The 142,095-nt window shown below is 42.5% G+C and overlaps 8 protein-coding genes across 19 annotated transcripts in view; 4 read left to right on the forward strand and 4 right to left on the reverse strand.

Annotated features, from left to right (window-relative positions):
• The first annotated feature begins 1,369 nt into the window (after positions 1-1,369).
• On the forward strand, positions 1,370-5,750 carry spag7 (sperm associated antigen 7). Its single transcript, XM_030438558.1, has 7 exons — positions 1,370-1,502; positions 2,741-2,808; positions 2,926-3,014; positions 3,132-3,216; positions 3,345-3,434; positions 4,346-4,502; positions 4,621-5,750. Exons 1-7 carry the CDS (start codon positions 1,418-1,420, stop codon positions 4,734-4,736), a joined length of 690 nt encoding a protein of 229 aa, XP_030294418.1. The 5' UTR covers positions 1,370-1,417; the 3' UTR covers positions 4,737-5,750.
• Positions 5,751-6,284: 534 nt separating this feature from the next.
• On the forward strand, positions 6,285-14,397 carry chrdl2 (chordin-like 2). Its single transcript, XM_030438557.1, has 11 exons — positions 6,285-6,447; positions 6,886-6,998; positions 7,154-7,247; positions 7,351-7,496; positions 9,829-9,922; positions 10,454-10,515; positions 11,079-11,247; positions 11,374-11,562; positions 11,678-11,851; positions 12,755-12,847; positions 12,931-14,397. Exons 1-11 carry the CDS (start codon positions 6,381-6,383, stop codon positions 13,062-13,064), a joined length of 1,335 nt encoding a protein of 444 aa, XP_030294417.1. The 5' UTR covers positions 6,285-6,380; the 3' UTR covers positions 13,065-14,397.
• A 7,597-nt stretch (positions 14,398-21,994) lies between these two features.
• Positions 21,995-28,780, reverse strand: xrra1 (X-ray radiation resistance associated 1). 3 transcript variants are annotated; one of them, XM_030439023.1, is made up of 17 exons: positions 28,527-28,780; positions 27,736-27,884; positions 27,590-27,661; positions 27,430-27,502; positions 27,238-27,335; positions 26,978-27,126; positions 25,231-25,332; positions 25,017-25,135; positions 24,873-24,925; positions 24,715-24,792; positions 24,551-24,599; positions 24,339-24,457; positions 24,071-24,235; positions 22,713-22,872; positions 22,483-22,598; positions 22,297-22,402; positions 21,995-22,208 (listed from the first exon to the last, which is right to left on the reverse strand). In XM_030439023.1, the coding sequence occupies exons 1-17, from the start codon at positions 28,615-28,617 to the stop codon at positions 22,063-22,065; spliced, it is 1,845 nt and encodes a 614-aa protein (XP_030294883.1). In that variant the 5' UTR covers positions 28,618-28,780; the 3' UTR covers positions 21,995-22,062. The 3 variants fall into 3 exon arrangements, with proteins under 3 accessions (XP_030294883.1, XP_030294882.1, XP_030294881.1); XM_030439022.1 differs by having other exon boundaries at positions 24,363-24,457; positions 24,551-24,644; XM_030439021.1 differs by having other exon boundaries at positions 24,551-24,644.
• Positions 28,781-28,835: 55 nt separating this feature from the next.
• Positions 28,836-32,103, forward strand: LOC115594774 (sialidase-3). The gene is made up of 3 exons (XM_030439024.1): positions 28,836-29,476; positions 29,660-29,899; positions 30,005-32,103. Exons 2-3 carry the CDS (start codon positions 29,675-29,677, stop codon positions 31,007-31,009), a joined length of 1,230 nt encoding a protein of 409 aa, XP_030294884.1. The 5' UTR covers positions 28,836-29,476; positions 29,660-29,674; the 3' UTR covers positions 31,010-32,103.
• A 4,911-nt stretch (positions 32,104-37,014) lies between these two features.
• LOC115594306 (voltage-gated potassium channel subunit beta-2) lies at positions 37,015-63,265 on the reverse strand. 2 transcript variants are annotated; one of them, XM_030438293.1, is made up of 14 exons: positions 62,661-63,265; positions 44,257-44,300; positions 44,126-44,163; positions 43,730-43,809; positions 43,466-43,510; positions 42,913-42,957; positions 42,770-42,813; positions 40,901-40,987; positions 40,677-40,762; positions 40,444-40,564; positions 40,258-40,352; positions 39,994-40,114; positions 38,777-38,865; positions 37,015-38,602 (listed from the first exon to the last, which is right to left on the reverse strand). In XM_030438293.1, the coding sequence occupies exons 1-14, from the start codon at positions 62,954-62,956 to the stop codon at positions 38,513-38,515; spliced, it is 1,281 nt and encodes a 426-aa protein (XP_030294153.1). In that variant the 5' UTR covers positions 62,957-63,265; the 3' UTR covers positions 37,015-38,512. The 2 variants fall into 2 exon arrangements, with proteins under 2 accessions (XP_030294153.1, XP_030294152.1); XM_030438292.1 differs by lacking the exon at positions 62,661-63,265 and adding an exon at positions 57,104-58,847.
• Positions 63,266-74,069: 10,804 nt separating this feature from the next.
• Positions 74,070-113,611, reverse strand: ephb4a (eph receptor B4a). Of its 2 annotated transcripts, none has more exons than XM_030438402.1 (17): positions 112,587-113,611; positions 92,871-92,941; positions 89,743-90,027; positions 88,157-88,547; positions 85,327-85,479; positions 83,529-83,864; positions 83,320-83,444; positions 82,232-82,397; positions 81,774-81,873; positions 80,387-80,448; positions 80,113-80,226; positions 79,477-79,724; positions 79,170-79,385; positions 78,778-78,927; positions 78,018-78,211; positions 77,396-77,554; positions 74,070-77,179 (listed from the first exon to the last, which is right to left on the reverse strand). In XM_030438402.1, the coding sequence occupies exons 1-17, from the start codon at positions 112,666-112,668 to the stop codon at positions 77,071-77,073; spliced, it is 2,961 nt and encodes a 986-aa protein (XP_030294262.1). In that variant the 5' UTR covers positions 112,669-113,611; the 3' UTR covers positions 74,070-77,070. The 2 variants fall into 2 exon arrangements, with proteins under 2 accessions (XP_030294262.1, XP_030294261.1); XM_030438401.1 differs by having other exon boundaries at positions 80,387-80,451.
• An 8,730-nt stretch (positions 113,612-122,341) lies between these two features.
• The window catches only part of dlg4a (discs, large homolog 4a (Drosophila)), a 77,723-nt gene continuing 57,969 nt past the window's right edge, over positions 122,342-142,095 (reverse strand). For 3 of the 8 annotated variants that reach the window (XM_030437693.1, XM_030437692.1, XM_030437686.1), the window contains exons 7-22: positions 138,339-138,508; positions 138,037-138,173; positions 136,450-136,594; positions 135,784-135,925; positions 135,451-135,631; positions 135,235-135,337; positions 134,537-134,651; positions 131,102-131,290; positions 130,490-130,532; positions 130,369-130,399; positions 129,722-129,769; positions 129,519-129,620; positions 129,133-129,305; positions 128,467-128,579; positions 128,246-128,337; positions 122,342-125,851 (exon numbers count right to left, since the gene is read on the reverse strand). In XM_030437693.1, coding sequence (XP_030293553.1) covers positions 125,745-125,851; positions 128,246-128,337; positions 128,467-128,579; positions 129,133-129,305; positions 129,519-129,620; positions 129,722-129,769; positions 130,369-130,399; positions 130,490-130,532; positions 131,102-131,290; positions 134,537-134,651; positions 135,235-135,337; positions 135,451-135,631; positions 135,784-135,925; positions 136,450-136,594; positions 138,037-138,173; positions 138,339-138,508 — 1,891 coding nt within the window. In that variant the 3' untranslated portion in view covers positions 122,342-125,744. The remainder of the gene's footprint in view (positions 125,852-128,245; positions 128,338-128,466; positions 128,580-129,132; positions 129,306-129,518; positions 129,621-129,721; positions 129,770-130,368; positions 130,400-130,489; positions 130,533-131,101; positions 131,291-134,536; positions 134,652-135,234; positions 135,338-135,450; positions 135,632-135,783; positions 135,926-136,449; positions 136,595-138,036; positions 138,174-138,338; positions 138,509-142,095) is intronic. The other 5 variants (XM_030437688.1, XM_030437689.1, XM_030437687.1 and 2 more) reach the window with 5 other exon arrangements.
• zbtb20 (zinc finger and BTB domain containing 20) overlaps positions 132,045-142,095 on the forward strand; it is a 117,366-nt gene continuing 107,315 nt past the window's right edge. The window contains exon 1 of the mRNA XM_030437695.1: positions 132,045-132,503. The gene's annotated coding sequence lies outside the window, so the exon portion shown is untranslated. The remainder of the gene's footprint in view (positions 132,504-142,095) is intronic.

Below are 142,095 nucleotides of genomic sequence, written 5' to 3' on the forward strand. Positions count from 1 at the left end.
CGACCACTGCTCTGCCCACATCTGAATATGGCAGTAGTTCATGTGTTATTGCTGATGCTGTGAAAGTACAATCAAACTGCACAAAACATGCTGCTCCAGTGACACAGGGGAGGATTGTTAACGATACAATAACAACACAAGGCATGGACACAGAGACATGTGCTTGTAGAGCGTGCCCCCTAGTGCCTGCGTAAGGATGGTATGTCGCTTGTTGACAGTACAGAGGAACACTTTAAAGCAACAAATTGTGAATAATCAGTCTAAAGAATGATCTTTTCCAAGAACAAGTACAGGAAAAAGAGAGAAAAGCTGAAAAAAATGTAGGTTAACACACACCATTATATATAAATGCTCTGTTTTGGCTCCTGTCTCTTCCGTCCCAAATACCCAGTCTGCTCTGATTGGCCGGCTCACACACACCTGAGCCAACACCTCTAGCAACAACAGAGCAGCTGTGCTTAATCAATTATTACGTGCCAAATAGCCGCTTAGCATAAATTATGCAAATGCTTGAATCTGTGACGTATAGTACACAGTGTAAAGTACAAGGTTCGGTTGATGCTGACTTTGACGATTTAACTTCCAAGATTTTTTAAATGCACAAGAACATAGCTATGCTATATAAAACACAGAAGAAAATGTAGGAAAAGTATAATAATAATAATAATAATAATAATAGTAGTAGTAATAATAATAACTTTATTTACAGAACACTTTTTAAAACAGAGTTTACAAAGTGCTTTGGCAGACAAAGTCAAAAGGCAGGACACTAATGAAGACAATATAACAGTATAGATGCTTAACCACAGGGAAACTGAAATTAAGGATACAAGTAGGCAAAATAGAATTTACAAAAATCAAATAGGATAGATAGGATAGGATAGATAGGCAAATAGATCAAGTAGCAGGAGACAGTAAGAGGATGACGTCATATGAAGGGAATTAAAAACAAATAAGATTTACAACAGCAAACAGCAAAATGAATTAAATAACAGAGGGACGGAAATAAACAAGAAAAAATGTGCCTTCACATAAAAGCAGCTTGGTAAAAGTAGCTTTTAAGAAGTTACTGATCCCTTAAGCCTTTAATATATAAATGATCATTTTTGGAAAGGTTGATCCAAGTCAATCTAATCGATTTAAAGAAAATGTATGAGAAAAAAACATGAAAAAAAAATCATATTTAAAATGTTATCACTGCAATGGCAAAATCTTGGATATATGATTTGATATGAATTTTATAACCTGCATAGATATCACACAGTAGTAATAGTCCTCTGGTACAGAGGGTGGCGGTAGAGATATTACCAGCCGGGTTGTCTCTCAGCGAAGAAGAGCGCTGGCCATCTGCGCATGCGCCGCTCGTACAGCTGCAGTCAACAACAACAGCCTGGACCATCTGCCCTTTCATTCCAAGATGGCGGACCTCCTAGGTTCAATCTTAAACTCGATGGAGAAGCCTCCGACAGTCGGCGACCAGGAGAGCCGACGAAAGGCTCGAGGTACTTTATGTTTTGCCTAAACAACGACGCGCTTTGCGGTCGTGTGATACTGCCGAAACTGATATAAGATCGATATGTACCGGTATGTGGAAAAAGAAATAAATCGGATAGGCGAATTGAGCGTTTCTAGAGCTCCCATTGGCCGATTGAGCTTTCAGTAAGCGCAGTTGGCCCGGGTTTAGCACCGCCTCAAAGGAACAGGCAGTCCCGCATGTCCCGCAGACTGCCGCATACCGGAGGTCACTGGACGAGTGATGGAGTGACGGGGCTTCCTGTTGAGAATGGTTCCGTTTTCGAAGCAGACACAGTCAGAGAGGGGTTAACTACAGTCCAAGTCTGGGCTTTTGGATTTATATGAATGGATAATTGTGACTGTAAACAGACCTGAACTGCTGCGGTGGAAATGCGTCTCTTAAAAAGCCCTCATTGTTTCCATTAATCAGTCTCTCTGCCACTTAATTCACATTTAAAAAAAAAAACAAACATAATGTTTGCATCTCTCTCAGGCTATTGGCGTTCTACTTCGTGAGCGACAATAAATACAAATGAATATTTTAAGTTAGATATATCCATCATTTTAAAGCTTAAACTTCAATTGTAGTGATAACTAGTATTTGCAAGTTACTAAAGGCTTTCACAGGTACATGTATTTCCTTTAACGCTCCATTTAATTCGACTGATAACTCCAGGAGCCAACAGCTGGCATTTTGTCTCTCGCTGAACATGGTGAATTTGGAATACAGAATGTCACAGTATTTCCTGTTTGTAGAGCTGACGTAAAAACAATAGATTCTGGCAGTTCTAAGAGGAGCCTTGCTGCTATAAAAAAAAATAAATAAATAAAAAATCAACTCCATCCACTTAAAAGTTGTTGTGAAGACGTTGCCACAAGACTGCGGTGATAAAAAAAAAAAAAAAACTTGCCAAATCTGTTTCATTAACTGTTATGACTATGCCTACTAATAAAACATCAGAGGCAGTGTGTGCGTAAGACACATGCAACGAATAATAAGATTTGAGTCAGTCTGTAGGCCAGCCTCCAATGATCCGGAAATGTGGTTAGGGGATTACAGGAAGTATGTCTCTTGATTAGCCTTTTTTTGTGTGACTTAAGTCTTTATAAAAGTACACGAGGGCCAGCTGTGTACGTGCATGATCCGTGTTTACAACGGAAACTTTCAAGCGTTGTCGGGAAATAAATAAACAAACAAACTTCTGTCCTTTTTTTTTTTTTTAAGAGCAAGCAGCGAGGCTCAAGAAGATGGAGGAGGACGAGAAAAAAAAGAAGGCGGCGTTCAGGAAAAAGGTGAGAGCTCACGCGTCGCAAGCAACTCCAGCTTCACTGTATACAACTGGCGACTGCTCTATATCATATATGTATCATCGCATGCAAAGTAACACGGACCCCCTGTGTCTTGTTCAGATGGAGAAAGAGGTGTCGGATTTCATTCAGGACAGCGCGCAACAGAAACGAAAGTACAACCCCATGGGGAAGATTGAGAGGAGTATATTGTAAGTAGTCATTGCCTCGCTTTGTTTGATAAGCCCCTTTTTATGCAAGGGTATAAACCGTATTTTGTTGTTCGCTCACAGCTGTTTACATCTCCTGCCCCTCCTGTCTCCTCACAGGCATGATGTTGCAGAAGTGGCCGGCCTGACATCTTTTTCTTTCGGGGAAGACGAGGAGAGCCGCTACGTCATGCTATTCAAGAAGGTATCGCTGCTTTTTTTTCCCCCCTTGATTCAGTGTTCTCTTTGTTACTATTATTAGAAGCTCATACAACACTGATATGAAAACAAATGAGCAGCAACGTGACTTATTCCCGTCTCGTGCTGTGGCAGGAGTTTGCGCCGTCGGACGAGGAGCTGGAAGCCTATCGCAAAGGAGAGGAGTGGGATCCCAAGGTGGCGGAGCAACGGCGCAGGCTAAAAGTGAGACTGAGCGCTCTTTCCCTTTTACGTCACTCAGCCTCTGTCAGACATGCACACTGTTAGATCAATCTGATGGCAGCTGAACATATTGTTCTCAAGTCTGAGCAAAACTCCTCACTTAATCATACCAGGTTGGACCTAGCAACACGCACAAATCACTTTTTAATACGGCACAAATATGAATTGAATGCAGTCATATTGAAGTAAAGGTTGCAGTAAGAGAGTCATCAGAAGGTCATGTCTTACTGCCTTCTAAGCACACCGCCGTAGATTTATTAGATTGATCCTCGGATATCAGCTTGGTCCATACAAACTGTTTTCCACCAGCAGTGTGGCGGCGACAACGAACACAGTAATAATCAGCCCAATCTCTCGCTATAATTTTACTTTTCATTCTTGGCGGCATATCAATGACTACATTTATTTATTGCGTCGTTGTGACATTGAAAATAACAGGGTAACTAACTTACACTTCTTCTGGTTATGTTTCGTTGTTTTTTTGTAGTGCGTTTGTCTCATTACAATCAATTTGAAACCGAACATTGACAAATTCATATCACAAGGTATTCCTGCCTTTAGAGTGTATTTTATCTGCTAAAATGGAGACAAAACGCACAGTGAACAAAGTTAAAGATGAATTAGACAACTTAATATCACTGTAATGTCGTTCATCATGAATGCGTTTGGTCTCTGGTATCCTTATGCTTGTAGTTAGAATTGATAATTTTACTGCTACAAGTCCCAGTACTTTCTGGGGAAGGATGCTGGAATAGGTCAGTTCATTTCCTGAAGTGGAAGCTGGTGAGAACAGCTACATATTTTTCAATTTCCACACTGCAGCTCGAGGTTATTTAACTATTCCTCGAGTATCCATTACAGTCCCCTGACTTTTTCCCTCCTCCTCTCCGCAGGAACAGGCTGCGTTGGAAGAATTAGCATCCAGCCAGACGAAGAAGCCAGAGGCATGTCCCAACTCCAACTACAGAGACAAGTACAGCCACCTGATCGGGACCTCGGCTGCTAAAGATGCAGCACACACACTGGAGGCCAACAGGGCCTATGGCTGTGGTGAGTAAACGCCGCCGCGCCGATCAGTCTCATAGCGGCACCGTGTCGCTTCGCCTTAAAATAACAGCTCCACGTTATTTACTCATTGTGTTCTTTTTTTATTTGTGTTTTTAATCAGTGCCGGTGGCCAACAAGAGGGACACTCGCTCCATAGAGGAAGCCATGAATGAAATCAGAGCGAAGAAGCGGCTGAAGCAGGAGGACGACTCAGGGGCACACAGCAGCAGCTCTTGAGTCGCCTCCATTTTTTTTGCTTCCCGTCTACTGTTGTGTGTATGCATACGGGTGTGTGTGTATGTATGTGTGTATGTGTGTGTGTGTGCGCAGTATAATTCATCCTATAATGCAATACTCTGTACTTCAGACATTTAAAGTATAACTTATGAGGCAGGTGTTGAATCTAGTCTATATACGCCACACTCTGATTGTTCTGATATTGTGAAATCTGGGTTTTGGTTGGAGGTACTCAGGTGTGTCTGATCCCAGAGGCGGATCACTTTACATGTGATGTTCTGTCAGTTATCAAGCCTCTCATACACGATAATATACCATGCAGTATGAGAAAGGAGTTTTGAGTACAAAGAAGTATGTCCAGCGGGTGTTCAGCTAATTGAGAGCACCCGGTGTCTTCTTACATTATTTTTAAAGGACATTTTTTGGCAGTGATTGACATTTTTGATGCAGATTTGCATCACTGACATTTTTAACATAGAAAATATTGATACTTTCCAGCTTTAGTCAGGCTTGATGACATTTTGAAAGCAAGTTCTTAGTGTACTGAAAAAGTCCCGCAGACAGTGTTCTGAATATCCAGTGTAATTTTTTTAAAAGGGAAACGGAGGTCCTGTCTTCTCGACCAGCATTGGGTTTGTTAAATTTTCGTTTTAAGTCTCAGCCTGTTTCAGAACTCGGTGAAGTTGGAAACAAGCCATTTTCTCCGTTTCAAGAGGAATCACGTTTTAGAAGATGATGTTTTTTCTGTGTCCGTGATCAAGTTTCACTTTGGTTTCTGTGCATCTGCACCGAGTGAATCAAACTGTCACTACAAGCTAAATGTTTTATTATTGAGCCGCATGATGGCTTTCTGTGGTCATCATAGGACGGAGCGGATGTACCAGACTCATTGTAAAGATGTTCGTCAGATCTCTTTTGTTTGTCATATCTTCAATTTCTTGGCATCTTGATGTCTGTTTTAACATGGTTGCACTGTTTTATCCCCTGATGTGTGTTAATAAACAGAGAACTGTCCGCATGTTTCCATCATTTCTGCATAGCCGAAACTACGCATTTCCATGTTTTGAGACTAAATTTAGACTGGTTTAATAATAGTTTTCAACCGGTATATACAGTTTGAATTAATCCAACGAAACATGATGGTTTTGAAAACGATTCACTCTCCCTGGATGTAAAAGAAGACAGGATAGGGACATTTTCATAAGGCAGTGATGTTACAGTATATCTATTCAAATGCGTCTTGCACTCCACATGATTGCTGCAATTTAAGTGGGTTGAGCTGCATTTATAAGAACCATTTTATTTAATTTTTCCATCTACAAAATATATACATTTTCCAAAATGTGCTGATCCAGTGTGCAAGCTGAAAAGAAACCTAGACTAGCATAAAGACATACAGGAAACCACGTATAGCCATGCCTCACTCCACAGTCCTCCTTGTTCTTGAGCCAACACTACCCCTTGTCTCCTGAAGGAGGCGCCAAAGATCAACCAAGAAAAAAAAATCGATTTTTTTTTTCTTTTTCTTCTCTTTTTTTTTTTTTTTTTTTTAATTCTTGTTTCACACTGTCCTGCAGTTTCTGTCTCGCAGAAACACACATTTATTGCGCGTGGAGGACGCAGTCACGCACATGTAAAAAAAAAATGAGGTCCACGTTTTTGCTCTGGTTCATCATTTGGGTCGCAGATGCGGAGCTAAAACACCGGAAAGGTAAGAGCCGAGCCTGCTGATGCTTCTGTGTCCTGGTCAGACGTGTGGAGGCTTCAAATAAGGAAAAAAAAAAAAGCGTGAAATAAGGGTAAAGTTCTGCCGGACTTCTGTCAGAGCTGAACGGATATTTTGAGACCGGTAACATCTCCTGCTCAAAACTTTACGTTTTGTGTTTCTGCTGTAAAAGTTGTTTTGTCCACAGGAGCACCAAAAGTGAAATCATGACTTCTGTTTCTCTCTTGTGCTTTTTGTGGGCTGTGCTGGGATCAGTTTCTGCAGTTTGTCCCGTCTAGTTTGGAGCTGACAAAAAAAAAAAAGGCTTTGACAAATATTTTATACATGAGTTCACAAGGAAATTCCTGTGTTTTCTCTTCTGCGCCATATGCGTTTCTTCTCCTGCACACTGGGAGCTCATCCTCGTCATGTTCTGACACCCAGGCTCCGGGCTGCTGTGTACTTTCAAAGACAAGACGTACAACCCGGGAGACAGCTGGCATCCCTATCTGGAGCCGTTCGGACTCATGTTCTGCATGCGCTGCGTCTGCACAGAGGTGCCCTTCAACACAAACCGCCTTCATTAACAATCTAAAGGAACATTACACCAAAAACGGGCTTAAGAAAAGTCTTAACATATCTGACATGGTGCTGTTAAAAAAAAAAAAAGGCTTGTAAACTGTGCTGTATTTGCTCTCTCTCTCTCTCTCAGACTGGCCATGTGAAGTGCAACACAATCAAGTGTCCTGCTCTGCCGTGTGAAAACCCTGTGGCCGAGCCTCAGCAGTGCTGTCCAAGATGCACAGGTACGATGTCAGGCATCTCCTCATCCAAACACCTGGTGTCAGAGTCTTTGTTTGCCTTGTGACTTTCTGTCCTGTGTGTCCCCCCCCCCCCACTCCTCCTCAGATGAGCCCAGGATCCCCGCAGGGCTGAGGGCTTCAGTGAAATCCTGCAGGTATAATGGTACTATCTATCAGCCGGGGGAGACCTTCAACAAGCACGACCTCTTCCCCTCCAAGCAAAGCAACCAGTGTGTAATGTGCACATGCTCTGTGAGTTACATCGCATTTACTTCTTCTGTTTTAGTCAGACCGGGGTTGTTGTTTTATGGATCGGGGGAAAGAATATCACATTCTGAAACGGACAGCCTATGATCGTATAGGGGAGATGTAGGGTTGCAGTGAGCTATGAAACCAGAAGGTTATCGTTCTCTGGAGATACTGTGTGTTTGTATGGACATGGTGAAGCAGGGGTGCTGAGGGGGCTGCAGCATCCCCCTGAACCGAGGCATTATAAAAGCCATCAGTCGATAAGAGAGAGGGAGCGTGATGTTTCCCACACAAAGAAAGAAGCAACCTAATGCATTAGATTCGATGCCGAATATACAAGAAGTCCTAAATGATTTAGAATTCGTCAGAGACAGGGTTTCACAAAATGTATTCATCTTCGCCTGACTCCACAATTCACAAAATTGAGCGATTTTAAAAGGGAGTCTGGGAACCACCTCTGCCTCATCATCGCTTTGCCGTTTCCTGTAGTTGATGTGACTCCCTTGACCTACATAATGTTGGTGTTCATGATTGCCGTCTGCTGTAGCGCAAAACACTCTCAAACAGTTGAGAATTAAGACACAAAACATAATGTCAGCCTATTTGCTATGATGTCATTACATAGATTCATTCTCAGCACTACCAACTGTGACTGACTTCCAGTGTCCCTGCTGCGTATTAAATAAATTAAAAAATACAATAAAATATATACATATATAAAACTATAAAGTTTCATGTCTGTCGGCACATAATATTTTGTGACATTATAATAAAGAGTTTGTTCAACACCAAAAAACATTGTTCTAACTACTTCTACTGCTAATGATAATAATTCATGCTTCAGTTCAAATTCCACTTTCCACTTCAAAGTTTGAGAAAAGTCTGATGGACGATACAAGTGAAATAAAGTACAAAGAAATGGAAAAGAAGATATAGATGTACCTTAATTTTTTAATGTATATGGCAAAACCTCAGTTGTTCAGGGTGACTCTGTTTGCAGTATTTGTTTTTTGCATAGTGTATATTTATGACTTCCTCATAATCCTCCTTTCATTTGGTATTGTTGTTCTTCTGCCTAACAACTCATTTAAGCACCACCACCAACACAGCATTAAGGGAGAAAAACACTGACCAAGAATCAGATTTTAATTACTAGATGTTTAAAATGAGAAAGTTGCTCAACACAATGTCTTAATAAATGTTCATCAGAACTTCATTACATTATAAATATTGCTGGAGCAGCTCTGGCCCATATGTCACATTTTACCTCTCAATCCAAAAATTCAAAATGTGTGTGTATGTGTCAAGTGTTTTTTTTTTTTTTTTTTTTTTTTTCTTATTTACATTGCGTATCTCTGCTAACGTATAGCTGCTTATGGTAATTTAATGACACGATGGACGGCTGGCGCTGGTGAAATCACCTCGCTTTGGTTTCCATTTCGGCTCAGCTCGCAAGAGATTGATTAAAAAAAAAAAACTAAAGGCAGGCGGCAGTGAGGAAAAGCAGAAGTGAAGGCTAAATTGAAATCAGCCTTGAGTTGTCCCCTAAAAGGCCACATGATGTGAGGAGTTAATTTTATTAGTTGCTAAGTGTTGTTTGTGAACCGATGTTTCTTGGTTTCTAAGGAGACGACACATAACAATATACTGATTATGAGAGTGGACCCTGGTATAATTTAGAACAGTAAAAATCAGATTTATCCTCATTTATGGTAACATGTTCTGTTCTCATGGCAGTGTCGCTCCTGGCTTTGATTTCAATGTGACACACTCACAGCTTTGCTTATTATCGCAACATATATCCTCTTTCTTGAAAATCCTCTCTTTGGAAATATGATCAAATACTTTTACTTTCGGCCTGACCCCATTTCCAGTCCACAGAGTTGCTAGACTTTCAGCTTTCAACCACGAAAAGTACTCATTTGAATTGTGAAGGATCAAAGTACAGTGCAAACCAATTCCAGAGTAAAACTACACATAGAACAACAATAAATATATATTCTTAGATTTAAAAAATGCAAGTCTCTCTCAAAAACAGTCTGAGTGTGTGAGTGTCTGTGTGTGGGAAAAGCAAATGTGATTTGTTCTGCACAAAACCCAAATAAAAGAAATGTGTTATTATTATTATTTTTTTACTGGGATTTTCCTGGAACTGTGATTGTGTTGTGTGTTTTTTAGTTTTCGGAGTCATCTAAATGTTATTCTTTTATAAGTCCGAGAGAAGCCTGCGGAAACCTTGGAGCGCTTAAGGGTCGACCCTCTGGGAAGCATACTTGGAAATATATATATAAAAAAAAAAAAAAGACATTTTCTCCTCTCTTTCTTTTTTTCCCAGGATGGAAACATCTTCTGCGCTCTGAAAACATGCCAGCCAATCACCTGTTCCTCGCCAGTCTCCGTTTCAGATACCTGCTGTTTGGTGTGTAAAGGTAGACGACCAAAAAAGGATTTTACGCCGTTTCCAACGTGCAGTTTTTCCAGAAATGTATGATGAGCCTGAGCATGCGGCTCATGAATTGATTTGTTGAGGTAGATCACAGAATGCACATAGATGCAAAAAAAACAAACATTGACATAATCAAAATGACGTTCAACGCAATTCTTCTTGTTTCACTGTAAATGGGACAGAAGAACACAAAAAACAACTTCACAATATGATCATATATTGTAGGTCTGCACAATTAATCCAAATTGAAGTGCAATAACAATGTTTGACACACCAGCATCATAATGAAAGATGACCTGACCTACAAATCCTGTTCTCCAGATGTTTGTTTGGCAAAGACAAATGTCACATCATCACGATCTGAATAGTTTTTTCGGTGAACATAAAAACGCGTCGTACGACGGTCGCGATCTGTCAGAATAATCCCAATCTGATTGTTCACTGTATCGTGCACATGTACGATCAGTTCCTAATGGGTTTTTTTTTTTTTGTCCTATTCTCTTCTGTCTTTTAGATCACAGCACCAGTGGGTCTTCATCGACTGAGGATGGAAACCAGCAGCTGAACAGAGGCGTGGTACGTTCTCGCTGATTGATGGAACCTATTTAAGACAGTGCTTTCATTTGAAGCTTACCTCTTTGAAAATTATTTTGATGTCATCTGAAGACGGTAGAGTGGTGTCATCAGTTGTGCAGCTGCACTTTAATTACAGGACTCTGAGTTCAAGGCGAGTGTCCTTGAACGTGAAACTGAGATCACGTAAAGCCTCAGGGGAGCTGTTCCGCAGCTGATGCCGACCTTTGACCTCCCCTGTGCGAGGGTGCAAGCGAATAATTTGTTTCCTCTTAAGAATCGAGGCTTGTTTGCTCAACTTAGCGTCACATTGCTCAGATTATCCCTGAGACATTTTCCTGTGATCGTAAAAGACAAAAGCTTCATATGTTCCCATGGATCACATGGCCTGAAAGTAAGACTGAACTGCAACGGTCGGTCCGTTTGAACTGCCTAAAAAAGTCTAAGATGTGGGCAGTGATTCATGGTGATGCTCCTTCAGCTATCACTCAGGGGGGAAAACCAATAGAAAGTAAAGCCAATAGAAGACAGATAACTGTGTTTTATTATGTCTGTGTCCACAAAAGAGGCATTCAGTGGACCAGTGTTCTGGAGAGCAGGGCAGGGCGCGGTCCGACCGTGCCACTCCACCCAGGGTCAGGACTTCTCCCAGAGGCCTGAGCCTCAGTAAACTCAACCTCAAAGGGGCTTCGGAGACCACCGTGAAGATTCTGCTGCAGCGGAAACACCAACGAGGTGAGACTTTGTCAAAACAAAAGAGATCCTGTATAGGTATTTGATTTTATGGAGATGTTCCTCGCAAAAGTCGGCGATCGTTTCCACATGTAGCACAATGCTCAGATGTTTTCCATTTCTTCTCAGCGTGTTTATACAATGGCAAGACGTACTCTCATGGAGACATGTGGCACCCAGTTTTGGGGAAGGTCCTGGAATGCATCCTGTGCACTTGCACCGACGGCCTGCAGGACTGCAAACGCATCACGTGCCCCAGCCAGTACCCGTGCCAGCATCCTCTGAAGCCAGTGGGGAAGTGCTGCAAGACTTGTCCAGGTACTCAAACATGGCTCATAACATGCTGAACTGTTTATGCTGACATGATGCTGATTAGCTGTAAACATCACCCACACAACTTCTGTCTGTTTTTTCTCACTCTCTCTCTCTCTAGAAAGTAAAGCTGAAAGTAACCAGACCCAGTGTTATCTGGGATATAAAAACAGCCTCTTGGTGTACAAAGTGGATTCGTCTTTGAAGGTCGACCCACCCAACACAGTGCGGATCATCGCTATTGAGAGACAAAGCACGGCTGAGGTTGAAGTGCAAGTGTGGAAGGCTGTTGAAGGTACCGTAACTACCGCCAGGAACGTCAATACAGGAAATGTTTGACATTTTGGGTCAATGCGCCTCATCAGTTTCTGCCGGCGAATTAGACTAGAAGATTGATACCACGCTCACATCTGTCACATCTGCTACAGCTAGCCTAGCTTCAGCACAAAGACTCCAACGCTAGCACATAACCCCGCACAAATACGCAGCGCTCGATTTTTGTACGGATTAAGAAGAACAAGGTGCAGCGTGTTCACTGGTGAGATTTAGAGCTAGGCTCACTGTTCCCTCCTTTCCCCGAGCTCTCTGCGAAGAGCTCCAGCTCTGCCACTAGAAGGCAGAGACGCATTTAGCGAGCAAAAACGTAAAGAAAACATAGAAACAAGGAAATCACCCAGGTAAAACAAAACATCACAGCTGCGGATAAACCTCAAGAAATGTATCAAGGTAAAAAAACGGGGCGAAGATAAGATGGCCAACAAGATGACGTGCCCTGAGGAGGAATTCTGCTCTGTTCTGGAAGATCACTTGTGGCAGCTCTCCGCTGAAATGTCCGCCCAAACTGTTGAAGAAAGAAATAGAGAAACATTTTCAGACAGGATTTTGGCTCAGATAATCGCCTCTTGCCCAGGTCTGCTCTTCGTGCTGTTCGGATTTGGGCGGCGTGTGCTCCAGCTCCTCTGCGGGCCTCCATGACCTACCTTTGCCCAAAATGCAGGATTTCAGCTTTAAAGACGCGCGTACACACACACACACACACACACACACACACACACACACACACAAATGTGACTAAAACAACACCTGTATACGTTTACGGGAAGATGATTGAACTGTTTCTTCAGAGACAAATGCGTAGAATAGCTGCAGCACTGTATGACTCTCATCTGGGGTTTTTTTTTTTTTTTTTAATTTATAGGTGTTTTACAGTTGATGGAAATCGGTGACATTCAAAGAAAAGGCATAATGGATCATCCAGAGAATTACACGTTACTCACAACGCTCGATGAAGGTCTGTAAAATCCTGCTGACTGTTCATATGACCTTTTGGATTTGTTTTGTATATTTATCCAATTTTTTTCAATTTTATTTCAGAGACGTGGCAAAAATTTAAGGAGGAGGGAGAGAACCTGAGCAAATCCTCTCAGACCACGATCTGCGAAGACGGCATCCGGGAGATGGTGACCTTCCTTAACCCCAAGCAGATCGAGGACGTGTGTTCCCCCTGAAAGTTCCTCCGCGCATTCCCACATCCCACACGGTTAACGCTGCACTCGGATGTCCCCACGTCGTTTCCTGTAACACAAGTGGTGTTGCTCATTTACGATACTGTTTATTGATTGATTGATTGATTGATACGTTGTTGTCCGTCGTGTTTTAATCACCACACGTTTCTCTCTGTTTTGTTGAACTGTTTAGGTTACGAAAACTGTCATGGTCGTATCCCGGTAGGGGAAAAAAAAGAAAAAAGCTAAATAAATCACAAAATGCAGCGTAATGTCACTGTGAAGGTGGAGGGTAGGGATGTGTTGCTTCTGTGATGTTAACATGCTCATCTATTGAACAGTAATCACATTAGTTGTGTTGGAATATGTTGGGAAAGGGGCCATGTTCTGTTCAGAATAGGTTTTTTTGTTTAAGGGTGTTATATGATCATCAACGTATTTAATGTACATAAAAATGGAGGTTTTGACACCTTATTTAAAGTGTATGGTTTCTGTGTATATACATCTGACTGTATGAATGTTTTGGGTTTTTTTTGCATGTAGTAGCATGAGGGATCAATCACTGAGTATTCATTAATGCGTTAACAGCCTTTTCGTAAATATTCCGGATATCAAATTATAGACCTACTGTAGCTAATTTTCTGTGCAGCCACGAGACATTTTATACTCCACATACCAGAAAAAAAATGTTTGTATCTTAAAGTGGTCGTAGTCGATGTTAGCTGAATGAACTCTGTACCTCTGCCCACTGTTTGATCAGTGTTTCACACCATTAAACTTTTACGTCTTGATTCGTTTTCAGCCGTAACATCAATGATGTAAATGATGCGTGGCCCACAAGCGATGGAGTCGTTAGCGCGGAGTTGAACACAGTAGGACCGCTCCTAACAATAAACAGGCAAAAACAACAATGATGAGAGATTAGTAATATCTCGAGCTCGAGACGGGCTTGAGATCAGAGCCCGCGCTTGTCTCTGAAGGCGTTTGTTTGAGAACTATTTGCTGATGCATTTTTTGGTCTGCACGCCCGGGCCCTGCAGAGCGGTCCAAACACGATCACCGCCTGCAGGCTTCCATTAAACAGAGCTCCGGAAGGCCGGATAAACTGTTTTCCCGCTGGAGATGAAATGTTATCAGAGGCATGAAAATCAAAAGCAGAAGTTTGAAACGGCCTTTACCTACTGAAACTTACACACACGAAACATTCCCAACACCAGCGTTGTTGTACACCGTTTATTACTGAGTGTAGTTCTGGGGAGACGAAGTGTCTGAACACCGGTGGCTTCTGTCTGTCAAACATGGAACTTTCTTGAAAATAAAGACTAAATACTTGGGATTTGACTGAAAGACTCGGTTCCTATGAGGCATCTTTCCTCTTAGTAGTTAATCGAAGCCAAAGACTCTTGATCCAACATATTTTAAGACAAGAAAATCCGTAACAAAAAGTCCAGCTAAGTGGCACAGTATGTGAAGTGTTGGCGAAGTGCACACTGTCAGTGCTGTCATATTAACAAAGGATGTCACATTCATAATGATGATCTGCAGCTCCCTCATTGGTATTTTGGTTATTTTACCCACAACTCCACTGTTTTGGTTCGATCACGTAGCTGTTGCTGGTTCCTGGGCCCCGTACGTTGGCTGCCCGCTGCTCCTCCAGAATGGGTTAAATGCAGAGTAACACTTTCACTACATTCTTCATTGTATGATTGTATGTGATAAATATGGATTATTTCTCTTCTAATTGAAGTGGGCATAGACAATCCCCCACTCCCCACCCCAAGCGTCACTATTACTGGAGCCACCATTGCAAAAAACAGCCTGATTGCTTTTCTGTTTGCCCTGCACAGAGAACAATCTACTGCTCAGTGTCAGCAAAACACACCCCTGTCTACAGCAGTGGAGCTGAGGTGGAGCAGATGAACAGTTTTAAGTTCCTGGGAATTACCATCAGTGAGAATCATCGTCCAAAATCACCAAAAACACAGAAAAAGCTCTACTTCCTGAGGAAATTTAGGAAGGCTAAATCCCAGAGCTGTATTCGCATGGCTCATCCTGCTAAGCCCTGGACAGTGATTCAAACCGCCCAAAACATCTTTGGTATCGGTGATGCAGGTGAAGTGAGATGTCTGCACAGAGCCCACAGGAGACTAAGAGACAGCACCCATCCCTGCCACAGTCTGTGGCAAAAGATACAGAAGTATCCGCTGCCGTACCACCAGACTACAGAGCAGCAGTTCTTGTCCACGCTCAAGTTTAATCCACAGATTCATTTCTGTTTGTTTGAAATGCATTTCATTTCGCAACCAGCGTTGTAAAATAACAAACACATCAACTTTGTTTGCAGATTCTTTCAGACCCGCTGTAGACCTAAACCAGAGTGATATCTGCATGTTCAGACTTCTGTAGTGGGGATTCCGCTTTTGCAGACGAGTGCGACTGTCTGATTTAAGCACAGGCCAGAAAGCCGAGAGTAGATCATTACTCGTAAGGAGCTCCGTAGAACCCACGTAAGCATGATCTGTGAGAGCGGTCCTCTGGCTCGGCAGCACTGTGTGCAGTCTGTCCGCAGGCCTGTTTGATCAACAGGTGTCAAATTATCACTGCGGTTCCCATGACTCAGTCCGTGTGCAGCGGCAGATTGGGTAGACTGAGTGGGCGCTTCAGAATAATATTGCTCCCCTTCTCTGTGAACTCCCGACGTGCTCGCTCTCCGTCCCCTCCCCTTCCACAATGACTCATTGTGTTTCTTTCACACTTAGCGCCAGACAGCTCTGTCTGTCTCTCGCTGAAGGCATGAAACAATATTTTGAAACAGACGCACTTCCCTTGTAATGCCTTCATTACTCCCTCAAAAAGGGCCGTCATATTTTTGTGTAAACTGTCAGACCTGGCACTTTGCAGCGCTCTCCCCCTCTCGGCTATCCAAAGAGGCTGTTCCAGTCAAAAGGGTGAGAAAGGGGTGTTCTACTTTATTGCTGCCAACTTAAATTAGTAATCAACATTTTCACGTCGCCATCTTGCCATGCGGGTCATTAGCCGATGAATAGCGCGCAGGTTTAAAACAAGTTTTAATTACAGCAGAACTTGCTGTATCTGGCGCCGCGCGGCTCGATCTCTTTGTCCGTCATTTTTGATGAATCCCATCAGTCCTCATTCTGCGGATGTTTGTGGATTCGTCTCACGGGCCCCGCTCAGCTATGCATGCTTTGCCTTGGCTCGGGCAATTGTAACAGCTGGGGGCAGTCAGTGGGTATAAATCATGCAGCCGGTCAGCTCTCTGTGTATGTGTACTCCACCCCGCTGTCCACGTAACCCAGATTCAGTGAGAAGTGAAGAAAATGTGAGAGTCGGGGTCACGGCTCGGCCCGGGATTGGAGGCACTTCTGAGACCATTATTGTGATGTTAACAAACCTGAGTCGTCGTCGTTTTTTTTAAAATGTCACTTCCTGTTGCGGGACAGTCAGAGGGCATCGACTCGTGCTTGCCACAGGACCGACTTCAGGAATCCTTGAAGTTCACGCAGGATTTGCTTTAATGGCCACGCTTGTCTTGCAAAGAGACCCAGCTGAGCTGAACTGATTTCTGAAGATTAAATAAAACATTTCCGCATGTGCTGCGAGCAAAGCGGTTCCACGCCAATGCATACAGTGTTTGTGAGGAACTGAAGCATTGCAAATCAATCAGGCAGCCTTTTGATTCAAAGGGAGCCAAATTGTGTTAAGTTAATTAAGTCTGATAGATGTGTTTGCTTTCATAGCTGATTAAGGTGCTCTGCAGAAACCCCTGAGTTTATACTTCATCAAAATACTTCCGAAATCTATCACGGGCTGTGTTTTTTACACCCTTACCCTCTCATTAATTAAGTTGGCCCTGATCGCTTTAGCTGATGTTTGGATTCCGGCCAGGAAAACACGGACAGCGCCGCGTAACATGTCATGAACACTTTTGGTCGTCATCCCCCCTCATCCCGAGCGGCTCAGTTTAAAAGGTCACATTTTTTTGAAAACGCGAGCTGAAACGACTGTAAACTATTAACGACGGGGCCACAACGGGATCTTTTGTTTTTTCGCAGAATAAGGACGAGCAACAACAGCTTTACGGTTATGATCTGTAATTATTAATAATGGGCCCTTTTCAGATGTCAGCCAGAGTATCCGAAGCCTTCCAGGATTACATGGAAAGTGTGTTACAGTTCAATTGTCCATCAAAAGAATTAATGAATAGGTCCAGTCTGCAGTGAACTCATTTGGCACATGAGTAATGAGGAGTGTTGATGAGATATTTCGGGCCTATTCTTCCCGAGCCAAATCTGGTGTCTGAGTCTCCACGGGGTTGTTTCTCAGAGCTTAACTGTTGGCCCTCAATTTGAGAGTCAAACAAACCTTCCCCAAACATTTCTCAAGGCTTGATTGCGGCGCCGACTGCTCCAGATGTGAACATGCGCCGCGTGGAAATGCACAGACAAAGAGAGCACATATAGACAGAATAAACAAAAGGCCCTGTCCCGCCGAAAGACACAGACCATCATGCCTCTCTCCACCATGTCTTTTGTTATTTTTGCATTTGGACAGAGTACCTCTCTCCCCTGCCAGACTCTGTTATATCACCAAGAGCACGGACGAAAATGTGTTTTCAGTTAATAACCCACCTCATCAGTTTTTCAGTGGTAAGAACAAAAGAGGTTACAGAGGAAAAGCTTTAGCTGAGCCCCCTTCGCGTCCGTCTGTTTAATTCTGTGCGGATGTCGACGTGAAGGAGACGAGTCCGGCGAAAAAGACATAAAAAGAGACGTGAATTTCTGTCGGCGTAACACTTAAACCAACTTTGCTCTTTTTAAGACCGAATCCTTTGAAATGACTGCTCGCGTTCGTGAGTCATAAATTACATACATGTGTGGGTTGTGTAATTATCTTCAGTCTCGAAAGGGAGTCGTCGCATTAGTAGTTCATTTTCACTTCTTGAACACGCTCGAGGTCCACGGGGTCAGCAAGTGCGCATCGCCAATGTCAAAATGCCACGCTGTTGCGTAAAAAACACAAAATTGGGATGCAACTGAAAGAACACTGACAAAAAAAAAAAAAGGAGTTAAAGTACTCCTGCTTATTTCACAAGTTCACTGCCAACTCCCAAACAAACTGTTAGTCCAGTGTCCTGTGTGGCTTAACAACCCCGCTGATGTCATCTTGATGTCATTAGGGGGTATCTCGGGTTGTGTGCTTCAAGTTTATAACAGGCAGATGTGGCAGATTTCATGTTTCCATCTCCCTCTGACAATCGCGGGATAAAGAACTGCAGAAAAGAGTGAGAAATCATGATTTGGGTTCAAACAACCTGGTTTCATACGACACACAAACCACAATCACCCATGATTGTCCCATGTTTGAGCCACAGCCACCCTGATACAATATAACGCTGCCCCCATTGCGAGCATGCTTCTCAGTTGAGCTTTAATGAGCTGAAGCCCAAAATCCAAAAGACAGGCAAAGGAAAATGCAAGAGTAATGCAAAAAAAAACTGAGGACAGACCGGAAAAACCACACGGAACAAATGAGGAACACAGGGAACACACAAGGACTGAGGGGACAGGCATGGGACACGCAGGCACGAAAACAGATGAATGAACCAACAGAGGGTGAGGGAACAACACAGGCTTAAAAACAGCCAACAAAAGGGACGAGGGGCTGAGGTGCACGTGGAGAGACACTGGGAGGGAGAACCCTGGGAACACAGGTGAGCAGGAAGTAATGAGTGACAACAAGACAGAGAAGGATAGAACTACAAAATAAAGCAGGAAGTCAACAAACCAATAACCCCAAACCGTGACACTTTGTCCATTCTTTGCTATCAAACCTTTCTCTTTGACCTAACAGCAAAGAAGTGTTGGTGCCTAACCCTAACAACCCATGGTCCCTACATAACCTCAGCTGAACATCATGCATGTGAGCTCCTAGCTCGCGATTTTGTCAGGTAGAGTGTTGTCAGCAAGTTCGATCGTATCAGTGACAACGTCTTTATTTACCGACTGTATTGATAAAATAAAAATAAATCACATTTCTATCGTCCCATCGCCTGGTTAAACTCAGACGGCAACCTGGAGCTGTGTATTGCTTTTGAATTGATCCTTTATCAATGATTGGTTGATTGATACTACTCATCGGTGTGTGCATAATGCTGTGGAAAAGTGTAAAAATGGCAGGTGGAGCAGAGGAGGGTTTAAGGAAGAAGTTAATTGGCAAACTAAGTAAAGGAAGTTGTGTTTATGATAATATGTCACCTTCTTGTTAGCATGCACATGTGCAAATGAATACTTTCAGAGAAGCTCAAAGCGTCTCTGTGATGAGGTCAGTGAACGCCTCCATGACCTTGCACACAATCGTACATCTTGTTTTTTTTTTTAACAGAATTCCAGCACGAAAAGTTAAACGCTCCACTTATGTAACCGTACAGGCTTGACGCACTAATCATTATCACTTCAGAATTACTGTGTTACCACATTCTGGTCACGCATGAATTCATGCCAGGTCTCACTGGCTGAAGAGCAACACTCCACTTTGTTTATGAAACCAACAACAAATCCCGAGGGCGTTTACCTGATCTGCACTCAAAACCTGGACCAATAAAAGAAAATGATCACATTTTTTATATGATTCGATGACGCCAAGATCAAAGATTTTTTGCAGCTCTGGTGTGATACTGTGAGATATCTTCGCAACACTCACAAGCTCTGCTCCAATGGACTGGAAAATAGCCTTTCTGCAGCATGTCAAGTCTCTGCCATTTGGCACAACCACCTCATTACTGTCAGATATACCGCTAAAGATGAAAGGAGCCCAACCAGACCATCGGACTGAAGGCCAGGTGTTCATCTGACCACGTGGACCAGGAAAACTTCGGACTGTATATACTTATATAATTGATCAGAGCAAACAAACTCGTTACACCTTTCAGTGTTAAATCAAACTACACATTCAAAAAGGTCAACTACTACTGACATTTGGGATATTTGTAATTCTATACTTTGCTTGCACACTGAATATCTGATCACTTCCTACCATGTGTAGTGTAACTTGTTCCTTTAAGTCATCTCAATATAAGTTTTCTTGAGTAAAAGTAAAGATGTCATGTCAAAAATATTACTTTGGTAAAAGTGGTCGTCCTTACGAACAGTGCTTGAGTAAAAGTCTTAAAGTATCTGATATCAAAAGTAGTATAAAAAATTATTTTCAATACATAAAAAATTTACTAAAGTATCAAAAGTAAAAGTATTGAATACATCTATTCACATGTTTATATATACTGTATACTATGGGTCGACCAATTATTGGCCTGATTGATTATCAGATCTGATACTCAGCATTTTGCATATTATCAGAGCCAGTTTTTTGTTTTTTTTGCTGATGCAGGGTGTAATCTGCAAAGTACCTAGTCACTAAAGTAAAATTACAATATTTGCCTCCAAAATGTAGTATAAAGTAGCAGAAAATGGAAATACTCAAGTAAAGTACAAGTGGCTCAAAACTATACTAAAGTATTTTACTCAGGCAAAAGCAAAAAAGTAAAACAAATTCATAAAATAAAAATGCACAACGAAATGGTCACCAGAACGCATCCACTGGCTGTGTACAGAAAGCGCTTTGCTTTACATACAGTATATTTCATTTAGACACACAGAAGCAGGGAATATCCACAGATAAACGTATCAACCTGGAATCCCATGAAATATCTCCAAAGTATTGATTTATTCCACCTGGGCTGAAAAGTGCATTCCACATCTGCAGGCTGCCTCTGAGGAAAAAAATTATTGAAATCATATGAAGGAGGAGACCATGAAATCAAACAGGGAACGAACAACAGAAATAGAAACATGACTTAGAAATGAAACAACCTCCATTCTAAACTTGTTTAAGTATGCGGACCATAAATCATGTTGAACTGCGGAGGTTCAACGGCTACCACTCCAACGAGACGTATGATCACAGCCAGCTTCACTTCTGGATGAAACTGAAGGACTATACAGCTATGCTACTTGTTTTCCACTTGACTAGTAAAGCAACATTTATTCAAAACGTTCCCAATTACATTTCAAGAGGATATTGCCCCGAATTCTGAATAAGCGCAACTTATCAAAAGCTCATTTGACAACAGCAGGGTTGGAGTGTTACGGCGGCCCGGTGAACGGACTGCAGCCAGGATGGGTGTTGTCTTCTGTGCTCTGTGCAGACATTTCACTTCATCCGTATCGCTGATGCTCTGTCGATGGGTGCCAACGATGTGCCGGGCAGTATTAATCACACGCTGCAGAGCCTTTCCTGTCCGTGGGCCATGCACGAACCATGCCAGTTTCTGATTTTCCGGTCAGAAATGCTTTTTATTGTTCCTCTGTAAAAGCTGACATGAATTTGGCTCTGGAATGTATCTTTCTTAAGTTTCTTGAGAAAACAGCCTTTTGTTCTTCTTCATCTCTTCTCTCAGTTTTTATTTTTACCCAGTGTGGTGATGTGTGATGGCCATGACAGGTCCTCTGTGACGCTGATTCCCAGGGAACTAAAACTGTTCAACTGATGTAGACGGGGGTGTGCGACTCTGCCTCCTTCTTCCTGAAATCAACAATCAGCTCCTTGGTTTTGCTGACGCTGGGCAGCAGATTGTTCTCTGCGCAACACTCTGCAAGATTGTTGATTTCCTCCAGATCTGAACACTCATCGTTGTTTGTAAGGCTTTGACATCTGGGAATGCAGTTGTGGGTGTACAGTGTGATCAGGAGAGGCTTAGATGTGAATATTAAAGTTTTATATATATATATATATATATATATATATATATATATATATATATATATATATATATATATATATATATATACATATATATATTTATATAGGCAGTCCCCTGTTGGCTTTGACAAGTCAATCAGCATGCATGATTCACGAACTACTACTTCACTGCCTCACCAGCAGCTAAACATTTTAATATCAATCAGAGCATCTGTATAGTTTCAGTTCAGTTTTGTTCGCTGTTTCTATCCGACTCCATGATGGCTGCCTGTTCCATTGTTTTCTTATGGGCCATCTTGTATTTTGTCCTCATATCCCTTAGCAGCGATAGAGCTTCTTGCTTGGTAACTCCTGTGCTGTGTATGGCGCTGCCTGTGTAGAAAACAAAGTGTTATATAAAGACGGTGAAGGTCATCAGAGGTAGAGTTTGTTTAGTTCATTTGATCAGAAATGTGCATACTAAAGGGGACGACTTGTATCGTCGTGCTCTCTTTGATTCCTTTGATCATTTCATCAACTCTTTCGGCTCGCTGCTTTGCTGGCCTCAAAGGTGGAAGTTTTCTAATCTGTGCACAGAAAAGTTTGAAGGTGATTACATTATACTTGTTCTTCTTGCTATATTTACTATGATCTGATGATAATAAACCTTTTTCTGTCTTTTTCTGTATGGTGTCTGGATGCAATCAAGTTTTGGTTCTAAGTCTCTGTAAACATTAAGATTCCTCAGTCTGCGTTCCAGCATCTGAACAGCTGTTTGAATCCCTGTGAAAAGAAAACAAATGTAGTCCCCTTCATTATGGAGTGACTGTGTAGCCAAAAGTTTTTAGGGGCTTAAGCAAAACATACAAATATAGCTGCAGGTAAAACAGTCCTCACCAGTGTTCCCAGTGACATCATAATTTCGTTCTGCTTCCATCAAAATTTCATAGCATGTGTAGTTTTCAGGAATGGTGTCGTCCTCTTTTCTGTCCTCGTTCCCTGCTGCGTTATTCTTATCAGCTTGACAACCAAACTCATTTTCAGGAGAGTCTGCAACCTGAACATGAAGCAACATTCAGTCAAAAAAAGAGGAAACAATTCAGATGTTGAGACTAAGAAACTGTGAAGGTGGCATGTAACTAAGTACATTTACTCAACTACTGTACTTAAATACAAATTTGAGGGAGTTACTACTGTGTACATGAGTCTTTTCTTTTCATGCCACTTTCTATTTCTTTCCAGAGGGAAATAATGTTCTTGTTGCTTCACTACATTTATCTGACAGCTTAGAAAAAAAAATTAATGTTTTTGCAAGCATAAAGTAAGATGTTTATACAAGTGCAGCTGAAATTGTTTGTCAGTTATTGATAGAAGATTATTCTACAATTGTTTGTAATTGTAATGAAAAGATACTAAACAGTTCAAGTTCAAGCTTCTTAAATGAGAGGATTTGCTGCTTTGAAATGTTATTTCATTTAATAATTTTTAAAATCATTTGAAGTGATTTTTTAAAAATGTAATTAAAATCAAAGTTTCGATTGATGTCACTTTGGGGTTTGGTAAGGTGTCATGACACTTCTCACTATTTTCTGACTTTGTACAAACCAAACAATCATCTGATCTAGTGGAGGAAATAATCATCAGATTAATTTAGAATGAAAATCTCCTTCAGAATAACAGTTCAGAATGAGCTCCAGCTGTGTGGAGGACCTAAACTATAAACAAATAAAAATAAATAAATAAATGTCTCACTGCATAAATTAATATGTGTATTCCTCTATTTATCTACTTTCCTTTCAATTTCCCACTTTAATTATTTACTTATTCCTTTTAAAATATTTTTCAATATTATTTATTTCCTGAAATGTACATATTGATGTATTTTAATTTGTCTAATTTTGATGCATTTCAAGGCATACTGATTATCATATTGATTAATCCATTCGTTTCTTTAATTGTTTTGATTTTGGCAGTTGTCATCCTCCACATACCTTAACCAACTTAACAAGTAAAATCCTGATTTTATGTAAGTACTAATCCTTTCATCCATTATATTAATAAACCGTCACAAGGGCTGTTTTTTCTTCATACTTTACTTAAGTAACATTTTGAATGCAGGACTTTTGCCTGTATTTTCAGTATGGTATAAATATTGTTTTACTAAAGAGGAGGATCTGAATACTTCCTCCACCACAGGTATATGTCCAGACGGAGAGCAAGAACATAAGAATCACACAAACCGGACATGTTTGTACCTGAGTGACAAAGAAGTGCTCTGTGTTTTCCTGGAGGGTGTCGTCTCTTTTCTTCTTGCTTTTAGATTCTGGTGTTCTCTCCGCAGTCAGCTGACTTTTCTCGGACTGGGTGGGACAGGGTGCATCCATCAACATCACTGACACCTTTGGGATTCTTTCCTCCACCTGCACCGCAAAAAATTTTACAAAAATAAAAGACGAGTTGTTGACAGAACTGTTTGACTTTCATACGGTGAATTCTGAAAGGGGAATGCAGAACACATCCAACCTTCCACTTTGGATCAGTGGACACCTTCAGGGGGAGCTTGACATCTTCCCTTGTCTTCTTACGCTTTATTGTTATCCCCAGAATGTCGTGGAGGTAACGGGTCAGTAAGGGAGGGTCGCCTGCATTCAAACAGATGCATGAAGGTGATTTCGGCGTTGACCATTCAATCTTTAAAAACAGCCTCATAAAGGAGAAAACTCAGGAAGGGTTACCACTTCTCCGTGTGGTCAGAGGGTTGGAGTGAATATCAATTTCTCGAAGCTTTGGGAAAAGAGCGACAGCCATCAGAGCTTCTTCCTCTGCAAACTGATGAGAAAACACTGATGAGATGGATCGTCACTGATTTACTTACTTACCTGCAAATTATTCAACACACCTTATTTTCAGCTAAGTTGAGGAACTGAAGCTCAGGCAATGGCAAGCTGGATCCTCTGCAGTGCTCCTCCCCGTTTTCCTTGAAACCAATGTAAACCCAAGTTTAATGCAGATTTAAAATAGAAAAATAGAGAGGACAGCAACTATAGAATGAATTACCTCTGAGTTGCTCTTGAAACGTTCATCAGTGCAAGGATTTGGCTCAGTGGAGGCTGAGTCGGGGGGTTGAAAATAAATAACTGTATTTTTTTCTGTGGATGCTGACATGCAGGTTCATTGTTAAGTTATAAGCTGAGCATTTACCAAGTCCTTTCTCTTCAGCTCGCTCTTCAATAGAGGTCTGTAAAGGCTCTGAGCTGGCCATCAGTCGCAAATACGGTACTTCAGAAATGCGGTTCCCCTGTAGGTTTAAATACTTCAGCCTGTAATTGACAATTATAAACAATTAATTCACGGTTCCACCAATTTTCATGTGTTGCTTTGTTTTAGATATGCAAACTTCAAACCGCATCACGACCTCTTGAGGTCTGTCAGACAGCTGAAGACTTCAGAGGACAGTCTGTTATCATCAAGCAGAAGGACTTCAAGAGCTGTAAATTGCGTGTCTTCTTCAGCCGGCCTGGACAAAAGACAAAAAGAGAAAAAATGATTTCGTAAAATCTAACTTTATAAATACTGATTGCATTTCATAATATAGCTCAATCCATAAAGTTAGGGTAACCTACAACATACGGTATGTGTGCGCACCATTTCCTGCTCGACTTTCTGTACCTGGCAGTGAAGCAGGTGTACTGAATGTCTCCACAGCTGCCTCACCAGAATCAGGACTGTGTATTAGGAACATTTGTGCGCCCCCTCTTGGTCAGTTTAAAAAGTGTTACAAAGGCATCATGAGTTTATGGCCCTCCAACATAAATACGTTTACTAAAGTACTGTACTTACATATAATTTCAAGGTACTTGCGCTTTCATTTTATGTGATTTATTAATTTATTTATATAGTATATTTTCCTTTTTACTCCATTACATTTGTACGTCAATTTTAGTTAGTAGTCACTATTCAAATCACAGTTTTTCATACTCTTCCTGTCCAGTGAAAGCAAATGCATCTCCAAATTAAATAAACTAAAGTAATAAGTGGTTAGAATAAATAAACTATTTAAAACCCTCTGAGACTACCTGGGAAACACACTGTCACAAAGCTAAAAACGGGCTGCGAACACTATAAGGTAGTTTAAATGAGTTCAACCTTAAACATCTACAGCAGAAACATATTAATCCAAAAACATTACATACGATGGTAAGACACTGACAGGGACCATTTTACTCAACTACAAATTTATATGGACAACCTGTAAGACTTGTAATTGAATACATTCAGAAATTAACTCAAATGATCAAATGAATGTGAATAAACAGCACTTTTGACATTATCATGTCTGTGTATTGTGTTGCAGAGATATCTACGGAAGTCAGCATGCTAACCAGCTAGCCCGAGCCCATCCCGGTCTAAAGCTCCTGTGCTAGTGATGTAAACACCAACACTCACCTGGTCCCTGACCGCTAGCTGCATGGCTGACCTTTACGTACATTCTGCTGATCATACTTCCATATTTTTACAGGAAATGTTTTGCAGGACTTTTACTTGTAATGGAGTATTTTTGGTGTGGTATTTGGTATCTGAATACTTCTACCGTGTATGTTGTGAGATCACACCAAGCCCGATTGATACAGGATAAGTTAGCAAACTAAATGATGACTGGCAGATTCAAGAAAACTCTTGAATTGTAACCATTAAGCCGTCTTAATACTTTGTGAAAAATATGTTGCATCGTCATGTGTGTGGCCTGTTCAAGGACGTCAAAGATATCTTCTGAAGTGATCATTTAAGAAGCAGACTTGAGGCAGACTGCAGTTAGAGATGAATTTGCATTTCACTGCAGGAAACGTGATAAAATAAATCAGTTGTTTTCATTCTGCCAGTTTCTCCATGACTCATATCAGAGTTTTTTGTAATAACATTCAGATGGAAAGGAGGCTTTTCTGCTCACTAACAGTCTCTACACAAAGCAGTGCTTGACAAAGCTGACCTGGGTGGAAAGAAAAGCCACTCACACTAATTCAGTCAATTATGTACTTGTCTTTTTGTCATTTTTCGAAGAACAAAAGAGTGAATACCGTTGTGGATCTCTACATCAGTTTACATACAGACAGCTGTACTGAGTCACTTTTATATTGCTGCTTCATGGACAATAAGGTACTAACAGTTGAGTGGCGTCATGATTGGAAGAACCCAGTTTGGGAGGAAGTCGACGCAGCTGATTTCCAGTCAGATGAAGGACCTTCAGATGTGGAAGTCGACCGATGGACAGAATACCTTCAGCTGACAAACTGTTGTAGGACAAATCTAAAACCTGTGAGGATCAAATTCAATCATTTCAGATTAAAATAACTGCATCAAAGAGACAAAACAGACATAGGATAGAAAAAGGAAAAGGGAAAGTGCATATCAAATGTCATCTTACCTGGAGATGAGGGAAGTCAGCAGCTTCAAAGGTCATGTTGCACAGCCCGTTTAACGACAGATTGAGTTCTCTTAAAGACACAAAACAGCTGAAAGAATCTGAGGAAAAACAACGGACATTTCGTTTTTTGGAAGAGGCACAAGATCCAACACAAATAGAAGGTAAATTTGCATGAAACATAAGTATATTCACCTAAAGAGAGGGAGTTAATAGATGCATCAATATAAGCTACATTGTAAAACACCTTGAGGTCTTCTAACTTGACCTGTGCACAGGAAAGAAAGAGCGCTTAAGTCTTTTTATCCACAAACAACCAAATAATTTGGGTGAAAATGTGAAAAGTGATTCTTACAGCATTCAGTTTCCGGTCACTGATGTCAACAGAGCAGAGCTCAACCGGCTTATCAACATGATGCAAACAGAGCTGAAAACCAAATGTTTAAATTGTTTGGGGCTTCTTTAGTCAACATACACCTCTCAAATATGTCAGTGCCTTACCAGGAAAGGTCCATCTAATGTGTTACCATGAGGAGTGTTGGCACCCCTGACGCTCTCACGTTTTTTACACGTCTCTTTTATACTTCGATGCAGATTCCTGTATTTCTGCCCCTCAGCCTTTCTGTAAGCCACGAGCCAATGACCAGCACCTAGATGGAATGTCAAACTGAATCAAACAATGTCTGTGGATACTGTTTGCAGGTTTACAAATACAAACCGTCCTTCATGGCTGCAACTAAACACTGTTTTCTATTATTGATTCATCTGCCGATATCAGGTTCCTAAACAAGAAAAACGCAGCAAGTCATCATTTATTCAACCAAGTCATCTGTCAAAGGGGAATTTATGTTATCAGCCATTTATCGGTATCAGTGAAGAAAATGAAGCCGATAAATATCACGGATAATATTTTGAAAAACTGCTTTCATTGATTTAACAAGTGCTGCATCTACACACTCCGATACAGCAAGTGGCAGTATGCACCTTTAAAGTTTAAAGAAGGAGAAGAAGAGGAAGAACCATTAGCATTAGCCTGAGCTTAGTCTGTTTTTCCAGAAGTTACTTTTGACAGTAAATTGACAGAAAATTTCACAAATAATAAACTAATATTGCCATTTACATTTATCTAAAGTTAGCCAGATGAATAGGGTAGAATGTGTATTTACTTTAGTCATATATAGTCAAATTGTTAATTGCAGCCCTTTTATATATGTATACATATGTTACTTAAAACTGTTTGAACAAGCTAGCTAAATCTTTTCAACCATGCTAGCTGCTTCACCTTAACCCACCTTCTTTTGTCCGACGGAGTGAAGTCCGGGCTAGGAAACATTTGGTGGGATAGCTCAGTCCATCAACATGTTTACAAGACGCTGCAGTCATCTTGCCTGTGTCATTTATCGCCAAACGTTATTTTGTTTGCTTTTTTGTCTCAATGCAAGTGTCGGTTCCGCTTTTACACGAGCAGAACTGGCACGACGAACTACTTGTGACACTACATCTGCTCCCGAGCCACACTGTGGTGCTCTGTATCCTAGCAACAGCACGGAGGACGGGCGGACTGCTCCTCCCGTGCAGCGGGGGGCGCTACGTGCTAAGCTAGCTGGACATTAACTCTGCAGGCGAAGGCGGAAGAAACCGGTGAGCCTAGCTGGTCAAAGATTGAATTCGATGATAAGATAATACTCCGCCCAGCCAAGCGAAGACACTTAAAGACATTGAGCATGTATTGTTAGTGATAATATGCAGCCTTTTTTCCACAGACAACACAAGGTGTTAAATTACTTTTCAATACAAATCTACGCTCGACTCGTGGCGGGTTATGCTAGTTAGCTAGATAGCTTGAGTTTGAATCGACAACATTGCGCATGCGTGAGGCTGCATACCGGAGTCACTTGATGTTTCTGATTAGTCAAACCCCCTAACAGTATCCGCCTTGTCTGTCATTTAGCTATGATGGCAGCACAGTGAAATGTGTAATGTATGACCAAATTGAATCTCTGAATCTCTGGCGGACACAGGGTAGTTACCCCAGATGTCTATTTTAGTCAGGACGCGTCTAAACGAAGACGGAAGTGAGTGCGTCGCCGTCTCTCGCTACATCGCAGTCGTCTTTCCTGATGAACCTCATAGCATCAGTGTCGTGAACATCAGAGGTTCCCTGGTATGGCGTGAAATTAGACGGTACGATGCCGTTCACGCGAAGATCAAGGGCGACAAATGTGACGAGTGACAAGTGAAGGTAAGGGTTTTTGTTATGAATGCACAGTTTGCGTTAGATGCTGTTTGTAACAATGCAATAATGTGTGCCTACGAGGAGCTGCTGGAGTGTGAACTCTGTTAGTCTGTGCTTGAAAGAGTGTAATAACAGGGCTATAAAACAAGCCACGACTTGTCATGTTTTTGTCTCATCTTCTGTTCACAGGAGCTGTAATCCACCATGGGCAACACACCATCAAAGAGTGGCAGTGGAGAGGAGCTGGTCAAAACAACTTTGTTTGAAAAGGAGCCAAGTGGCACAACATACAGAATCCCTGCTCTCATTTATCTGAGGCACAGTCACACCTTCCTCGCCTTTGCAGAGAAGAGATCCTCGCCCGCTGACCATGACGCCAAAGTCCTTGTTATGCGTAGAGGAACGCTGAAAGACGATGGATCTGTTCAGGTGGTTATTCACACGCAATAACCAGCAGATTATCCTTTGCTTCAATACCGATCGCTGGCAAAGTTACCCATGTTTAATTGCTTTCTTTTGTCATGTTTTTTCCAGTGGATGTCCAGTCAGGAGCTGTCAACAGCATATCTACCAGACCACCGCACTATGAATCCCTGCCCTGTGTATGAAAAAAACAGCAAGACGCTGTTTTTATTTTTCATCTGCGTCTGCGGGAACACCACAGAGATGAGGCAGATCATCACAGGGAAAAACAAGGCCCGTCTTTGCTGTGTAAGCAGCAGCGATGACGGGCAAACCTGGAGTCCAGCGAAAGACTTAACCGATAGCGTGATTGGCGAGACTATCCATAAGTGGGCCACTTTCGCCGTGGGTCCAGGCCACGGTGTTCAGCTGGAGAACGGCAGGTTGATCATCCCAGCGTACGCCTATTATGTCCCTTACAGATGCTGTTCCTTCCCCATTCCCTATACAGTCTACCCACGTGCACTGTCGATATACAGCGAGGACTTTGGCCAGACGTGGCGTCTCGGCAAGATGCTTCGAAAAAAGTCGTGTGAGTGTGAGATGGCGGAGATCATAGATCACGAGGGCAGGAGCCATCTTTACTGCAACGCTCGGAACAGCGGAGGCCACAGGTGTGAGGCCCTGAGTGAAAACAGCGGCATGGTCTTCGACAAACCCCACATCGCTTCAGAGCTCGTCGAACCCCCCTCGGGCTGTCAGGGCAGCGTCATCGGCTTCCCTGCTCCCGAATTTGTACCAAATGACGACACTGAAAGCAAAGCCTGTGGCACGTCGCTCCTGTCTCCTGACACGCAAACCTGGCTCCTCTTCATCCACCCAACCAACAAGTCTAGCAGAAGAGACATGGGCGTGTACTTGAACCGATCCCCCCTGCACTCGTCAGGATGGGACAGGCCCAGAATCATCCACAGGGGACCCAGCGGGTACTCCGACCTGGCTTACAACGGAGACAAGGATCAGTTCTCGTGCCTGATGGAGTGCGGGAAGGAGAGCGAACTCGAGCAGATAGCGTTCATGTCGTTCACCCTCAACGATGTCATGCAGACGGGAAAGAAAGACAAGAAGACGCGTTGAATTTGCGGTTGCTTTATTTCTGTATTAACGAAGCTCCCTTACATTCTCCCGCGCCCCCATCCCCCCCCCCCCCCCGGAAGTCCAAGCAAAAGCCACTAAATATGCTGTGCAGTAACATCTGTCTGTGTTTACTGTTGTTCTACATTCTGGAGATGATAATGCATGCATGAGTCGTGTGTTTTGTTGTCTCCTCGTTTACATGAAGAAGTAATTGAAGTCTTAATAGTATCGATATGCAAGCAGCTGTGTGAGGAAAGGAAGCTGTTTTTTCAAAGGGTCAGGGGTCGATCTCAAGCATGCTGTGCTGGACCGTCATCTTTAAAACAGGCTTTGTGCGTGCAGCATGTTTGACAAGTACTTCATACTCATTTTTCTGCATCTTATTTAACCAACCGTCAGGGTTTTCCTGAGCAGCGGAGAGAATTTGCCTACCTCTTTTTATTTTCATACGACGATCATAGCAGGCCTTGTAAAGCGGAGCGGAGAGTTTTCCTCCACGCTCAGTCTCTCCTTTACATTTAGTATACACTGATTCACGTATGCCTTCTACTCCACTGTTTAAACTCAAGCTGTGCCAAACCGGGCAGAAAAGATGAGCATTAACTTTTTACATGCCACACCCAGCTATTCAACGCAGAGACCAGCCGAACTGTCTGAGTTTTTAAGAACAAGTTGATGGATTATCAGAGATTATGGCTACTTTGTACTGTACACTGATTTTTATTTATTTTTCAAAAGCAATATTTTATCGGTCGCATTATTTATTTCCTTCGCATGATTTCCTTAACTCCCTCTATTTCCAGCATTATTAATTGGGTGCAGCTTTATGACCAGATGTGATTGGCTGGCTGTTGGTTCTAAAGCATGTGACAGCATGTGACAGCAGACAAAGACTCGCCATTTATACGGACGGTAGAAGAATTTGCACATTGTACTGAGCGACCTAAACATCCTCCTTTGCCCGATGTTGTGAGGCCTCGAGGTGGTTTCCAAACTCGTTTCATTGTGTTTTTGTTGACCGTTGTGGAAAGTGACAAAACCTTGCATGAAACATGTATTTTAGTAGAAAATAAAAGTAACCTGTGATCACCTGACTCATCCTCTTTCTGATTACGGTGTAATTACAGTCATTACTGCTGTGGAGGTCGATTTAAAAGGCCAAGTTAAACAGTAATCATGTGTCAGAGAGGGTTATGGGATAGAAGGACAGACGGGTCATGGGTGTGGTTTTAAAAGCAGCCATAAAAAAATAAAATAAAAAAATAAACCACTTTATCAGCTGCGGAGAGTATTTTATTCCCCCAGCAGCTAAAGGGGGTCTTAGGGCATGTTGAAATGTTGTGAAAGGCTGTTGTTGTTAAGCGACCTGTGGGGAGTTGAGTGTGACGCAGCAGATGTGCAGACAGCAGGGATGAATTAAGGACAGGGAGGGCCATTTTAGTCGAGCAGTATTTTTCAGGGTTTTTTCTAAATGATAGGACATCACTACTGTAATGACAGTGGTGGTTTTTCTGATGAGCCGCAATGAACAAATAAAAAACAAGCTGGGACACGACTTCCATGCCGCCTGAGTATCTGGGCAAATCATTAACTAATGTAACCTGACAGCTGTTTATGGAGAGAGATAAAAAAAGAGAAAGAAAGAAAGAAAGAAAGAAAAATAAAATGCACTTAGCGAAGCCACAGAAATAATGCTGCATCTGCGGCAAAAGCTCAGTGAGACTTGTGAACTTTTCCTCACTGTCAGCATATTCCATCAGGAGACCAAAAGCAACATGTTAGTCAGTCTCCATATTTCAGACTTCAAAAGAGCTCCTGCTGAAAAACCTGCTGAAGTCGAAAACATGTCGTCAAACTTTTTTGTAGTTTTTTGTAGCTTTGTAGTTTTCTGATATAGGTGGACTATTAAACGTTACTCTAACAGGAGTAAACCCTTCATTGTTTTAGGGACTATTTTCAGCTGTGGATGAATACACATTTGGTGTTCTACTGAGTATTCACAGCAGCAGGACTGCAGTAGAACAGAACACCTCATCCTGTCAGATGGAGTGTCTAATTGATGTGTTTAATGCCTTTTGTGTGGATTTACAGTTAGATTTAGGGCATTTAGCGGACGCTTACAATAAGTGCATCTGCCACGAGAAAGAAACCACAACATGTCACCATCGATAAAGTAAGAATGAAAAAATAGAAACAATTTTCAAGCCCTAATCTGAGCGTAGTATCTGCTATTTATCAATAGCAGGATGCCTGTAGACCAGTGGAATATGATCGTTTGGTTGCAGACACACCCCTTGTTAGCAGCACTAGTCTTTTATTTCTGTTGTATTTATTTACATCATGCAAAAGGAAGCATGCATCTGGTCATGGATATAAGGCCTGTGCTCGTGAAAGATCGGTACGTTAACATCCACGTCCTCCTTGGCTGACCTGTGGCATTAGCTAGCTAAGTTAGCCAGTGTCGTCTTCATGATTAGACGCACGCTTCCTTCCGTGCAGTGATACGACTGGTGTTTAGGGCTGTGATTGCCTCTGCAACTGTGTATTTTGGTAGGAAGAAAATAGTCCCTACACAAAACCGCTCCTAAAAAGGTTCTGTGGACCTATGTGAATAACCAGGTCTTACTTCTGTATAGAGACATTGCTGTTGAGGTTTTAAATGTACTGTTTTGGCGCCTTGAGCTCCACAAGCCGAGCGCCCACCAGTTCCATCATAATGGAGAGGAGGCAGACATCTTTATGGTCGACATTTCCAAAACTCTGCATCCCACACTGCAACGATCTGGATGGGTAAATATCACTGCAGTCAAGCGAGGCAGTATGTCGTTTTTTTTATTTTTGGGTGAACTGTCCCTTTAAAATGAGGACATGAATAAAATGACTAATCGTGCTCTGTCTCGACACCCTGACATTGACTGAGGAATTAAAGATTCTTTTGAATCATTTGTTAAACCTTACCGGCTGTATTTAAATGTCACAATACAGACGCAAATGTATTAAACAGCGCAAGAGCTCAACCCACACCGACAGGACTGCCGTGCTCCGCTAAATTATGACAATTGCGAAGGGATTGCAGCTGACATCTGTGCCCTTGGGTGCAGCTACAGGCTACTTTGGACTTCAGCGCTGTTGCCTGGTCATTTATATAATCACTGAACTGTTACAAAAGCAACAACCATCAAAGGCGTACGGTGCACTTTATCAAACGCTGAAGCTTGCACATCTCAGAATGTGCTCATCTGCTGACCGGTTCCTTCCTCTGTTTCTGTTTTTTCCATCACCTTATTCAACCAGCGTCTTCACAGGAAGGATGAATCATGTGGAGAAACCTGCTTCTGTCTGACAGCGTTGGCGGTGACACATCCAACGATTTTCCAGCGCATATGATCGTCTTTATCAGAGGGTGGGATGCTGTAATACACACACATATGTCTCATCTATCACTCTGATGACATTTTGGAGCCAAGTAACACAGGGGCTAGCAGTGTTGGCGTCACAGATGTTTTTTTTCTGGTTGTGGTAAAGCTTGCGTGTTGTCCCAGCAGGCTCCGCTCTTTTAGCAGCACAGACAGCGCTGGACACACGGCTGTCACACTGTTCATGTACCATCCATTTGAATGACCCTGGGGCCCTCAGGTGAAGAGCTGCCAGACATTCGAGAGGCAAACAGGAGTCCACTTATTTTGTGGTCTGAGTTCTTTTTTGGGGGTGTTTTAAGCTGTGAAAATACTGCATGGCTTGGAAGCGCTTACCTTTTTTTGGAGCCTGAAAGAGTCCTCGTCAAGTTAAAGATTGTTATACATGTAATTTTCATCCGTTTTGATTGCGATGTGTTCTTTGCGAAGCAGCTACTCTTTTCATTATCAGGCCTTGATTCAGTAAATCAAGTCATTTCTTACCAAACCTCGCTGCAACACGCCAAAATGTGGCACCTCTGCGTGCTTTGTGTTTGGACGTACAATGGTTTTTATGTACGTGACTGGTTGATAACTCAAAAGTGACATTTTTCAAGCCTTACTAACCAAACGCCACCACAGATGAATAAGTAGGTTCGAGCCTTTGTTAGGCGTACAATAAGTGAGCCTGACAAAAACAAAGCCGTTTGTCACCAATGTCAACCATTACAATGCTAATAATATCTCACTCCACACTCAGGACTGGAAGTGACTGCGTAGTCTAAGTCTGCATGTGTACAAAAACCACAGAGATGATCAAGCTTTTGATGCGCCAAATCTATCTGGAGAATGTCTGGTTAAAGTCTCAAAATCCTGGCACTGTTTCCACGCTCGGTGCCTGTTGCTGCCATTTTTCCACACTCGCAAGAGAACTCTGCTTCCTCTAAAAACTCCAGGAAGCAGGTCTGTTATCGCAGCAGTGATTCAGAGTCCACGTCTGATAAGCTTTGGAAGCACACACTTTTGGGTGGGTGTTTTTTCTACTGGTGTCTATCTGTTCATTGGCTGTTGTTTCGGGGGCCGACTATGGAGAGCCAAAACTGTCAAGATCTTAAATAGCTAAAGAAATAAATAAATGAAGGATTGCATCAATTAATATGCCATTTAATGCACAAAAATTCAAAAAGAAAGCACATACATAAATGAGTGTCTGGAAGTAAAAAAGGGAAAATTATACTGACATAAAAACAGAAATTAATACATAAAAAAAAATCAATACAAGTATTTTAAATGAATAAATATGATGAAACATTTAATGGGACATCAAATAGAGGTGGAATCAATACAAAGGTGAATAAATACAGCGGGAAATGAAAACAGAAGTATCAATGCTTGTCACATTTTATAAATTAATAAATGCCTACTTCTTTTCTAAATATAATTTTTTGCATTAAATGACATATTAATTTATTTACTGAGCTAATTCCTTGTTTATTTTCATTCCTCCATACTGTTCAACCACAATAAGAAAAAAAAAAAGCTGTACTCCAAGGAGCCGCAGCTACTTGTGTTCCTCTCTATATGCATTGAAATGTGGGACGAAAAGAGCGTAGTTGTGTTGTTACAGTTTGCGCACGACAGGTATGTGTGTCCATCTATAATATGGACCGTGATGTGTACACAAGGAGGCTGAAGGCCCTCATGGGAGCACAGAATAAAGGGTTAGGATGTATCCCTAGAACTCTTTTGGGGGGATCACTTTGTTTATATGCAGCTCATATATTAAAATCCCTGAACATAAACACAAATCAACAGTTTATCTCAAATGTCAGCATGAAGCTTTAGCTCACGTTCAAACAAGCCTGTATGTTCAACCTTATCTGACTTTCCTTTAAGCGCATTTTAAATCTGAGCGGTGGGTGTGCGCACGGAGCGTCTGTGGACAACTCTTCATCCGAATCCCAGTGTACGTGTTTGCACGACCGCTCTTTTTATGCAATAGGCTCAAACGCGGAAGAAAATCCCCTTTGAAACGCATTTTGCGCTGCTTGGTCCCTTTAGGTTGGATAGGTTTGAGCAACAGACGTGATACATTCAGCTCGAGTAGTCTCTTCTCTCTTTTGGTTTTGCTCTTTGCTTTGCAAGACAGTAAAATATAAGTTATGCAGGCAAAGTTACATTTTCAAGGTTTGATTGGAGTATCTATGTACACTGGAAGCTACACTCGGCCGAACTGTACATCGTCACAGAGTCGCAGAGGGGAGCGACGTCTCAGCCGCTTCCCCTTCAGGATATTCTTTCACGATTCACATATTTCACCTTTATCTCGTTTATCTCGCTGCCACACAGCTAAGCCTATTTACAGTACAATGTAACCTCATACCAACTCAGACAGCGTCATGTATCAAAACACACACGCCACCTGCTCTGGAGATTAGTGCTGTTTTCATGGGAGATCACAAAAAGGAACAAATCCCCCCCCCCGTTACAAAGTATTTAGATCAATACAAAACTAAAGGGAATAGACATGAAATGCACAGTATAAAATGAGTTGTGCATGTTGTGCAAGAGTCAGGGGAACAAATGATACAGAGAGACAGAGAGAGAAACTCCCAGAGAAATGAGCAGAGAAGCTGTATTTGTAGGCTTCCACAAAATAAAAGTTACATTTGCTAAATCTTACCCCAAGTGACCTGTGGCAAGAGTAATATCACATTTGATCATCTCAGACTTATCATTTATGTCCTATCATCTTGAAAACTACCAGTTCACCACAGTGTGTCCAAATCTTTGTGTCAGATGCTCAGTGACCCCCCCCCCCCCCTCCGCTTAGTCCAACTGCCTCAAAAACCTCTGATTTAGGAACAATGATGCTCTTTTACGAGAATGGCGTCGTCGGCGGTGACGTCAACATCTTTTTGATACAGTTTAGGACAATACAAAGATTATATGTCAGATGGACACACAGCCGTGTCTTCAGACTGCAGAGTCTTTAAAGCAAAGAGTGCCCGCCACCAGCACGGATCCTGGATCAAACTGCCAGAGTAAAAAAAATGGCTTACAAGGGCACTGCAAATCTACATAAGCCATAAAAGCCATGCCACATTTACACCCTGTTTAGGGCTATTTCTCTCTTAAAGGGACATGCGCACAGTTTACAAACAGAGGAGGCAAAAAGACCGCTGAGAAAAGCAGCAGGGTTGGGAAAGTTACTTAGCTGATTCCTGATTGTGTATTTTGCAGTAACGAACATAATGCACTTTACTTTAAAAAGGCCGGTTCCAAATCACCTGTGGCAAAAATCAATCTTTATTTCAGCACGTGTCAGTAATGTGTCAGTGAATCAAATTTGCCTGTTTTTTTTAAAGCATGTGATTTTTTTTTTTAAAGTTATACCTGACTGGGTTATGTTTTTTTTCTTTTTTTTTCTTTCTTTCTTATCAGTCAGATCACGTTAACGACTCCACAAGTAATCCATTGTTCCCAACCCTGTAAAGCAGTGAGCGTGGCAGACCAGTCACATGCACACTATGGGAAATGTTAGGCTAGACACATGAGTACTAACCTTTGGCTCTCTGGCTGCTGCGTACTAAACATCATACAGAATAACAGGCAGCTGCGAGGGGAGGAGACTCAGACGTCCCAATGAAAGCACCGTTCACGCAGTAAGGTTGCATTTTAGCACAGAGGCAGGTTTTTTTTTTTTTCCCCTCAACATTTTGATTAACAAGAGTCAAATCTGCTTTGACAGCAGTTAAATATCTTTCAACCGCTCTCGGCCTCTGTGATTGGCAGAGAACCTGTTGTTCCGCCCGCATTCGCCTCCTCCTCTGTTGAAATAATTAGTCTGTGAACAATCGGCAGTGAGCAATATATGACCTGTTTTGTTTTTTTTTTCCCCACAATTGAGAGATCCTCTTTTTTTTTTTTCATACATGATACAATGTACTGCGCAAAATGGATATGCGCACATACTGGAAGCATAATGTTGCTGAGGACATGCAAGTTGTTGAGTATACAGCTGCGGAGCAAAAAGCAATGTTTCCCAATGTCATTGTCTTCCTTGTCTTCTCGAAAAAACATCATCTGTCACTCAGATTTGCATCCTTCAAGCGCGCAACTCTTTCTTCGAGTGTGGCTTATTTCCCAGCAGGGCATCAATCTCAGTAATGGTTTGAGGGGTCATTTGGGATAAAATCTGCAAGGAGGAAGAAAGGACGGCAGTCAGTTTACAAATGTGATCTGTCACTTTTGACACTTTGTATGGCACGCAAAAGTAGCTTATCTACTGGTTCTAACAACTACAGCTCAGTCTATCAGGGGGAATTATTGATGTGGGAGGAATGAAGGTAAAAAAAAAAAGTAAGTCTACCCGGAGGGCACCCAGGTTCTCAAGCAGCTGGTCTGAAGTAGAAACACCCAGAAGTACTGAGCTGACTCCCTCACTGCGCAGACACCAGGCTGTAAGAGAGATAACAGTGAGAACCAAAGAAAAGTATGACTTCTTACTTTTTTGTACAGAAATCAGATCACATGCCGCTGTTTTGAATTAAGCAACATCTAATCGCCAAAAATAAACAAGTTTTGACAAGGAATTTTAAAGGAGACCTAGTATGCTTTTTCTGTTTTTTCGTTCTTGTGCATACAAAAGGTCTTGAAAGTTAAAAAAGCCCTAAGGCAACACAAACGGGAGCTCCTCTCTCCCACGGAAAACACTGCTCCTGAAGGGCCTCGTCAGTAGTCCTGCCTTTAATTCCCTGCCTTTGTGACATCACACTACATCACCATGTGACACATTTGCATACTTTACGCCTATATTCACAGTTGAAGTGACTCTAAATGGAAGCTGAAGACATGACAAAGCCGACCAGAGACGTGGTGAGCAGTGGTGGCTCAGGCGTGTATGAGTCGACCAATCAGAGCAGACTGGACCTTAGGGACGTGAGCCTTAAGAGACAGAGGGGGAATACAGTCCTGCTTCACTAATAGAATGAGATTCTTTTTTTTTTTTTGCATTAAAGCTTGTTAAGCTATTCAAGTAGTAACCCAACATAAAATTGTGGAATTGAATATGAGCATTATATCTCTCCTTTAAGCAGTAACTCTGACCTACGATCAGTTAAACAAATACCCTAAAAACGCTGCATCACAACAGATATCCCAAATCAGTTTGTTTCATAAAAGACAAAGCAAGGATACACAATGGACCGGCCATGCTTCTGAACAATAAACAAAAACTATTGATTAAACACAAAGAAAGAAAAAAAAAAGGTCATGTAATCAACTAATAGGGTCACTGATCAGGAATAAAGTGATTGCACACTGGCAGACAAGCACCGACCACTGCATCATCCTCAGATCTGTTGCCAAATTTTGTCTTTGCGCCGTCAAACGAGCCACTTTTATCTTATGTGTGAAACATTCTGAATCAGTAATTTTACGTCTTTACCACAGAGATGACGTCATTATCACAAAAATGCAAATTTAGAAATGGTTCAATCTTAACTTCCAGTCACAAAGCAATGAATCAACAAAGTCTCTGTATGTCCTCGCTGTGCCATCATGTTGTTTGCCTTGGTCATACTGTACCTATGGCTAACTGTGCAGCAGTGCAGCCCAGTCTGTCCGCCAGTAGATGGAGCTCCTTGATTTTAGCGAGCTGCCTGCGGCCCTCCTCGCTGTTCACTCGCTCCTTCAGCCACTGGTATCCCTTCACCAGGAGCAAAATGGAGAAAAGCGTTGGTACAGTGCTGAGTTCACACTGCTATGCCTCACTTATCAGGGAGAGAATTACACTGAGGCAGATTTCCAGTAAGAGAAAGCCCAGAGGAGGGCCGGCCAAATCACACTGACCTTCATTGCAGCTCTGGAGCACTCTGGTACACCATCACTGTACTTCCCTGTGATTAATCCACAGGCAAGTGGAGACCAGGTCATTGCTCCGACACCTGAGAGAGTGGAATGAGGACAGACGTTGGACTGAGAAGACATTTAAATTAAATTAGGAAAATATGATAAATAGAGCTGAGGATGTCTGACCGATCTTGTGGTAGAGCTCAGGAAGCTGCACCTCGACTTTATCCCTCTGGAAATAGTGATACTCTGCCTGCTCACACACGGGCGGTATCAGGTTGAACTGGCGTGCCACCGAGTACGCCTCCTGGTGCCAAACAGAACAGAAACAAGATGTCAGCCGTCAGCGTTTATGCCACGAGCTGACAGCATTACATTTGTGAAGAGTGAGCCTTTCTGAATGGGAGCTCAGCATTCACCATGATTTCCATGGCACTCCAGCGTGAGGTTCCCCAGTACATGGCCATACCCTGGTTTATTACAAATGTCATGGCCCGGACAATCTCTGCAAACCACAGTAAAATAACATCAGGTTTAAATTGTTTATCACTCTAGGGCAATTGTTTGCATCCACACCTGACTACTACTTTGTCTGCAACACGATATCTGGATGAGAATACCAGCGAAAACATCTGTAACTGACCTTCCATCGGACTGTTGACGTCGTTTCTGTTGGCAAATACGATGTCCACATAATCTAGCTGCAGTCTCGATAAGGATCCTCTTAAACCTGTCATAAAGAATAGTAAATGATTATCCATCATCATCATCCTCATCAGTTTGTTCATTCTTAACATCTTGCAACGAGACTAAGACTCTACAAGCATGCCAGCAGCTGTGTGAGGCTGCACTGAGGCACAGCTGTGCTTTGAACCTAATGCTAATGTGTACATGCTCAGCAGGTATAACGTTTGCAATGTAGGCAACCCCATATGGTTTAGTGCTATAACATGCTAACATTCGCTGATTAGCGCTGAACAGAGTACAGTTAGAGCTGATGGGAAAGTGACTCAAGTGGATCACATTTTTTTGAAATGTGAAATTGCGGCAGCTAACAGCCAGAAAACTATGCGGCGATGTAACCTCCGGGCAGTTGCACACCGTCAAATTTCTCTTCTGTAAAAGAATAAGATGCTTTTTCATTTAACCAGAGACAGACGCTCGTCACAGCCACCAGACTCCATTTGCATAAATTGTAATTTTACTGTTGTAAACACTCAACAGAAAATCCGAATAAAACTCAAACCAAAACCGTTTTAGTTCATCTTTCCAATCTCCAAATAACACCCAGCTCTGGTTTGGCCTAAATTAATCTTTAATTCAGTCTATTTAGGAGACCAAAACGAGCGGACATTGTTCTTGAATTTTCCTTGCAAGGTTTCCTACCTACTTGGGTAGACATACCCTGCGTCCTTTTTTGCCCTTGGCTATGTCAGCGATTCAGCGTAGAGGTCAAAGTCACATATGAAGTGAAATATTAAGTCCAAATATGAACACTCTTCTGCACGTAGTTCACTCCTTATGCAATGGACTCAAATCAAAAACCTTGCGACAATGACAGTCAAACAGCCCATTCAGCGCCACGGTAAATGGTCACCTCAAGGCCGTACTGCTTACAAAACATACAAAGGAAATTTAAAATATAAAAGGGCAGCAGCCTCTCAGCTTTCTTTAGGATTATTATTTCTGAGGAGGAGGAGCTGATGAAGTGGCCGAACCTGAGATGTCCTCCACGTTCCCTCATCCGACCCCCTGTCCTACTTTCTCCTGGGCAAAGAGACAGACTTCCGTTTGGTTGACGACAATCCACCGAAACATCCAACCTCATCTCTGCATTTGCGTTATTCCTCCTACTAACATATCTTCACAAAATACTGCAAAGGAATACCCTTGTTTTTTTTGTTTTTTTCTCCTGAGCTGTTATGAAACACAGCAATTGATTTGAGGCACGTTGATGTATTTGTGTGACATGTGATGTAGAGTGGCTCTAACTGAGCGAGACAAACAGACCTCGGCACTCCAGAGTGTCATCAAATGATTCACCGCAACTCAGCGTCTCTTTACAGGTCAAACTAATGCACTCTTTGACATGTTTGGACCACACAGTCCAATGAAAAAGAGTTGTTTTTTTTACTTTAATACGTCTCTAAACGTAGAAGTAGACATTTTTCACCATTCTGAATTGACCTCTTTCTTGAGTTTTGAGTCTCCCCTTAACTTTCCGATTATATTAGAGCCGTAGGACGACAAGCTTCTTTTTGTTTATATAAAGTCATTACAGACACTTAACTGCAGTGATGGAATGTAACTAAGTACATTTACTCCAGTTCTGCTAAGATACCGTTCTGCATCCGAGCCAACAATGCAAACACAGGTAACAGGCCAACCCATAGAGAATATATATGTAAAGATATTTATAAATACTTGTACTTTTGATGCTGATGTACTTTTTTACAACACCGCTTAACTCGACTGAAAAGAAAAGAAAACAAGAGAAAAGATTCAACTCTACCTTCAATAATGTGCTTTCTGGAGAGTCCTCTCTCTGTCTCGGCTCTGTGGAGAGACGAAAACACATATATTTTGATGTCCTGCTGAAATGATAGTACATGAAAATGAGAATTTTGATTAAAAAATAATTAGTTTTGCACTTACTGGCCCCCCCAGTAGATTTTTGTTGTGATGACAAAACTTGAACGTCTGGCAGGGACACAAGAGGGTTAGAGGTTATCTTCTAATTTCTACTTCTAGCACTATGATCGGTATGTAAACATAACATTCATAGTTTTTCTTTCTCCTTGCCTGCAACCTTTGGTGCGTTAAATATTTATTTTTGGACCGTAATGTATTTGGTTTTTTTCTTTCTTTTTGTCTGTCCAAACATTTTCCTCCAGATTAAAAATATCCCAAGGATTTCCCACATGCTTTGTGATCTGGGAGTCTATACTCACATTTTTATCCTTTTATAGTCTTTCTGAAGCTAAAGCTCCTCATTTGTCTAAAACGCACAAATTTCCCTCGAGATAATTTAATGCTGCGCCCGTTCCAAGAGTAGTAAAAACATGTAGAGAGGCAGTGCATTTTCAGAACAGCAACGGATTATTAGGGATTATCAAAGCTTTCGAAAAAAGAAAAAAATCATGACCTAATAGAGTCAGAAAGCTTTTCACATGCACGTGAGTCAGCTGGGACAAATGAGTAAGATCACCTCCATCCTTTCTTCTTGATGATGTTTCCTAGAGTGATTTCCGCTCTGTGGAAGAAACACATCATTTGTTGTGATGGGTAGATGCTGACCTCAGATCGCAGCACAAGAACAGTACGCACATGTCATATGTCAAAGAAACCTGAATTAATAGCTGTTCATTGAGGATATATTGAGCATGCCAACTAAAAAATAAAAATAAAACCTCTACAAGAAGCTTAACAGCAGCAAAAGTTTTAATCGGTGTTTGAAGAAAAAAAGTCTGACCTTCCAGAAGCGTACACCTCCGCCGTGTCAAACAGGTTCACTCCGTTCTCGTAAGCTATGGCCATCAGGTTCTCAGCCATCTAAAGGGGGGAAGGGGGACAAAAATTGAGATTTTAGAGAGGGAGACAATGGATGAACTCCAATTACCCAGAGGTCGTCCGTGAAGGGCACTATGTGGGGAGGATAACACAGCAGATGTAATATCTAATATCTCACCACACAGCTATAGTTTCCAGGTAACTGCTCTGTGGGACTCTGAAACAAGTCTATAATTGAAAACCATGCAATTTGCGCTCACAGTGCAGAGAGGTTTTTTTCTCCACGAAAAGCAATATGAGCGAGCGCGCTCGTGGAATCGACTTCTCATACAAACATAGAAGACACCGGCGTTCTCACCTCATCAGAGATCTGTGATCCGAATGTCACCCAGGTGCCTGAACGGGAGGAGAGACGGAGACGTTAGGTTTGTTTGAAAAGAGTTGAAAACGGAGATTAATATTTTTTTTACTGCCTTCAAAACAACTCACCTAACCCGAGGCAGGAAACACGCAGGCCCGACTTCCCCAGGTTCCTGTGAAGGAAAAAAAAGCAAGTCTGAAGATCACAAATGAACAACCGGAGAAGATGGTGCGTTGTGTGGGTATTTAGGATACCTTTGCACACAATAATAGGTGAGATCCCAGATTAGTGAGTGACAAGCAAAGAACAGTCCTGAATGATGTTAAGACTTCTGCTACCCTTTACTCCACTACATTTATTTGACAGCTGTGGTGATGAGTAACTTTGCAAATTAATATTTTAGTATCAAAGTTGTAATTATAAAGATTTGACCAGAATACATAGGGGTAATATCACCAGAGGGCTGCTCACAGAACTCTTAGCCGTAGCTATCCGTCACTGTAGCTAGCTGCTGTTAGCTAATTCACTGCCTGGCTGAAATTAGATCACGTAAAGTTGCGGAGAGCAACAAGGCTCAGCTCAAACGCGTTTAACAGCCTCCAAGCGAACACGGCTATACGCAAGACTGAGACGAGACCGACGGAAGCTCGTTAGACGACAGTACGGAAGTGATTTACAACGGCTCTGACCAGGACTACAACTCAGGGGAAGAGAAGACGCGGAGGACAGGGAGAGAGTCAGTCAGTCATTAGCAGGAATATAAAATAGTCCTTAGAGCTAAAATATTTTAACATCTTACTCTGTAAATTGAGGATTTATTTCGACCAAACCGGTGGTGACTGAAGAAAGACAGACCGACAACGTTTCGGTGAGTTAAATTTTGCTCATGTCAAGTTTGAATGTAGTGAGTTATCCAGATTTTTAAGCTAGACTTGCTCCAGCATTTTGAAGCGACTTCATTTCAGACTGTGTATGGTTGTATTTTTTTATAACATAAGGAAAATAGGCGTAAAGATGTTTCCTTTCTTGACATTTAGTGAGCTCAATTTTTGTTTCTCAGTTAGACAACCAAGCAAGCTCACCGGTCGTGCGGCTGAAAGTACGCGGGGTATCTGACTAACGCGGTACAAATTGGTATTCGAGACAGGACGGACATGGGCTAGCTGGTTAGCATGCCAACTTTAGTAGGAATCTCCACAATGACGCACTCAAAAATGTTTGTTTCTTTCTGGTTACATTCTGGTTACAACGTTTTAAATTAAATTCTGGTCATTTCTTTCCTGCAACACATTTCAGAGTATGCTAATTCACCATTGCGGTAGTGCTGCTACCACTCATGTAAACGATTTTGATTAAAATACTTGTTCAGCTGTGCGTGGATCATGGACATACAAAGACAGAAAAATAAAAATGATGGCGTGGTGCCTGAAACTGAACACAAGACTAAAACACTAAATGTTCCGTAGAGTTTCTGGGTGCGAACACTTCTGCCTCCGATTATGCTGAAAGTCTTTCTCGCCTGTGCTGAAATTACCGCCTGTGTCTAATTATTTCTGAACAATTGACCTTTCATCCTGCGTATGTTAACAGTTCAGTGTATCACACTGGGTCAGTTAAACAGCCGGAGGGAACAGAGCTCGGCTCGGATGCAGAGTCCGGAGCAAAAAGCTTCCCGAGACTGCACCGTAAATGGTCCAAAATGTTCCATAAGCTAGAGAGGAGTCCATTACCCAGCACGCCACATCTGATTATCTAGACAGCTGAATTTTGAAGGGCGTGTGAGGAGGAGCGGAGAGCTGCATTTCTGACCACAGGAGCAGCTGAAAATGGTGTGGGCTCCATCCTCGGCTCTCCTCCTCCTCCTCCCCCTCCATGAGCGCTCTCCCCCATTCTAATTAGCCGGGGAGCCAGCTGGAGAGGCAGCAGAACTGCAGTGCATCTCGCTGCTCGCCGTCTTTTCATCTCCAGCGCCTCTCCCCTTTTTCTGCCTGTCTGCCTGCCCGCGTCCGCCACAAATAGCCAAATGCAGAAAGACAGACTGTCACAGCATTTAGACTCAGTCGAACGAGCCCTGCTTTTTATTCTCGCCCGGTCTATTTTTAATGGCTGACCTTAAGCTATTTTTAGATTCCTGCATATGTAAGCGTTTGTGTCTGTGCCACTGTGCGAGCGTTTTCACTGTGCGGGGGCGTCGGTGTTCATGCATGCGCTGCATGTGGGCGTGGAGCGCATGTTGTTTGTGTCGTTCCTTTAAAGCCTGTCAAAATAGCACACAGGTGGAGGGTCAGGGTGGCTATACGGTGGGAGGGAGTGTCAGCGGGGTTTGATGTTGATGAGTCCTCGTGCGGTGATCTGGCTGTTTGTCAACCAATGACAGCTCTGCCTGTTTTCACACACAGTCAAGGCAGTTACTTTGAATCATAAATATAAATGAGGCACATGGGAGAAAACACACTTCACACACTTTTTTTTCCAAAGCTTTTTTTTTTTTTTTCAAATGAAAATTTTTTCAGTTGTTTTGTTCTCGTTTACTGGCATCTTTCTTTGACATCCATCAAATTGAGCCTTTTTTTTTGCCTCGACTTCAGTCAGGGGGAGTTAAAGGAAAATGTTGGCGTAACGACGTTTGACGAGGTTGGACCGGTAACAGCATCCCAGAATCGCTCCCTGCTAGTTTCAACAGCTTTCCTCAGCAGCTTCACAGCAGAAATAAAAAGGCTTGGAATCCATCAAAAAATGGCAGCAATTAGGTCTCAACATCACCTGAAGGAATACTAAACTGAACCTGCGCGCTCAGAGAATACAAATCCATTTATGTGCCGTCCCAAACTAGACACTTAATGAGCATTAATATTGTAAATCTTTTTTTTTTAAAAAGCAATATATATTCAGCAGAGGTTTTGTGCTGTTTCATTATATCAGCTACATTTTATAGCCCAACAGATTTATAGGCGGGCCGATTTTATCAGCCTGTATTGGCCTATCACGAATGCATTAGTCTGGCAGAGTCCAGACCTCCACAACATTGTGTCAATGCTGGGGGAAAAAAAAAAAAGGTCTGGCTGCACCCATGATCATTCTGGTATACTGTAGGAGGGAAATTATGCTCTGGTTTGGACTTGGGGAGGTGAGCAGTGGCATTAAAATGGCAAAAAAAATCCCTGCAAAAGAAAAGGTAACAGTTGCTAGATCGCTTATGTTCAGGTTCACATCACCTCAGCGAACAGGTCACTGTTAGAGTCACTTGCATAGTTTCAGGGTGTACGTGTAGGTTGCTAGCCTGGGGGTTGTTTTAACACTAAGATAGTGGAAGGAGTGGGGGGAATAGGCACCCGATGACAGGCTTTACACTTACTAAATCGTCTATCTGCGTCTACATCGCGTAAGTAACACTGCAGCTATATCAGAGATTTATCAGTATGGTCGCACGTGTTGTCGAAAACATGCTGCATAAACACAACATAATGCCGAAAGAGACGCTTAGGGTCACTAATGACGGTTAAATTCCCCGTAGAGTTGAATGTTTCGCTGCACTAATGTCATTTCAGACAATAAATTGTATTTACTCCCCAGTATCAGGATGTAAACTGAGTGCCTAGTACATAGCATCAGCCATAAAACTTGAGTATTGGTCAGGCTCTGCTGCATTTTCAGTCTTCTGTTTTACATTTTTAGCATTGCTTATGAATACCCAGTTCTTGAGCCCGAGGCTATTTTTTGCACTGCTTATAAATGTTAGTTAATGTGCACCATAGTAATAAAGCCTAAATCCAGCTGTGTCTACCACCTTCACACAAGAGTTCATGTTCCTCTCATGCAAATGAAAAATAATGCTGAACATCTAAACATGACTCAGCATAAGGCGAATGTCAAGCATCCAGTAGCGTCCACAAATGCACTCATTCTCTGTTTCAATGTGCCTGTATTCAAAATGCTTTTTTAAAGATGGCAGAGGAACGAGTGTGTTCAGTTGTCACCGTGTTAGATCAGGAGCAACTGAGGAACCAGACTGCTTAAGTAGGTGAATTTCATCAATGCGCTGCCACACAAAAAAAACAGTATATTTCCTTTTTGTTTCTGGGCGATAGAGGATGTCATTGTTTCCCTGTGTGACAACTGGCCGCCCCCTCCCTGCTCTCGACTCCACCACTCTCTGCAGTGCTGCAGTCTGCTAAATTACTATCAGTGAGTCTGGAGAGACACATGCTCTCTTTCCTCTCACTATCTCCTTCGTGACAGTCTCTCCCACTCTATCTCTGTCTTTCTCTCACACACGCACATGCATGTGAGCAGACGCTCGGCCTATATCTCATTTGACATGGATTTGCAGAATATTATGCGCAAACCTGATGAGATCTATATAGTGCAAGCGACGAGCGGGGCTGGTCGATGCGTTCACGTGCACGTTCACGCTTGATGGGAATAACACTCCGACACGGGCACAGATCTACATACACTCACGCATGAATGCACCCGTGAGCTCACAGAAAACACAGATGCTTCTCTCTGTGGCCTTTGTAAGTAGGGCTGTTTTGCTGTTTCCTTGCTTATTTATTTTATTTTTTTCCCTGTGCCATAAATCATGAACTTCAAACAAGGTGATTAGACTTGGCCTGGCCTGTTCCAAACATTATTAATGGAGGAGAGAGCGGAGGTGCACAGGTGCTCCGTCACGGTGTAGTCAGCATTTTAACCTGTGCTGACATTTACAGTTAGTTTTCACCTGAGACGGGAGGAAGGCACTATGTACAGATGGTTTCGCTGCAAATGATGGAGTTTTTTTTTGCCTCCAGCTGTCATAAAATGCCACATACGTGCTGAGCGGGCTTTTCTCCGGAGGGAAGCACACCTAGATATTAATAACACTAACGTCAGTGTGTGTGCGTCTGCGTGTGCTTAAACACACATTTCCAGAGCACAAACTGTGGGGAGATGGTGGACTGTCTGTTCCTCTTTTAAAGTAATGATGCTGTATTCACAGTTTTAGTGTTTAAAGGGTCAGTTCACCCAAAATTAGGAGGAACTTTTATTTCTTACTCATGCTGAGATTTTTGCCTCTACCTCAACACAATATAGGTGAATGGATTCCTGTGTGCAGCGCTCACATCTCTGAGGAAATACATTTTTAAATGATCAACCCCAACATCTCTCTCTGCTATAATCAGTGTCCTTGCTACTCTGAATAATCCGTAGACCCGTAACAGTTTTCAAAGAGACTCTTTCTTCAGCAAAAAGGGTGACGGGTATCCAGAGGATCAGGGATGCTGTTTCAGCTGCTCGGATAAAAGAAGAGAATCTTCAATGCTGTGAGTGCCACAAACAAAATGCTCTTCCTCACGGGCCATCAGCACAAGGTACATCTATCTGCATTTCTTAAACCACAAGGATTTAAAAAACAAAACAATGTTGGAGGCCTTTGAGTCCTGCTACATCTTTTTCAGACAAAGGAGTGTTGATTATATACTTTAGGATGTCTTAATGTCAAAGAGGAATTCTGGTATTTTCAAACCCGGGCCCTATATTTACTTGTTTTGGTTTGTAAATAATTAATAACAAAAATTTGGAATCGGTCCAGTAGATCGCCTCTGTTGGTAGCCACGGCTGCAATGTAACCCTTTGGGGCAACTGTTACGTCCACTAAACGTGCTTGTTTTTGCCACTGACAGGTTGCTGAGGTTGTTACTCTAGGTGTCTGAGAACATTACAGAAACAACTGCTTCATAATCAAACATTTTGTTAACGAGAAACAGAAGCCTCTATCAAGAAGTCTTTTTCAGAGGTGGTAGGTCGAAGGTGCCCCATAAGATTACGTTGCGGTCATGTCACGTTGATATTTTTATTAGTATTTGAATGAATATTAATGTGTTCCTCAATTATACGTAACATTGAGCTATTGATATCAAATGTATTTATGATGCTTGCATTATCATCTGTCTTTTGCCTTGTTTTATTCATATCGAATAACAAAATGAGTTTGTATCAAACAAAGGATGCGCGTAAAAAGTATTCAGTGCTGTGAGCGCCACAAACATAATCCTATTCACTTCCATTGTATTGAGGTTGACATGTCAGAGACAGATATCTCACAAACTGGACAATGAACCAAGGACTCTCTGAGGGACACGGGCCCGGTTTAAGTCCAACAGCGCTCTAATTCTTGCTTCGGCTATTGTGGATGAATTAGGTTAAACAACAGACTTCTCATGTAACGTGATGTTTCTTAATCCATTATATTAAAACAGTTATGGAAGTAGGTCTGTCCTAATTATAAAATACACATGCTGTGAGCGGAGCGAATTGGGAAAAGACGCAAAAAGACCAACACACACTAGAACTCTGCTGCTCTCCTTTAATGCTGTGTATCCACTGCTAACATTTTATTAGCAGTTGTGACTCTCCTATTAACTCAATTTGCATGTAATCAAGGGGAACAGCTGAGAGATTACACCAGCTGATATTAAAATTGTGAACCCTCATATATTTGTGTGAATTGTCTGTTTTTCTATTCGCAGTTTGAGGCTTTATTTATTTAAGGGGGTGCGTAGAACTCCAATGTAAACCAGGTGTTGAGCGTGACTCGAAGGTGAAACAATACAAAAACCTCTATGCAGTTTGAGCTTCCGAGTCGTCTCGCCGTGTTCCAAAGCACTTTATTAATGAAATTCAGTGTTTGGAAAAGGTCACTGCACTCTGCTGCTCCCTGCCGACGTGTTTCATGACGGCTGAGAGAGGGTTGAAGCCGAATATTCGAGCGGTGTGTCAGTTTCTTGGTACGCTGCCTCTTAAATATAGACTCTGACAGCTCAGTGGATTTAAACGATTAAATGCAGCCGCTTAGATGTTTGTGAGTGAGGGTTTGCAAAGTTTCTCTTCGATTTAAAACACATCAACTATTTTGTTACTGTGTGAAAAAGCAATTATTTTTCGCAATGCTTCTTTCAGACGTCTGAAAATTAAGACGCTCTTTTAGAAGTATTATAATTGCAAGTCCAGAAAGCCTTTATAACTAAGCCAGCGTTTCTCAAACTTTTTACCTAGTGTACTACCTCAAAACATATTTGAATATTGAAATGCAGTTGCATAGGCCTCCTGTATTCAGCGCCAATAGCTGCAAACATTAGCAGGTTCTTTGGACGCTCCAGCTTAGGTAGCCACTAGCGCTCCTGCTTGTCGTCATCTCCAATGTCAACATGGATGCTTGAAATATTCTCCTCCTGCTCCACACTTTTCTTCCTAATAGGCACATTTGTAGTTTTTTTCAAAACTTCATTTTACCTGCATTTACTAGCTTGCCATTGCATTTTGAGGTTAGCTTTATGACACGTATGAACGTGACCAGGCTACGCAGAAGGCTGAAACAAAAATATCACAGGAGAGACAAAACGTATTTTAAATTATATTTCATTTTAAAAAGGTGCAATATTTAAGAACAGAACAGGGGCAGCACAACCGCTAACTGCTGCTAACTGTAGCTGCTGCTAGCTCGTTAACTCAATTAGTCATTCATCAATTTTCTGCAGTATTATGAGATGTTTTTAAACTAACTTACTGCATTTTAAAAAAACATTTGTTGGATTCTTCCGCGTGCCACTAGAGCGAGCTTGTGTCCCACCACCGGTACGTATATATACAGTTTGAGAATAACGGCTTTAAGATATTTTATAAATGTACAGATCATATACACTAAATACATACACAAATATATTTCCCCTGAAACAGTTGCTTTAAGCATTTTTTTCACATGTACATTTTCCATCTCATTTCATTGCATTAGTTAAATGTAAAGTGTCACATTTAATGCAAAGCTTTTCTGCTGTGTTGACTCACCGTGAATAAATTAAACGGCTTAGTCAGATTGAATTAAATGAATGCAGATTAATAAATAAACCCTTTGTTTTTATTACATTAGATTGTGTAAGGTTGAGGAGAACTTCAACACAAACCTAATGTGTTTTTCAAGTCATTGTCATTCATTCAAGCATTATGCATGAAAGAAATGCATTTTAAATAGTTTTGTCTGTCTCCAGTAATGAATCATACACCCAGTAATTTCATTAATTGGCTCAATATGCATTAAATGTGACCTTTACATTTAAGTTATGTTATAGAATTAGATGGAAAATGTAAATGTCATTACATTTTTGAGTATCTAAAGACTTATTGCCACTTTTCCTTGACCAGTGGAGACTCGTTTTCATTAGTCTGTGTTTCTGCTCTTACATAATGACATGCAATGATGACTTTGTCTCTGCCGGAAGACATTACCAGACTTTGACTTTGACTGGAAGGCCTATTCGGAGGACGTGACGGGGATCTACTGGCTCTGATTATGATGCAGAAGAAGCCTTGACACCATTGCTTCCATCCCTTAGACAAACATTGACAAACGTAAGCCTCATTACACAACACTGACCCGGCAGTCACTTTAGATTTGGGATAGATGAATTTGTCTGCTTGATGTACTTTTATATGCACAGGTTTTAAAGAGTTTGCATAACTTGTTGCAGGACCTCAGCGCCAGTCTCTTTCTTCATGTTTAAAAAAAGGTTGAATGAAAAATGGATGAAAGGTGATGTCACTAATCTGCTCAGCCAACTGGGAACTCAAAAATCCAGCGAGGAGGAGAGTTGAAGGTCAAGGTTGTTTTGCCGGATGCTGTGTTGTTCTCCCCCCCGCTTCACAAACCGCTTGTTTCCACTGATTATTAATCACGATAACACTGTGAGGCAAAATCACTTAATTATCACTTAATTATCATCCATGATGAGTCCGCTCTGTGAAGTCCGTGTTTCATCACTGTTTGGGATTCATCACGAGTTAAATACATGTGGTGTCCAGAGGGTTTTATCAAAGTGGGAATAGTCTGATGGCTAATTTTTCTTTTCAGCGTTTTTATGTACGAGGCAGCTCTGAAAGCAAATTGCACTTGCAGTAAACAGGCTGTGATCAAATGAGCTAGCTGAGGCTGTGAAGTCGTCGTGCCCTCAGTGTCTATAAAAGTGTAACTGTGACAACAGGCGTGCTGTGAGAGTAACAAGGCCGGGCTGGATCACTGTCTCAGAGCCATAAATGACCACAGTATATCTGTAAAACTTGACAGGGTTGTTCATCGGCGCCGACAACTCCATCATCGCTTCATCAGCCGCTTTCAAAACTCGCCATTCAAGAGCACTCTGCTAGAGAACAGCACCTCTCCGCTCAGTTGAATGTCAGGACACTTCAAACCCTGACACAAAGGCAAACACATGGACACCGTGTGCTAATCATGCAACTGAATATTATGTATTATAATCGTCATGGTAATACACGTTACAGGACATTTCTGTTTGTTACGTGGTTTAGATTTTAGAGGACGTCAGTGGGAAAGTCTAATCGTTTTTTCCTATGAGACGGTGATCCAGTCTAAGTATTATAGCTCTCATAGTAGGACCATTGTTAGTTACACTTATATTTATGTATATTACATTATATACGCATTACATATTCATTCAGACACTGTGTAATCATGCTCTACATAAATATCATTAGATATTTATTTACCATATTTAAATCATGTAACATCACTTCTACGCCAAGACTAGAGGAGACGTATTAGCTTAGCTGCCCATGAGCTTAGCTTAGCATTATGATTAGAAACAGGGGTGAAATAAGCAGGAATCTGTCCAATGGTAACAAAATCCACCTACCAGCAACTCCACAGCTCACTAATTAACATGTTATATCTCTTTGTTTGTTCTGTACAAAACCTAAAGTGTAAAATATTACACACAGTGGTTTTACCAGGTAAAATGCGGGACTATTTCTTGGCTGTCACTTCCTACAGGTAACCCAACAGCCTGGCAACCAGTCCCTGTTTCCGGTCATTGTGCTAAGCTTAGCTAACCAGCTGGCTATAGGTTCATATTCAGCGTTCAAACAAGAGAGTGGTATCAATCTTCTCATCTCTCTCTCTGCCACAAAGCCAGTAAACGCGTCTCCCCACGATGTCGAACTATTCCGTAGACAAATTACGAGCTAAAATTCACTGCACAGAACGTAAATGTTGGATTTTAGACAGAGCGGAATGGCTGCCGTTGAAGATGTTTAAGAAGCTACAAACCAAATGTTCCTTTAACAACGCCAGACTCTCTTTCCTGTGCGCCAGTACAGCGACTGTATTACGATAGCGGCATCCAGCTGCCTGCAAATGACACAGTGTGTCCTGCTGCCACTAGATTGCAAACATCCAGGAGAAATGTCCAACAGCTAAATCTGTGCTGGAGATGCACCTGACCTGCTGCTGGTGAAAAAGAGAGGGCCCGGTTGCCATAGAAACGGGCAATTTGCTGAGTGACAGAAGTTCGCCTGCGTGACTTGTAAACTAACCCCTCCACAAGTCCCAAAAAAAACCACAGAATCACTGCTTTTTTTCTGAAGATTTAAAGCTTTCCAACACAGTTATATGAACATAAATTATTTCAACAGGGCAAAACTTATTATACGATTATCTGATGTGGCTTCCTGTTTTTTTCCTGGAGAAGTTGGCCCAAAGGTTTCACAGTTATTGTAATCTCACAACGATCGATCAATCCCCCACTGATATTGACTAATCAGGTTTTCTCTGTCATTTTTATGTTTTTATGTTTTATGCACAGTTTGCTCATTGGTCACCTTTTCATCACATTTTTCCTAATCTTACAGGCCACACACATATTATCAATGCAGAGGTGAATAGCAGCAGCGTTTCTTAAGTATTTTGAAAAAAATGATTCAGAAATGAGGAAACTTCAATCAAAGGAAGGAGAGAGTCAAACACAGGGAGAGAGTTGGGCCAGGGGGTGTCAGCGGGGACTCGTACGAGCGATATCTGGCAGCAGGCGTCGTCGTCTGCGACCTGTCCGTGAGTGATGAATACTCAGGTTAACGAGATAGATGGAGGGACGAGAAAACATGCAGTCAAACAGGGCAAAAAGTGGCAACGATGGGTGCCACCTGGAAAATGGAACGCAGATGAAATCGCAGGGTTTCAATTCTGCTCTTTCTGGTGTTTTTTTTTTTTTTTTAATTTGGCCTCAATCAACGTCATGTCAAGAAATCTCTGACATTCACTCTCTACAGACTCATTCATACGGCACACGGACGCGTCTCGTGTACATTCCTGTTTCCTCCATACAGTCTGATTGTGACTGCAGTGTAAAATGGAGAATGTGCGACCACTGTGCTGCCACAAACACGCTCTGCGGCCGGGTGGCGGGGCTTTGAGCGGTTGCTGAAGGGACTGATAAGCGACAGCAGTGCTGGCTGATTGGGAAATAAGACACACAAAAACTAAAGGCAATGCCTGGGGTGTTGCCCCTGGCAACTGGAGCTGGCCATATGCTGTATAGACTTATTGTGCTGCTGCACTCCCTATTAGTGACACTTTTCCTGAGGCAGCAGAGCAACCAGAACAATCCAACCTAATCACAAGTATGTACTGTATGCAAGGAGGAAAGAAAAGAAGAGGAGTGGAGATATCCAGGTTTTGTCCTGTGCCTCATTCCCTTTTTAAACATCCTATTAAATGAAAAATAAATTGACTGAGGAGAATGGCGGCAATTCAATCAACCTGATTACCAGGAAAACAGGTCATTAAAACTCTCCTCCTCGTCTAAATGGAGGAAACTGGCGCTGTGAGGTTATAGATTTAAAGATAATGGATAATGTGGGTTTTTTATGTGCGGATTTACATTGGCGCATTATTTTCCGCTGCTGTGTGGACCCCCTTCAGCGCCAGAATATAGCGTCCACGTTGCTCGTTTCTGCAAAGCACGGATAGATAACATTTGTATGTCTAATATGTGTGGCATCACTATTTATACAGAACAAGTCATGACACACTCAGATTAGATTAGCTTGGCGAGACAGCTGCCAAGCCAGAGACCACTGTTTGAGACGACGTTTCATCGCTCGCAAGCGTGGAACCATTTGATATTTGTAAGAGGACATCAGGACGTTTCCAGCCTCGTCGTTGGCAACAAAATTTGACTGGTTTGCGACAATTTCCAGCGATGTTTCTGAGCTGAACATGATCTTTTCCTAACCCCAGCTAAGTGTTTTTTGTACCCATACCTAGCCAGACCACATGCACAGCGTTGTCTCAACTTAAAATGAGGACGTGTGTAGTTTTAACATATCTGTGGTTTTGCAGAAACATACATCGCCAACATTCATTGTGCTGTGAGTCAAGCCCTTGTCAAGCTGAAGCCGTAAGCCGTCAAGGACTTCTGACTTCATCTTCGTCCTCTTTTCTTGCTGTTTATCCAGTCTGTTTACCCCCCCTACATTATGACTCAGACCTGGTGTGTGTGTGTGTGTGTGTGTGTGTGTGTGCAACAACGCTTTCCTGTGCATAAGACACTCTACACGCTACAGCAGTATATTATGAAAATGAAATGCGTTTAAAACCACCAAGAAGCGGCCGGGGGGTCCTGGCTGGTTGTGGGGTAAGCCCTTATTGGAGGCTTTTTTCTTAATCTGTGGGGGGAGAGGCATTAAACACATATGCCTATGGTAGATTCTCCTATATGCGCACAGTCTGTTCTGCTGTGATAACATTATGACTACTTGGTATGGATTATATAAGCAAGAGTGCAAGCGTTTTTTGTTTTTTTTTCTCCAAAGAGTAAATGTCATATTTTTATAAAGTCAGTAAATTCAGGGCTGTCGGCTCGCTCGCTGATGGGCTAATAGATGTGTAGGCAGCCTGCACAGCATGTTATGGAACGCATGTTTGTGACAATTCAAGCTGACCATGAGTTCAACTCATCTCAACAAAAACAGATGGACGGAAATAGACATAATAGAGCCGCCCGGCAGGTGAAGCTGCATGATGAGAGGAGGGCCCCATCACATCACCTGCGCAGGATGATGCCCATTATGATAATCTGCTACCTGGGGGTGAAAGTGAAAATGAAAAAACCACCGCTCCACCCAGCTCCTGATCTCCATACTCACCTGTACTTCATACTGGTGTGGCGCCCGATGGCCTCCTTCATGTGGGCATGGCCCTGAGGGGCCTGACGGGACCCGGACCCCTCCCTGGTCTTGACCGAGCCTTGGGACATGTAGTTGCCATTACTCCCCTGTCCGCTCCCTCCTCCTCCGCCACCTCCTCCTCCTCCGCCGCCGCCACCTCCTCCACTGCCGCCGCCGCCTCCTCCGCCGCCTCCCCCTACTCCCCCACTGCTCCCTCCCGGAGGTGGAGCGGTGCGAAGGCCACAAAGTCGGTCCTCACTGCGACTCTTGAGGTTGTGCTCGGTGCAGGCGAAAGACACCTGCATCCTGACCCTGGTTTCCGGTGTCTCTTATTTTGAGAGAGATAAAAGAAGGGGCTGGGTTTTGGTTTGGGCAGTCGCACAAGCTATAATGTCTGTAAACTGTTGGAGCTGCTTGACACTGTTTTTTTTGTTGTTGTTGTTGTTCTCCCCCGTTGTGCCGTTGCGTGGCAAAAGCTCATACAAAAACGCTCAGACAAGGGCAGGTCAGAGATTTTGGCTGAGAGCTGGAGGGAGCAGGCGAGAGTCCAGCCTCTAACATGACACACACAGAGTCACCGTCTGCTCCGTCTCCTGTCTGGTGATGCAAACCTGGCAAAGGGGGGCTTCTCTGAGTTTTCACACTCGCAAGATGCATCGGGGCTGCTCTCCAGAAACCATCAGGGAAGCTTGTAAGCTCACAGCAGTCCTCTCAGACGGATTTAGGGGGGGGATGTGGCAGCTCTTGGAGGGGAAAGCTCTCTGGAGAAGAGTGTCAGCAGCTCGGCCTGGTCCCCTCTCACATACATGTATGGCTTATGTTGAGGTGGTGTTGGTGTCGGTGGTGGTGGTGGAGGAGCAGCACTTGGGAGGTTGCTGTCTTCTCTTCAGCTGCGGTCAGTTGCGTGTGCCTGGAGCCGAGGAGCTCCGGAGCGTGCCGCAGCAATGACACAACCACAGCTACAGGCATCCTCGCACCTCGCGTCGAAATAAGGCATTTTCTCTGTCTCTCTGATGTTTTTTTTTTTTTTTCTGTTTTCTTATTATCGCAGCAAAGACAACCGATTGTTCGATTTGTATTTTTTTTTTCTTACATCGCCGAGGCGAGCAGTCCGAGCAAGGCGGGCAGGGTAGAGAGAGGATTCAAACCCAGGCGACGCATCATCGCCCAGCAGCCTCACGCAGCATCAAATTGATGCGAGAAGAGAATCAGGGAAGAGGGATGGAGAGAGATAAATAAAGACAATCAAGAGCAACAACAACAAAAAAAGGAACAACAAAAAAAGAAAAACACCGAGCCGGATTTATGTTTTTTCCTTCTTCTTCTTCAAATGATTACCTTCAGCGTGTGAAGTCGTTCACATACCGGCGGCGGGAGCAGCTGTGCAGGTCTCCTGTTATTCGACAGAACCTCGCGGTGCACGGGTTTGAAAAAAATGCCGGCATACTGGCCCAAAAATCAGCTGCAGCAGACATCTCTCCCCCCCTCTCTGCGAATCACATCTCTGTCACATCAAAGTCAGACTTCCTCTTTTCCCTTTTTCCTTTCCTTCCTTCCTTCCTTCTTTTTTTCCTTCTTCCAGAGGCTCCAAAAATGTTCACGACACACGAGCAATGTGGGGGTTTTCAAGATGCTCTCTCTCTCTCTCTCTCTTTCTCTCTCTCACTCTCTCTCTCACTCACTCACTCACTCTCTCTCTCGGGTGTGATCTCTACATTTTTCATCACACTGGTGTACACACGCACGCACACACACACACACGCACATCTCATCACACCGTCACTTCATGTTTGTGGAGCTTAAACACACACACCACTGGCTTCCTGAAATGGAAAAAAAACAACAAACAACAAAAACAAAATCACATCTCATTTCTTTTTTTTTATTTGCACATCATACATACATGCAATGTTACAACACTTCCATCTTCCTCTCTCGTCTTCCCACCACACCCATGTCTCCACCTTCTTCCAAAAGAAAACAAAAAACCCTTTTTTCTCTAACCCTGCATCCATACGGACGACCCCCCCCCCCCCCCCCACACACACACACACACACACACACACACACAGCAAAGAGCCAGATACATGACTTCTAAGTCACATCACATCCCGTCAGAACACGGCGTGGCACGGCATATCATCTCACGTTGCATCACGTCACATCAAATTAAGACGGAGCTGATGTGTCGTTCGGTGGGCCACACAATGATAATAGTTCCTTCCAGGCTGTGTTTACAGTCTGAAGTGTGCTGCCACATCCTCAGAGGAGGCCTGTCACTCCAGCAAAAAAGTTTGTTTTTTTCACGCCGCACGGCAGGACGACGTGCAAAAAAACAAAAAAAAAGTACCAGTCTCGTGCAAAATTAAAAAAAACAGCAGACGCACAAACACTCATCATGGTGTCTTGCAGTCCCGGAGCAGATTGCGTGGCAGTCAGCTGCCGGCAGATTGTAACTTTGAGTTGGCAATCAGCTCTTTTTTTTTTTTTAAAGAGCTATTCAGAGCGGCGAGTTGGGATGGGGAAGTTTTCCAGCTGTACGCGCAGAGAGAAAAAAAAATCCAAACACCACCCGCGGTGCCACTCTGAGAGAGAAGAAGGTTTAATGATCTCCACTTAAAGCGCACTGAGTGCCTACACAGATCTGTGTGGATGCCGCAGCCACAAGCTTATCCAAGAATCACTTTTGCATTTTTCGTTTCAGAGTCAATCACTTAGACTAAAATCTTCATCCACACACACACACACACACACACACACATACAGGCTTAACCCTCACCTTCACTCCAATCTCTGTCCATCTTCATCATCATCACTTTAAAACAACAGTGACTCACTCTTCCTGCTCCACTGCTCCGGAGCTTTATTGCACTTAAATCAACCAGTGTTTACATGTGCACCGGAACCCTGCTCATCCCAGGAGTATCCCGGCTGTCTCATGTGCATGTAAACACCAAATCCTAGTTTGAGAAACCTGGACAAGACCTAATCCTGGTTTTCTGAATCCAGAACCACCATAGAAAACCAAGATACACCTTATCCAAGACTTATCAGCCACCTTAGGGAAAGGTAAAGACTCAAAACCAGGGTACACAACAGGCCACGGCTCCATATTGAAGTTCTGTATCCAGAGACACACCGGTGGACCTCCTGGATGCCCACTATGGTCGATAAAACATGATAAAGTGCCGTCTCTTCACCATAAACATATCACGCCTTTTCTGTGCGCTGCCGCTCGGCTTCAGAGCTCGTTTCAAATCACGTCTCCTCTAACTGTGATCCTCTATAAACTGCCAAGTCACCATCCGAAGATGAAATCGCTCAAGCTTATTTCCTCGTTGACAACACGCTGCCTGCAACAACTTAGGATCAAAGCGCAGTCAATCTCTTATTTGACGGAGGTTTCTCTGCAAATAAATAGTTCCGTTCAGTTTTTGAAGCCATCATGCAAGTTTACGTTTATGTTTTTATGCGTTCCTGCTCTTTGAATAGGTTTTCCAACTAAGCAGTTTAGCCTAAAGACGGAAATAAAGAATTATAATTCGTATTTGTGCCTGTTACCCTCAGGCGCAGGTATTTTAAGGTCACAAAATTGCTTTTTTTGTCAGGCGGCTGAATATTTCGCTAAAAAATATGTGTTGGGTGTACATTTTCTGATGTAAACTTGGATCACATTTGAAATATAGTTGTTTTTGAGATGTCGTCCAGCAGGGAAGTCCCCCAGTGACATGGTTCTGGTAGCTGCAGAGATGCAAACAGCTGCTTTGGACTTCGTTGGACTGAAGCAGACGTAAAGAATGCTGAGAATTGTTCTTTTGGTAGCACCGCCGAGGACGGTAACTTTGAAGTATTCCCTCACACGTGTTGTTTTTCTTGTGGTTTTGTTCATCTGCGCGTCAAAAAGAGGACAGCCAGAGGTCACTCTTTAAAAGCTTTTCGTGAAAAGGCTCCTCTAAAACCCGGAATCCATTTGACGGCATGAAACGTGTTTTAAAAAGTCCAACCTATGAGCTTTGTTTTGTTCAACGACGGGATGAAGCACTGATAATCTGTGTCTGTCTCCCACATTTTGCTCCGCACTCAGGAGACCAGTGTATGGGGAGGAAATTGTTGTTTCCAGCGAAAACCGGCAAATTAGAGCGAACACTGAGGTGCATTGTTAGCTGCCGCGTTGATTACAAGTAATCACTTTCAGTCGTGGGAGACGTCAAATCTGACGCATCATTACACAAATGAACCCCGGCGAACAGCACCACACGCACAGAGGCTGTGGAGAGCCTGCTGAGGAAAAAACACTCCCAAGCACCAGATCAAGTGATGGAGGAGTCAGCTCAGACGCATCGCTGTGCTCTGATGTGTCGCATATTTCAGTTGTGCTGTTTATTAAAATCCTATTTAAGAGCGATTTAGGCGCGTTTCCTCTCATTTGTCTGGTCAAAATAAACTCCTGAAGTGCAGATCTTGAACCCCCTGTGCTGACTTGTCCTCACTCCAGGGTGACACTGCCACCTAGAGGCAACTTTGCTGGAGCCTGGCAGGCTGTGTGAGTCTGACTGGGAGGTAAATGCATCACATATAAATGCCATATTGTGTTTTGACACTCCTTGCAAAAATAAAACGTTTAAGACTCTTTCGCAGCGCACTGAATTCACAAATGAGCCGCCGATGCTCTTAAGCGCGCGCAAATCTGCGAACATAAACCACGCAAGTGCCCTCCGCGTTTTTATTCTGTGCTGTATGTCCACTCGTCTGTGTCTTATCCTTCAGTGGAGAGCGGAGTCATGGCAAGCTTTTCATCCTAAAATAGCTAAACTGAGCACTTTCAGAGAGATGCAAAAAAACAGCAGAACAACCAAAACCGCCTGTCCCCTGCTGTCAAATCACACATCATTAAACCCAAACTTATGCCCCGCTGCTGTCGACCCCATCAGGCTGGTTTTATTTTATTTTTTTTTGGGGGGGAAATTTGGACAAAGTCACATGCAAGTTACTGTATACAGTGATCCTGAACAACCAGATGTTTTGTTTTTTTTCTGCGGTCCAGCTACATTTATTCAGCGCTGCTCGGCTTTGAAATCTCATCAAACGCCTGATTTTTCTAGGTCACTGGTGGGGAAAGCAAAAAAAAAATAGAATAACACAGCAAATATATTTCTCATTTCGCCCATGAGTGATGTCTCCACCCCGCTGCCTTTAACCGCAGTCCTCTTCAAACACTCGACCACGTTCATGCATTAGTAATATATTGGGAAAAAATATTAATCGTGTTATTTAAGTGGATTATCCACAGATGGCTGAGTGCTCTGGATGGTCTCCCTCTGAATCAAACTTCTTATTAAATCGAAGTTTTGGCAGCTCCATGTACAGATTCAGTGTCTGCGTGCCTTAATTTGCTAACACGGATGGGTGAAGTTAGAGAGTGGGTTTTCATTTTCTAATGCGTTTCTGTCATCAGTAACATCTTTTTATTCTCAATAATCAAACTGCATTATAGTTTTCACACCATCGCTCCGCTGTGCTTCCCCGTCCCTCTCACCTGTATGGCATTGCAGAGCGCTCGGCCTCACACTCGGCCAGGGAGAGACCGCATTCTCTGAGGTAGAGCTCCAGTCGGCGTCGCTCCACCAGCCTGTGCGCCGCCTCCAGGATCTGGGAAGCCAGGGCCTCCGACTCCGTCCTCTGGTCCGGGCTCTTGCTGCTCCGGGCTCCAGATTTGGCCACAATGCTCCCCGAGGAGGTCGACGCCTTGGGCTTCTTGCTGATGCCATAGAGGTCCTCCACTGAGTATTTCCCTCCTTTCCCTCCTCCAGTACCACCGCGGCTGGCAAACATCGCTACACCTGCGAATCGAGCGCCCTCAAACAGACGGAAACGGGTCCTCTCTTATGCTCTGTTTCGTCTGCTACATCTACTTTGTGGCCCCGGAGCTGCTTCTGAGTTAAATACGAAAAAAACAACAAGGCAGTGCTATTTTGATAGAGATTGGTGAGGATTTGAAGCATCCGGCCCGACGGTGTCAGACATCAAGACGTCCGGGAAACGAGAACTTAAAGCACCCGCAAAATATCAAAAAGTCTTGATTGCTCCTTTGTGGAGTCGCAATCCAAAATAAAACAAAGCCAGTCCCAACATGTCAGCCGCAACACCCAGTCACAAACGATGACTCCCGCTGATGTGAGGTGCTCCTTTGAGCAAAAAAAATGGATGGGGGGGGGGGGGAAAGCAATCAGCATCTTTCTCGCTTTATCTCTTAAAAGAGGGATTTGTGTTGAAGCCCCACCAGCTTACATTTGTTCAGATTACGAGAGAGCGCCCGGATGAAGTATTCGTACTCTTGTGGGATAATAATCTGACTCGGTGACCTCTGATCTTTTTCTTCAGATGCTGAGTGGTGCTGGTGTGTGGTTTTGTTTTGGGGTTTTTTTTCACCCACGTGGAACGATTATTAGTCGATCTGCAGGGGCAGTGTCATCCTAACTCCGAGTCTCGCAGCCTTCCAGCTCCCGTTGGCTCCGACACAGAGACAGAGTGGCATCCTCCCAGAGCCTGGCGCCGGCTTCAGGGCCAGTGCTGAGTGTTATTGTCGGGGCCCGGGTTAATGTGCGAGCCAAACCCCCAGTGCCTGATTTTCACACACACACACACACACACACAACACAATAAAAGGAGCTCAGAACGTGTGAACCTCTTTCCACTGGAGGGCCAAATATAATCAAAAACCGCTGATGTCCAGTTCATAAAGGAGGAGAGGGCATCGTCTGTGTGCTGAAGTGAAATGAAGTCAAAAGGAAACACAAATATGGAAACACCGGAGGATCGCAGGAACAGTGATGCTGATGGAGAGGATTACCTCTCGACAGCGTTATGCAAAGAAATCCACCTTCTAATCTCCTACGTGTGTGGCTGTGAAAGTCCCAGTTTTAAGACTAATGCTGGAAAGAAAAATTCATTTCTTTCTAATGTAAAAATGAAATAAAAAATCACTCTCTCGCCGCGAAAAACAACTGCGGGGGTTATTATTCTTTATTATTTCGCTTCTCCGAGATAGATGGAAAAGAAGAAAACAACCAGATGAGTCATGGCTCCTCTGTTGTGGCCGGTGGAAGTGTTTGCTCACATCCTCACACAGCAGGTCAAAGGTCAGCCACAAAGGATTAAGGAACAATCAATGACTTAATCAATGAGTGCGAGTGCATCGGTAGACAAAACTCCAGCTCATTGACTGTCGGAGGATCCGTTCATTCATGCCGCTGCTCCTCCATCTATCTCCCAGCTGTCATGGCGACCATCCCTGAAGCTGTGGTCGGCTCCCGACTTTGCCCGTCGCGGTGGCTTTGAGAAGCAGAGATCATCTGAGATTAAAGCTGCCATAATCGCTCTTCCTGATTGACCGCGGTCACACGGCCAGCTGGACGAGATCTGTTTTTTGATCTTCAGTGTAAATTGCAGCCCTGAGTGCTTTCAGGGCTGCGGAGGCTGCGCACCGGCCTCCACCAGCAGTGCTAAGTAGTGGGATTATTACGATGGTGCGGCGGGAGGTGGAGGGGAAAAAAAAAAAATGTTTGCATTCGTGTGAGCGATCTCCGTCTCCACATTGCGTAACTGTCAGATATCTGGGTTAGAACAGCGGAGTTTGTTTTTAGTAATCTGTTGCGTAACCGTGCAAAGATAGATTTAGTCAGTCTGACAATATAGTATAACTGAGGAATGTGGAGCAGGAAACTATGATGGAGCTATTTTCTGCCCTCATGCACATAATGTTCAGAGATGAGGAGGGCGGGGGGCTCAGATGTTTGCGAGAGAGGAGAGGGTTGTACTGCAGCTGGAGGCGGAAAATCCCAACTTTTAATCAGATATCAGAGCAACGCTGTTCAGGATTGTTGGCCAGCTTGAGCGTGATTCACCCCTTCGGCAGGAGGTGGAGGAAGAAGTGCTCGAGGCTGGCACCAGAGTAAAAGTACGGTCAACACCAGGAATGTAAGATTTAAAAAGTTTTACCCACCAAAAGTAAAAGTGCTCATTATGCAGAATGGTATATTTGGGAACACTGTCTATGACTCTGTTGTAATTCATGATGAATTAATGTGTTCATCACTTTAATATCGAAGCTAATGAAGGTGGTTCATCTACTTTATATAGTTTATCTGCCGGCTAAGTTTGGCAATTTCTTGTCAGTGGTTTTATCGTAATCTATAATTTGACACCACATTTTCTGATTTGTTGACAATTACCAAGAAACTAATGTTGTAAAATAAATGTAGCGGAGTTAAAAAAGCATTATATCTTCCTCTGAGATGTGATGGAGCGCGAGCAAAGGAGCAGAAAATGGAAATATGAAGTTGGAAGTACCTCAAAATTTGACTTTAGGGCAGAACTTAGTAAATGTACTTTTGCACACTGTTGCAGCTTAAGGGTGTCTGATTCATTTGGCTGCAGCTATGACGGTGAAAGGGGGCAGAGACGGCCTGTAAAAGTTCAAATCACCCAAAGGGACTGTGTGAAAATATCAAAATGCCCTTCCAAACGACACGTCGAGACATTTTGTTATCTGACGACATCATCGCGTACCTTACAAATGACTATCAATCTTTTTTCAGGCACAAAAACAACTCGGTCAGGTGTGGGAAAGAGTCGTGGTTTAGGTTGAAATTGCTGCTTTGTTCCGGTTAGAGGACAACTGTGGTCGTGGTTTAAAAAAAACAAAAAAACACAGTTGACTGTCGGTAGGGGGGGGACAGGAAATGAACAGCAGTCTCTTGTGGCTGAGTCGGGTGATGTTTTGCTGACCTCTCCGTCCGCTCTGACCTCCTGCTACATGTATAATTCAAGATTCAAGACACTGTCCACAGAATGTCAACCATGTAAAAAGAAACATAAACGGCAAAAAATATACAAAATGAAGTCATTTTAAAGGCTGCATGTGAAAAACAAATAAAAAAGCAACAACAACAATAATAATGATGATAAAACAGTGCAAATGTGAGCTGTGCAATTATGCATAATAACAGCAAACCGTCCTCCTCCTTTGCTCCCGTCATAATTACTATGGACGCCGGAGAACTGTGTCACTCATATTTAACCACATGTCATTTCGGGGCGCTTGCTGTAATTACTGCTGCTGTCCCTCTTCTTGGGCAGACGCTCTCAAATTATTGTATTTGTTCCACCGTTAGGAAAGTGGTGTTCTCCACTTGTCTCAGGGACAAAAGACTGGAACTTCCTCTTTTTCCCTCCCCTTATGACGCCATCAAAGACCAAAAACCACACGAGGGATTTAAGATCGCGTCGTTCCGATGCGAACTCGCACCGGAGTTCAGCTTTTCATCAAGATGCTGGAGAACGTGAAGCTTCTGACAAGTGACGAGCTCTCCGGAGACCCTCCCTCCCCCTCCTCCCCCACCCCCCCCTTTCTGAACCGTGGTGCTCCCTTATAATTTCTACGCAGTCCTTTAATGCACCTCTTTTTTCCTCCTCACAAAAGGAGCTGATGATAGTATTGTTCTTCACCTACCATTTCTCAGATATTGGACCTAAAAAAAGGTTTTCTTGTGATCAACGTTCCTCTCACCTATTTTATTGTTCTGTTTTGTGTTACGTACTGTTTCTAGTAGTGTTAAAGACTGATGAAAACATACGTAATAAATCTTTCTATACAACACAGGCGGTGGGTGATTTGTGGATGGGAACGGCTTAACGAGTGAAGCGACTGTTTTGCTTTCTTTTGGTTTCAGATTCCTGGTCGGGGCTATAGATCGCAGCTCAGCGAAACCTCAGCGACATAACGGATCAATAAGAAGGCAGGCCGCACTGATTTATTCAACCGAACAACAACCCCCTCGTCCGGTTTACTCTCCCTGCTGCAAAGGGGGATCACATCATCGACTGAATGTAGTTTATGACAGGGCTTAAAGGAAACAGTTCACCCAAAAATGAAAAAATTCTGACATTGTGTTTTCGCCCCCCTCGTGCTGATGGAGAGTCGGGTGAAGTTTGGTATTCAGCTAAACATTTCCAGAGAGAGTTTCAGCATTCTCCTGAACAGCTGAAGCAGATGGGGACTTGTTTTTCAAATGTAAATTAAAAAAAAATGAAAACAAGCACTTAAAAATGGCTTCATACAGCGTATCCGCAAATGTTTTGGAGGACTACGAAACTTCACCTGACTTCCCATTAGCATGGGCGTGAGCATATGATGATTGAATAACATTTTTTTCTGGGTGAACTGACCCTTTAAGGTCACTGATTGGTCAGTATGCGCTCAACCTCTTCAGCAATATTTAATATGTAAAAAGGCACAAAACACATTAGTAAAAGACACACGACTTCATTCGGTCGTGGAAGGTGTCTTCTTCCTACGTGCCTTTTTAAGAAATTAGACATCATGTATGGAGGCGCCTCCTCTGACTCCTCTCAGACCTCCACCTGTGGTCGACCAGGTGAGACGTGACTCTGCTGTTCCTCTCGCGGTGCGACACCCTCCCGCCGCCGCCAGGTGGCGACAAAGCAGCGCAGACTCTCAAAGTTGCCGCGAGGGACTGAGTGATAAAACGCCACATTTAAACTCAGTTTGACACAGCAGAGCACTCCACCTACGTTGGCACTGCCCCACCCTGAAGACTCAACATTAAGGCGCGTTAATAAAACCGGTGGAGGTGCAACATGGGCTGTAAGCAGCGCCGAGGACAGACACTCCTGCTGCTCTGTCCGTAGGCTTCCTCCATCCAGACATGTGGAGGCGACGGCCGCACCACACTGAGCAGTGAGCGCGCTGCTGCTGCTGCTGCAGACGTGAAATAATCAGACCTTAAAAAAACAAAAACCAGCGTTGCGTGCGTGACACGACTTTATCGATCGAGGCGGCGGGGTGTTTATTTCTCTCAGACTCTCTCTGCACGCACAGCCCGACACCTCTCTCTCTCCCTCTCCCCCCTCTATCTCTCTCCACACACTGCTGCAGCGGCCTCCATCCAGAGTGTGACTGCGGAGGTTTGCGGACGCATTTCTTCCAAATGGAGCGTCCAACTTTTATTTCCCTCCATGAATCAACATAAACGCGAGGAAAGGTGATGATTTCCCCTCGTTATTAAAAAAGAAAACCACACTTCCCGCCCGCTAGAGGGCGCTCAAGCGATGCCGGCGCATTCTTCTACTCTGTGCTGTGTGTTTGAGGAGGAGGGGTGTCGGTGGTGGTGGTGGTGGAGGTGGTGGTCACTGTTGATGCACACAAGCTGTGTCAAATGACAGAGCATGCCTCGTTTTCAGTTACTTTATTGCTGTAATCTGATTACATTCAATAAAGAGCGCACAACCACTTTTTTGTAAACCCAGGGCTGTATTGCATCCAGATGCTGGTTGAAAATCACAACCACATGCTCCGTCCTCAGATTTCAAACATAGAGAACAAGGGGTGCAAGGACTCACTCACACACACACACACACACACACACGGTAGATGGTCACTAAGCGAGCCCAGAGAACACGGTTTGTTCTAGGGGTCACTAATAAACGTGAGTGGTCATGTTTTTACAGTATAATCAACAGATGTGATGGATGTCCTTTATCCACACCAGGCTGAGAAAAGGGGAAAAAAGGTGTGTGTGGGGGGGGGTTCTTTAATCTGTAGGCCAGCTGTGTGAGGAAAAAGCCCCAAAACGTGACTTTAAAGAGGCAGTATGTAGTTTTGGAGATGAGATTCAAACTCTAGATTTGTAAAATGTACAGTATTAGCGATTAATTATTTTTTTTTTCTTTTCCGTAACCCAATAAACGAGCTGTTCTCGGATGGACATAAGGTCCCCAGAACACTGTTTGAAGCCAGAAAGGTGTTAAAACTGTATGAAACTGGTGATCTTCAGTTCAATCAGTCACGAAAACCAAGAGCGTGTCAATGACGATCGTTCTCTTCTGATTAAAGCATCTTCCTCAAAACTACAGAGTGCACCTTTAAGAGCGCAAAGCAGCAGCTCGCGTGCGTCCGATAGTTAACGTGATTTACAGTGTTTACTGCTCATTTGCCCGGCTTGTAAACATCTATGGAAAATTGCTCTTTGAGGCCTTTGGACGCCGAGCAGCAGACTATCTAATTTAAATGCAGGGGGAAAAAAAAGAAAGGTGGAACATCAAGTTACGGTAAACAGCCACGACCACAATACAAATATGAAGACCAGACTCCGCTGTAATCATGAAGAACAGAACAAACAGACAAAGCCGAGGCTTTCACTGCAGCGCTGAAAGAAAGCCGGGACTCAGATGGTTTCTTTTTTTTTTTTAAGCTGATGTTTTTCGGTAGTTTCGCCTGGTTACCGTAAATCAAACCTCAGAAATGTCGGGTGGTGGGAGAAGTCTGTGTTTTCTAGCTCGGTCTGAGAGCACGCCGGCTTTTGGTGGGCGCGCATTTCTCGGCTGACGGGGGGAGGATTTATACCGACGGGGTTCAGAGGTGTGGAGGAGCTGGGTTGAGTTAGGACACGGAGGTGAGGTGGAGGTAGAGGTTAAGCACGACAGGCGAGGAGTAAACTCGTAAATCTGAGCTCAGTGTGCAGGAGTTCAAGAGGCAAATCAATCACGCTGATCAGAACCGTCTCTAATAGGACATGTTGATGGCACACATTCATAACCCTTTTTCAGAAAAAAATCTCTTCTTCTTCTGACTTGTTGAGCAATCTGATAGTCCCCCCCCCCCAACCCCCCTCCCCACCCACCTACTTTTTAATCCCCCCGCCTAGCATAGTGGTCCTTGACGCATGTGGATTGAGTTTCAGAATATGGGGGGGAGAGGATAAAAAGCAGGGAAGGTCACACTCCTTTCATTTCCTCGCAGAAGGCGACGAGCACATCTTAGCGGAGTGGAAGACAAAAGGGCGCCACAGGGGAGGCGGACGGCTGCTGTGTGTGTGTGCTGAAAGCCGAGACGGAGCAGGAACCTGCGCACACCTTTTCATCGGAGGGGCCGCTCGCTCGCACGTCCTGGAGGTGTTAACGCTCGCATTCCTCCTCCCGCTAACAGGCCCCATCAAACACACGATCTGTTCTCCTCAAGTCTCTTTGAAGGAGGAGAGCCATCACGGCTCATAATATATATCGGGAAACTGTTTGGCTTTATGAGTGATCAATTTTTATGAGCAAACAGACGCAGAAGGGAGCAGGCTGGTCATGGATTTATACAGTAAATGTAGCCGGGGCCAAATGCGATTTTAATTAGTAATCCAGAAGTTCAAAATAAATTGAGATAACGCCTAAATAAATTAAATCTGAAGGTGACAGCCTGGAAGCAGATAGTAAAACAACATTTGAACACTCAGCTACAACAAAGAATAATAGTGATAACAGTAGGGAGACAGCAGGGGCCTGCAGTCCAAAGGTTTACAGTGATTAACTGGATTAAGTGCATAATGAAAAGTACAACGCTAATTCCACGTCTGATTACGTCTGATTAACTTCTTACAACTTTTATTTGACCAGGTGGGTCAGCTAAGAACAAACTCCTATTTGCAGCCGTGGCCTGGCACAAGCTCCCGCAAAGTCAACAGACATGCCGGAGAACAGCGGGGAGCGGCAACTTTCCCGGTGATCGGATCTAATACGAGACAGAGTGGAAGCGCTCCGCCGAGCAGCGTGCCTCCCATCTTCCACCACAATCACGCTGCGTACACAGGTGAAAAATAATCTTAGCTGGCTGCTCGGTGGATTTGCTCGGAAATATTGGGCCATTTCGATCAAATTGTCTGCGAGTCATCTCGGGGAGGAAGCCTGGCACCTGAAGCGGAGGGAGAGCGGCTCAGGAATGACAATGTCGAAATCCAAACTTTCCATCGCCAACTTTCTGGTGAAAGTTGGGGAAAATCAAAGCAATTCCACAGATCCAACGAGAAGACTGATGGGGAACGGAAAAGTAGTCAACCGATCTCGTTTGGCCATGTCAAAGGGGAATTCCTCCAATTTAACGCATGGAGTTCGGGTGGCTTTTCACAAAGAATACTGATCAGGGCTCCAAACGGGCCCGGTTTGTTTGATGCGTCGTCTGACCGCACTGGGAGAGCGAGATGTTTGTAGCTGCTCCAACTGGCCGTGCTCAAATATACAGGATGAGGAACCGAACCTCTTCATGAGGACGGAGACGCGGACATCATCGGGGTTGGGATTTGATGCTTGAATTCGATACTTTTAAGGGTGCCGCCAGTATTTAATCAGCACCAGCCCGCCGTGTACCAGCTCATGTTAAATCAATCCGCGCTGAATTTCAGTACCCGAAGAGGGAAAGAGAGAGAGAGCAAGACTACGTCACCCCTGCAGCTTGTTCAAGTCACAGAGATGGATGGCGGCGGCGAGCCAGGAGCAGTTGCATGTGTGGTTACACTTCTCGAAACTCGACACAGAGGACAGCCGCCGCAGCATTTGTAATGCCTGATGTGAGGTGACGGAGCTAATCTCTAAGGAAGAAACTGGTCAGATACAAAATACCTCTAAAAGCTGAAGTGTACCGTGTTTTATAGCCCGAAGGCCGAATCCCCCCTTCAGCAGCTGCAGCTAACGTTAGCACGCCTGCGGCCAGTGGTGAAAAAGTTGAAAACATCCGTAAGTTATTAATTAGCTAGTTGGATAAGTTGATGTTGTAGATGACTGTTTTTTTGTTGTTGTTGTTTTTTCCCACCGCCTTGGTCACCGTTAGCTTAGCATTTTCACTGGCATTGGCCAAACCCTCAGCCACGTGGGCGGCATCCAAAATGTTTGGATTAATGGAGAAGCTGGAAACTTCCAGAATGCCCCATGAGACCGCGTTTCAGAATGACATCCGCAGTTGTCAGTGACGAGAGATCCGACCTGGAGATAATTCTTCCAAGTTAGGAAAGCCACACATCATAGTAAAGATAGCAAAGATACCATTTAGTTTGGTGTGAATCTGCTCAGCGGACTACAAATAAGGCCCCATTGACTTTACCTCTCTACATGAGAAAACTGAAAATTGTTGTTATTACACAGAGGGTAAAATACTGAACAAAAACACATTTGGCCCGAGACGTCAAGTGTTGACCTGCATTACAAGCTGAGGGTAAAGTTTTTGAGAGAAGGGAGCATTTTTTTTTCAGGAGGCAGAGAGCGTCTAAATGAGAGATGTGATTCAGATGCATCCTGGGAATTGTATAAGGAGAGGAGCGTGTTTTCTGGAGTTTGACCCTCACCAGAAGTCAGAACTCAGGGCTATTTCATCCTCGGCTGGATCGAATTTCACCACTCGTACTTTCTCCTTTCAATCTCTCTCCTGCGAGTCTCCAAACTTTATGGCGGCGCTACAGTAAACCGCTTGAGTACACCATTAACGCTGCGCATTGGATGCAGGATCACAACTTTGATTTTCTCGGCCCGTTTACTGCAGCAGACGGGGTGAAACCATTTCGGATTGTCTTTTTCTATCCCGTCTCTGCCTCCCTGTCCCCTCCCCTTGCTTGCAAACACACATGTACCTGTCCCACTGGTTAACCCCCGACCCTGCCACCACCACCACCACCACCGCGCACACACTCCACACTTGAATGCACACAGGAATGCGAGGGGGAATGACACAATCCACAAAATGCAAAAAAAAAAAAAAAACAGGTCGGCCCGGTCGACGGCAGCCCTCATGAATGGCCATTCAGATGCGCAGACAAAGCCGGGGCCTGGACGTGTGCTATACGGCGGGGGTCAGAGGTCGCGCAAAGCACTGACAGAAGTAGAAACCAGGGATGAATGCTCGGCTCTCTCTTTCAAACGCTGAATCACACCGACGCGGAGGTTTCGTACGCACCAAAACACACCGCGGGGCTGAAGAAGAAGAAAGAAAAAAAAACATGCTCGCAGGAAACAGTTACTCATCGTAATTTAGCTCCACTTGCGCAGGTCTGTGCTTATGGGCCACACGAGAGCGGTAGAACAAGAGGAATGAGTCAGTAACACGGAGATAATCAAAGCACATTAATCAATGAACCTAAACGCTTCTTGAAGGCCCTGGCAGCTTTCGCCCCGGTTATGGCAGCTTTGGAGATGGGGAGGAGAGGGAAAGAAGAAGAAAAAAAACATAAATGGAGTGTGAGAGTTTTAAGCTTATGCTGCGCTATAAGCTGCTCTCAGCCCGGGGCACGGGGAGAAGAAAAGAACATCTCTTCGTGATTAAAAGGGCCGAGGACCAGGAAGGGAAACATAGGAGAGGACAAGCGCCGAGTCCCCCCCCCCCCCCCCCCCCCCCCCCTCCACCCCCACCCCCGAGGGTAAAGACACTCCGGAGAAACAGAAGGGAAAAAAGAGGAAAGGCGAGAGAGAAAGCAAAGCCGGGAGACGCAATGGGGGAGTGGGACTCAATTCACGCCCTCGCAGTCTCTGATTTCGCTCTCATTATTAAAAAAAAAAAAGAGAGAGACGGCGGGGATAGATGAGAGGAATGTTTGCAACAAGAGCCACAAAGAAGACAGAAACGCACACCCCCATTAGACATTGTACTCGCACATTGTTCACTCACGATCGCAAGACAACTCGCGCGGCACATTATCTCACCAAAGACGGAAAACGAGAGCAACATGAGCAATTTATTTACCTCACGTCTGCGAGCACTGAAATACAAACTCAGTTAGAGAGAGAAACAAACAAACATTGTGTTTTAAGTGGGGGGAAAAAAAGGGGGGCAGCTGCTTTGCTGTGTGCGGCGATTTGCTTTGAATTTGGGACAGAATTCCATTGGGGTCAACGGGACAGAACAGCGTGTCATTGGACCTGACACGGTTAAAAAAAATGGACTTCATGTGGACTCTCACGTTCAGGTAAGGTAGGAAACGTCCTGTGAGGTCCACACAATGACATCTGATTTATATCAGCGCCGCTTTTCATGCTCCACTTGAAACGGGAATGAGTTTGATGAGATTGGATATCTAGCCGAGGCCATCAGATATGTTAATAAGCTGAAAGATGGGAGTCCTTGATGGTAAACACTGGTGTGTATCTTTATTATGAATACTGAATACAGATTAGCCTACACACAGGATGGTAATCAAAACATACTTTATCTATTCATTGTTTCGAAGATGACTCTTGTTATATTGAGATCTTCAATATGAAGACCACATCTCCCACAAGTACTTCTTTCACTCTTGCATGACAATACCAGGGTTTTTGATTGAGGCCTTACATCAGCATATGTTAGAAAAAAATCAATTTGTATAGTGTCACCGATGTTTCAACCACACTTTCTCAAGTGACTGCCACTGTAAAATCACTGCGGCGCCATTATCACCGCCATATTTATGGGGCACATTAAGATGACTACAATATCATTCATTACACCCAATTAACACATCCGACTGGATTTTGAATGTGCGTGAGTTGCACTTTTAACCTCTTTAAATCCCACAATATAAACACACGTGATAGGAAAAAAAATTGCAAATGCCAACTGTAAAAAAACAAGAAACAAACACAACAAACTCAAAAGATGAAAATCTTTCGTAAAAGTGCACTACGGCACCGAGGTAAAACCATTTGGAAACACTGATATGTATTTTGTATTCCACGTAGATGTTTTTAGTTGCTGTGTAAGCTTCATTTTTCTTGCTTCACTGCAGGTCTGTAAGCAACCGGGGGGGGGGGGGAATTATACATGACCTAAATGTCAAAAAGGCTGGTATTATCCTTTAAGAGGGGCACAGTCTTTCAGCAATACTTTGACATTTTGATCTCGAGTCTGTTATTCCTCTTCAACAACAGCCTGTAATATTATGCAGGGGGTGCTCTGCTAATCAAACAGCAGCTGAGCGGTATTATTAGCATTCCAACCTGAAACCAACGGATACGACTGGCTATGAGCTAGCCTGTTAACGAGTAGTTGTATTGAGAAATGCCTTTTTGCTTTGAGGCAGAAGCAGAAACGCTTGGCCGACTCTACAACCAGCATCTGACAAAAGAAAAGAAAAAGAAAAGAAAAATAATACACTAAACTTAAAATGTGAGGGGGAGGGGGGGGGGTTACTCTGCTAATTAAGCAGCAGCTCAGCAACATTATTAGCATTCTAAAAACAATGGATATCATGGCAACAAGCTAGCCTGTTAGCTGTGCATGAATTTTTCTGGCTGAATGTCAAGATTGTTAAGAAGCTGTTTTTGTGTAGCTTTGGGGCAAAAAGCAGAAACATTTTAGTTACCACACGAAAATCATTGGATAACAGAAAATAGCACTTTTAACATGACAGGCAAGGGGCTTGCGTGCTAATCAAACTGCAGTTACTGGCCTTCTGCCCTCAAACCAGCTTCTGGCTATAAGCTAGCCTGTTAGCCGTGCATGTTTTTTCATGGCAAATGTCAAGATTGTTAAGAAACATTTTTTGTGTAGCTTTAGGGCAAAAGAATAAATATTTTACAACAACCAGCATTGTGCTATGCTAATCCAACAGTAGTTACTCATATACTACCCTGAATCCAGCTCCAGGCTACGAGCTAGCGTATTAGCTGTTGTGCTGTTTTTCCATGCTTAATGTTGACTAATTTTCTGCAGTTCTGGGGCCAAACCAGAGACATTTTCATAACCATACAAAAATCAGATGATGAAAGAAAATAAAACACTTAACATAGAAGGCAAGGGGCCTGCTCCGCTTAATCAAACAGCAGTTATTAGCATTCTGCCCTGAAACCAGCTACTGGCTACAAGCTAGCCTGTTAGATGGTGTTTTCTTTTGCAAATCTTTGGGGGAAAAATCAGAAGCGTTTTTGCCAAATACAGAACCAGTATGATGAAGGAAAATAATACACTCAACTCCAAAATGTCAAAGTAACCCTTACCTACGTACCCCTTAGGTACATTTAAATGAGACAAAAATCATTCAGGAGAGATTTCTGCTTTATAAAATTGGCATTTAAGTCCACAAAGACAACTGAATGGCACTGGAAGATGGAGAATACAGAATAAGATAATTAAAAATGTATCAGTTATATCAAGAAAACACAAATTTGAGGCCAGATAGCTTCCTTGGTCAATTTCCACAAAGAAAACCAATTCTACAGTGATCTCTGGTCTCTGAGTCCACTTGGTCCTCGATCAGCCTGACAATATTAAAACTGAGCTGCCAGCAGAAACACAGGCAGTAGAGATTACCAACCACACTCCAAGAGAAACACATGGAGAATACAATTCACTCTGAAATGACAAAAGTGCAGATATGTCTCTGTGCCTCTCTTCTCCTCACACGAGAAGCTGGTGAGGGGAGAGCCAGACTGGGGTAGGTGAAAGATGTCTGATTAGGTCGAGTACAGCACTCTTCAAAGTCTGCAATTCACATCACACCTGAGTAAAGAGGAGGTAATGTTGAAATCAAATGGGGGAGAAAACATTTTAAAAATCCAACAGCAAGAATGTTCAGTCTTGATGTGAAAGGTGTCTGTAAATAATCCAGATGGATTTAATGGAAGACACCCAGGGTGAAAGAAGTTCTCATTCGTAATTACACAATGATATGAAAAGTGAAATACTTGGATTGGCACTGGCCTTTCCGTCTCCTTTGGTGACGTGATTTTTTTTTTATTTTGACAACAAATCACTCAACTGCCAGTTTTCAAAATGACATGATTCTACAGGAACCTTGTAAACTCTGATCTCTCTAACATGGTTAAGCACATTTATTGGGTCCTAACCTTGTGTGGAAATAAAAACACTGACAACAAACTGTAAAAATGAGTCCGTCTGCATGTCAGCTTTGTCCTCTGTTCACTGTAGATGACTCGCTTGTCTCTGGACATCCATCTCACCCCGATGGGAAAGTCTCATCTTTAGTCATTTATTTTCTTCATTTTCTTTTTAGTCACTGATAAATTCTTCCGATCTCTCTTGGAGTTTGTATTCAAAGTTGGTCGCAGGAGAGGATCCAGAGTGCTCTCAGTACATGGCTGCACCTGTGTGCTGGTGTTCACGTCAAGGTTGGGGGACAGGTGAGCTAGAAGGTCACAGTCGCAGTGCTCTTGTTCTGAAAGGTCATTGTCTGGATGCTGGAAAGGATTTTCCTCTGATGCCCAGCCAGAGTCACTCCCATGTGCAGCAGATCCCTGAAGCGAAGATGAAAAACATTACTAATTAGACAAGAAAGTAATCATCTTTGGGTCTCTGGGCTTCCATAGTCTTTCATACTTAAATGTCTTAAAGGATTAATTTAGCTTGTTTGCAGCCATCATTGCTAAGGAAATATGAATTGAATAGTGAAAATGTTTCTCCAGAGAAAAGTTAATCAGTTAAGATAAAAATAACTGGAGATATGAACTCACTGTGTGGAGACTTGGGCCAGCTGGTCCACTGAGTTGAAGCCGGCCTGCAGAAAACTGTCTTCGTAGCGCTCCATCTTGATGGCCCTCAGCCATTCCCCCACTGAAGCGCACGACGAGAGGGCTAAAGGTGCACGCTGGTCCAGCAGGGGGTAGGACGGCCTGGGGGACAGAGTGGACAAACAAAGGAAGAACTTACAAACACTGTCATCAATAAAACAGTGAGGCACTTGTATATATATCCTGCAGCAACATTCCAGTCGACAGGCAGAGGTATAATCTGAGCCTGAGTGACTGACAGGGACAAACAATGGGATTTGTCAGGGGTGGAGTGTCCTCTGCTGTATGCAACCAGCTGACAGTCAGAAAGTGGAGGAAGGGAAATGGGCACAGCAAGAGGCTGACAGGTCACAGCAGGATATTAAGGTGGTACATAAGATTGGGCAGTAGGAGGCTAATGTCTATCCTTTGACGGCTGGAAAACTAAACGGACACCAGGAGACAGACATTTTGAAAGGACAGACATTCTTTCTTTTGTGCATTCTCGAGCTGCATATTCACTGTCGTCGATGACGTTATTGGGGCAGGCTTTGTGTCAATCACTCAAACACATCTCCACTCTCACCCTGCTCCTTCTTGAGCCACTATTTTCAGCGATGCGGGGTTGCGGATCAGCTTGTCCAGAGCACTGACGAGGTCTGCGAAGCGAGGGCGTGCCGAGCGGTCCTTCTGCCAGCAGTCCAGCATCAGCTGGTGCAGATGGGTGGGGCAGTCAGGGGGCGGGGGCAGCCGGTAGTCCTGCTCTATGGCATTGATTACCTGATAGGAAGAAAAACTATTACTCAAACCTCGATGTTATTAAAATCAATCTCTAGGAGGGGACAAACAGGAGGACAAAGTAAATAATAGAGAACAGGAAAAAGAGATCCTGAATGTAGATTTCCCACTTCATTAGCTGTGTTTCCATCAAATTGTCAAGGAAATATAAACCAAAATGTAAACTTTGGAAAAGAAGAAAATATGAATTAGGCACATTTTCACCAACTGGTTTGGAGCAAATAACTGGGTTTTGTGTAGTGTAGTTTTGTCAGAGGAAAGCAGTATGGCCGTTTGTAATTTTCATCAAAGTCAAACCCCCTCAAGTGTGTGTGAAAACCCTTTTGTAAAATTGAGGTTGACGTTTGCTGGTTCCATCAGCTTTTTACAATCGAGACATCAAATTGCGCGTAAATATTTTGATGGAAACACAGCTCCTGACTCCCTGGTTCAAACTATTTGTTTTTTCTTTATTTTCAGCATGCAAATGTGAAACTGTTTTGGAGAAGCCTGTCTCCGATGGCTGACGAAATCTTAAAAATCTAGAAAGGGTTCTTGCTTAAACTTACATCCTGGTTGCTCATGTCCCAGTACGGCCTCTCTCCAAAAGACATGACCTCCCACATGACAATGCCATAGCTCCAGACATCTGAGGCTGAAGTAAACTTTCTGAAGGCTATCGCCTCCGGTGCTGTCCAGCGGATTGGGATTTTACCTCCCTGCACAGAAAAGAAAATGGTGAGCTCTGCAAATAAACTTCACATAAACATGCTCACACAGGGTTCGGACAAAGAGAGTGAAGGTGTTTTTGGATTATTTTTTAAATGACTGCAGAAAGAAAAAGTGATTTTTAGCTTTTGTTAATTATTATGACGAACACGATTTCATACATAAATATGTAAATACCATCAGACAGGCAGATATACTGTAGATTATCTTAATTAACACTTTGTCATCTCACCAGAGAGCTGGTGTAGGTCGGGTCAGAGGAGTTCTCCTGTAGGAAGCGTGACAAGCCAAAGTCAGACACCTTGCACACCAGGTTGCTGTTGATCAGGATGTTGCGAGCAGCCAGGTCCCGGTGGACGTAGCTCATCTCTGCCAGGTACTTCATGCCGGAGGCGATGCCGCGCAGCATACCTACCAGCTGGATGGGCGTGAACTGGCTGTCGTTCAGCTGTGGGAGAGAGAAACAGTTCGCTTGGAAAATCAGTGAAGAATTGAGTGACAGTGTTTCGAACATGCGTGTTTCTCTGTTTCACACTCACCCGTAGAAAAGAGTCGAGAGCTCCGTTCTCCATAAATTCTGTGAGGATCATGACTGGACAGCTGGCCGTGATGATCCCCTCCAGGTGGATGATGTTGGGGTGCTGGAACTGGCCCATGATGGAGGCTTCAGACAGGAAGTCTCGCCTCTGCTTATCAGTGAAGCCTCCCTTTAGTGTCTTAATTGCTACGTAGTTTTCTTTTTTCCCTGGGATCTTTAGCCGTCCTCGACACACCTCCCCAAACTCTCCTGCCGCACGCAGACACATAAACACACATTAGGGATGTTTTCTTTAACAGGTGTTTACAACATAAAGAGGACAACAGCGGTCTTTGGTAAAACGTAAAGCTTGCTTGCAGCTACAGGTGCCCTTTGTGTTTCAATATGGGCTGCTAACGTATTTATCAGTTAATTGCTTTACTTACGAGGCAATATTGAATTTTGTCTGACAAAGAAATTATTTAAAATGTCACAAAATCAATTTAACTTTGTAAATTAGATGTTTTTAACAATGTTGTTTTAAAAGAGAGGAAGATAAAAAAAATTTTTTAAAAACAACTTCATGCAGTCATTGAGTCTACAGAGAGATTTGACCGGCACTACACGTTTTTGAATTAGGGGAAAAGCAGGAGCTTACCAGCACCGATAACCTCCTCGATCTTGACAAAGGAAACATCAATTTCCTTGGCAAACTCTCTCACTGCCTCATTAGGGTCCTCATAGGTGAAGGGGTCGATATAAACCTTGACCCCTGAAGAAGGAAGACAAACAGAGTCGTGGGAAAGGAAAAGCAGAAATGTTAGAGCACTATGAACTGCACTGAGCCCGCTCACATTAAAAAAAGATTTTCTTGACGTGAATGAGTTGTAAATCAAGGCTGAGGTTTAATGTGCATGTCTTTCATCCGTTACCTTGGCCGACAAGGTACTGGTTGTTTTTGTCGCTGAGTTCTGGATCCTTTACCCGGCTGTGTCTGCTGCAGGCAGAGAGAGATGGAGATAAATAAAATACGATTAGGATGGCAGTGCAGTTATCTGAAGAATAGATATTAAGACTGCATTTTTTTTTCCAAGCGTTCCAAATGCTTTATCAGCCTAATGTGATGCAAATTGATGGTCTTACAATGTGGCTGTTGAGATGCAGTAACAGAGCAATAAAAAAAGATACTTCTCTGACTGGAAAACACTCTAAAAAAAGCATAAATGAGCCCAAAAAAAACATCACACATTGTATGACTAAGATGCCAGCGAGCATAGGAGAATATGGTAATTTATTGATCCCCTTGGGGAATACTCTTGACCGACTGCATGCACAGAGAGTTCAGAGGTCAGTTCAGCTACAGACCAATACACTCTAGCTAACACAGATACAGTGCCTTGCAGGACACTCTCTTCCTGCCACCATTCTATTATGTTTTTTGACAAAAAACTGAGCCTGCTTCAGAAAAGGCTTTTGTTGTTCTTAAACAATCCTCGGCGATCTCAGACGCACGACACACGATGGCCTGTGGTAACAGCCTCTATGGTTGTGCTCTTTGACACAAGCCACTCCATTATAATTCTGTTGGCGCAAACTCATCCCTGCAAGACTGTAACAGCCCTGTAGCTACTGGATCCCTGCCTTCCACCATTTTTCTCCCTCTCCCACCTCATAAGCCCAAAATAGCAATAATGCACCACCCTCGGTTTAGTGGCAGATCTGGGCCTCAGCCACTGGTTTTTGTGTGTGTGTTTAAGTGTGTGTGTCACAAGGTCACGGCTATTGTTCTCCTGTCCTGTGGAAACAGGGTTGGGACGCCTGCATCCTGTCTCTCCCTGCCCTCTACCTCTATCGTCATCTCTCTCAATCTCACACACACACACACACACACACACACACACACACACACACACACACACACACACACACACACACACACACACACACACACACACACACTCTTTCCCTTTCTCCCTCTGATGCCATCCAGCAGTATTTACTCAAACAATGAAGCCCAAGGAAAACGTGCTAATGAGCAGGATAACTTTTAGCTGTGTAAGCAAAAGACATCATGAGTGCTGTTTTGTGTCTGCCTCACACAGAACAAAAAATGGTGTCGGTAGCAGAGTGCAAATCCACTGTTGATAAGATATGATTTGTATAAACAAAAGAACAAAGTGGTTCAAAGCTGTAAAATTGGGGTCACGGTTGTTACTGGTTTTCGATTTCCCCATTTTTTCCCCCTTTTCCTGTTATTCTACCAGCTTCTTCGCTTTCCAAATCTTTCTCTTTCCCTTTTCCCTCTTCACCAGTTCTCACCGTATGCAATAGGCGGCCACAAAGACGAAAACGACAAGCAGCAGCATCCCAACAGCGATAAGGATGCCTGGTACCAAGAACTGGGAGGCAGAGTCTTGTCCTGAGAGAGGAGGCAAACAAAAGAGATGGAGAAGAAAGAGATAGAAAGAGAGAGAGAGAGAGTTAAAGAACTTAACGCAAGAAATCGTGACAAGGGGGTTTACATTAGCAGTACAGAAAAAGAAATAGAGGGGAAGAAAGAACATGACAGGAATTTATAATATCAAAGAGGTTTGGTACAAGGACACAAACTCAATACAAGGACACAGGCAACAAAGTCATAACAAGAAACTGATTGTGCAGGAAAGAATCTGAGAAACCTTCCCAATGGAAATAAAAAAAGAAAATGTGTGAAAGAAAGAAAAAACACTAATGCGTGTGAAAATCCCACTTCATGAGCAAATGGGGCCTTTTCTTACCATCAGGAAGCGTGCGGAAGACAGCTGCAGGACTGAAGCTGCCATACCCGGCCATGGTGCGCGCCCGGACCTGCACCTCGTACTGAGTGGCTCTGCGGAGGTCTGTCAGCACAGCCTGGTTTCTGTTACTCTCTGCGTAGTGGCATTGATCTTCACTACGCCGCTCCTACAGCATGAAAAACATGAATTAGCTGGACTGGAAGAGAGTGTTAAACAGGAACATCTAAAAAGACTAAATTTAATAGATTCAATTGCATTTCACAATCTTAATCAGAAGCATTTCCTCTATGTTGGAGGGGTACACATGTTTTGAGATTTCTTTCTTTCACACAATAGCGTCTCTATCTCAGCTGTGTGAAAGTGCATCCAAGTCTGTTTTTTATTTTAGTCAGAACAAAAAAACAAGCTTAGCCACAGAAATGTGAAGTGCACACCCTTGTGTGCTGTACACTGTCTCAACAGTTGTCACACGCAACACTGAGAAAACGTCATTAGATGACCACTACTTCAGAAGATATGCTGCAAAATAAGTCGTCAAAACTATCAATGCTTCGATACCTTTCCAATAGCACGTGTTTAAAACAATATGCAATCTATATTCGACAGTATTGAGCACATTAATACAGAAAAACAAACAGATTTTTAGCTCAAGGCTGCACAGATATTAATATTAATACAAATGTGTTGGTATGTGGTCAATGACTTTTCTCTATGAACACTTGCAGATTGTTGGTAAAGCAATTTTGCTGTAGTAGTGAAAGAGGCGTTGAGTATCAATTTTAAAAAAAAATTGTATTGTATCAACTTTTAAAATAACAATCTTACCACAATACATAATTACTAAATTCTGAAATATGTACAGTATAATTGTTTGGCTAGATGAACTGCAGGCACTTTGTCTTTCAGTTCACTTGACTTGCCTGTTTTTTTACTGAGGAAGTCTTTTACCGTCGAGAAACTACCCCATTTACATTTCCTCTATTGTGACTTTTCCAATGCAGTATCATCATGAAACATGAGTCAGGGAACCTGAATGGTATGTGACCTTTAATGCTGACAGTTGAGAGATGTTGTCATGGAGCTCTCACCTTCTCACAGTAGCGTAGCTGGTACTGCAGGATGGTGTAGTGTGGCTGAGCTGGGACTGACCAGTGCAGAGTCAGACTGCTCTCCGTGGAGTCACTCTTTCGAATGACAGACACCAGCGACGGCACTGCACAGATGGCAGAAGAATTATAAATACCACAGGATATTCAGACTATTTATACCATTGTACCTCTTCCTTGCCGCCTCTCACCGTCATGGATTGTGGTGATGTTGACGCTTTCGCCGGCAGGTTCCTTGCCGCTGAGCTCAGACACTCCGTTGAGCGTCTGGATTGTGAAGCCGTACGTGGTGTGAGGCAGCAGGCCCCACACCTCCACCCTACGACCCAGCAGGCCGTGCTGCTGGGGCCGGTAGCTGACACTGTCTCCACAGGAGAGGCATGGTCCTTTGGCTGACCTGCACACAGAGCACCTGATGGAGTAGGTCAGGTCTGTTCTGCCGCCGTTGTCCAGGGGTTCATTCCACTCCAGACTGAGTGTGGTGTCGTTGATCTCGGTGACGATGCTGCGTGGGGCCGAGGGCGGTCCTACAGAGAAGTAAAGGCCCAAGTTTTCACTACATTGGACATTGAGTGAATTAATAAAGATTATTTTCTTCGTCTCTTTTCCACTTTTTGTTGCGACTACATACCTTTAGAGAGCACCGGTAGTCATCCCCCAAATTTTGTCACATTATTCGGTGGAAAAGTCATCACAATTTTAATTTGTAGGTATCGGTAAGACTGATGCAATCAAAGTGCATAAAATTTCTCTATCCACTAAAAATGATTATCTCTGCCGTGTTATTTTACTGCTGCCTTACCTTTCCATGACCCACACAGATCATTTATCTGGATTTTTCCATGTGCGCGGAAGTCATTTTATTCAGTCCGCACATGAAGTCACGAAGCAGAAAAATGGTCCCGCAATGGCTTTGCATCACAGCAGGAGCATATGTGTTGCAGAATTTAACTGGTGCAATTACATTTGTCTAAAACTGGATGATAATGATCACCGTCTGAAAATTGTAAGAAGATAGCTATTGCCTCAAGCCAAGCATAACTAAACAGCAATAGCACTCAGCCACTGCGAATGAGTTTCTGTTCCTGCCAAGGAGACACAGCTTTGTCACTGAGCCTGCAGCTAACTTAAGTGCTAATAGTGTTCTCATTGGAAACCCAAGTGGGGCAACATCATAGACATTCTGGGTGCGAATGCATACCGCAGTCGACGTTTGGGAATCTTTAAGAGGCGATACATTTTATGGCTTTACAATCAGAATCCACTTTGTTAAATTCACTGAGGCTGTCACTGTAATGTAAAACACTTATTTTCAGGGGAAAAGGTCCGCATGATTTACAGATAGCAGGGCTGGTGTGCAATTTCACAAACAAATTGAAAATATAGGTGATGAGCAGAACTGAACCAGCTATCTAGCACAAAAATAGAATATATAATAGGAATGTACTAATTACGTGATTATAATTAAGATAACGCTTTTGTAATTAAAGTTATCAGCAATAATAAAATTGGTATATTCTAGCTGGTGTTGATGTTACACCTGCAGGGAACAGGAACTGTCAACAGCCGACTCTATGTCACATTGTTTCACGTTCTGTGGGCGGCCTTAGCAAAAGGGTGCACCTAATTAAGTCCCTCCCATTCACACAACCAACATGCGGCTGAATTGAAATTCCTGAATCTGCATTGGAGGTGTCACTTGAGACCATCAATGCCTTTTCCACTTTGGAGTGAGAGCCCTACCCCCAAACAACCTGTCACAAAAGACATGCATCTCAATGCCCAGCCGTGGGACAATGGACACAAAGGCAGATTAGAGGAGTTTGGCTAAATGACACCAGAGAGAAATAGCACCAGAGATGGTAAAAACAAAATGAAGAAGTGAAGGGGGGGAGGTAAAGAGTGAAAACAAGCAAATGGATGCTTGTGTTGCTTAGCACCTTTTTAGATTTGCAAGTGAATCTGTGCATGAGTTTTCAGCATACTTACTAGTGCACGGGGTGTCTGGAGAGTCGGATTCCGCACGTAGGTATCCAGAGCGGCAAGCGCACACGGATGCCCCCCTGATGGTGGCGTGGCTGAATCCTGGACAGCCAGTGCACTGTCCGTCTGTGCCTGACTTGAACTGACCCACAGGACAGGCTGAGGAGGACAGGAGGGGAAAACAAATGAAGCAAATTATCACAAGTTCCGATTCTGGGCATGACCTGAAAATACTGAAGAACATTATCACCCACTGTGTCCCTGACAGACCTGGGTCAAACTGAATTGGCAAACACTTTTGTGTCTTTTTGTCAGGGTACCCGGGTGCCAGATGGTTGCAGATTGACAGACAGAACCGTGTAATGAGAGCTATAAACTGAAGACAATCACAGTAATGAATTTGGTAGTAAAAGTCAATTAAGTGAGCATCCTGTCTGTCATTGGCCTGCTGCTTATCATTGAATTTATCTAAATAACAAGAGCAAACATGTGGGACTCTTAACAAAGAACTGCCTCTGCTTATTGATCCAAATATTGTTCCAAGTCTTCTCACAAAAGAAACAAAAAAAAAAAAAAAAACAGTGAGGTGAGGTGAGTGTGAAAGGATTAGCTGACTGATGGAAAATCAATTGACGACAATTTTGCCAATCCATTAGAGCAAAAAAAATATGCAAAAAATTCTCTGGCTGAGGCTTCTCAAATGTGAAGATTTACTGCTTTTCTGTTTTATATCACTGAAAATGTGTCACTGACATTTAAAGGTTAACTGTACCAATTTAAAAGCCGTCCACTGGTCGAGCATTGTAACACTGTTGGACACATGGACAGTTTCACAAACAAATGATATAAATGGATACATCAGAACCAGAGATATAAATGTTTTTATTCCATATATTCTTCATTCTTTCTGAAATATAAAATCATTACCCACTGTGCCACTTAGGAAATTTATCAGATTACATGCAGCTTCCTCTGGAGCCACACAAGGCTTTATACTACAGAGTTACACTTAACTAGATTAAAAAATAATTTTAAAAAAAAGTATAAAGGTATAACAGTCACTGGTTGCAGCCCCACGAAGGGAATCTACTGGATACACACCAGATTTAACACATCGACACTTCTAAGGACAATTGTGACGCCACCCACAGTGACTAAATCCTGCAGCGTTTCTCAATATTTTTTCAGCGTAGCGGATGAAATGCAGCTGCTGAGTGAGAGAAAATAAAACAATAAACTTTCACACCAAGCGGAGCATTGTTACAGTCAAAACTAATTTTTTGCAGGGTCAAAACACTCTCGGCGATTCTTCTCCAGCTGACATTTTGCCAGCGGGAAATCCCCCAAGTGTGAAAAATGTATCATCGAGTGCTGCTGCATATCTCACATGTTGAAGGTTGGTAAAATATATATAACTCTAAAGTCAGAAGAAGGGATTATTAAAGTAGTGTAGTGAGTGTTTATTAGCTCTTATTTCCTCCATAAGTGACACCTCAAGCAACGGCCTGTTGCTGTTTCTCAGTGAGCATGTTTTTTTTGGATTCAATCAGCGGTAAGAATATTTGTCGAGGGCCTGGAATAAATAATGATATCAAAATACAGCTGGAACCTTTCATTATAACCTTTACTGCTATTAGTAATTTCCGGAGTTTGTTGACAGCTGCTAAAAATTATGTTGTAACTTAATAAGTATTTGGGAATATTCAGGGTGCCTCTATTACACAACATTTGTAAAGCTACACTTGCACAGGAGGAAACACACCCCTCCCATGGTGCAGTATTTATAGCCTGCTAGAGCTTCACTTCAAAGACGTAGTTTAAATATTCTAATGATGCTCATCTATAACACTAAATCAACTTGAGGGGATTCATTCATTTTATGTTAAAGGCTTTTGTTTGACCCAGAAAGTATGTGTATTGTCATTGGGAGATAATGGCAGTATGGCTGAAGTAATTCAACTACACGTCAATTTCATTTTCCTGAAATGACCGGCCTATGAAGCAAATTAACTGTTCAATCTCGCTATAAAGGCAATTTTCCCTTTACGGTCTGGTGAGTGTATTTTTCCACACAGCTCTCTTTGGTGACAGAACGCTGCAAATGTCAACCTCACCTCACCAGAAGCGAAATGTCGGAAATGATTTTTTTTTTTGTTATGAAAAATCATTATACCTCCCACAGAGATCAAACTGAACCCTGCCTCCAAACACGACCACGCGTTTTCTTGAGAAAAACGTAGCATTTCATCTTCTGTTTCTTTGTTTTTAGAGCTCAACATTTATCCCTGCTGGTGTGATGCAGCGTGTGTGTGTGTGTGTGTGTGTGTGTGTGTGTGTGAGAGTGAGCGCGTGGGGGGTGTTCATGCACGAGGCTTGTTAATTGGACTCATTAGACAGAGCTGCTGCACAGCTCCTGAGAGAATCATCCTGCGTCTTGCTTCTTTTTTTTGGGTCTTGAATTGCTTTGATGTTCTTAAAGCGATATGATCTTTACCTCGAGCGCTCCCCCCCCTACTCTCGCTCCCTTCACCTCTCCAGTCCTCCTGTGCTCCCGTCAATGTTAGTTGAACCAGGAGCTGTCGCAGCAGTAAGCTTTTGACCCCGCTCTTCCTCTCAGAGATAAGTGCTGCTCCTGCTGACCTCTCTCAATGTCCCCACCATGTCACCGCAGCTCCCCTGCTTCATTAACTTCCTCTGCCTCACACTTCCTCTCCAACCCTCAATGAACCCCCGCCCTCGCCGCACCATTGTTTTCTTGTTTAGTCTGCCTGCTCCGTTGCCTATGTGGGTGTCGTCTACTGTATATACATACTTGTACATGTGGCCTCCTTCTTACCTGTGCATCTTGTGTGTCCTTCAGCCGGCTCAAATCCTGGTAGGCAGGCGCAGGAGGTTGTTGGCTGGCCCACCCACTGGCCGTCCTCCCCGCAGAAGAGCTTGGGCGGCCGAGGTCGGGGCCCCTGCTGGGCGGCGTGCTCCACGCACACACCCTGCGCCTCTTGCACCAGAGTTCGGGGCACAGTTTCAGGGAAAGAGGAGAGGGCACTGACCAGGGGAGGGCACTTTTTGAAAAACACCCTGACAGAAAGCAGGGCCATGCAGGCGCCCTGAGCCTGAAAAGCCAAGTAGAAGCCTCTCTTGGAGAGCGGTCCGAGTCTTAAGGTCTTCACATTAAATTTCCGCTCCCCACCCTTCCTTAGTAGAAAGTCCGCAGCCACTGTGTCCACCTAGGACAGGAAGAAAGAGAAAGGATCTTACGTAATGGTCAGATTCCATCACACAGGATTCACTTTTAAAGAGAACCAGACTGGTGATTTTGCATTTTTTATCCATTTTAGCCCATTAAGTAGACATCACGTATGTTTTACATTATTGAACATTTTCCAAAGCATACCACTGTGATTTTAGATTGATTTACTGCCTTCCTGGCAGCCATTTGTTACAGTACGCTTTGAACCTTGACTTGCAGGGACTTGAAACGTGTTCGGGAGAAAGGTAATTCATCACAGTGAACATTTCATCACTTTTATTTTTCTGTCAATGCTACATTATTAAGTGGTAATGAAGTCGAGGAGCAGGCACTGTTTTTGAAACCTCTCTTTCGGCGGTGTGTTCAAGGACGCTATGACATCTGAGGTTCGGCGCTGACGCAGAACAGCGCTGCACTCGTAAGCTGTGTGTTTGGAAAATGAAACCCACAGGATAAACTATAAACAAACAGGCAGGTTGCCAAACAGATCGAATGCACTGACAGGGAGAGGTTTCAAAACTGTCGTCGGTCCTGTGAGACGATAACATAATTTAGACCAGAAATAAAAGTGATTCAACATGAACTGTAAGAAATACATAAAGCAGGTTGTTAGTCTCTGAAAGCTGAACTGTAAACAAATTGATGGAAGCCAGATGCAAAGAAGAAGTCAATCTAAAAATGCAAAAAGATACAGAGTTCTTGTTTAGAAGACATTCACCAATCTAAGACAAGAACTTTATTGCTAATGGTGCCCTTTCTTTTTATGATTTGGACAGCTGTTCTTCTTTCTGAATTAATTAGGCATTTTTCTAGAATGCATTAAAAGGGTACTTTAGTAATTTAATATTGCACTACCATAAAACTTGGGGGACTCACAAGAGATGGATTATCTACACCTTTAACCAGCAGTGTGATTAAAAACCTCCTAAACTTTTGGATTATTTGCCTCAACAACTGTTTTCATTGGGCTCTCCTTGTGTAGTAAACAACTATGTCTCTTTTAACATAGGCTTTCTGTTATATATGACAACAGATAAAACTGCGATTATAAAAGCAGCAGGAGAGGACAACAGAGGGCAACAACCTTTACTTATGATGATAAGATCATAAGACCAAGTACATTTGTGATCAACCTAAGTACGTATAACATCAGGCGGTGTGTGTGGATGTACCTTGGTATATGGGTTCTCCATCCAGGGTGGGTGAGTGGTCGTTGCGTCATTGGAGTCAGCCTGGTAGTAGTAGAGGTTGAAGGTCTCCTTACAGCTGCGGTGGTGGGTGCTCCGGGACGAACACTCCATCATGGTGAACCGTAGCTCCACGTAAACCTGCGACGCTCCTTGGCGCTGGATAAAGCCACTGCGCAGCCAATGGCTGGACGAGCTGTCAGTCAGCTGACAGATCTGATAGGTCCTCACACTGTTGTTCTCCTCATCTAAACCACTCACTTCCTCCCACTGAGAGCAAAGAGGAGAAACAAAGGGCTGTCAGGTTCCAAGATACAATGATGTTTGACCCAGAAAACATTTTAGTGAGGCTTTTGTACATTTAATTCTCCTGTAGACTTTCACCTGGGTCTTTATATAATTAGTCACATTAAAAGTCCTATTCATCATGATAATGTTGCAGGTCTTTGTTGTCCCTCTGCTGTAGTGAACCTGTCAGAGGCCCGTGGGACAGATGTGGCCAGCGGTGGATTTTGATCCAGCCTGAATTTGAATCTGGGTTGTTAAATCATTCCTCCTGCTGAGCCGCAGCCCAGCTTGTGGGAATACAAGTCTCACTTGTCAAACAGAGCACACTACTGCACTCAGCAGCCGAGACAGACACAGCTCTCAACCTTCAAACACGCTTTTGGACTTAAATACAAGAATACAGAGGGGTATCACAAATATGTATGATGTGAAACCCCTCCACAGAAATCTGCATTTGTTGGGGAGCCAAATGCAACACAGAAATGCTTTAATGTTTGACTTCTGAGTCAACAGCAAACATGTTCGCCATCACCATGTTCCCAAGAGTGGGAAACGAGCAAGAAATTAACATACTCAGGGCAGAATTTAGCAGATTTGCTGAACTTGAGGCTCAGAAATTCAGTTATGTAAATATGTAAATCTTTAAAAATCCATTTGCAGATGATGTGTTGAGTGAGGCAGAATACTGGTCGGAATGAATTACAGTGCAGCAGAGCACTGAGAGCCAGGTTTGCATCTCTTGAGGGGAGAATTTCCCTTTCAATCCCCCCAAAAAAATAAATCATATGGACTTTGGCAGCCCATTTTTTTGTGTACAAAATGTTTCCTTTGATAAAGACGTGCAAAATATCCCACAGGGCTCATCGAGATTTGACAAAAAACATTTAAAGCAATTGGCGAGCATATATTTTGAAATCAGAGCAGACAGATCTACAAATATACGGTACTGTGTTGATGGAGACAGTCATATAGGCCATATGACATCTAAGTTCACCATATCTGCAACATACTGTAACAAGTTGGTGTAGCTTGAAGTACATAAGTCATTACATCACTTTACTAAAGTTCTGTTTTTGTGAAGCCAATCACATCAACTTAAGCATTACTAATAATGCATCTACAGAGCTTTTAGAAAGGTGCAGAATCTTTTCCTTAAAACATCATTATGATTGTGAATCTATCATTTTAAAAAAAATTTCGGGTCCAAAATGATGTTTTGTTCATCTCTGTGTAAGAATTCTTATGGGTGGTTACAGCTTCAAACAAGGCTCGTCAGCCAATAGTATAACACAGTTGGGTTGGTGTTACACGGTATCTGTGTTTTGTCAGTGATTAGTCTTTACCTGTGATTAGTCTAAAAGTAGGAATAGCTGAGATCTGCAGTATATGCCCAACATACTGCAGAACTCAGCTATTCTTAGCTAGCCAGTGTTGGCAAAGCTAACATTAGCTAGGGTTAGCAACGTTAGCTAGAGCTGATGATTTGAACAACAGCAGCGTCGAGACGTGAATGCAATGGAAGTGGGAGATGGAATGGAGGTTGAATGTTATCAGTGTTTTACATCACAGAATTGTGTTTGCTTGCTGTATTCATTTCTGTATAAAGCATAGGTTGGAGCGATGTACCTGACATGTACTAACACACATAACAGGAATAATCACAATTTTATGCGACCGTGGTCACATATACATCACTAGGGAACGACCAATTATCCCACTGTCCAATTATAAGTTCTGATATACTTATTTTCTTCTAATTATATGAATTGGGAATTTTTGTCGATAAAATAAATAAGTTAAAAATCTGCTACTTTTGCTCTGGGGCTAAATAATAATACAGTCTAAATATTTTATTTCTGCAAAGTAACCAGGAGCTAAAGTGATCACATAAATGAAATGAGGTAAAAAGTATGTTACTGCTTTATTACACTTAAGTGAAAAGTAGCAGAACAATTATTACACTAGAGATTTAACATGAGCTTTACTTGTCCTCTGAAAGAAAGGGAATGTAACAACTTCCATTATGCAATGATGCAAAGTATTTTTGACACTGAACGGCCTTAATTTATGTCTGACCAAGTTGGAAGTTGCCAAAAATATCCACAAGAATCCTTCCATGATAAAAATAAATAATCATATGTAAAGCTTTTTATATTTGTAACTTTTGATGCAGACAGTTCATGGCATCTCCTCACTGCTGCCTGTCATTAACAGCTAACTCACTGTCATATACTCTTTAGTGTTCTCTGTCATAAAAACATAATCCAGCCATGTTTCTGACAATGTGGCGCTTTTAATACACTGCTTTAGATGACAGTGCCTTTGCAAACTATTTAGAGGCTGCTGGCCTGTTTTATTTTTGCATGTTAATCAAAAGCACAGCGCAGACACATTTTGTTGAGTATTTCCGTCCAGTTCCAAAATTCTCGCTTTGCCAGCGTCACTCTAACCGTCTTCCATCTGAGACATCAGCGAGTTGAGCAGTTTTGGTCACTGACGCTGCTGGCAAAAATACCCTAGCAACCAGCCCTCCGTTGATCAAATTACAAATATGTCTTTTTCTGGCTCCAGGATTTGAAAATTGTGGGCAGCCAGTGACTTCAACTCCAAGGTTGATGGGATATATCAAAGCATCTGCTTCCAATATACTTTGAATCCCACATTCACTCTGGCGTTCTCTTTATTCTGTCAGTTACCTGCCATATAAGGAGACTCTTTTATAGCTAAAGTAACAAAGGAACAGCTGGAAGCCAAAAATCCCCAGTCACTCACTACGTGGCCCGTGTTAGTAATACAGATTACATAGTGAAGCTGGGGTTACGTACCTCAGGTTTGGCAGTGGAGAAGATGGTCCATTTGAGATCAGAAGTCTCCATCTTTGTGTTCATCAGGACCTCTGTAGGAAAAAATATAGTAAAACAAATCACTCACAGCAGGAAATGTAAAAATGGCACGTTTCAGGCTCATTTACATTCAGAGAAACACAGTGAACATATTTCGAGTCCCAAGCTTTCTGCCAAGTATCAGCCGTGGCTTATACTGGGATTAGGGTGGAAGATGGAGTTTCACCAGTCAATTACATCCACAGAAACATTCCCACTACCCTAAAATATTTCCCCTCCTCCTCCCAGCTACACACCATGCCTGTGGCCACACTGAAACTGGTGAAAAGAGTCTGCCTTTGTAAGCACAAGTAGCTGGAACAGGAGAATCGACCAGATTTACACACACCGACACAAGTATATAAAGATTTGAGCCCTCCCAGTCACGATCTGTGATCACAATAGGATTGATTTTTTGTAATCTTTTGAGGGGCAGGCTGCCAGCGCACACACAATCTGAGCTGCTCTGCTATGATTCAGTATCCCAATAAAATCCGGGACCTGCGACTGCATGTAACCTGCTGCAGAGTTAGGTTGAGGTGAAGGGACTTCTTTTCATGTGAGGACATTTTTTTCTCTCTCCTCGCTGTCTCTGCGCAGACTGTCTCTGCTGAATTGTGACTAGTGTTTATACTGATGGGATGAGGTTTCTGTCTCAGACCGGCTTTTAGAGCCCGACATGTTCCCCTGCAGAAGCTCATCTCAAGGGTGAGGCAGTTTGGTTTTACCAATAAACAGGATTTAATGCGGCTCTCCCGGGTGCCATGATCAAGGAGAGCACCTGCATGAAAATGGATGCTGGAGGAAATGGGAGTTTCAGTGAGAGTTTATCATTGGGGTTATTAAGATGTTTTGTTGAATTAGGCTCCCAGTATAAGGCTCAACAGTAAAGCCTGTCATCCCATAACCCCACTTACACACTCTCTACACACACAGACACACAGAGACAAGCACAACACTACATCAGCCCCTGCATTAGAGAAAACACTTTTTTCGAAATTCTCTATTATAGTTTTATTTTCCCCCAAAGTATACGTTTTGTTTTCTCCATCATATGATATTTGAGTACAAATGCTTTATAAATGTTGTCTGTAATGCACTGAAACCACTGAGTACCAAAAATGTCATAAGATTATTCTTAATACATTGTTATAGTCATAAAAAAAAATGGATGTGTAAAGTGCTTCGTTCTGAATCCTGGATGCGGACAACGTGTTGTTTTTCTCAACTGTTTCAAATGTGTTGTTTCCACCTCCTTCTTGCTTCAACACGTTGCTTTGTAGTCCAAAACATCTGCTTTGATTCTATGCCCGTCAAAATCAAAGTGACTAATTTAATTCACAGATTTAGTGATTCCATCTGTATTTATCCAAATGTGGAGGTTAGATGACCCTGTACTACTCCAATACTATATTTCTTCTACTGGTTTATTAAGGGCTTTTGCCATTTTCAGATACTAGTTTGCATGTTAAAAAGGTATGATTCCAATTGTATGGAAATTCGATTTAATGAACCCAAGAGTAGAGGTGAAGTGATTGGTCTATTAATGTCTAACATAAATTGGCAACATTTTCAATGACCAAAACATCGTCCCCACCCCAACTCTCAGCTAGGTTTGCAACCGTATGAGATTATCTTTACTTTATCACACAAATACAGTAGAACTCAACATCTCAGATATGTAAATGTACACGTCGGTTTTCCATGAGATGGAGGGCAGTTGGACAGCTAGTTAGACCGCTAGCGGCTAACTGTCACTCAAAGCAGCCATGCAATTTATACATAACTTTGAGCCTTAATGTAACTTAAACAAGAGACTTTTGACAACTATACAGTTGTTACGAACAGGGAAATTAGCTATAGTGACCACAAACATGTTTGTGCCAGGCTGTGAACATGTTTATTTCTGCTGTAAAGAAACCAATTTTAATATTAATAATAATAATTGATATTTACTGACTCGCTTTCGAGCCAGCCTCAAGTGGCTGTTCAAGGAAGTGCTCTATTTGGCACTATCGCGTTGTGCTAATTTTTCAACCCAAGAGGTTGCTGGTAAAAACAAGCAACTTCAAGACATCAGCTCGGGCAATATTTAAAAAAAATCTATATTTTAATTGGAAAAATAAATAAATAATTATTGGCAGCCCTAGAGTTAAGACAAATACCTACATGTCACATGTTTTGTCACCACACCCCCTACTGCTTCATCCATTGTAATCTTATATTGATGTCCAAGTTACTTTCACTGCCTAGTCAAAGCCCGTTTCCTGAGGAACAGTGTATGAAGGAGGAAAGCTTATACACAGAACATTATGTAGACATGAAGCCTGTCAGGTTCTCCTTGAGCTATCTGAAAATAGTTTGCACAACACCGCTCAGCACCAACACTTGTAGTATTTTACAAAAATAACTGCAACGCCTACAGTTACTAATCTCTGTGATCCTCCATAAAGTGAGAGGCAATCTCATTTACCACTTACCAGCCCACATTCCAATGAAATACACATGAAGGCTCATAAAAACATGTGTGATGTAAGACAGAGTATAAATGCTTCCTACTGAGATGAAATGTTACAGCCGAATCCATCTGCAGACAGTTAAAATAGTTTATCACTCATGCAGGGCAGCAAGTAAAAATTATTTTCATGTCGATTATTTTTCTTGATGAATGGATTTGTTTTGTTTTTTGGTCCATAAAATGTCAGAAAATGGTGAAAAAGACGACATACACAAATGTCTCTTTTCATCCACAACCCCAAAATATCTAGTTTGCTATCATAGAGAAGTAAGGAAAACAGAAAATATTCACATTTAAGAAGTTGGAATCAGAAAATTACGACTATATCTTCCTAAATCACTCAAATAGATGAATTGATGGTAAAAGATTTTTTGGCAAATCAATTAATCAATGCAGCTCTGGGTTAGTTACAGATCAGATATTGTGCTGTCTATTCAGAATGGACTGTAATGTGTTTTTAGTCCTTCCACAGCAGCACTCAACATTTAAAAGAGTATAAAATTATATTACTGAGCACATTGTTTACAGTGTTCCACCGTGCTTGATCGAGGTAATAACTTTTTAATTTCCCCGCACTTAAAAATAAATAATCCTACATCTCAAATTCTACTCGGAAATATTAACTGGGTGAATCAACAGAGTAATACAGTTATATCAACGACTGCTTTGATGGGTGCATTAAATAAACATATCCTCCTCTGCCTCCCCTTTTAGATTAAAAAAACACATTTGACTGCAAGATATTTGAAAACAAAATAATGAACAGTAAGAGGACAAGTGCTTTGAGTGGAAAAATAGCTGCTGTTATCTATAAAAATCTGACTCTTTATCTCCTGATGATCTAATGATTTCAGTGATCATTTAATCTCACTTGTGCTGATTTAATAAATTTTTCTGAGTAAACAACCAACACACACGCATGCACATACAGAATTCACCCCTTTTTCATATCCATACAGCCAAATTACTTAAATCTCTCTTATAGCATTCCACCTCAGAGTCATTTTCTCGCTCCTATCCTCTGCGTGACCCGTCTCATGCACAGCACATGAAAGCAATGATTTGACACCACTAATTCTCCGGGTCGCATATGCAGCAGGTTCGTCCTTCTATCACACTGAGAGGCAAATGTGACTTTTAATCAGCACCCTCTCCCCTCGCCTGTATTACCGTTCTCTCTTTTGCAGTCTACTCGATTTTACTCTCTATGCAAACTCCCTGTAAGGAAACACAAGCATACATGCTTCTCAGCCTCCTTCGACTTCAAAACCACACAAGCCCGCCAGCTTTATAACAGCAATCGGAGGCGATAGAGAGGAAGAAAGGGAAGTCTGCAGAGAGCAGGGAAAAAAATGAGGACAGAGGTGGATGAGGAGGATAATTGGATGACAAAGTTCATGAAGGTGCTTTCCCCGCATTTAGTCTACCTCGAGTTCACTCTAGCATAATTTTGAAAAAGCCTTCGTAAAACCAAGGCTTCTGTTTGGAGACTGCCCCGTCTCCACCTTTCATATGCACACCTGCCTCTGTTTCATATGGAGATTTTTTGTTGTTTTGTTTTTTTCTTGAAGGAGTGGAGAAGAAACACCGCCTCCCCTGGCGTAGTAATCACTGTTTATCGTGCTCTATCATTAAGGTTTATGAGACAGGATGCGTGAGTGTTTCTATTATGTGCATGCACGGCCTTGCCTTTCACTGAAGCAGCCTCAGACTCAAGCCCTGTTAGAGGAAGCTGGCGTTTCCCCTTCATTCTTACAAGAGCGCCGGCCACCCACCGCCGGAAAATTGCCCCCAGTGCTAGAAAAATGTAGGAACAATGAAAACTCGTCATCTGGCCATATTTAACACCCAAAACAAACAATTGTACAGTAATTACAGTACAATCGTCCACATTAGCAGATACTAGAGCTGTCTGAACTCATACTGGCGCTGGCAAGAAGTGCAGGCGCAAAGAAAAAAATGCCTGAAGTCAAATGTTGTTAGCCAATTTTTTCCCCAAGTAAAGAGACTGAGAGGAAGGTCTTACGTAGTTGTGCTGAGATATCAGTGTGAGCAACGGCGTAGTTTTTATTTTGTATCATCAAACCATGTCAGAAAAACACCTAGCTGTTTGAAGGTTTTAAGTTTTCTATACGACAGGGAGACAACAATGAAGGGTGTTGTACACGGTTTTCTTTTGGAATGTAAAACTCAACCCTGTACCTTTCGGGGGGGGGGGGGGGGGGGGGGGGGGCATACAGTGAATAATACACCCTCATTTTCTATACAGCTGTCTTCAGGCTTTAGGACCTGTTTGCCCTGGACCGCGTTGACAATTCTTCGCTGCTTTCCTTGCGCTGCTCTTTCCCCTCCCTATTTTCCACTTTCTCTGTGGCTGTGCAGTGTGATAGGGAAATTATAGGCCTACGAATGTTTGCCCTGCTTTGGCTACAATTAGACCTCATTTTAATTAAAGAAACAGAGTGCCAATTACCCTCATACACCTAGAGAAATGGAGACAGAGGGCAAGAACAGGGATAATGAAAAAGAGGAATGTGAGAAGGGGAAGATATTAGAGGGTTTGGGATTTACTGATGACACATGTATTAACACTAGATGGGCTTATCAGTGCGTTTCCTAATATTACAGCTACAGTCATTGGTTTATAGCCTTCAAAGACTATTTCAATTTTTTATGTACTTGGTTAGCCAACGTGATGCCAGTCTGATAACTTCTTGGTGTCATTACAAAGTATTTCTGCTCAATACTGCTTTCTGATTTTAAATCAAATCTTCCCAACTTAGAATAATAGTGTTGATATGTACTACATGGGCACATCATTATTACACTGTTGATAATTACAGGACGCAAAAATGAAATGAATAATAAGACCTCACATCTGCTTCCCTAATATTTGTTTAGTGGTTTGGGACTTAAAGCTCCTCCGTCAAGCTCCATATGAAACTTTGCCCTGTTTATTAGTGTATGAAGTCATTTCTTGATAGGTGAGTTATTGTGCTCGAGGTATAACTCAAAACCTTATGTGTTTCGGGGAATACTGCGAGCACATGTTTTAAATTTTGCTAAGCCGATACCCTGAAATCAGACATGCTTATGGGATGTTGTGGAGCCTCGGGCAATTTCGGACCTCCACATTTCACACTTTATGTAAAGGAGAGGTTTAATATTTGGGGAAATGTCCTTACTGACTTTCTTGCCAGGAGTAAGATGAGAATATCTACACCACTCTCATGTCTGCACCATTAGCTTAGCTTAGCACACAGACTGGAAATAGGGAGAAACGGCTAGCCTGGGAAAATCTCCCAACAACAGCTTACAGGTGTTAACATGCTGTATCATGTTAGTTAATTCCATGCATCTTAGTCAGCAGTTTCCCTCCGCCTGTCTGTCTGTCCCTTTGTGCTCAGCTAAGCAAACAAGCTCTAGCTTCATACTTATGTGTGGCTTTCCCCAAAATAATATATATATTTATTTTTTTACATTTTTAAAAGTCCTTCATTTTGGTCATTTTCTCTCCACATTAACATTAGCAGATGTTTTCAAGTGAGGCCAATATTCATACATGGCTAACCATAGGTACAATTAATGAGCTTGTCAGTATCAACATTAGTTTGATGGATTACAGCTCCTATTACAAAAGTCAACGAAGTTGGTTGTTTGTTGGAGTCTTCAATAGCTATTTCGTAGATCACATTCATTATATGTTAGGGGTGAATCTCCTCCAGGCATTATTGACCAAATGTTACAGAGTAAAACATTTTTTAATATTTAATAACGTTCATTTGGACGCCCTTCACACTATAGTGCTTATAAAGAATGCAAATCAAAGAAAAAAATCCTTCATGTGTCAGCTTTCCAGTGTTGTATTTGCGAGTCTAGGTCAGTGCGTACACTTGAACATAAAAAACTCACACTGAATGTTTCTTTGTGTGCGTGTGTGAATCATGTTTGTGTGTCTTTGACAGAGTTGTGTCTAGTGAGATTAGACCTCAGCTTCCTGTAGTTCCTGTCCACGTCCTGTCTCCTGGTCTGGGATTCACATGCACAGCAACCCAAACTGTTTAACTCCTTGTCTGCTGTATAACAAAAGCCTCATGCTGCGTCCTGTGTGGAGCAGTTCAGCTACTTGAAGTAAGTGTCACAGAGAAGTGTGATGAAAGGAGCAAAGGTGAGATGAAGAAAAGGTGTTAATGCTTGACACTTCTTTCTCGTCTGTCGGGACGCATATCAATACATGTTGTAGTTGGTCTCTGTCCCAGGACAGGATGTGACCTAGATCGAGAGGAAGCTTCATACTGGACAGAAACCAAAGATGCACTACTGTGGGTGACACTGACTGACCAACAACACCGAGGATTAAGTGCATGACCTCTGAATGTTTTGGTTTAGGTGTACACTGTGTCTTACTGGACAGAATCAGTACATTAATCATCTCCAGTGGGTTTTCCCCCGATCAGTCTCACGGTTCACACTGGGGAGTTTGTGTGAGAGGTCAGATGACTTTCTCTTCCTTAGCTAATAATAAATTCACTACAACACTGAGACTATTTTGATTTCCAGTAGGGTTGGGCTTGATGTTTTCCGCCAACACAACAACCAATAATTACCTGCTTCTCATGGCGGATGCCGCTAAAATAACAGTGAGATTCACAGGATAAGAAAGGCTGAGATGTAAGTGAGAAAAGATTCATGATTTAATATTCCATAGTTCTAATAAAAGCCATTTGATGTATTAAAAAACTAGTACACTTTTTACCTTCTTCCCTTGCAGAACATGTATTGCAAATCCTACAGCAGGGGCAACATGTTTGGCTCTCTAACCTACACTGCTTGGTTGTAGAACGTTTGCAGTCACTTAGGTTAGCTAATGTTACCAAAGCGTTAACTAATGTTAGCACGTTATTATAACTAGCTAGTTATAATGGTTAGGCATATATCCTTCCATCACAAACTGTAGTCCTATCTAGCTTTATTGCCTGACTTCCGTAAGCTATGGTATAAACACTTGGATTTGGAACAGTCACACTGGCTCTGTATTATTTGCTCTGTTCATTGGCTAATTTCACAGATAACAACAAACAGTCATCCATAAATTTCCCAAAATCGGGCCAGGTTTAAAGTATGGGTCCCTAGTTGGGCTGACGGACACATCGTCCCTCGCTGATGGCTGACAGTTAGGAACCGCTGAGCTCTCCACCATTGTTACATCGTGATTTAAAAAGCCTTTCTGGCAAGGATCACAATAAAGTAGTGTCCCCTCAAAGGGGCCATCAGGCAGGAGTTTTGAAAACTAAAAGAAGCTAGTGCTGCAATGCACTACTTTTCCATGTCCTGCAATATTGAACCTGACCAGTTAAGTGAACCCAGGACTCTCAGTACCATCGGTGAGAGCGCCTTTTGTTTCTTTTCTCCACGAGCCCAATAAATTATTTCTTTCAATCATGCCTGTTTTATTTGTGCTATTGTTGTATTGTCTTAGCTCAGTAGAGCTAGTGGTCTAACTTTATTTCAAGCTTAATAGGTCGAATGCAAGGCTAGGGACACCTGTTGCTGAGACAAAGACACATTTAAAAGCAGTATAAGAAAATGTGTCGGCAAGGTTGATTTTTCCTGGTCCCTTCGCTGGTGACTGGAGCCAGAGTTTTCTTGGCTGGGTGAGACAGTAGGAGGTTGCCGTCGGAGCCACAGCAGGAAGCAGAGGTTACTATCTCCCCAACATCAACAATCCATTGGGTATATCAGTCAGCGGCAATTTGGTAGACATCGCCCAGCAGTAATTTCAAGTTGTTATTCAGCTGAACATACTGTACGCTCTAATCCCCGGGCAAAATCACCTTTTTAATCTTTTCTAATTCCTGCTCACTGTTAAATATGAATTCCTCTGTGTATCATAAAAAGAAGAGTGAAATTAAAAATAAGTGTCTCTCTGGTGTTGGAACAAAAACAAATGTTGATTAATGCAGGTAGAGACATCCAAAAGGTGCATCTATGATTCACTGGCATTCTCGTTTAATTAATTGTGGTAAAGTGGAGGGAAACGCTGTTACATTATTCAAGTCACACCAGTTCAAAGTGAATATTTACTTAATCGCAGTGGTATAAAAAGTTTGGGGCCTCACATGAAATGAGAGGTTAAGGTTAAGAGGATGTGAAACGTCTACTTGGTGCCGTGCCTTTTTATATCACCGCCTACAAGTAATGAGTTTTGACCCGTGGTGTTAACAGCTGAACAGCACTTGTGCATCTTGGACTCAACAGCTTTTTTCCCGTCAGACAAACAAAACTCACATAGCTGTAAGGCCAAAGACACCCCCTTAGGAGACTACATGAGAGGAAAAATGAACATTATCTACAAAGAGGTGACACCTATGGCTGTTTGACAACAGATTAGATTGTTATTATAGGGTGTGTTTGCTGTTGGACATCTGTGTATAACAGGAACTAATATTGCTGAGAAGAAGTGAAAGCAATAGATTTTAACATTCAATTCCCGACGGGAAGCAAGTAAGGGAAATAAATCTCACACAGTTTTTTTCTGGTTTAATTGCTAATCTAATTCTAAATAGACACATTTAAGGTTGACAAGCTTTAAACATACGATTCCCCACACTATCTCTCATACAATATGATTGATTAGAGTGCTTTACTTTACAGAATATTTCAGCTTCTTTGGAATATTGATCTGCCACTGAGTGAATTCACCTCCTGCTACTTCCAATTATGGGCACCACTTGCTGGAGCCCTCTTCAAAAATAACTCAAGTCTGTGAAAAGCTGAAAGGCTTCCTGAGAACATTGTTGCAGGCTACACCAAGTCCCTGGTGGCATCCTGATAGAGAATCCTTTAAGAAGAGGAATGAGTTACAAAGGAAAAGTTAACAATTCTTTCTCTAAAAAAATCAAATCATTGCTACACTATTCATAACGTCTGCATTTACCACAAGCCGTGCCACTTTTAAATAAAGAATAACACTGGAGATAAGGCTCAAATTAGAAAAAAGACAAACCATCAATTGGTTTTTGGAGTAGACGTTCAGATTTTATTCCACTTTAACGTGGATTAACACGCTGATTAATGTGCATATCATCATCTGGTTAATTGATTCGTTTTTAAAATGTAACAAAAACTATGACCAGCAGCTCTGGAGGTTGCTCTGACGGTCGTTTCACAAAAATGTCTCTCACAGTTTTCATCCTAGGGGCCTGAAATTTGACATGGAGATCAAGTGTGTGTGAGTGTGAAGGTGTGTGTTTGTGTTGTGTTTGAGTTGTTGTGCAAACTGGATAAAAGGGGGCATGAAAATGGAAAAGCACTATCGCAAAAAAGGCGCATAACTTCCTAACGGATTTACAGACTTGCACAAGATTCTGTTGGAAGGTTGGTCATGAGACAAAGGACAGCTGATTAACTGGCACAAATGTGCATCAAATGGATGAATGCGTATGATTGGTTGCAGCTATAGGAAATATGTGAAACAGTCCAAAACCCCAAAGATATTCCATTTACTGCAAACAAAACAAGATTTCTGATAAATATGTAATGTGGACATAATGACTTGGGTGGGTAAAAACAAGTATTAGAACAAGTAGAGCAGTCTGGTAAGTTCAGAAAATTACATCACTTTGCTGTTATGCAGTCTTTAAACCAGGAAAAGACAACACTTATAACCTATTATGCCTACTTACCAATGCTTGAATATGATGTATAGTCTCATATCACAACAATGATATTGCATCAATATTTTTCACAGCCTTAATCCCAAAATATAACATGAAGACACATAGGATGCCTTCTTTTCATCAACATGCCTCACTTGAAACTTGTGCTGTAACCTTTCTGAGCTGAAAAATATAACACGTGCATCATCTTTTTTGAGAGACCTTGATTCTACAAGATTGAAAGGCAAGTGCCTCAGCAAACAGATGTATACTCCACAGCACATTTCAGCACTTTGGTCTTTAAAAAGACATTTCTGTTGTGCCTGTTTTCACCCAATACTTTTGGTAAAAGGTTATACTTTGTTAGGTGCTATCAAAGGCTAAAGTCTGCAGAGTAGAGGAGAAATGAGCCACACTGCCAAGAAAAGACGTTTACATTGGGAAATGATCCTCTGCTCATTGATTCGTCATCTGGTTGATGTCCTCATCAGAGAAAGCACAGAAGAAAGTGCCTCAATTCCATACTCGACTGCACACGTCACACATTTTCAGTTTGTTATGCAACAGAAAATGTAAAGATCATCTAAATTCTTCGAAGGAGACAGAAGACAGAAAGTTGCCAATACATCTGTGTTTCTTGACGCAGCTCCGAGATCCTCACGAACCAAAATCCACGTCTGACAACTTCATAAAGACATTTCCTGCTTTATATCTGGGAGCTATCACACATCATCTTTCTGCGGTCAAAGCTGCCCTCTACAAACCAACTAGCCTCGAGCTGCTATCTGCTTTAGAGAAGGCTTGAAATCCTCTGTGATGCTGGGGAGCCGAGCTGAGCTATGTGTCATCACAGCAGTAGCACCATGGGAAGGTGCAGGTTATGGGCTTGTTTTCAAACACTTTCTCAATCCTTCAAGAGGATATTCATCTTCTTGTCTTCTCCGGTCCTCAGGGAGTGCTGTGGTCAGGGGTCACTCATAGATGGCACCCCTGCTGGGTAGAGAAATCCAGGATGATCTTCCTAACCAGCAGGAGACTGTACCACCCTAGTGTTTGCAGTGTCTCCCAATAATTAGACCAGATAACCTGCCAGTTGGATAACTAGAGCTGTCCTGAGTACCATTTTATTGGGGGCTTTAAAGCTTCAATGAGATTTACCCGCTTATATTCAAAGCCGTCTAAGCTAGAGATGCAAAGATTAATCAATTAAGTAATTCCATGTCAACTACTAAATTAATTGGCAAGTATGTTGCTCATCAATTATTCAGTTTGTCAAAAGTCAAAATTCTGTAATTCTAGCTCCTTAAAGATGAACATTTTCAGGTTTCTTTACTCTTCTATGACAGTAAACTGCATATCTTTAGGTTGTGGGCCAAACAAGACATTGGAGGACATCAGTTTGGGCTTTGAGAAACATAGATTGACATTTTTCACAATTATATGACTTCGTATAAACGCAACATCCAACTGATTAATCAAGAAAATAATCTACAGATTTACGGACAATACAAATAATCATTAGCTGTTACAAGAGTTGAGTAGTTTGAAAAATATTTCCTTTTGGATATGGGTTTCCATTTGTGAATACTGATATCCTGTGTACACTTCTGTTTTTTTTATGTGCGTGTGATTTGAGAGAAATTAAACGGCATAGATGCGCTCCATTTCTTGCTCTTTATCTGCATTTAACCCCTTTTTCCAGTGCAAATAACACAACATCTGCTTCCTCTTAAAAAAATGGATATTACCATGGCAATGGTAGAAACTTCAAATTGTCGAAGCATTCAGGTCAGCCCTTCAGATAACTATAGATTAATCATAAGCATGTTTCTGTCATTTGATCAGCAGTACAAAAGAGTGGGATCCATTCCAAAATGTTGTAATGTAGCTGGAATGATATATTACCCTACGGAGTTGCAGAAGCAAAATTAACTCCCATTTGTCAGCGAGTATAAGCATGGAAATGTGAACTTTTACAAAGTAATATACTGTATGACAGGTGACCTATCTTATTTCAAATCTGGCTTTGATGAAAAACCCACATAGCTCCAACTACTGCTGTGATGCATCTAACGAACTCTCAATGAGTCCCAAAAATGTCTACTGCTGTTCTTTAAACAGAGCTCTTATCAAAGCCTTTACTAAAGCAGAATCTACAATTCATTTGGGGGGGGGGGGGGGGTGAATAAAAAATTCTTGGGGAAGAAACACACACACACACACACACACACACACACACACACACACACACAGGGCTTTCAGTGACTAATCTGCTGTGGGAGGTGGACAGCTTGCAGCTAACAGTGCAGACTCCAGCTAAATAAACCATCTAAGGATTGACACATCTAAGTCGAGATACCAGAAAACAGATTCTCTGCGAGAATTTTCCCTTTCATTCTGACACATCACGCTCTTTCATATTCAAGCGACAACAGAAACACTGAGGGCTGATTCTCTTCATCAGCGCACGCTCTGCTCCAACAAGCCTGCGACAGAGTGTTTGTGTGGCGATGACCGATATATTGACAATAAAGATGGACTCGTCTTTAGATGTGAGGCCATTTGTTAGAGTACAAAGAGCATGATTTTCCCTCCACAGCCAGGCATATTATGTTTTGAGATAGTGAAATCAGTAGTTTACAAACTGTGAATTTCAAAACCGCACTTTTTTGTAAAACGGACTGCATTCAATAATACAACAGCTCTTCTGTTATCGTTGAAGCAATGGTGATTTGAAGGAATATGAGGGAAGGGAAATTTGGTGTGCAGAACTCCCTAAAAATAAGATACCAGAGTGCAAAAAAAAGGTGTTTAATGCTTCTTTAACTGAGCTGACCCACTCCCTTTGGGGGCATGACTCCCTTCTTAAAGCTCTTAGCTGTGTGCGAGCTGTAGGAGGGCAGCTAGCGCACAGGAATGTCTCTGTTATGCCGTACATAGCACAGAGCCCACTTGCTTCAGTGGGGTATATGAAGGCAGGCCCTGGGAGACATGCCGAAGCCGTGTGCAGGCATGAAGGTGGAAGCTAACATGCACGTGCTCTGTTGGTCGGCGTCGAACCGAGAAGTGAATTGCATTTTAACTTGAAACACGCATATCAAACAGAAGATGTAGGTCAACCTGTGACGCAGCAAGAGAAATATCCCAGACTCGAATCGAATCAGGTCTACCGATGGTGCACGCTTCAAGCCGGGGAGTTTTTTTTTATTTTTTTAAATCAAGGTTGCTTTTTTAAAATAAATTCTTGCACATCCAGCCTCAGACGGCTCGCTAGCCTCATGTTGCTCTTCCCCCAGCACGATTTCATTCTATTTTTGTGTGTAACGACAAAAACATCACAAGGCACAAGGCAACAATAGCGTGCACAAGCGCCTCACAAAAGACTTTTTTTCGCAACACAATGCTCAGTATGCTTCAAATAACAGCTGTGATTAGAGTGCAAGATAAATGGGAGAGATGGACCTGAGATAAATAGCTCCTTCTCACTTGTTGTCTAATTAACGGCCTTTCTAATCCCTTTGTTATAATCGCATATTCAGCCCATCGCACATATCTCACATATCTGGCCCCAGGTGCGTGTGATTATGGAATGCAAATAGGCAATATACCTACTTTGCTCATTATGCAGTGTGGAGACGTGCACACACTTGCACCCTCTTTGCCCTCGCTGCTCTTGCTCTTTCTATTTCGTCGACTCACGCCGGTCTCCCCATCTCTCCTTGACTCACTTCAAAGAGAACCCCCATCCCTCTAAAAGTGCCATTCTCCTTGGCGCTTATGGCTGATAGGCTGTGGCCTCATTCCCTCTCTGCTGCAGCCTGTCCCCATTGTGTCCCACTCTCAGAGAGAAGCGTGTGGGTGGAGGACAGACTGCTCTCCAAAGTGAATGCCTGACATGGATGTATGGGCTGGGGGTGTATCCTCTCAGCGAGCTAAACTATCATCCACCTGCAATTCCCCCGCTGCCATATGCACCCTTCTCGGCGAGAGGGGAAAAGGGAGAGACACGGACTGAGAGTACTTGTGGCACTCGGATGCCTGTTTAACTCTTGAGGAAGCTAATCATCGGATTGAGGTACTGAGGATGATGGGCTACAGGCTTTCAGAGAGGGGGGGAGGTTGCTTTAAATGCAAATCCCTTTCTTATAAAAATCGGTTCCGTTTAAAAGGATTTCTGGGAAACGATCCACATTTCCACGGCAGGGGAGACAGTCAGCAAGAGAAAACAGCATAGCACCAGTCAAACATCAAGGAGACAGAGGACGTGGAAAGAGTAGCAAAAGAAAAGGCTACATGTCTATGAAAGAAGGGATTGGGGCTCAAGTTAGGCCTCTTAGATAAAACATCCTTTCTGCATTTAAAACATCTGAGTTTTAGTTTCGATTGAGAGGCATTATGGTATCCACTATGCTAGTAATGGCACGGACGAGTCAGGGGGGCGAAAGAATAAAAGAGAAGACGGATTGGGCAAAAAGAGTGCAGGAATTTTTAGAGGGTTGATGCAAATCTTTAATTCCCCCTTAAAGCCGTCTATCAGCAGGTTACACACATGTGACTGGATAGAAGCAACCGGTGAGTGTCGCAGTATTTGTTTAAGGCAAAATACAGCTGTGAATGAGCGTTCCCTCGCTGTTTCCAACTCAACCACTATCAATCAGCAGCACTGCACAAAGACTTTCAGTGTAGCCTGTGCTGCTGTGAGTATTTGGGGCAACCCACTCACGATATATCAGTTTTCACGACTTTTCTCTCGACATAAAATATGTATGGAGAAATATTTTTTTAATTAACGATATGTTTCAAATCATGTTACTCTAATGGCAATGTGAATTTATTACTCTGTTATCTCATTACTCCCACTTGGCCCCTGGCGCATCTACTTGTAGCCGTGTGAGCTCATTGTTCCGACTGGAGGCTGCACGTGTCATTTCAAGCGCCAGACAAAAGATGTTAATGTCAACTCTTTTGTGTAGCGCCGCTTTGGTTTGGGAGAGTGCGATATGGAAGAAACCACCGCTGCCGTGTGTAAAGTTTAGCGAGAGACAGGCTGACACTTAACCCCTTTCCATCAGCAGAAGCTAAAAAGTGCTGTCACAACAAGACAGGCTTCTGCTAAACACATGACACTGGCAGATGCACTCTCTTGTTGCACACTATGTAAAGAGATGATTTGTAAATATAAGGAGATGACAGATGGAGAAACAGAGCGTACTGCAGTGGATATACTCCCCATCGCCAGTATATAGAAGGATTTATACTGCTGTAAAACCTATAAGCGCCAAGTACAAGCCTCCCAGACAAATATAAATAATTTTGCTAAAGAGACACTGCCTGTGCTTGTGTTCAGCAGACAATCATACATCCACTGCAGAGTCTTGGCCATTTCTCCACCGCAACTGATCTGAATGAACACAAGCAATTTCAAAGCAAATTGAAGTGCATTTCCGTCAACCTGTTTTTATGCATCTCAACTGGAGGCATGGGGGAATCGGGGGGAAAAAGGATTCAATATCACAAATACGTTTTTATACTTGGATGGAACAATTAATGATTGTTTTTAAAAAACAAAAGGGTTGAGTACATTTTTGGTTTTCCAGTCAGGTCATGTGCACAAGCTTACAACAGCTTGACTTTATGTCAACTAGATGGAGTTGGTGAGTGCTAGCAGCACGAGGCTAGTAAGCAGGAGCCTGGAGTTAGCCTATTAGCTCAGCATCACACAGTAGTGCTGCCTCCCTCTGTTTGGTTGTGATTAACTAGAGTTGTGAGTTTTTCACACGGTGACTCTACACTTCTCTGACTGACATCCACAAGAGAAATTGAGTTTGTGCAGGTTGTGATCCCCTTGATCCCGCCTTGTCAAAGTTATTGCATTAGCTGATAATATCAACTATTCCAATTCCAGATAAAAAGCCCTCCTGGCCTTTCATTGGCAAGAAACAATTTTTTCAAAAGGATTTCATTGTGAACCAGTTTCAGGAACGTGACTTGCAAGTGTCTGTACACACTTGAAATGTAGCTACTGTCATCTGTCATCTCTGGTTGAACAAGGTCCTAGATTAATTTTATTTATCATTTTGATGTCAATCTTTAGAGGATGAGAAGCTAATTTGAATGATTGTTGTGACAAATAATGTCCTGATAGTTTGTGGTGCTGTTGATTACATTCAACTCAATTGCGAATAATAGTGGTCAAATTTGGTATTCCCAGTTCAGTGTGGAATTTTCTAGAAGTTTGGTAAAAAAAATGTATGCAACATTTGACATGAAACCTGTCTATTGATATCAAGAGTGACTCTACAAAACTTTTCCACCTCAGATGATCACAAGGTGATTCAGTAACGGAAGCTCTCAACAAATGCCTTCAAGCTATGGAAATGAGACAGAACACAACAGAATATGTCGCCCACCTGGGTGGAAAATTGTCCTATGAGTCTTGATGAGCTTGCATCACTTAAGTTCAGGACAAGAACCGGTGGAGAAAACTGCACTGCTTTGTCATTGGCTGCATCTTGCTATCTGTAAGTGATAGAAACTGTATGTGCGAGGAACAACGAGGGGCAGGCAGAGAAACAAAATGGGTCCTTCATAGGTTGAGTCTGAGTGTAGGAGGATAAGGAACATTTATAGCTTACATTTATAAAGTCAAATATGTTTTAAAATTGTAGTAGGGCTACATTAGTGAGAATTATTAATACGGGATAAAAAGCTCAGACCTTTTCAGTTTAAGGCCTTGGTTTTACTTTTCTGTACATAATACATTTTTTATACACAAGGCCGGGCAGAGAACGACTGTTCGTTTTACTGTGTGTGAGAGTGTACGTCTCAATGTGTGTGCATCCTCGCTACTAATTTCCACCCAAAGCTTGCTATTAATTTCCAGCCAAAGTAATTATCTGATCAAGAGGGTCCGTGTTTTAATCTTCCTGGAGACAGAAGGAAGAGAGATCCATGCGCTGAGCGAGCAAGTGGTGTGTGTAAGTGAGTCATTTATCCTTTAGTTGGAAAAGGAGGAGAGATTTGGCAGCTGTGAGCTTCATCTACCCTCCCATCAGTTCATTATAGAATTCCCTACTAGGTGGAGAACAAGGGGGAGGATGATCCAGAGTGCGCTGCCAGAGGAGCGGGCCATTACCCATGACACGGAAACCAGACATCTTGTTCACACTTGGCAAGACACAGATGTTCTGGAGACGGTTGACAAGACGCTTCGACCCCTCAGCCCCCGACTACATGCCGGTCCTCCACAACCAGCCTGTGCTGCACCTGCTTGGACATCAGCATGGTGGAAACAGAGCCAAGCCAACTGAGTTTGGATTCTTGATTTTCTTTAATAGGGACACGATGATTCTGCCACCAAAAGAATTGCTGGATATCACTTCCCACACATAGATCTGAGGTTAAAATAGAATTCAGAGTTGAGTCAGAGGCCTGGACCCAGCTGTCCAACCTGCAGCTGCAGCTGGAGAAGAAGCTGCAGTTGCTCCAAGTGTCTGGGAAAATCCCAAAGTTCTCTCTTGAAAAACAAAGTCAACATGGTTTCTCCCCGCAAGAATTCAGTGTCTCAGTAGCTGCGGTAATTTAACATCTTCTTTTAAGGGGTGTGTTTGCGCAAGTGCTAAAGCCAGGCTTCAAATCATCCCTAAGAAAACCTTGGGTGATGTCACATACTGAGTACTACAACCATGTGTTTATACAGTCTACAGTAGAAGCCATAATATAAATTAAAGCTGCAACCAAGGATTGCTTTTCATCACTGATCATTCTGTCAATCAAAATTTGGAGAAAAGCTCATCACAATTTCCCAGAGTCCAAAGTGACGTCTATAGTTTCCTTCTTTTGTCCAATCAACTGTCCCAAAGACGCACTTATCATTTTTGTTTGAGAAATTACTGAAACGATTAATCATTTATCAAAAATAGTTACCATATAAGTTTCTTTAAATCGACACAGCATTGCAGCTCTACTGTACAAGTCTACTCCTCCAAGAAGGAGCGTTTAATAGCAGCGGATATGCTGTCCAGCCCCAAACCAGAGGCAGCTGACAGATTCATGTTCCTGCCACAGAATATGTTTGGTCATGCATGTTCATGGTGTTCCTGTTTACAGCAACTCCTGATTGGGGTGAACATACTACGGGAGAAGTTGCATTGTTAAAGCGCCCATTGTTTTCAAGGCTAATTTATTTTCTTTTGCTGGAAATGAGCCAGAGAAATGACTATCATGCTTACAGTTTTGTTTTATCTACATGTGCATTGTGCGTATACTGTGTATGTCCATTCTGAGGGGGAAATGACATCTAAAAAGAACGATAACTATGCTACAATCAACCAATATAGAGTATAAGGTTGCCAACAGAAAAATCAGTATGGAGAATAAAGAGTGGCTCAACAGCATGCAGCCTACACAGCAGTGAGGGGAAAAAACACGCTGTGGTTCAGCAGCTCTTAAAGAAACCCAGTGGTGATCCTTTGATCCACAGTAAAAACACAGGCCTGTTATTTCGAAAGACCATTTTCTATCAAAGGTTTTACACAAAGTTGCCTAAGCCGCACTCTTTAACGAACTCAAATCATCTTTCAGTTCACTCCACAGCTCCCAAGTGTCTCCACTAATGTCACTGAAAGACAGAGAGGTAGCAGGAGATCAAACAATAAATAATCACTCAGTTGATTCTGATGTGGCTCAGTCTTTCACCCCTGTATTAAGCAAATTGCCCAGAAACCGGCCCTGTTGTTATGCTGATGACGCCGAGCTATACTCGCCTGTGAAACCAGACAATTTTAAACCGTCCTATTCTTTAAGACAGCTAATTTCAGGGCTGTCTTGTTTGTGTCCCCCCCCCCCCCCCCCCCCCCAACACCCCCAGGGTTCACAAAGCTGATCCAGGATAATTTCCCTATTAATGTCAAGCCTGCTGCCAGAAGCCGATATTAATTATGATCCAGATTATGCATTTGATACAAGGTGTTAGATGTTTTCCCTCAAAGCTAAAATGCCTTGTGTGGAATCTCTACATCAACCCACTTGAAGTCACATCAGCCCAGTGTCAGCCTCGGTGCACCTGAATGTTTTATTGATTTTAGGGTGAGTTGGTTGGGGTTCCCCAGGGTGCAGCCTGGGAACCTTTTGAAGACTTGAAAGTGATAACTAATAGAGAGCAGGTCTTACAAAGGGGTGATAACACCTTTATGTTACTTCTTTGTAAATGGCATGGAGGAAACCCTTTCCAAGCAAGATAATGACACAAACAATGCCCTCGTATCCTGCCATTACATCTCCCATGATGATTCCTCTGAGATTTAGGTGGAGCTCTTGTGTGAGGATGCTTTTTAAATTACCTTGTGGTTTTCCTGCACTTCACTTTTGATGAGCTCCGGGATGTGATACTAATTGGACATCACTTTCGGTCATACACAACCACAGGGAGAGAAAAAAACATGTCTAGGCAGCTTTTTTTTTTTTTAAATGGTTCACACTTACCTTCCTCTGCAGAAGCCAGAAGAGCCCAGTCCAGGAAGATGCAGCCCAGCAGGACAATGCTCCACCAGTATGTCAGCTCCATGGTGTTGGTGCCAAATGGCCAAAAAATGAACCGACTTTAGTTTTGCCTTGAGTCAAAAATCAAGTGGCACTGGCAGCTCGGCTGTGCACTCACTGACCGCAAACCATTTCGCATTTAAAGTGGACTTCAGTTCAGACTTGAGCCTCCCACTGTGGTCAAAAACACCGCAGCAGAGAATATACACTTCGTGTGGTTTATCAGTCCAGAGGGAATGTGGAGCTCGACTGACTGCTCGTCTGATACTAAAGTGTGATAACGACCGACTGGAAACTTCTCTCAGCCGTCCAACTTTGTGGTGAGAAGTGTGGCCAGAAAAACAACAGCGAGGGACGACAGCACGGGTTTCTTGCAGCTCCTCTCCCACCTCAGTCCTCTGTCAGCACGGGAGGTGCATGGTTGAAACTTGTTGTGTCCTCGGCTTTAATAAGCTCTTTGTGCGCCACACGACTTCTCCCAAAATCTCCCCCTCAGCTCGATGACCGAGCAGCCTGAATCCGCAACCAGGGCACCTCACTGCATATCTGTTAGAGATAATCCTCATTATCATACCTGCTTCCACATCTTCTCGACATGTTCGGGGGAGAAAAAAAACAAAAAACAATCCGAGCCTTAAGTGTGTTTGTCTTCTCCTTCTTTTCCCCTCTTAATTAAAGCACCAGACTATTTCGCTGTCGGCTGCGGGAGAGAGAGGGGGGGGAAAATCCACAAAAGGTGGTGGAGATGTTGCGCGACACGTCTAGCCTGGCCTGGATTAACAGGGCAAAACTAGACCAAAAACTGAGGGAAAATATGTAGTTTTGTTCTCCCCTCGGTCAGCTACAGAGCGGTCTCACAGCGGATATTAAAAGTTGTGCGCTAAAGTAGCTCGTCAGGCTGACAACAGTGTGCTGCTCACCGAGGTCTTCCTCACCGCATCAAACCCGGAGTCGAATGGCAGCTGCAAGCTCCGCCCACTCCCGTTACCATAACAGCAGAGGCAACCTCACGCGATAGGATACAGAACATCCGGAGGACGCCTTCAAAATAAAACCCATAGCTCAAACGTTTAAAATGTAATAATTATCACCAAATAAGGATTTAAGAGACCTCTTAAATTGACCCTTCTATTTATGCAGGCTTTTCTCACTATATGATATACATTATATAGGCTATAGCTACTATTACTTGCTACAATTTGTTGAAATAAGACACATTTGATTGATTCCTCACATGGAAATGCACACAAATAAATGAATAGTAAAAAGAAGTAACCTAATAGAACTACAGAATTTTATACACATCTAGTGTTTCGACAGGCAATCAAATAGAAATGGAAACAGCAACCCAATGCTATTTACATCGTACATGGCTATACCTTACATAGTAATGATAATAACAAGAACCAGCTGTGCATCACCAACACATACAAATGTTTACAATTTACAGATACATGACAAACAATTGCATGCAATAATTCAAAACACAGACTCCATATCACCAGTCCCTATGCTAAAATCTGATACATGCATGAACAATACATGCTGTCTTAATAATGTCTTCTTCAATTCATGTGCTCTTTTGTTTAAACCATAATCACAGTTTTGTCAAACCCATTGGTTCTATAAAAGTGGCCCTCTACGCTCAACATCTGCTACTGAAATTATGCATACATGTACTTATGTACAGCACTGTGGGAGTGTCACTTTGATGATTACATTAGCAAGGTGTAGCCTACAATTAGGTACCCTCCTGCCTCTGCACCAATAAACCTCTAGTAAGAATCCACCTTAGGCCAGTCAGCCACTCCTTTCTGTTCATCTCACTGTTTGGATTCAGTTGATTTCTAACCTAAATGGAGCATCCTTGTCTCCATCCACACTAAAGCATGTCAGGTTGAAACACAATGGGCCGAGGAAGGATGCATGCTTTTATTTTGACAAAAGATTCACACGACTTCCGGTGGTATTTAGACTCTCTCTTGACTCCAAAATAACAATTAAGTATGTCCTATCTACAAGTACTGGCATGCTGTTTCAGTAAACTGTCCTCCAGGTGAAACATGCAGGTGGGTGGCTGGCGGAGGTGGTGGTGGTGGTTCCCCTGCCCATCACAGTGGTGTTCACATTGTGATGTTGGCACAAACTTGGCCCAACCCAAGCACAGTTTGTAGCAAAAGTAGTCAGATTGTGTAACCGTTTCTTATGCTGACAAAATAATGTATTGGAAAATATGATGTTCTGACTCCACTTTTCAGAAACCCAGAGCCACAGAGCAGCACTGAGGGACACGGGCTTTCAAGGGCACCTCGGCAGGCCTGATAACTTCTATCACTGGGGATTTAAGTACTGTGCGCGGGTTTCCGGCTAAGGTCAAAGACGCTGAAGTCTGCAAAATGCAGATAGACCAACTTATTACATCACCTGACGTTGATGCAACCCTGCTGGTATATTGCCATTCGCAGATAAGACTTTCTTTTTTTCCATGCAGCCTGGTGAGAAAATATAGATCTTGCATAAAGAGCACGGCTAGCATTAGAAATGAGCTATTTGTGCATTTGTGCCACCTCACTGGCCATTTTCAGAGCTGTCTGTTTTATGGCAGTGCTGTCTCAGACTGTGCACATTTTTTTTCCTGCAACATCTGAACACAGCATGTTTTAATGAGCGCCATAACATTACCGATTCATTACATCAGTGTTGCAGCGCAGCCTGTTTTCTTATTTAATTAATGGGGGTTTTCCTCAAGGGGAGCTGAATGGAATCACTTTTTGAAGAAGATCTTTGAGAGACAGCAGCATAAATAAGAGGAAATGCAAATTTTAAGTCTAAATGACAAAATGTAAATAAGACATTAGCAATTCAAGCACACTAACAAGGCCAGACCAGTGTTTAATTTTGGCAGGGTGGGGCCAGGGTTTCTTGTTCTGCGGTTCAACATGTGTTGTGACGTTTTTGTTTTTTTCCACCGTCTGCAAAGCAGAATAACCGTTTGAAACTCTGAGTAACAATCAATTCGTCCCTGCTATTGATCTCACCACTGGCGCTGCAATGGTGCAATTCCCCAAATTACAGATGGAGGAATTTTAAAATGACTTAAAAGCGGACTATAATGAGCTAGTAAGTGGCCCAAGAAAATTAGTTAAATAAGTCAGAAAGTTCTACCATCATGTGCCTGTTCCTCATTTACGCAGCAGCTGTCTTTTCTCCTCCTTTCCATTCCTTTTGTTCATATGTTTGTGTGTTGTATAAGTGAATAGAAACTCAGAACAGCATGCATAAGGGCGATGCTTTGGGGTATTTAACTCACCAAAGCTGTCACATCTACTGTGTGCTGTGCATGAAATTCTTCTTCATAGGCTTTAATCAGGTTCTCACTTCCAGCACTGGCAAGCTGCAGTGGGAGCTTCAACAGGAAACGATTTTGGAGTAAACGAGACTGAGAAAATGTCCTTGGGAGGTTCCATTTTTCCTCTTCACACCATGTCTATAATTTGAAGAATCCCTTGAGCGTAAGACAGCAGAGCTTTGGGAACAGGGTGACCTACCGATGGGAGAAAACAAGGCTATTTGTCAGCCGTTTGTGCATACTATGCTTCTTTTTTGTAGAGGCGGTGTTGCCAGACACCTGAATGCCGTCCCAGTTTTACTGATTGCCACACATTTGAAGGCTGTGAGAAGGCACAACTTCGAGAGACTGGTTTGGCTGGATTCGGAGGGTCTCTCCTACTAGAAGAAGAAGATGTTGGAGGAAGAAAATGAGCAGAGGGAGTTGCTGTGAACCGCAATGACTGTAACTAACTAAAAACCACAATCCTTACCTTCACCAAATGCTCTAGCTGCTGTAATGGAATGATGATAGTGGATCACATTACATTTTCATGGCAATCCAAAGAGGCTTAACGTTTTAGCCATGGCTGTGTTGCTATAGCAATGTCAGTGTTGGTCTGTAGGTTGGTCAGTCTGATTGATAAAGACTTATAATTGAATGTATTGCCACTAAACATCAGCACCTGTTGTATCTGTCATTGTGTGCAGCTTAGCATGCTCCCGATAGCCGTTAGCTCAAAACACCAGTGTGCAACCCCACAGAGGTGCTAGGATCCAGACTTGTTGCCTCAAGCATACAAATATTATGAGCAGTTTTTTTTATTCAGTTTTTTGCTCACTCCCTTGTGGACAGCAGGCAGGGATGTAACCACCAATGGACCTACAAATACTTTATCCATTTATTCCTTCCATATTGCATAAAAAGGTGACTGTTTAAATGTAGCAACCCTGTGAGAAGCTCACTGAATGTTTTGCATCCTCTTTGGGTCGGACGCCTTTGAACAGTACAAGGCATGCATTGAGCTAAAAAGGTAAAAAAAAAAAGAAAAAATATATATAGAGAGCGTGTTTATGTGTGTATATATGTATATAAACATTTGTGTATGTAAATATATATATATATATATATATATATATATATATATATACACACTTTTACCCATACACTTTTTTTTGACAATATTTTGGCAGTATACTATTCGCACGCAAGGAGCAACTTGTAAAAAAACAATGTTGACATTCTCTTTGGGAAGCTTCTTGTGGAACTATGCAGGAGCTCCTTTGGCATTACAGAATCATGAGACAGGGATTTCCATTTCTGCTTCTGTTTTGTCATTTTTTACACAGAGACTGAACAGAAGCACTGCCTCCAATATCCTCCAGAGTCTGTTTGTTTGCATTATCTCTTCTTTCCCCGCAGCGCCTATCTAGTGCACTCTTCCTTAAATGTGTATTTGGTATTTTCTGGGTTATTCCAGTCGGCACATGGGCGTTTAGCCAAAGCTGTTTAAAATGCTAATGCCGGCGTTCCTGTATGCCATCATCATAATTTTGGGCTCATATGTCAGAATTGCTACTCCAGAGTGAAAGTGCACACTTTGCCCAGGTGACATTATAAGCCTCTGTGGGTTAAGCTCTGCCATTGCAGATGCAGCTTATAAAATGACACCAGAAAAGTGTATTTTAAAATCGCTGTCGTTCTCTCGTTGGTAAAACCTCAGTGTGCAAAACCAAAATCGTTGTCATTTGTCATTTCCAATTAGGTTTCAAGGTTCTTAAATATTAGCAGCGGAAGGTAACATTCCTTTGAAGCCAGCACGCCAAGTTTTAATGAGCAGATTGGGCATTGGGCAGTTTTTTTTCCCCCGTTTCAACAGAATTAAATATGCCAAAACACTTCTCACAATCCTTTTTCATTAGTTTCTGCCACGAACATTAATGGCACTCAGTCGAGCACATACCTGCACCAAGGCCCAACAATCCTCTTTAATTCAAGCATTACGGAGGCATCTACCGAAGTTTGCATGCTAACCAGCTAGCCCTGTGCGAGCTGTTTGCGCTGGAATTATAAGCTCAGGCACAAGAACATTAAAGGTGTAATACGTAAGAATCCTAGTTGAAAACATTCAAAAATTGTCTGAAACAAAATCACAGAATTAACAGAATGTGAGAGATCAGTTTTGAGGTTATCACTTGTATGACACGTGTTGAAAACCATGTTTAGCGTGCTATCCAACTAGCACCACTGCACTTTTAACTATAATTTAAGCACACCAGTTGTGGGATGAGTGTCAAATTGAGCTGTTTTTCAGCAAGATCCGAGCATTATTTCCTGAGAAATTAATGAAAATGTTGAAGAAATACACCCTTTCTCACTATGTTAAATAAGTTGAGAAAAAGCTCCTGGATCCCATCCCTTTATTGGGAACCACACCAAAATGATGATTGGGTCTATTCTGGGCTGAGATCAATCCTCCAGCCAAATTCTGTGGAAATCCATTCAGTAGTTTTTGTGTAACCCCTGTCACCAAACAAACAACTGACCAAAAAAGACACAATGGACAAGGGTGAAAACATAACCTCCTCAGCGTAGGTAAATATCTCCTGTGGTAGGTTTGGCTACAGTGTATTTTGCTACTTTATAAAATTAAGTCTTTCAGTTTCACAATAAAAGGCGGAAGAGCACATTAGATTTAATCCAGCTTTTGTGCTGTGAAAGCTCTGGCACAAAACCATGGGAGTCAGTATTATCCGAGGCCATAAACCTAAAGGAGGTAGCTTTTTTTTTCTAACAGCATCTCGGTGCGCCACACCCTGCGGCTCACCAATCTGAGGATGAATCATTTGATTTTTTAAGCAGTCAGTCTGATATACAGCCGCTGACATCATCCGGATTTACTAAGGTGGCAGCGGAAGATATAAACAGACAACTTGAACTCAACTTGTCCTACACAAACAGTTTGACGGGCGCCAGCTGGGATGTCATGGGTGGATGAGCGGGAAGAGGGGACGGAGAATCAGTGAGTAGAAGACGCAGCAGGCCGAGATGAATAATGAAATAAGGACATGGAGAGGATCTGTGTTTGATTCTCCACTCCAGGCTGTAGCTGCCGCGCTATAATGAAAGTAACAAATGATGCTGACAGCCTCCTCTGCGTGTGACGTTTGACAGAGTGAAGTTGAAGTCTACGGGCGAAGTCTGTGACTAAACTTCTGGATAGAATCGTGTCTGGTGTGTAATCATCCTGGATCTGTGAGGATTATTTCGACCAAAGACTCAAATCTGTACAGAAGGATGCCGGCACACCCATCTGATATCTCACGCGATGGAAATATACAGAGAAGTTATGAATTAAAACCTATTTACTGAAAGCTTTTATGGCCGCCATTACCCTCAGCAGGTCAGCTCGGTGCTTCAAACACCCGAAGCCTGAGTGCCTCAAGGTCCGCTGGTGCTTTGGGGTCGTGCGAAAGCTTGTGTTGCCCTGAAATGCTTTACTGCTTCAGAGCTACAGTATATGAGCAGTTTTGAGGTTGCTTTGAGATAACCCTCGGTTGAGTCTTCTTCCCAACACTCGCAAGACCACACATGTCAGCTGCTCTTTCATCCAAATCCAGCCCTGTCACTGCAGCTCTGGACTCTGCAGCGGGCTTTAAGAGCTACCACTCCATTATCGGCCTATTGTGAAACAGGCTGCGAGTAATTGCTGGTGATACAGAAATGGGAGCGACTTGCAAACGCGTAATGACTATCACCTTGATCCCACTCAGAGTCGCACAATCTGAAACAGTTTGACAATTATCCCGCTAATTTTCCCTCCACCGACTTCCGCGTTCCGTCGTGTTTGGAGTGATATTTGATTCTAATCACCGCCTTGATTTAATTATTCCATTTGGAGGCATTCATTTCTCGTTCCTCCTCGGTTTAAAATGACTGTCCGCCCTGGCACTGAAGCGGGCGCGCTCGCGTCGGATTTTGTGGGTACATCTGTGACATTCATTTCAAGATTTCCACAAACATGAATCACTTCAATGATTAAAGAGAGAGTTCAGTGACTTAATCAGGAGGAAATTTTCTCGAGTTCTAATTTTGAAGCAACCGCATTAGTTTTGGCAAATTTTTCAATAATCCATCTGTGAGGCATCTGTCTTCCTCTAGGATCCAACTGTGCATTCCTCCACCAGCTTGCGAGTAGATGCACTACGTGCCCTGTGTGGACGTGTTAATGGCTGAAACATGTGGATGGGAGAACTTGAAGGCTGCAAGGCTTTAGATATGTACCAGCTCTCAGGTTTAAGTCCCATTTATGACCTTTGATGGATGTTCCCTCCTCTCGCTGTCAAATCCTTTTTATCACTTTCAGTTGTATACAATGCGGCAGAGGCCAGGCTGTGGTTAAACCAGTGATTGATGTGTCGGGAGTGAAATACCTCAGCCTCCCTCAACCTTGAACAAGTGGTTGAAATGGATAAATAGACAAATGTTTTACCTCGGTCATTTAAACCTCTAACATACACATTTCAAATGTTCCCTTTAAGCAGGTTTAAGGGGTAGGATAATAATCTTATTCCACACTGTATTCACTTTTTCGGGCTCATGCTGAAGCTATATTATGTGTAAACGGAGTGATATCACGCCCAAGGCTCCATGTTTTCTCATGTTCTGCAGCAGAAAGGTTGAGGTCACGCGATGATGTGATCTCAGTCACAAATTCATCTTAAAGCTATGCGCTTGTGCCCGAACACACAGGAGTTGAACCAGAGACATCATAAAAGAGGAGGCAAACCACTTCAAGCATTTTGATGGCGGTTGTATGACACATATACCACCCCTTTCCCCCAAAAGCAAACACTGTGTTGTTGCGACAAAACTGGCACAGAGGACCAGCTCCATCATGACAGTTTCAACCAATTTGGTGGAGACGGATGGAATGAGCCTTAAAAGAAGTTGATGTGGAACCATGCACATGAACCTGTTGGCATATCAACCCTTATTTTGGGGCAAAGTCATCAAACCTTTCAATCGGTTTTCATTAGATGTGACTGGTGATTGTTATCATGAAGTTTTCATGTATCAGTGACCATTGAAAGTTGAGTTACGGCTCTCTCTCAATTTATTTAGATAGGGGCCTGGTCATGTTAGCTCGAAATAAACCCCCTTTGGGGTGGTGCCAAGATGGCTGCCAAGTGGCAAGACTTGCCTCAAAGGACTTGAACCAATCAGCATCCTTTGAGAGACGAACCGCAGCTAGAGATGGCAGCTACCGGCGTGAGAAGCAATTGTTTCGGAAAAAATAAAGATGGTCCCTCAAGAAGTTAGCATAGCGTGATGTACTTAATTTAAGGGAGATCAAAGAAAAGCACCAAACAGTGATTTATCCTATGGGCTCCACAGGTGGTAGTGCCCAACTACTGTTGATCTGATCGGTTGAAGAGTATATAATTTCCCGAAAATAAGAATCATTGTGTTTCCGTTTCCTTATGAGCCCTTTAGATGGAGCTGGTCCTCTACTGTGGAACTCATCATGTTCCATCGACATGTTTCCACAGTAGCCCAGAATGGACAAACCAAACACTGGCTCTGGAGCGGGCCTTTCAAGTTTTTCACGACCACTGAAGGTTCTCCTAAATGTTTTGAAGGAGAGGGTTGAGTAGAGGGGTGTTCAGTTGGTTGCAACCTGCAATCTCATAATCAGATGCCACTAAATCCTACACTGTAGAGCTTTAAGATAATGTGGCTGTAAAGAATGAGATTGTAGACTGGGCAATTTTTCTCAATGGCCAGGAGCAGTATGTAATTATTTGACTCTATAAATTAGAAGTTAATTGAGAAACACAAAGAAATTCCTTAACCAATCACGCTTCATGATTTAGGGGTACTTTGCCCTTTAATTGCACACATAATGTTGAAAGGAGAGAAGCCTAACCACAGCATCAGTTAATAGGGTGAAATGAGACTTGGGTGTGTGAGAATTAAACTGGACTAGATTATGGTATTGCTACAAGCTGGAGGCGACCACAGGATAACAACATCATGGCAGCCACATTCACACTGTGAATATTTGTGAGTTCACACTCACACTATAGCATCACATGCAATCAAATGAAGGGGTCCTCACTGTGTGCTTTTCTAAAGAGAAAATGGTTCCCCTGGTGGGAGAGGAGGAGGCGGGGGAGGGATCAGCGAATAAGAGCCTCAGCAAGTATGTGCAAATGCAGCTCAGACAAGCTTGTATAAGCAGCTGAAAATGGAGAATGAGTGCCCTCCCCTGGTCGCACTGGTGGTTTCTTGCTGGCTTCGCCTGTGGAGTCTAGTCATCCACACAGACATACAGACAGACAGACAAAAAAAGAGGCAGCTGAGTCCATTTTCAGAAAGCATTTTTAAATTCATTTTATTATTTTATAGCTAATTTACAACAAGCGCTTCACTGAACTGGAACATTTTATTTTGCTTGATATTGTCATTGTTAAATATATTTTTCTGCATCAGTTGACTCTGTTGTAACTTTGTAATCAGTCTTTTCTGTAAAAATTCATATATTTTATAAGGAATATCACACTATGATACGGATGGCTGAGAGAGATATTAAGAAATACATTGAACCCTCAAATAAAGAAATTGAAAACATAGTATTCCATTCATGGATGTGTTGTTTCTGTGATTCTCTCAATGTGTAAATGTAAATGGATGTGTCGATGTGCTGATTATCTTTGTGTGTGCATGTGTGTGTGTGTGTGTTGCCCACCCGGGGTGTGCAGATGTTGTTTGTGTGTGTTTTTTATAGAGCAGTTAAAACTGGGCTGTGGCTCTGATGGATTCTGTACTCGCCTCAAATCAGCAGTGTGCGCGGCTAAATCCAAAGCCACGCAGCACTCCAACATCTCTTTTTATATTTACAGCATTTCTGGCCGAGACCCATGAGCTCTCTCAAGGTGGAGAAAAAAAAATACAAAAATATACAGACTTGAGATGGAACCGGTGACAGTTCTGAATAAATAATAAACCATAAACAAGAACAGAAATTGATAGCTGTCACTCACAAGCTTCAGCTGTTCCACCTTGAGCTGAGAGAAGCAAGTGAGCAAAAAACCCCCCAAAAAAACAAACAATAAATATGAATGGTCACTTCCATCAATACTTCCACCTTCACTCTTATAATTCAGGACAAATTATAAGTAAATACAAACACATGCTCGTAAAACCTCAGAGTCCTTTTTGCTTTCCGCTCGCCGTCCTTTTTCCTGCTGAAACCTGTAGCATATAATGCTGTCAGTGCAAACTATAAATACTTTTCATCTTACACACACGTTAAACCATCTTCATTGCATAACATCATAGCAGTATTGCACTACATCTTTATGTGCGTGTCTCACTCTCTCGCTCTGGCACACACACATACGCACAGCACCCATTTATGTATTATACATTATAACCACCAGCGGATGTTATAAAGGATAGATATTCTCATATAGTATCATTTAGTATTTCTTACACAACTCACACCTTCTCGCACGCACGCACGCACACACACACACACACACACACACACACACAAGCAGCAGACACACGGAGGCACACGCACACACAGTCACACAGACACACACGGCTGCATTGTACATGTGTTTTTTCGATCCGTTTTCAACTTAACACAAGACCAGGGTCAAATGTGTCAGTTCAAAGCTCCGGTGTGAGGTCTGCTTTACATCGACTCGGACGCTTCAGTTGTCTCTGTGAAGCTTTTTGCTGCATTTTACAACAATAAAATGGGAACGTGAGTAAATTCAACAACCAAACTGCAATATTACCCAAAGAAAGCAATGGAATATTGTTTGGAGATGTTGATTTTTACAGACTTAGTCCCGTTAGAAATTGTCATAAAAAAGATATATATATATATTTATATTCATATTTATATTTATATATAGGCCATTTATTTGTTAAACATGACTTAGCTTTAATTTGTGTGGACACAAGAGGGAGAAAGAAGCAGAGAAAAAGTGGAAGAGAGAGAATAAAAGAAGACCTATTCCTCCCACACAGAGGAGTTTCCACACACATGAATGTGCACATATGCGCACGCACACGGAGACCCACGCACACATACACGCACGCAAATGCACACAGACACACACACACATGGCTTTTACTGCGGCCACTGGAAACAGTGTGTACGTCTGCGGCTGAGGGATTCTTTTGGAAGAGTGGACGGTGAGTTGGCCGTGGTGCGATGAAGCTCTGCTGTTTGTGCCTAGAGAGATAACATTCATCCTGGATTCTGACTAGCCGGTCAGAACAGCCAGTCCCCCTGTAAGGGAGTGTGCTAGGTTACAGCTGAGGTTACAACTCTACCTGTGTGTGTGTGTGCCAGTGGATGGGTGTGAGAATGTGTTTGTGTGTGTGTGTGCGCGTGAGTGTGTGTGTGTGCGTAAGAGAGCAGAGGCTAAACTGTATGTCAGAGCATCTACTGTGGTCAGGACTGGCCTCTCCATACGACCAGGTCTCATTGACCGTGTCTCTCTTCTCTTCTTCCTTCATGAGACATGCTAAAAAAACTCCTCCACAATAAGGAGGTGGAGAAGGAGAACACACTTTACTTCCTCGCCTTTCTTTTTTCATTTTTTTTTTTAAGTCAGATTTTTCCATAGTTTTGTCTCCATTGTCTCTGAGGATGCATGCACAAATTCAGCATATGAGTTTTTATCATTATAATTATTTGAACTGCTTTTAAATAATGCCTCGCAATATTCAACATGGGGTGATTGAGCAAATGTCAGCCTCGGCCGCTGAGGTTGGATTCTGAGGACGCGCTCAGAACCGAGAGGAGATTCACAAGGACTCTTTGCCGAGAAAAGACTCCTTGTCAAGAGGGACTCAGCAGGATCTGGGCGCCCCATTCTCAGTCTTCCCCCCTTTTCCTGTCCTGAAACAAGGCAGAGCTGACAGGAGGAGGAGGATAGAAAGCCAGGAGGTGATATAAAAAGAGTGGCCAGTGTCTTTTTTGGGCACCTCCTTCTCAGGTGTTCAGTGGGGAGACTCAAGAGTAGGTGGGGAGGGCGAGGTGGTCTTAATACTACCTCAGGGTCCGTTCCTGCTGGGTCTCCCTCTGCACTCTTTCAAGCCCTGATCAGACCTAACGCGTCCAGATATATCCAGACTGTGTTGAGCTCCGGATGACATGGACTGCAGTTCACACCTGGCGCCAGAATGCATCCGAAATCTCTCAAGTAATCACTTGTGATTGGATTTCGCTTCCGATTTGCTTTTATCTGTTGGGAAGCTGCATCTACAAAAATACACATTAGACACTGAGTTGTTTGGCAGCGCTAAATAAACTGTGTTTAGGACATTTTCATCCCCAGTTTGGATGCAGTCACAGCTGTAGTTAGAGTTGTCCACTGGTGGCCAAGATGCATTTTAATGCTTAGTGTGAACGGGGCCCCAATACTCTGGCTCATTAAAATGGAATACTGATTAAGTCTTTTCTCTCAGTCTCTTTCAGTCTAATTACACATCACTGTGTTCACATCTGTCTCAGAGTCTCTTTTTTGGTATCGTTCTTTGCCTCGCTGTGTCACTTCCTGTGTTTGTCTCTGTGTTTGTCTTAGTATGCATTTGTCTCTCTGTGTCATTCTCAGTGATTGCCTAAGCACTGACTTTGCTGGAGGACAGACAGGCAGGCGAGGCTCGCTTGGCTGTGAGGGCGAAGGGTGGTGTCGGTTGGTGGTTGTGAGGAAGGGGGAGGGAGGGGGGCTAGGGCGGGTGCAGCATCACAGCCTCTCCCGAGTGGGGATCCAGATGTAAGGCCCTGATTGCTCCTCGATCACTGTCTTTACTTTGTGATAGACCTCTTCAAAGCTGTCCCCTTCAACGACAGCTGCAGCAGGACACAGGATGTGTGAGAGGAAAAACAAAGTGGGATGGAGGGGAAGAAATGGCACAGACGGTGGCGAGGAAAGAGAAGAAAGAAGAAACATTTGAATTACTAGGGGGGAAGCACAAAGAGAGTCAGAGGAAAAGAGGATGTTTATCATTGGGGCGAATAATTTATTCTGAACACTATTCTATACTTGCACAATGTAGTTTGACGTATGTCCGTTTCACAAACTGCACGTCTGTTTACTTCCTCTGTAGTAACATTACCTTTGCCTTTCATCCTTAAACGCACGTTTCTGCTAGACGGGTTGCTCAATCACAAAAGACGTAAGTAGCATGTGCTCATGGGGGTTTTTTGTCTGCATTGTTACAGTGCACCATTGCCAATGAAAATCTGATTCAGGCAGGAGTGTTCAAAGATGAGGTAACGTTTTGAATCTTTATTCTCGTTATGTTTCATCACGTACACCAACTTCCTACCTCACTCTTTGACTCGGAGGTCATAGGGACATGAAATGTTGAATAAAATCAAGATTTCTCTGGTTGTGACAATAAGTAAGTATTGGTAAGTACACAACTCAGTGAAATACAGTATGTAACAATGGTCTTCATGTTTCTAGACTTTGTAATGCAGAACTGTTACATATCATATTCAGTTAATTATCATACGAGTTACTCCACCTGTCACAGTTAGCTTTATACATATTATTAACAGTGTAAGTGTACATTTTTGTGTATAGGGTTGGTAGCATTTCTGATAATTTGACAATCACCTCACTAACGAGGTAAGCCAGCCAGCTAGCCTAGCTGACCACTAAAATGAAGAAAAGTGCCCGTCACTTGAATTTTTCGTATCTCTTCCAAGTGCTTACTGTAAAAATGGGCCACAGCGAACCCAATGTTAGCTCAGAAAAATCAAGCTGACATCGGTGCTACTGTCCACTGAGTGACTGGCTTACAGCGCTAATGGTTATCTAAGAAACACTATATACCAGGGGTCTTCAATGTTTTTTCGGCCAAGCTGATTGAGTGACAGAGCTGGGCCTACAGTGATGTTTAGGGTGGCCTGTAGTGTAGTCAGCAGCAGTTGTAGCCTGGTTCATGTCAGCCATGTTTAGCCTCACCCTCTTGAGTTTCTCCGGTGGTTTCTGAGGTGGAGGGTATTTCAGAGTCCTTGCTCGATAAGTTACAAAACAATTAATTGTAACTCACAAGATTATCTGTAAGCTTGGAATAATAATACAGATAAGTGGCCACTATTTTTCGATAATACATAGCTGGCCAACTAGTTCACTGCCGCACAATGATATAAGTTACGGTTAGGTTAGCTTGCTCATATGATTGCACAAGGATTGGGTTAAATAATCATCAATCATCATCCTGCCTAAATTTAAATGTTTTCCAATGTTTTATCTTTGCTAATAATGTGTCGGATTAATGTTCATGTGTATTCAGGCTTTTGGTAAATGGTTAATACTGTTTACAATATGTACAAAGCAAATAGTGACAGGTGAAGTAACTAACTTTAGGATGAAAAAGCACCGCGATCACTAAAAATGGAGGCAAAGGTAACCTTATTGTAGAGTCGACAGGAAGTACACATGGTAAAACAGAAATATCACACTATATTGTGCAGAATTGATATGATCTACCTGCATAATCAAAATGTTATTATACATTGTGTACACATGTATGTAGCCTATGTTAACATAACCTTCCACATATTTATTCAGTCTCTAAAACATCCTTCAGTGGTTGGCAAAATGTCACATACGAAAGCTGTTCTCGTTTGTCATAGACTGTAGACAGCACTGGATTTGTGAGGAAACCTATCATTCATATTCTGTTGACTGCTGTGATTTGCCCCAAATGTGTCTCAAATGTTAAAATGCCCCAAGTCCTCCCAAAAGGCACTTTTTTCCTCATCTAATTCATTCAATTCTGCCAGAAACCCAGAGGAGTGTAGTTGATCTTTGTGGGGGCGGAGGCCTGTTTTATCATTGGCATTTGTTGGCCTTAACCAAAAAAAAAAAGAAAGAAAAAAGTAATAAAGTTAAATGCACATCTTGTTACTCTAAAGTGTGTACATGAGCACCAGCAATAAAATGAAAAAAAAAAACAGACAATCTGTTGTTTCTAAAATCTCTATAATCATAAAATGGAGGATTTTTATGATCACACTCCACACCAAACAGATTATGAGAAAGCGAACAGTGGAGTGCAAACACATTTGTATTTGCTTACATTTACCATCTGGTGCTGCAATAATCCAATCCCAAATCCATGAGTGGACTGTACAGGGTGTCCGTTTGCTACCTAGAAATCCAATGCTCTGCCTGTAACCTTGTGGGCTCATCCTTTCTGTGTGTGTGTGTGTCAAACCCTCTGCTCTTACCTGAGAAACACTCTAGGAAGTCTTGTTCTAGTTTGAGGGCTCGATCCATTCCTTTCCTGGCCTGCTCCTCTGTCAGGCGAGTGTTGATCTCTCTGTTCACATCACGCAGAAAAAAAAAAAATCATTATAAAACACATGGTTCCATGATCTGCAGCATATTCAATGTCCTTTCACCCTGCATTTTAAAATGTAGGCTATGAAGAAACATTGGCAGTACTCACAGGACATTCTCCAGTGACTTGGGCCGGACAAAGATGGCGATGGGATGGAGCTGAGCTGCTTGTAGTCTACGCACAGCATTGGCCGATACATCCAAGATGCAGTGTTTCCCTTGCTGCTTGTTCACACACGCAGAGGGGAGAAAAGATATGGGGTTAATAAAAAAAAAAAACCTGTTATTTTGGTAACAACTTTTATTAAACAAGCCATGAGAGGTTAAACTGTCCTGTAACTGTTTTTATGGCTTTTAGAAAACATTTTGAACATAGGAGAAAGTGACATATAAAGTGTTTTAGATCACTAAGAAGTTGTGGATTTTTAAAGACTCATTTTGTAAGAGTAGACCACCAGTTTAATTTGAAAGCAAAACAAATGGGGGGAAAGCATATTACCAGAGTTACCTGCTGACTGTAGCTGCCTTTACCTAGTTAACTCAGATATCCACGCAGCTAGCAGCCCGGACTGGAAGCTCAAAGCACCGGGGAAGTGTTTTATTAATGCACAGGAGTTTTGGACTGAGACGAGTTGGGGCTATCTGTTTAGCATGCTATCTTGGGTAGATATATCTCTGATAGTTCTTTCATATTGCCCCTTTAAGATGGTTACAAAAAAGGAATTCTATCATTGATATTAAATCTTTATTCCCAGTACAATATGTGGATGCACACCTGTTCAGCCACCTCGCGGACACTCTGTACACTGGTACCATAGAGATGACTGTTGTACTGGCCCGCCTCGATGAACCGATGGCTCTGGATGTCCTTCTCCATCTGTTCCCGTGAAGAAACAAAGTGATAGTCCCGCCCATCCACCTCGTACTCCCTCTTGGGCCGTGTGGTGTCTGTCAGGCGAAGAACAAAACAATTAAAGCAGCACGCACACTCACCCCTTCCTTGAATCTCTTTAATCTCTTTCATTTTCAATCAACAACTTCCTTGGAACGCATGTTTTATGCAGACATCACCCTAGAATGGCTGCAGGTGGCAGCAGTGACATCAAATTAAAAAAATCTGAGAACGGATCAGTCTATGTGACTGGCAGCACAATTACTTACGTGGGACACAAGATCCAAACTTATCAGGGAACTCAGACAACAGGTCATCATTTATCCTGTCTTTCACAGGGCCCAGAATGATGATGGGCCTCGCATAATGAACTAGAGAGAAAAAAAGAGGGCATTCAAACAAGGGAATTTTAAAACAAAAACGAAACCTAACACGAAAGCCTTAAAATAATGTCCTTCTTTTATGACCTTACCTTCCACCTGGGTGACTGTCTCATAACTGTGTGAGGTCTTATCTCTCCCTGGTGACAGAGCAGACAAGCGTTCAACCAAATTTCTTTTTTTTGCAATTATAAATGACATTTAGATTGTTCCGCGTGCAAGTCTTTATTTTTTTGTGCGATGTATTTGTCGCAGCCATTACATCAGCTGTCGTCAATGACAAGAACAGGAAACAAGTGGCTCCTTTGGAGACGAAGTCTGGCGAAAATGTGAATAAAGAAGGTTGATTGTGTTTGTAGTTGGCAGTCTGTGTGGTGTCCACAAATGGATGACAACGATGCCAAAAAGGGGACTAAAGGGCCTGCTCTCTGACTGCAGTTATTGGCAGTTAACACATTTGCAGGATGCTACTTGCACTTTCAATTGAGCTCTTAATTCTGTCATGGACACACAAAACAGGATCTCTATGTCTGGCCTCCATTTACAGACATGAATAGTTATATTCAGTGTATACAAATAAAAATTCAGATGTTGTATGTGCATGTGTCAGCAAACCTTGACCCCATGTTGCTGTGTCCTGCCCATTACTGCAGTGTTAAACGTAATCAGCTAAAGCTAGTAACATGTCTAAATGGCAGCTTGCAGTGTCAATAGTACATTTGCGTGTCACTGTAATTACCTTGAGTGCTCAAGCTGTCTCGACCGTGGTCCTGCGACGGAAACGAGAGCAGAGATTTACACACTGCGAAACAGTTTGAGAGAACCGGCCTGGGTCAAACAGCTCCGGTGAATGAACTTACCCTCTCTTTGGTGTTACCACGGGACCACTCTTTTCTTTCCACCCTGCAAAGACGAGGAGTAAGAAGAAAAAATGTTTACATTTTGTAGACAGAACAATCAAGCTAAAATAGTTAATAAGCTACTAATTAAATTACATTTAGCTAATTATCTATTCTTATTACCCCCATACATGTATGTCTAGTCATGCATAGGGTTGAAGAATGGTTTTAGTTAATTTCTAAAATTTGTCTCAGTATTACTTTTCTTTATTATGATAAGGGGGTATTAGTCAGGGGCAATATTTAAAAAGTTTAGAATAGGTATACAAACTTTGTGAGGGTAATTGATTCACATTCACAATAGACATATGCAGCAATGCACCCTCAAGCTTGTTGTGTTGACAAATTTGACCAAATTAACAAAGATTACAACTAAAGACACATCCTGTTTTTTATTAATTTAGTTTCCTGGGCACACAATAGGTCTTCAGTTGGTTTATTTTTTATTTTGTACTAAAGTCTAATTAGGGTTACGGTTGACTAACATGTTTTTCATATCTATTTTAAGTTTAGGTTTGTAGGAAAAAGAAAAAAAAAAGAAAGATCAGAAGTCCTTGTCCCATGCTCACTCACAGTGTGTCTGACCTGTGCTTGCTGGGGATGAAGCCAACCTCCTCAGCCTCATTCTGAGGGCTGACCTTACGGGCCTGCCACCACTCCTCATCTCCGCAGTCCAACACATGCAACACATCCCCAAACTTGAAGCCCAGTGCCTGACTGAGGAAGCCACAGTCCGCAGTCTTGTCATAGTCAAAAAGAGCCCTGTGTGATTAAAGGATTATGATCAGTCACTTAAAAAAAAAAATCTTTAAAATGACATTCAACCAATATTATAAACAGCCACGAGATGTATATTGTGTATGCTTTTTACGGGGTTCCTTGTATGTGTAATATTAATGTTTTGGGTTTTTTTTGGTCAAAATTCATAATATATATCAAAAAGACACAGAAAACATTTTTAACCTTGATTGGAAAATTCAAGGTGTAACAAAGCTTTTTTTCACAAAGAAATTATTTACAGTCAGAAGCTAGGAAAACACATCCTGCTACATTAGTAACTTTTGCAATCTTGTTTCCGGCCACCAGCGGCAGCACCGAGCACTGGGCAGGACTCGGTTAACTCCAGAAGCTGGGCGAGAAAGAAATTCTGCGCCATCTTGAATTCATACATACGTTGTCTGTCTGGTGATTTCCATTCGCACAAGTCTTGTTTTTATGACTTTACACGCACCTGACACTGATGTGAACCCCGCTGAATTGCTTCTGATATGTTCAGCTGCCCTCTTGTTGTTTCTATTTCCAGCCCTTGTCTGATAAGCAACATAATGGCTGTAGTTGGTGCCTTTGTCATTTAGCCATTCAGGACCGTCACAGGTAACAATAAGTTGTACTGACAGCGACAAAAAACCCCGTCTCCCAGTGACTCAACATGTGAAGAAAGACAGTATGCCATTCGAATCCTGTAAATGGTCAGTTTTCCCGTCGCCATTTTATTCTAGCTTCCCTCCCAAACTCCCGCCACTCTCCATGAAACTGTTACCATGGAGACATCCTGCTTCTTCTCTGGTCCCACTCCCATTTTTTGTTCAGTCAATCAGAACTGCCGAGAAACTTGTCATTTAGAAAAATATATATTTCGAGGACGTTGTTACTCGCGGTCGGATTATCTAACATGCAGCATCCAACCTGAATGTTACTATTACAGCGGTGCCATTGCTGCTGCAGTTAAGCTAACTCCAGGTAAACGTAGTTATGTTATTAGCCGTTAGCTCTGCTCTGGGTGAGTGAAGACGCAGTCCAGAGTCGCCCTGCTTCAGCGGTTTCCCGGACAAAACAGGATGATATACACCGGACTTAAAACTTGAACAACAGAACAGTCTCTCGCCATGTTCCTGTCGCTGCTGGCTATGAGCTACGCCTGGACCCGAACCTGTCACCTGTCACCAGGAGATCAATGACGAGGCTCTTCTAAAAGGTAAGACGCATGTTGCCTTAACTTTACTCTGCGCTGTGCACTGTGATCTCCGACTGGATGTTTGCTCGTTGTAGCAGCAGGTCTAGCATCAACTTGTCTTCTACCGCTGCTTGCTTGGTTCGATTGGTTGGTGTGATTACTCTTTGACAGTACAGATGAGTGGAGAGGCGCTGTTCAGGGTGCTGAAACAGTGGTAGGCTGCAGCACTCACAGTTTTTCCGTATTTACACAACTTTGTACTGGAAAGATGGCGTGTAACTGAAGTATACTTTTCTTTTCTATATGCACAATGTGTTATTTTGTTGTCTAACATTATAACACATAAGTTCTTGAACAGGGGATTACAGCAAACGTTGAAGTGGTGAACTATAGCAATTTTTATTATTATACAAAGGAAATCTAACGTTACTGAACACAGTAATGCTGCTGTGTTTTACTAGTAGGTGCATTAAGTATAGAATTGTTAGTGATTCCCTTGAATCTGCTTGAAACACATAAAAGTCAGTGAGTCACATTTTGGTACATGGTGTCCTCAGTTTTTGTTGGACTGTATAACCTTGCAGTTAAGCTTGTTTATAGGCTTACCATATTATGTAAATTTGTTATCTGTGCTTTTTAAGTCGGTACCTTTTTTATTCAATTTTAAGCCATGAACCAGCATAAGCTAAGACTTGAAACTTGACCTTATTCAAAAAGCAAACGCGAAAAAGCCCAAAATATATAAAACGGTGCTTATTGGCTAATAAGATGAATGGACCATTCGGGGCTTTGGACATTTTGAATGAATTCATGTCAATGCCATTCTACTCACAAAGCCGGCTTCAGACAGTATTTGCAATCGCATGTGTACATTTTCCTCTCTCTTGTAGTGTATCGTTTCTTGCAAATGCTGCCTTGTATTGTCATTCTATCTCTCTGTCCTGGTCTCCACTTACACGATTCAGATCATCTCCGACTTGTGCAACTTAGGATTGTCTGTTGTGCAGAACTGCTCCAGTGACTGAGCATGATGATGCTACGAAACAACAAGGGTGATATCAGCTTGCCATGCCATATAGTTCATAAATCTTTCTCACAATCAAATTCGTCCTTGTGACTCTCTCTTTCAAAACTCAACATTTCATCTCTATTCAGGCTTTGCCCCAGCTCTAGGAATTTAAAACAAAGACAACAGTTTGCACCATCACAGTGCTTTAGTGGATGCGTAGCTTTGCTCAAATCATGACTTATTAGTACAGTAGTCGTGTTGGTAAAAGTGTTGAAAGCTCACTGTCGAATATTGTTGAATATTTGCAGCAGTTTCAAAACTCATTTTCCAAAGTGTCGGTACACCCGTACAAGCTGCACTTTCACTCTCTCACACAGGCCCACCTCCTCCCACTCTCCTGACTATAGTCAGAAGTAAATTAACTTGTGCTTAACACACAGCACAGAAGCCGTGTTATATTTGCCTGTGAATAAAAATCTAAAATTAAACGGCCACAATGTGTCAATTTTTCCCCATGGTATTGCACATGTTATCAAGGTATTGTGTTGTGTTTTTAGAAATGACAGTTTTGGGACCACACTTCAACTATGCTGTATAAGATCCAGTTCAGTTTTGCAAGTGCTGAGCACTCCAGTACTGTCCTATATAAACTCCTCTGGACCTAAAGCAGCTGTTTATTAGCTAATGCCAGATGCTGGTCGACATTTACTCTGGCTAAATATGCATAACAATGCTGACTAGTGTGCAAATGTAGATGTGTTTACACAAGATTATTAACATTACCCAACAGGCTGATTATCTACAAAACCAGTCAACACAGCATTCCCTCATGAAAAGCTGCATTAAATTAAACCAATCCCAGATAATTTAAAATCCTTGAAATAGCCAAACTGCAAACATAAAAATGTAATCATAATTATTGTTGCCCAATAGCTGGGGATCTAGGCTGTATGGCGGTCAAAGGCATCTAAAAAGTCTCTCTCTTCTAACTCTCTTTAAGCCTCCGTTTGTACCAGTGGTACTATTTCTACTTGATGTGTGAGACCTGATGTAGAAGCCTCTCTTTGGGTTGCTCCTTAGCGTTGTGGTCCCGGAGCCCATGCTGCTGTTCATCAGCTGTTCCCTCAAGTCATGGATCTTAGCCTCAAAACGGCTGTACTCTGAAACAAAACAAATAAATATACATAAAGATCTTTGGGCCTACATTCAGACACACTAAAAGTTTGCTAAGAAAGTGATAGCGATGCACCAACATCAATTTTTTTCTCTCCAAAAAAACCCAACCTATTCTTACACCTCAACACAGAGCAAAGATCTAATGCTAGTGCACTCCTTTTCCCAAATTTGAAATCTGGGGAACAAAAATTATAAAATGTCACTGAATTCTGTTTGTTTCCAATGTAAATTAAGAAATTACAAATTATTTGCATGTTTATTTGCCTTATTTTCCACCCAACTGAGTAAAAATCAGTTTTTGAAATGTTCTGCTAGCAACAAAAGAGACAAAAAGACAAACGGTTATAAAAAAATAAAAATAAATCCTTGATAGAGGTAACAAAGTAAAATGAACCTTCAAATGTCTCGTCAGCAATACATTTTTGAGATAGGTGGATTTCTAGCTCATTAGAAATAATTAAAATTTAAAATAGTTTTGACAAATTCACTTTAAAGGGACACTATGTAGTTTTGGAGACAAAATTCAAACTCCGATTTTTTAAAAGTACAATGTTAATGTGGCTTTACCATCAGGTCTGTATTGAGCAATGATAGTCACTGTCTGGCCAGCGTTCTTCAGTGCTGCAGCTGCCTGTTCATGTGTGGCCATACGCAGGTCCACGCCATTCACCTGACACACACACACAAAGCATGACCGGTAACAACTGCAAAATTGCTTAGTGACACTGTGGAATCCATTAATGTGTGTGTGTGAGAACTTTATAAAGATAAAATAATCTTTACACTGAGGATCTGATCGCCCTTGTGCAGCTCTCCACTGAGGTCAGCTGGCCCCCCTGCCAGGATGAAGGAGATAAAGATTCCCTCTCCGTCCTCCCCTCCAACAATGTTGAAGCCCAAACCGGTGGAGCCTCGGTGGATCAAAACTCGGCGAGGCTCCCTGGAGAAGGGATACAGGAGAATACTGTGCACATATAACATAGACTAAAAATAAACAGTAATACTTATGACAGTCCCCCTAATACTACCACTACTTCGAATGCTAATATGAATACTGTTAAAAATAATTCAGTATAGAGTACATGAGAAATGTTTAGCTTAAGGATCACTGCTCACCTGGGGATGTCATCATCTCCCATCATGCCGTGCAGAACCGGAGAAAACCGACTAGGTGAGGTGGGAGTGAGGGCTTGTGGGTAATCTGACCCAAGATAGTTGGGGTGGCTGAGTTCAGTATCCATATGGGAATATGCTAGAACAGTAGACACAAAACCAAAAGAGGTATAATATAACAGGCAGGAATTGAACACATATGTGTAGTATTTTAGATCAAACTACTGGCTATTGACTTTTCCAATGTCAAATGTGATATTTTATGTATGAGTAAATCTTTGTAATTATCTCATGAAAGCCTATTACAGCGAATGAATTACCTTGCTAAGGTTATTTTTTTTTGTCACAAGGGCAGACTTTCATCAAGAGGTGGACTCAGGTCATGGTAAATTTTTGTGCTATTGTGAGGAAAAAAACGAACCCTGCACTTGTGCCCCTCAGCTTTGAAATTTCACAGAACTCCAACAATCATCTCGAACAATTTACACAGAAAAGCCATCTAATCCCTCCACTCAAGTCTGGAGAAAAATCTCATTTTTGTGGGTGTACATTCTACGGCTGGACATTTGATAGCAGTTTTCTGGCCTGATTTTAGATAGCCACCTTGAGCACAACCCACTGTGCAAATCATCAAACAGAGCAGATTTTTTACACAGAGACGGGGCTTACTGCTGGTGAGGTCTGGGGGGTTGTAGGAGTTGGTCAGGAACAGGTTGTTGGGCTTGGCCACCCTGAGGTACACCACCTCGGCTGTGTTCTTCAGAGCCCCTACCGCATCCTCGTGCATCACGTCCTCCAGACACACGTGGTTCACCTGATGTCAATGTCAAGCAGGGAAACACAATCAGATTCAGTGTAAAGGGATATGCTAGGAAGGGTGACTGCTCACTTCCAAAGGTGCTCATAATCAGATAACAGATCAACATTTAGATTTAGAGTAAGTAGCGAAATTTGGGGATAAAAGTAAAATTAAAATGTATTTCGAACTGTTAAGAATTAGTGACTTTAAGGCCCCAAAGCTTCAGCTGATTTGTTATAGCACAGACTACTTTTAAATCATGCACAAGATAAGGGTCGTTCCGATACCAGTATTGGATATGCCACAGATCTATGTATAAAACTTACCATGCAGTTTATCAGCCTCGAAACTGGACCCTCCTACTTCCTAGCAGTGTTCTGTACACCTCTATGCAACTTTTAACTGCACAAGTGAACAGCAAGCAAATTGTGTAGCTTCCAGCAAGTCATCAAACTGAGATTAGTTGATATTTCTGTTTTTTTCATTCATGACTGTCAAACTAGATAATAAGATATTAAAAGTGGGTTTGATGGCTTTCATTCTCTGTATATATTTAATGCCGGGCCAAGCAGAAATGATAGCAATCATATCAGATCCATACAGGGTTGGTAGCATAGGTTAGAAATAATAATAATGTATATATTTATGCACTAGTGTCATACTGGGACTCTTTATTGGCTAATATGCAAGTTTAGGTGTACTGGAACATTTCTCTAAAACTGACTGGAAATTCTTTCCTCACCCTTAAAATCATAAGAGAAATTGCTATTAATCTGAAGAGATAGATATTTAAACTGCAGTATTATAGTCCAAATCATCACTTAATAGTATTTGTCGCTGTACTAAATACTAAGTTGGTGGTTTCCAATAAAGATAAGCTATACTAAAATAAAGCTACTGGTCCCCTCTGCATTGGGAGCTCTTAAAGGTAATATTGACCTGAACAAGCACCGTTTGTCAAGAGGATAACAAAAAATAACATTGTTACTTGTAGCAGAACATAGCCATCGATGGTAAGTGTATTTTCTAAAAGATTCATAATAAGCAGAAGCATTTTTCATGTCCCATTGAGAGGTAATGTATTTGCTGAGACACCATTTAATAGAAACCAAGCACCATTTTGAGGTTGCTGGTGCTGAGTTTGCCATCAGCTGCTTTGTTACAGTCTCTCTGTTCTCCAGCAGATGGCAGTATTGCTGCTTGAGAATCATTGAGGCAGGATGCCACATCCTACATGTCTATTAACATATTAATGAAAGTCATTTCAGGCCTTAAATCACAGCTGTAATTTATCTCGGCAGGAGATACAAAAATGCTGCTTGTATACGAATGTGTCGGCGTGTGTGTGAATATGTGTCTGAGTGCTCCAAAGGTGAGAGTCTGAGGCTATCAGTGATGTGTATTTGTGCTGGCACACATCTCTGCATGCTACTAGTTATTACACATGAGTGACCAACCGCTAAGATCTTGTCCCCGATCTGCAGACGCCCATCTTTATGGGCCGCCCCGCCTTCAATGATCTTGGTGACATAGATACTGTTATCTCCTGGTATGTGCTGGTTTCCCACCCCTCCAGCAATGCTGAAACCTAATCCTGCGAACAGGGAGCAATGAGAGAGGCAGAGAGTGAGCAAAGGAGGTATGGGTTAACACAGCGCAGATTTGCTAAATCCAGAGGGCACAGCTTAGCTGGGTATAAAGAATCCTTAAGCCCACACAAAAGCGACGATGCTGTACACCAGTCCACACTCACACATACCTTTGGGCCCTTTGATGAGTTTGATTTCAGTGACTTTCTCTGCAGCTGGTTTTCTGCGGAGAACATAGAGGCGGACAATAGCACCTGCCTCCTTGAGAGCTTCGACAGCTTGGCTGTGTGTCACCTCCCTTACGTCAACATCATTCACAAATAAGATGCAGTCGTTCACACTAAGGAACAAGGAGAATGAGAGAGAGAGATGAAGGGAGAAGACAGCATGAAATCAGGTCTAATCCTCCACCAGAGGAGGTCAGGACAAGTCAATCTCCAACTATAGCTGTAGGGATCCAGTTTCACCCATGACATCTGGCCCTCCCCCCCAAACTCTCCATATACAATATTAAAGAGGGTAAAAAAACCTTCTGCTATTGATCTAGAATAAGGCTTGGTTGTAGTATAACTCTCTTTGTTTTGAAAATGATGAGAAGCTGATATGTGAAGTACAAGTGACAGCCTGTGTGCAGAGGAGAAGCTGATTTTCAAGCACGGAGATTTTGATGAAATAGCTATTTCAGGCGTTCACATTCTTCCTCCAAGGGCCTAAAAACTCTACTTATCACTATTCTATTCATGCGTTTAAAATGGATTTTTATGGCCAAGTAAATTATAGTGTGTAAAATTTTGTAAGACTGAAATAACACTTGAGGGCTGCAAGAGTTTTAACAAATGAAGCTTAGCAAAAGCGGAAAAAGATAGTCAGGGAGAGTATTTTCATGCTCACTCTGTTTATTTACATTCTCTTGCTCTTTCTTCCTTCAGATTTTGCCACAACCTCTGCAAGCCAGTCCTTTCCTTGCTGCTGTCAGCTGTCATTTCATTGTCAAAACGGTTTTGGTTGTGTTTTTTTTTTATCAGCTCCTTGTTATTTTCTGATCAGTTTTAGTCAAGCTGGCTATCACCCGAGTTAACTCTAGCAAAAGTCTGTTGTCATCTCAAATGGATGTAATGAGAAAATATTTGTACACCACTCATTTAGGTTTTCTTAGTCAAAGAGAAAAATCTGCTTAGACTTTGTGCTTGGCGTTTATATTTTTATAAAAGGAGATTTAAGTGAGTTAAATTAACTCTTAGTTTTTTGTTTTCACCCTTTCTTGAAAGTAATGTTTTTCCAGATATTAAAACTAGCACGGTTTCTACTGCAAAGCGACTTCAGTATTGTATTTCAATGCATGTAGGACATCAGTTGATGGTTACGCACACAGTATACTGGAGCAAGAAACTGAAAATAGAGTCCCCCTTTTTATCGATTCAGTTGAGAATCAGTTTTGAGTCAAGAACTGATTCTCAATCAAATTCCACACCCAAGAATTGAAACTGAATTGCATTGTGAGATTGCCTAAGATTTACACCCCTAATCACTACCTCTGTACAATGATGACATCTCACTGGGGTCTAATAGCAGAAGACACCTCACATATTTCTTCAACATTTCCTACTGTGCACACTGTCAGAAAAATTTATCTAATTACTCTTAAGCCTCTCTTTGAATTAAGTCTCTCCTGATGAAACTGAGATATATCATTACATCCAACTCCAAATGGCTGCTGATATCTTCATACAAAGGATTTGACACAGTCTGAGCTTCATACTGTTTGTGAGGCAGTATTACATATTTTCTGCATGTTTAGAAGAGCATATTTCTATCATGCACAGGGTTCGACATAACCCATGGCCCGATGGCCCGGGGCCAGTAAAAGTAGGTGCAGGGCATGTCGATTGGTCAGTCACTGGCCCGACCAATCGCTGATTACACTGACTGGCCTGTCACTGCCTGTACGACAATCGTTATTCGCTAGAATGCATGCGAGAAATCCTTAGAGTGACGACGGCGAAGAAGTGCTACGAGTCCGAGAGGAGGAAAAGGGGATTTCTCCCGAGGTGGAGGGATCAGTATACCTGGCTGAAACACCGCGGCGGCGTAATGTATTGTGAAGTATGTCGGCAGTTTCCGGCGAAGGCTGACCGCGGTCAGGGGCGTCGCGCCCGTGGGGGATGTGGGTGTTTTACCACACTTTTCCCGGTTAGAGGGTTCAACACACACACTTTTTTCTGCCGTTTATCCGCAGTTTTGCACAAACGGCTCACTACAGTCGCTCAGTTTCTCCGGCCGCTCTGTGTCTGCTCTCGCTGCAGCTGCATCCTCTCCCCCTCCCTCTCCTGCTGCTGCTTCGAACATGACACCGGCTTTGGGACTGACCGGCTGATGATTGGCTGTTCTGCCTTAAGTCCCGCCTCTCTTGCTGGGTTAGATTTATTGTTCAGCTCGTGCTGATGATGCGGAAACTACCGTAAAATACCAAACAATAGCCAGGCGTTTATTTGTTTCAATCACTTAACGGACCAGGTGTTTATTTGGGACAGGCGTTTAATTCCCTCCTCACAAAAATCCGGGATGAAATTCATAAAAATGTCACAAACTTCTCCAGCTTCTCTGTGAATTCTCTGGCATCCTTCTGGGCACAACATGTGAAAAAGTCGAAGAAGAAAAACGTGCAGTGTCAGTGGTCACGTCTTCTTCCTTGATGTTTTTTCAAAATAAATTAGACTCAGCATTTATTTGGAACCGGCGTTTTATTAACCAAAATATACACCTGCACCTGCGTTTAAAGGGGACCACATGATGTGTTTTATAATGTTTACAGCTGCTAATGTATGTAACGCTGTTACTGTGATGATACATGACAATTAAATATTGAATATGTCTATAATAACCACATCCTGACATGTAACTGTGATTTTTGATGGGTACTAATAATAACAATCATGACAAAAAATGAACAAAGACTGCAGATCACGATAAGAAGCTGCAACTGGCAGTGAGCTGCTTTCTTGTCTGTTAGCAGTTAAGTGATGTACTCCATGACAGAACATTATAGAATATGCTAATGTATAAAATAACATTTAATGGTAAAAAAAAGTACAGTTGCAGTAGGCCTCTATTATAAATATGCAGCATATAGTTTATTATTATTATTATTATTGTTATTATTATTATTATTACTATTTTTCTTCATATTCTTGACTTTGAATGGGAGCTGCTGTAAAGCATTTCTGTTTCTGATTCATATATTATGCAGTCAGTTGTCCATATTTTAAGTTAAATTAAATGAATCAAGACAGATGTCACATTTACATGTCAGGGTGTAGTTATTATAGACACAGATTCAATATTTAAGTGTCATTTATCATCACAGTGACAGCGTTACATACGCCGTCGTGGTAGTTCAGCCAGGTATACTGATCCCTCCACTTCGGGAGAAATAATGGTATTGTTTGTACAGTGCTTTCAGAACATCAATCACCTGAAAAGTGTGAGAAAGTGAGAGAAATGATACATCTCAAAATATTAAATATGTTGTAATTTCAATTTTGAAATTGTAATACTTGTTATTACGCAAACCCCTATTACTTTTTGCCATCATTGCCAGATCATACTGATTTTTCAGGGACAGACTATCTAAACCAGTGGTGTCAAACTGATCCAGTAAAGGGCCGTGTGGCTGCAGGTTTTCATTCCAACCAAGCAAGAACACACCTGATCCAAATCAGGTGTGTTCTTGCTTGGTTGGAATGAAACACACCTGATTTGGATCAGGTGTGTTCTTGCTTGGTTGGAATGAAAACCTGCAGCCACACGGCCCTTTACTGGATCAGTTTGACAACACTGATCTAAACAATTAAATGGGAACAATTTCAATAAATAAACAAGTCTTTTTCTTTTTTCTTTTTTTTTTTTAAAACAGTTATTTTCATTTTT

Source organism: Sparus aurata, chromosome 13, assembly GCF_900880675.1.
Source record: "Sparus aurata chromosome 13, fSpaAur1.1, whole genome shotgun sequence".
NCBI lineage: Eukaryota > Metazoa > Chordata > Actinopteri > Spariformes > Sparidae > Sparus > Sparus aurata.

What these genes read in the sequence shown, in the direction of transcription:
- spag7 (XM_030438558.1), top strand. Translation starts at nt 1,418, where the DNA reads ATGGCGGACCTCCTAGGTTCAATCTTAAACTCGATGGAGAAGCCTCCG. An exon ending in AAGATTGAGAGGAGTATATT is followed by an intron (nt 3,015 to 3,131) that starts GTAAGTAGTCAT and finishes GTCTCCTCACAG; the next exon opens with GCATGATGTTGCAGAAGTGG. An exon ending in AGCAACGGCGCAGGCTAAAA is followed by an intron (nt 3,435 to 4,345) that starts GTGAGACTGAGC and finishes TCCTCTCCGCAG; the next exon opens with GAACAGGCTGCGTTGGAAGA.
- chrdl2 (XM_030438557.1), top strand. Translation starts at nt 6,381, where the DNA reads ATGAGGTCCACGTTTTTGCTCTGGTTCATCATTTGGGTCGCAGATGCG. An exon ending in CTGCTGTTTGGTGTGTAAAG is followed by an intron (nt 9,923 to 10,453) that starts GTAGACGACCAA and finishes TCTGTCTTTTAG; the next exon opens with ATCACAGCACCAGTGGGTCT. An exon ending in GCAGCGGAAACACCAACGAG is followed by an intron (nt 11,248 to 11,373) that starts GTGAGACTTTGT and finishes ATTTCTTCTCAG; the next exon opens with CGTGTTTATACAATGGCAAG.
- xrra1 (XM_030439021.1), bottom strand. Translation starts at nt 28,617, where the DNA reads ATGACTGCAGCGTCTTGTAAACATGTTGATGGACTGAGCTATCCCACC. An exon ending in CATTAGATGGACCTTTCCTG is followed by an intron (nt 27,662 to 27,735) that starts GTAAGGCACTGA and finishes TTTGGTTTTCAG; the next exon opens with CTCTGTTTGCATCATGTTGA. An exon ending in CCACTGATCCAAAGTGGAAG is followed by an intron (nt 24,236 to 24,338) that starts GTTGGATGTGTT and finishes TTTGCGGTGCAG; the next exon opens with GTGGAGGAAAGAATCCCAAA.
- LOC115594774 (XM_030439024.1), top strand. Translation starts at nt 29,675, where the DNA reads ATGGGCAACACACCATCAAAGAGTGGCAGTGGAGAGGAGCTGGTCAAA. An exon ending in AAGACGATGGATCTGTTCAG is followed by an intron (nt 29,900 to 30,004) that starts GTGGTTATTCAC and finishes TGTTTTTTCCAG; the next exon opens with TGGATGTCCAGTCAGGAGCT.
- LOC115594306 (XM_030438292.1), bottom strand. Translation starts at nt 57,429, where the DNA reads ATGCAGGTGTCTTTCGCCTGCACCGAGCACAACCTCAAGAGTCGCAGT. An exon ending in ATCAAGAAGAAAGGATGGAG is followed by an intron (nt 42,958 to 43,465) that starts GTGATCTTACTC and finishes TGTCCCTGCCAG; the next exon opens with ACGTTCAAGTTTTGTCATCA. An exon ending in AGAACCTGGGTGCCCTCCGG is followed by an intron (nt 38,603 to 38,776) that starts GTAGACTTACTT and finishes TCCTCCTTGCAG; the next exon opens with ATTTTATCCCAAATGACCCC.
- ephb4a (XM_030438401.1), bottom strand. Translation starts at nt 112,668, where the DNA reads ATGGAGCTGACATACTGGTGGAGCATTGTCCTGCTGGGCTGCATCTTC. An exon ending in TGGAGAACCCATATACCAAG is followed by an intron (nt 88,548 to 89,742) that starts GTACATCCACAC and finishes TTCCTGTCCTAG; the next exon opens with GTGGACACAGTGGCTGCGGA. An exon ending in GGGACATGAGCAACCAGGAT is followed by an intron (nt 78,212 to 78,777) that starts GTAAGTTTAAGC and finishes TCTTCCTATCAG; the next exon opens with GTAATCAATGCCATAGAGCA.